The sequence below is a fragment of the Nycticebus coucang genome, chromosome 9 (assembly GCF_027406575.1).
Source record: "Nycticebus coucang isolate mNycCou1 chromosome 9, mNycCou1.pri, whole genome shotgun sequence".
Lineage (NCBI taxonomy): Eukaryota > Metazoa > Chordata > Mammalia > Primates > Lorisidae > Nycticebus > Nycticebus coucang.
Window position 1 is genome coordinate 135,736,251 of NC_069788.1, and position 144,179 is coordinate 135,880,429.

At 39.9% G+C, this 144,179-nt stretch overlaps 2 long non-coding RNA genes and 1 pseudogene across 3 annotated transcripts; 1 reads left to right on the plus strand and 2 right to left on the minus strand.

Annotated features, from left to right (window-relative positions):
- Positions 1-12,509: 12,509 nt before the first annotated feature.
- LOC128594493 (uncharacterized) lies at positions 12,510-13,730 on the minus strand. The gene is made up of 3 exons (XR_008382577.1): positions 13,677-13,730; positions 13,453-13,595; positions 12,510-12,777 (listed from the first exon to the last, which is right to left on the minus strand). It is a non-coding gene; the product is annotated as an uncharacterized LOC128594493 (long non-coding RNA).
- Positions 13,731-31,451: 17,721 nt separating this feature from the next.
- Positions 31,452-69,724, minus strand: LOC128594492 (uncharacterized). Of its 2 annotated transcripts, XR_008382576.1 has the most exons (4): positions 69,664-69,724; positions 33,631-33,827; positions 32,603-32,699; positions 31,452-31,867 (listed from the first exon to the last, which is right to left on the minus strand). It is a non-coding gene; the product is annotated as an uncharacterized LOC128594492 (long non-coding RNA). The 2 variants fall into 2 exon arrangements; XR_008382575.1 differs by lacking the exon at positions 69,664-69,724 and having other exon boundaries at positions 33,631-33,980.
- Positions 69,725-83,286: 13,562 nt separating this feature from the next.
- Positions 83,287-107,988, plus strand: LOC128594821 (neurotrophin receptor-interacting factor homolog; annotated as a pseudogene).
- Positions 107,989-144,179: the final 36,191 nt, after the last annotated feature.

Sequence of the window (144,179 nt, forward strand, 5' to 3'; positions counted from 1 at the left end):
GTGGGTGTGGATGTGTCCCAATAAAACTTTATTTACAAAACAGGGTTGCCCTGGAGGCCATCTTTGACTTTTAACTTAGGCTATGACTTGGTAATATCAATGACAAATAACTTTGTCATGTCTTTCATGTTGAGGTATAATTTACATAGGATAAAAGGAACACATCCTGAATATACAACTTGATGAATTTTTATGTATACCTACACCCACATATCCACCACCCAGATCAAGATATAGTATATTTTCATCATCCTGGAACATCCCCTCATGTCCCTCTCCAGTCACCATCTGCCTTCTCCCTTCGAAAGTAACATTTTTCCCTCTTCTATCACCATTGCTTAATTTTGCCTTTCCTGGAACTTCATTGAAATGAGATTAGGGAGCAGTGTGGTGTGTGTGTTTGTGTGTGTGTGTGTGTGTGTGTGTGTGTGTATGGTTATTTGTCTGTATTCTTTCTTTTTTTTTTTTTTTAACTCAACAGTGTTTTGGAGATTCTTCTGTGATCTGTGTTTTTGAACAGACACAGATTTCTAATACAGACTTCCTGGCTCACTTATTGTTGTTTCTTAAGACCGTACATACTTAAATAAATTTGTTTTTGTTTTTGTATTTTTTTTGAGACAGAGTCTCAAGCTGTCTCCCTGGGTAGAGTGCCATAGTGTAACAGCTCACAGCAACATCAAACTCTTGGGCTTAAGCGATTCTCTTGCCTCAGCCTCCCAAGTAGCTAGGACTACAGATGCTGTCATTGTTGTTTTAGCTGGCCCAGGCTGGGTTCGAATCTGCCAGCCTCGGTGTATGTGGCTGGGACCCTACCCACTGAGCTACAGGTACCGCCCTGAGTTCTAGTGTTTGTAGTGCTAGACTGGGGACCATATGAAGATATCAGGAGCCTGGGTGCAGTGGCTCATGCCTGTAATCCTAGCACTCTGGGAGTCTGTGGCAGGTGGATTGCTTGAGTTTAGGAGTTCAAGACCAGCCTGAACCAAGAGTGAGTCTCTGTTTCTAAAAATGGCAGGCATTGTGGTTGGTGCCTATAGTTCCAGCTACTTGGGAGTCTGAGGCAAAAGGATCACTTGAGACTAAGAGTTTGAGGTTGCTGTGAGCTATGATGCAATGGCACTGTACTGAGGGTGGGTGAAAAAGTGAGACTATCTCAAAAAAAAAAAAAAGATTCAGGAATATTTATATTTCCATCCTTCCACCACTTAAGAGTTAAACTACAAACATGTAAATTGCATGTCAAGAACCCTTAGCTACAGATAATATCAACAAATTGAAACAAACTCTGAGTACTCTTTCTCAGTGGAGAATTTAAAGGTTTAATTATAGTCTTATGTAAGAGTTAAACTACAAACATGTAAATTGCATATTTAAACTATAAACATGTAAATTGCATGTCAAGAACCCTTAGCTACAGATAATATCAATAAATTGAAACAAACTCTGAGTACTCTTTCTTAGTGGAGAATTTAAAGGTTTAATTATATTCTTAATAAGTAAAATTTGCTTTTGCACTACCACTGGCCCATAGAATTGTGGAGGGGAGTTCCTAATGACAGATCCACTTGAGATGGAATGGCTGGATATATACGATGGAAAACATATGAATGATAGTTTGTGCTTTTGGAAAAGAGTGGGATCCAAAGAGTAGTATTTGGCTTTTGAAAAGAAGACAGATGTTCGACCAATGTAATAGGAGTAGAGAAAATTGAAAAAATGTGTGGAAGGGTGTGGTGGTGGATGTTGAGGGCTTCAACATTTTTCATGAAGTAGGAGGTAATGCCATTGGCTATGAGGAAAGGGATGTTGGTGCTATTAGGATCTTTCTAGAGAAGAATGACATACATTAGGTAGTATAATATGTTGACCAGATAAATGTAGCAGGCTGCTGATCATTTGTTTAAAATCTAAGTACATTGTGTAATTTAATCCAGCACAAAGTCAGAGGATAGATAGTGTTTATGTTGATTGTGATTATGCCAAATATGTGACAGGTCTTTGGAGTGCTGCCCAGATTGTCACTAAAATGGTGGATCATGGAATTTAAGAAAGAAAATGAAAGTGAAGAAATGAGAAGGATGATGGTAGGAATGATAGTAAAGAAGACAGTTATTTAGAGGCCCTATTGAGCTGGAAAAATGGTCACTATGGGTATAGTTTAATAAAATACCTATAAATAAAATAAAATAATAAAATAATAAACAGGAAGGGAAGGAAGTCAGGATCTAAATGAAAGATGTCCCAGTGAATAATTTCAGGCTATGAAAGTCCAAAGCCATGCTTGTGGGGTAGGTGGCAAAGGAGAAGTTTGCAAGTGATGAGGAGGTCAGGAATCCAAGTGAAGCTGTCAGGTGGGTCCTCCACCTAACTACTTAAGTGACTCAGCTATTGGCAGGACTTAGGGTGAGGAGGAAGACTGTCATCATGTGCAAAAGCCTCCTGTGAGTGGTGGTGACAAGGGAAGCTGATGAGTCACTGGCAAGGTGGTAAATGGCAGTTAGGAGGAAGGGGAGAGGCTGACAGGCGTGACATAGGGGGAGATGATTATTGTTGGCAGGTGATGGGGGGAAGCACAGAAGCCAAAAAACTCCCATGTGCTGATTTTGAGCTACCTTGACAGTGAGAAAAGGAACAGGGAACTGTCTCCACTTGCGAGAGATGTGGGAAAGTATTTGCATTGGGGTCTCTCTTAAATAAGGTGGAGGGATTAAGCAAGAAATAGATAAGTTCATAGAAAGCAGTATATGAAACAGTATTTCCAGAGAGCTCATATCAAGGGTTTTGATGTTGGGAGAAGGATATGCTGGGTCCTGGGCCCAGAAGTAGCAATCAGGAAGGATGAGGGAGAAGGAGAGGATGGATGGCCAGAGACTTATATTGGGGTGTTCCTGATGAACACGCATGGAAGTTTGCAGTTAACCTCTTTGAAGAGGGTGGGCACAGGGCCCTGTGTTCAGGGGACTTCTCTAGACTTAGATGATCTTGGTCCCAACATTTAGTTTTCACAGCCACTTGGCTTTGGGTGGTATTGTAGGTGGCAGTCCTGCAGCCAAGGCATGGGAGACGGTAAAAACCTTTATTGTTGTTGAGTCTTATAACCAAAATTTCTGGTTATGTTTATTTTAAGCTTAAGTCTTCTGGGATTTATGATAATGCAATCACACATTCCATAATGTTTACAGGCTTTAGAAGAGTTTACAATGTACTTTTACGCATATGATCCCATATCATACTATACATTTTTCTTTTATAAACACAAAGCTTTTGTCTTATGGTTTATTTTCATTTCTGGGGAAATTCTGGCTAAGAAAAGAGTATTTTGGATTAATCATTTCTGTTAGTTTAATTGGTTTGTTAAGTGGAAACAAAAGGTACACTGAGGGAAATTTAGATTTGACTAATAAATTTGGGCAGTCAGAGGCAAGGTATATTCTCTGTCAATTCTTAATGATCTGATGCAGGGACAGTGACTCACACCTCTAATCCTAACACACTGGGAGGCCAAGGTGGGTGGATTGAGCTCAGAGGTTTGAGACCAGCCTGAGCAAGAGCAAGACCCCCATCTCTGTTAAAAACAGAAAAATTAGCTGGGCGTTGTGGTGCATGCCTGTAGTCCCAGCTACTCGAGAGGCTGAGGCAGGAGGATCGCTTGTGCCCAGGAGTCTGAGGTTGCTGTGAGTGTTGACACCATGGCATTCTACCCAGGGCAAATGAGTGAGACTTTATCTCAAAAAAAAAGAAAAAAAAAAACTGAATTAAAAAAAAAATTCCTGATGACCAAAATGGGCGAAGTTGAAACAACCTTAGCAGGTGGGTCTTCATGCTGTTCTTCAGCCTTCATGGTGGTTGCTCTCTAGTTGTTGATTTTTCACTTTTAACGTAGTGCTGCTCAGTATAGGATTCTAAACTATCTCACTTGACTTTGTTACTCTTTTTAAAGTAGCAGGGAGGCAACAGATATTCTAAACATTTGGCTGGTAATGTAAATTTCAGTAGTCTTCAGAGGTAACAAAAGGAAGAGGAAAGAGCACCAGTGTTGAAATTTTGTCTCTTACAGATGCTCAAGCTTGAGTAGGCTTTATAATAACAACTCCTGAACCCCATTTCCTTCCCTGTTACCAATGAAAATGAACAATACTTATTTACCTTGAACAATATAGATACTCAATAAATGTGCAGCTTTTATTTTTTCTTCTTGGCTGAACTATTTGCTTATTCTTGGTACCAAAGTGAAGTTTCAAAGTGTAGAAAGGATGCAATGAGGTCTTTTGTTTAAGACAAACTCATCTTGGTTTTGGTATGTGTTTAATAATGTGCCCTGTTATATTTTACACTTTGGGGATATCCTTATATTAGTTTGAGCAGTTTAATGTTTTTAGACTGACATTTTAATTTCATTGTAGGCCACATTAAAATACATAAAGTTAAATGAGGGGCTTGAAAATTGATGTTGAAAGTCTACTATTTTTTATTTTAGATTAATATGAGGGTACAAATATTAGGTTACATTGTTTGCATTTGTTAGGTAAAGTCCAAGCCCTTCACTCGGGAGTGTGGTGTATACCCTTACCTTGTGTCCATAGTGAGAGCTTACCAATCTCTCTTCCTCCTTCCTTTTCCCTTCTATATCCTTCCCTCTTCCCCCAACTTGAATTTATTTGTGTTTTTCTCTCATGTGGGAATATAGTTGTTTATTAATTGGTTTCATATTAGTATTGCATACATTGGATACTTGCTTTTCCATTCTTATGATACTTTACTAAGAAGAATGTTTTTCAACTCCAGCTAGGTAAATACAAAAGATGTGGTCTCCATCTTTTCTTATGGCTGAATAATATTCCATGGTATACATATACCACAGTTTATTAATCCATTCATGTATTGATGGGCAGTTGGGTTGATTCCATATCTTGGCAATTGTGAATTGAACTGTGATGAACATTCTAGTGCAAATGTCCTTATGGTAAAATGATTTTTTTTCCTTCTGAGTAGAAGCAAGTAATGGTATTGTGGGGTCAAATGGAAGGTCCACTTTAGCTCTTTGAGGATTCTCCTACTTCTTTCCAAGTATAGCTACGCATTAAAAAGATTTTACATGATGATCGGGCGGGCCTTATTCCAGGGATGCATGGTTGGTTCAATATATATAAATCCATAAATGTAATCTACCACAAATTCAATCATTTGGGAAATTAAAAATGGTTTGGTTAGATAAAGCAAAAAATTTTGGGATTTGTCACTGGTATTTTCTTATGGGAAGAGAAAGAAAAAAATGAAATAACTATTTATAGTTTGAATGAATTGATATCATCAAGTGTATTTGTGTGGTATCACACAAATAGCAGACATGTTGCTTATCAACTGTTCTGTGGTTGCATGCAGCAGTTTGAATAAAGGCTCTCTTATATTGATCCATATCTTTTTATTTCATGGACCAACTCAAAGTTTCTTGCCATATCTTTCCTTTTCTTTACAGACACTATGAAAAGATGACTTTTAGATAAACTCTTCTTTTTAAATTTTCTCTGTTGATTGGCTTATAGTTAATGATTCATGGATCTTTTTTCTTTAAGGATTCTTATTTCTTCAAACAAGAAAAATGAATTTGGAAAAAAGAGTTTTCTCAAGCAAAAAGTTGTTAATTTTATGCAAATTTAAGGAAATGCTTGTATAAAGCCAATAGCTAGCACATGCCTAAAGAAAAATCCATTGATTTCAGAATTAATATATATTCCTTTCTCTTCTCCCTGTAAGTCTTAGACCAAGATTCTGAGCACTGTGTTTGAAGGTCTCTTTCATCAGCGTGCCATAGATAGAAATGTCATCTTGACCTTGTTTCTGAGAGATGTTTTAACCTCACTAATTAAGTAACTGCCACTGTTATTCAGTGAAACCCTCTTGAGAGAGAAGGGCCTTTGATTGGGGAAATTTCCTAATTGGATAGGACTTCTCATCATAAATTTTCTAATTGGATAGGACTTCTCACCAGAAAATAGTCATACCATGTTGATTACAGTTTTACCATTAGGAATTCCATTTTTTTTTTATTAAATCATAACTGTATACATTGATATGATCATGGGGCATCATACACTTGCTTCATAGACCATTTGACACATTTTTGAATTTGATTAATCTAAGTAAGTATTAGCCTGGAGATATTTGGAACCAGTGAAAAGATCAAATCACCCTAGGAACTCATGAGTCTAAGAAAGAGGATGGGCTATTCAATCATGTTCATAAAAATAAATATTGTAAAACAGAATAACCATACAGTGTGTATTTTTATATAACAGCAATTCTCTAGTGATTGCTAGTATCTAATGATTTCTTCTGTTTTTCAGCCTTCATTTTAAAATTTGTATTATTCAAATACTCATGAATATACACAAGGAGAATTGTATAATGAATTCCCTGTACCCATCAGCCAGCTTTAGTAATTATCAATATTATTTATTGTTGTATCATCAATCCCCTTGACTTTTTTGTTTGTTTTCTTCACTCATTTAAAAAGAATCCTGGATATATTATTTCACCAATACTTCAGTATTCACCTTTGTTGATCTATTTTTTATTCTGCTAAAATATCCATAGATACTAACATATACCTCTTTGTAGCCTTAAAACACATTTTTTTTTTAGGTTATCACAAAAAATTGGTATATATTATCATCACTATTGATCAGGTTAGGGGAAAAAAACCTGAGATTCCAACTGGTTAAATGACATTCTCAGCGACTACTGAATAGTGACAACAGGTTTCAAACTGGGGCCTCCCACAAAGGTATATGACCCTGTCAAGTAAAATCCTGCTGCCTTGGGTATGTGACTTTGACTGCTCTTAGCATAGGCTCCCTTTTTTTGATTTTGTGATACTTTGGGACCAACTACAGGCAGTTGAGGGTAGCCTGAGGGAAGTGGCCAGTGGAGATGTATATTAAGCATGTCTTTTTATTCTGATGTTTTGATGTCTGAGGTCTTGCTAACTTCTGATTTCTTCACAGCCATCTCATGAGCTTGCAACTTATGCCAAAAAGACAACATATTACTTAACTATCTTCACTGAGGCCTTACTATGACCTGAAATTTTCTAGGAGGAAGTACCCAAAACACATATTTAAGTAGTAACTTGAGTCAGATAAATAATGTTTGAAAAATACACCAATACTCCTAGTGGAAGATCACCAATCACTGGAGAGACTGTCCCTCCCAGTGCTAGCCAGGGCTTGGGAGATTGCAACTGTGCTTTTCATGTGCAAACCAATCAGTCCAGAGCCTCTGCCCCCACACCTCCCTTATCTACCAGACTCACAGTTCCCGGCCCCTATCCATCTGTCCTATCCATAGAAAACTGGGGAGAGTCTATGTGCCCTAGAGCCTGCTGAAATTACTCTTAACTCTTCAATCCTATACCTGCTTACCTTGCCTTACTTGCTTCTTCTTCCTGGAAGAAGAAAATATTTTCTTTCACTCCCTCTGACTGACCAGTGCTTCCCTTATGGCCCTGTATACTATAGCAAGCCCCCTCCTATGGGAGCTATGAGGATAAGAAATCATCTTTTCAGTGACTGCCATATCTTTATCTGTTGACTTTACCATACCATCTCATATTTACCATACCTGGATAATAATAAAACCTCTATTCTAATACAAGGTGGGAGAATGAGTAAAACCTTTGGAACCTAATATTCTAGGGCACACTGTTGTGCTATGAGAAAACTCTTAGGTGCGCTATAAAATATTATTTTATTATTATTATTATTGTTATTATTATTATTATTATTTGCAGTTTTTGGCTAGGGCTGAGTTTGAACCCGCCACCTCTGGCACATGGGGCTGGCGTCCTACTCCTTTGAGCCACAGGCGTTGACCCGCTATGAACATTTTTAAAGATCATTAATTAACTTATTTTTGAAAGAAGTTCAAAGCATAGTAAGTATATTCTTTTTTTTTTTAACTCTTTTTTGTTTTGATCAACATAATTGAAGTGTGCCATGTAAGTTAAACTCTATTTCAAGTGTGCCGTGAGATAAAAAAGGTTGACAAGCTCTGAGCTAGAGCTTGCTGCTGCAAGATCTAGCAAGCTTAGTTGGAAACAAGTGAGGATTCAAGGTTAATTAGTCAGGTTGGAGACTAAACACTGTGAAAAGACAGCAATGAGGGACAGACAGGGAGGTCAACAGCACGTGGAAGACATCTTCATTGGCAGGGGCAGACTTAGTGAGTGGATGGTGATCATTCACTTATCTTGATGGCCTCCTGAATTCTGGAGGGAGTTGTGTTTCTTAGTTATGAACGTAACCCTAACATTTGCACTGCCCTAGGACTGTAGGAAGGCAACATCTCTTTCACTGTGACATCGATACCTCCCCATATTTCTTCTCTCAGGCCACCATCCCTTCTGGGCCTGCACCCAGTCTTGCAATAGTCAGCAGAAAAGGGCCATCCATATCTGAGGCTTTCAGTACTTGATTTTACCTTAAGTATTTCCTCAAGTTCTCAAGCTATCTCTTGCATTTCCAGCCCAGAGAAAATATTAGATCTCTTAGAGCCTTCAGAGCTCTTTAAATCCAATATTCTGTTACCAATGAGGAAACTGAACTTCAGAAAGAGAAAGGAGCTGTTCTGAATGAAGAACAGACTTCAGAAAGGCAAATGACTGTAACACAGGCCTCTTGACACTAATGTGCACATATCTGTTGCTGATCATTTTCACTGAAATCTGATTTCTATTCAGTGTACATCATATCTCCTGATAACAAGTTCTAGGGGACTATAGGTGTTAACTTGGCAATAAGCATTTATTACATTAATTTTGCTATTTAAATAACTGAGAAATTAATTATTTCCTGATAAAAAAGTTCTCACAACGGAGTGTTTCTATTTTGCCAATGGACATTATGTCATATTTCATTATAATTCTGATACACTGTAGTAGGTAGAGTTTTCTTTCTAACTTCAAATGCAAACAACCCACGAGATAAACACACCCCACACCTGAATCCTCATTGTCAGTATCCACCTGTCTTTTTTTTTTTTTGGTAGAGACAGAGTCTCACTGTACCACCCTCGGGTAGAGTGCCGTGGTGTCACACGGCTCACAGCAACCTCTAACTCTTGGGCTTACGCGATTCTCTTGCCTCAGCCTCCCGAGCAGCTGGGACTACAGGTGCCCGCCACAATGCCCAGCTATTTTTTTGTTGCAGTTTGGCCAGGGCTGGGTTTGAACCCACCACCCTCGGCATATGGGGCTGGCGCCCTACTCACTGAGCCACAGGCACCGCCCTCCACCTGTCTTTTTAAAAAAACTTTAAACTTGGATTAATCTATCTAGTTGGATGGGACAATAAATTAAAAGGTCATGTGTTAAAACACTTCACAATAACTCATGGATTCTAATATGAATTGACTTTGAGATAATATCCTAAAGTATACTGTGAGTTTTAATGAGATATTTTGTCATTTGTACTAGTTCTGGGAAATACACAATTAAAGTTCCAATCTTCAGAATCAAACATATTCATCCAAAATGTAGTCATGGACTCAAGCCCATGTGCCTTTGCTAACCACTAAAGTGACCAAGACACCATTAAGGAAGATGCTTTACGTCAGTGGTTCTCAAACTTGAGAGGCATGGGAATAACCAAGAGAGCTTGTGGAAACACAGACTGCTGAGTCCCCACATTCAGAGCTTCTGATACAGTAGGCTGGGGTGGGCCCCAAACATTTACATAATATTTCTAGCAAATTGTTGCTGATTTAGGAGCCAAATTTGGAGAGCTGCTGCTATAGGTATTCATTTTTTGGAAAGTTACACAAAAAGAGGATGGTGGAAGTTTCCTGATTTCTTCATAGCCAACTATGAAGTTGATGTACTTGCATCTTTAATACCTATAATATCTTCCTGCATCCCGAGGAGCCCGCTGAGTCCCACACTTTCCCCCTCCCCAAAGGCCCCTACCGATCCCCCCTCTCTGGGCCACCCAGGGGTCCCTGGCCCATCTGTGCTGCACACTCCAGGTGAACCGACACCTGGCAAGGCCGTGATGTGCAGGGCTCAGCCTGGGCCTCAGCGGAGCTGCAGCTGACACAGGGTTGGGAAGCTTGAATTAGACACACGGCCCCTGGCCAGGGACCAGCCCACCACTTGTCCTCCCCAAGTCAGCTAATGCTGCTCCAGCTATTTTGTCTGTGAATTGTATGTATTTAGAATCATTTTTAGAGAAACTCTGCATTTAATCCTGAACTTTGTCCCCTCAAATGATATCTATTCCAGTAGTCCTTAAAAATATTTTTTTGAAATATAAAGTAAAATGCATTTGCAGAACAGCACAAAAACATCTTAATAAGTTATGATGAGATAATCACTCTAGTGACCATCCCCCGGGTCACACCCTCTCATATTTCCCTCATTTAGTCTTAGTTGTACAAGTGACTACAAATTTAGGACCCATGATATGTCATACATCATTGTCTTTCTAGGTACCTTCTTATCTGAAGTTTATTTCTCTGCAAGAGATTCACACCTCTCCCATGTCCAAAATCTTGGAAATAGGAATAAAACCCTAACTTGATTCCATTTAAGAGCTCCACGTCCAGATGCACCTGGTCACCCTCTAAGGCCAACAGGAACTCCGAGGCTGTGTGTGAAGGGCTGCTGGGCGGGCTGCTGGGCTTGCTGCCCTCATTGGCTCTCACAGTCCCACTGGCCTCATTGCCTGGAATCAACCAGACCCCAGGAATGTTCCCTTGGGCAACAGCAACAGATGACCCGGCTCCTTTCAGAGGCACTGCTCCAGCCAGACAGTGCTGCCCTGCTCCCCCACCCTCTAGTCAGGCCCCAGCCTCTTCCCTGTGCTCAGGCCTCCCAGGCCCCCTGCCTTCCCAACCCTTTGCAGTCCTCTACGGCTCCAGGCAAACTTTGGAAGGTCCCTTTATGTGTGTGCCCCAAATCCACCTGCTGTGGAATCCCCGTTGCCTCACTTGCAGTGAATTTGGACAAGTTGCTTTACCTCTCCTTTTATATCCATCCTCTCTAAGAGGCTAGAAAAATTAATGGGGTTGTTGTGAGGATTAAATATTTCCCGAGTCCCTAAGAACATCCCAGGCACATGACAGTAACTGGACACGTGGATTTGGCTGTCTTTCTCTTCTACAGAACTCAACACAACCCCAGCACCATGCAGGGTGCTTGCCTGTTTGCATGGAGTAGATAATTCATCCATGGACTGATTGGACAGGGTGGCCTTATATCCAGAGTCATTTTTCCAATATCCCCGTGTTGGAGAACAGTAGCATTGGTGACTGACAAGGAGAAAGGAAATGAATAGGAACTAGGAGACAGAAATGAGAAGTCAATAGTGAGAGGAGAAGAAAAGATGGGGCATCCATGTCTTGCACAGGGAGACGAGGGGACGGTGGCTGCCTCTAGGAGGAACAAGACAAGGCAGCCACTCCTGCCTCATCTCAGTTGCAGCATTTGAGAGTGGGAAGGGGCCCGTGCAGATCCCAGATCCATCTGCTCATTGCAGAGGGGAGGCTTTGGAGGCCCTGGGAGAGAAGTGTGCAGATGAGGGCAGAATGGGGCCCAAGGCGAGGTGTTCTCCTGCCAGAAAATGGGGCCCCAAGTTCTCACCCCATCCCTCCATCTCTCCCTTCTCCTTTCCCAAGGCCACCCTGTCACACCATTGCAATTGTACATGCAGAAGGTTACTTTGCAGATTCTGAGGACACTGACAGAGAAACAGCATTCTGCCTGTAACTTATCACCTCTTTTGTGTCTTTTCCTACTTCCTGATTCTTAATCATAAGCCCCTCTGTGTAGGCTCTCCCCAGTCTCTCTTTCCCTCCTTTCGTGATGGGCATCCTGAAGGTCAGGTCTTATCCAGGCAGTGGATCCTTGGGCCTTCACTCTCTCTAAGTCTCTCTCCAGGCTCCTCCCCTCTTTCTTGGCATCACCCTGGTTTCTACTCCGCAGGCTGCAGCTGTGACCCTTGGCCAGCAGCCCTGGATGTTCCAGGCAGGGAGCTGGGCTGGGGAGGGGATCTGGGCCCTCCCTGCTGGAGGGGCCTCTGGCAAGTCTGTGTCTGCTCTGGGCCCTCCCCTGACAGGGCTGTCCCCGCACGGGGGCCCTCTGGGCAGGTGCAATTATTCCTTTTCCTCCAGATGCCAAGATATTCTTTAGTCCTATATCCAGGAGGAGAAATGGAGGACAGAAAATGGAGCAGAAGAGAGCGAGAAACCTGAGTGTGGAGCAGGCACCAGGAGGAGGGGAAGGAAGACAAGTGCACATGTCAGCAATGAGTCTGATTCTGTTGTTGGCCCAGCAGGAAAACCAGCATGTCTGAGGATAGCACCGGAGGGGCTGGTCTGGTGTGACTTTGCATATCTATGAAAGGGAGCTAAGACCCAGGCAGGCAAATGAAGGCTACCCTGAGGACATCCTACAAGAGAATGGACACTCACAGCTTAGAAGTCCCTAAGTCTGCTTGGCTAAGCCCCCAGCAGGCTGCTTTAATCAAGGGAGTGGCATATATATTAAGGGTTTAAGTTTCTTACCAGCTGGCTGGAATTGACAATAGATTGTATACATTTTTTGTGTGTGAAAAATAAGTATCTTACAAGCAATGCTGAGATGCCAACATTAGAAAATACAGTTTGCAGGCGGCCTTAGGTAGGCTGGATCACTCTTCGTCCTCCCCCTCTGGCACTGTCTCATTTTCCTCACCACCTTCAGCAGCCGAATCCACAGGTGTTGCTGTTGATATGGGCTCGCTGGAATAGGAAGACAATGGCAAGGCTTTTACTCTTAAAAGGAGCAATTAACTGGGTTATAGCTTTCATGTCAAAGGGGACAGGGAGGGGAGGGAGGTGGGAGGGCGGAGGAAGGAGGGGGATTAATGGGATTATGTCTGCGGTGCATCTTACAAGGGTATATGTGAATCCTAGTAAATGTGGAATGTAAAGGTCTTAGCAAAATAACTAAGAAAATGCTACAAAAGCTATGTTAACTAATGTGATGAAAATGTGTCAAACGATCTATGAACCAAGTGTATGGAGCCCAGGATCATACTAATGTACACAGCTATGGTTTAATAAAAATAAATAAAAAAAAAGGAGCAATTAAACTTCTCATTATCCCCTCATTTTAGATAAGATATTTTGTTGAGATGGAGTCTGGCCTGGCTAGATGTTGTGAGCAGCTCATAGTAACCTCAAACTATGGGGTCCAAATGATTCTTCTGCCTCAGCCTCCCAAGTAGCTTGGACTACAGGCATCTGCCACAACACTCGGTTAATTTTTCTATTTTTAGTAGAGCTCAGGATGGCTTTGAACTCTGAGCTCAAGCAATCGTCCTGCCTCAACTTCCAAGAGGGCTAGGATTACAGGCGTGAGCCACCGTGCCTGGCCACTGTAGATGAGATTTTAAATTGTTCCCAGTCATTTACCCTGCATCCTTCTTGTAAATCTCTTCCTCATCAGAAGACTCCTTGTCGTGAAGCTTCTGGGCCATGTTTTTCTTGCGTGTGGCATTGAGAGGTCTGTACATATCCCTCAGCCAAAGTGGACGCCTTAACCAGAAAAAGCCCTCCTAGAAAAGAGAAAGGTAGGTATTAATTCTGCATTTCTCCTGTTTTCTCTGGCCACAGCACTGAATCTTCCTCAAATTTACCTGGCTTTCACTCTGCGATGAGCATCTTCTATGCAGAAATTCAAAAAAGCCCCTTGGGAAAAAACACACACACAAGACAATTAATGATACCTGCCATTTCCCAGGTCTCCCACGATGTACACCTCTCATTTTATTGGGACTAAATCTGTGGTTCGGCACATAATCACAGTGGGCAACATCATTATGGACCTGGAATCCTGAAAATCATTTCATGGAGAGACTTCCAGAAGCTCTCCACGTCTGTTTAAGAGGGCCCCGTAATGTCACTGGGGGGACCTTTGCGCATGGCTTGGTGGGAGGTACAGGGAGGATTTTCAGCCCCACTTACCCCATTGGCCAAGTTCCCTTGTACATTGAACAAACTGTACAAACACACAGGCCAGAAGTACTTCACTCTCCAGAAGCATTTGACATCAGTCCCTTTCAAACCTAGTACCACAGATAGCGTTTGCTGGTGGGTGAAGGATAAAGTGCTTCTATTCTCCTAGAAGCTTTATCCTATCAGGCGAGTCCCGTCAAGCAAATGCCTGGGTCCAGCTACAAAACTTATTTTCATACTGCAGGCTGTCACTGACTAGTTGTAAAATCAGTTTAAAGGACAAAATATCCTTTTAGAATATGAGCAGAATAGAAAAAAAATCAGAGTGCACTGTTTCCACATCTACTCATGTCTACACAGCATGTGCGTATTGAATTGTGATATAAAATGTGACTCACAGCCCAAGTAGAGAATAATCAATGGAGAAGTCCCCAGCTGGAAAGGGACCACCCTCTTTCTGACACTAGCACTGGGACCATGGAGCAACGTAATTTCCTTTTCTCTGTCTCCTTTTTCTTATTATAAAAGGAAGAGGCAAAGTATTATTTAAGGTCTCTTCTAGTTAAAATTCTCTGACATTTGGATAAATAGAGAATGGAGACCCCAAAGCAAGTAGAATGAGAAGGTAGGTTTTCCTGCCACTCTGGAGGAAGGAGTCATATATTCTTGAAGGAGCCTTGAAGGAGACTAGCTCCCTTGCCCCTTCCCCAGAGCCTCCAAAAAGGCCTCTGCCTGGCCTGATGCCCACCACCGGAAGGAACAGGCACAACTCCAACCCCCGCCCCTGCCTTCCCTTGAAGGACTGGTGGCAGCAGATTCGTCCTTGCCACTCCTGTCCAACTCAGCTTTGTCTGGGGAGCTAATTTTGCTGGATCCAGGCAAAGCACTAAGGCAGGTAAGTATTCTTCCTGCCTCTGGCAGTTTCATCAGTATAAAATGAAAGGATTATCTCCTAAAGCAAAAAAACTTTCAACCCAGGATCTTGTATCCAGCTAAACTGAGTTTCATCTATGATGGAGAAATTAAATACTTCAATGACATTCATATGTTGAAAAAATTTGCCATAAGTAAACCAGCTCTTCAGGATGTTCTCAGACCTATCCTCCACAATGACCAACCCAATCCTATACCACAAAAGTAAACTCACGCAGAAACTTCGGATCAAACTCCAACTTCCACACTGGCGAAAGGATTAAAAATGTCCACTGGACCTTTGAAAAACTCGATACCCAAAATTCCACCAGACTTATCAATACTCTCCATCAATGTGAATGGCTTAAACTGTCCTCTAAAGAGGCATAGGTTAGCTGACTGGATACAAAAACTCAAGCCAGATATTTGTTGCATACAAGAGTCACATCTCAACTTAAAAGACAAATACAGACTCAGGGTGAAAGGATGGTCATCCATATTTCAGGCAAATGGTAATCAGAAAAAAGCAGGTGTTGCAATTTTATTTGCAGATACAGTAGGCTTTAAACCATCAAAAGTAAGGAAGGACAAGAATGGTCACTTCATATTTGTTAAGGGTAATACTCAATATGACGAGATCTCAATTATTAATATCTATGCACCCAACCAGAATGCACCTCAATTTATAAGAGAAACTCTAACAGACATGAGTAACTTGATTTCCTCCAGCTTCATAATCGTTGGAGATTTCAACACTCCCTTGGCAGTGTTGGATCGATCCTCCAGAAAGAAGCTGAGCAAAGAAATCTTAGATTTAAACCTAACCATCCAATATTTAGATTTAGCAGACATCTACAGAACATTTCATCCCAACAAAACTGAATACACATATTTCTCATCAGCCCACGGAACTTACTCCAAAATTGATCACATTTTAGGTCACAAGTCTAACCTCAGTAAATTTAAAGGAATAGAAATTATTCCATGCATCTTCTCGGACCATCATGGAATAAAACTTGAATTGAGTAACAACAGGAATCTGCATACCCATACAAAAACATGGAAGTTAAATAACCTTATGCTGAATGATAGCTGGGTCAGAGATGAGATTAAGAAAGAAATCACCAATTTTTTGGAACAAAATGACAATGAAGATACAAACTATCAGAACCTCTGGGACACCGCAAAGGCAGTTCTAAGAGGGAAATTTATAGCACTGCAAGCCTTCCTCAAGAGAACGGAAAGAGAGGAAGTTAACAACTTAATGGGACATCTCACGCAACTGGAAAAGGAAGAACATTCCAACCCCAAACCCAGTAGAAGAAAAGAAATAACCAAAATTAGAGCAGAATTAAATGAAATTGAAAACAAAAGAATAATACAACAGATCAATAAATCAAAAAGCTGGTTTTTTGAAAAGGTCAATAAAATAGATAAACCTCTGGCCAACCTAATCAGGAAAAAAAGAGTAAAATCTCTAATATCATCAATCAGAAACAACAAAGACGAAATAACCACAGACTCATCAGAAATCCAAAAAATCCTTAATGAATATTACAAGAAACTTTATTCTCAGAAATATGAAACCCTGAAGGAAATAGACCGATACTTGGAAGAACGCCACCTTCCAAGACTTAACCAGAATCAAGTGGAAATGTTGAACAGACCCATATCAAGTTCAGAAATAGCATCAACTATACAAAACCTCCCTAAAAAGAAAAGCCCGGGACCAGATGGTTTCACGCCAGAATTCTACCAAACCTTTAAAGAGGAATTAGTACCTATACTACTCAACCTGTTCCAAAATGTAGAAAAAGAAGGAAGACTACCCAACACGTTCTATGAAGCAAATATCACCCTGATCCCCAAACCAGGAAAAGACCCAACAAGAAAAGAAAATTATAGACCAATATCACTAATGAATATAGATGCAAAAATATTCAACAAGATCCTAACAAACAGAATCCAGCAACACATCAAACAAATTATACATCATGACCAAGTTGGTTTTATCCCAGGCTCTCAAGGCTGGTTCAATATACGTAAATCTATACATGTAATTCAGCACATAAACAAATTAAAAAACAAAGACCATATGATTCTCTCAATTGATGCAGAAAAAGCTTTTGATAATATCCAGCATCCCTTCATGATCAGAACACTCAAGAAAATTATTCTAGAAGGGACTTTTCTTAAACTGATAGAGGCTATCTACAGCAAACCCACAGCCAATATCATATTGAATGGAGTTAAATTGGAATCATTTCCACTCAGATCAGGAACCAGACAAGGCTGACCACTGTCTCCATTGCTTTTCAACATTGTAATGGAAGTTTTAGCCACCGCAATTAGGGAAGAAAAGGCGATCAAGGGTATCCATATAGGGTCAGAAGAGATCAAACTCTCGCTCTTCGCAGATGATATGATTGTGTATCTGGAAAACACTAGGGACTCTACTACAAAACTCCTAGAAGTGATCAAGGAATACAGCAGCGTCTCAGGTTACAAAATCAACATTCATAAATCGGTAGCCTTTATATACACCAACAACAGTCAAATTGAAAAAGCAGTTAAGGACTCTATCCCATTCACAGTAGTGCCAAAGAAGATGAAATATTTGGGAATTTACCTAACAAAAGACGTGAAAGATCTCTATAAAGAGAACTATGAAACTCTAAGAAAAGAAATAGCTGAAAATGTTAACAAATGGAAAAACATACCATGCTCATGGCTAGGAAGAATCAACATTATCAAAATGTCCATACTACCCAAAGCAATATATACTTTCAACGCACTCCCTATTAAAGCTCCACTGTCATATTTTAAAGATCTTGAAAAAACATTACTTCGCTTTATATGGAATCAGAAAAAACCTCGAATAGCCAAGACATTACTCAGAAATAAAAACAAAACAGGAGGAATCACACTACCAGACCTCAGACTTTACTACAAATCGATAGTGATCAAAACAGCATGGTATTGGCACAAAAACAGAGAAGTAGATATCTGGAATAGAATAGAGAACCAAGAGATGAATCCAGCTACTTACCGCTATTTGATTTTTGACAAGCCAATTAAAAACATTCAGTGGGGAAAAGATTCCCTATTTAACAAATGGTGCTGGGTGAACTGGCTGGCAACCTGCAGAAGACTGAAATTGGACCCACACCTTTCACCATTAACTAAGATAGACTCTCACTGGATTAAAGATTTAAACTTAAGACATGAAACTATAAAAATACTAGAGGAGAATGCAGGGAAAACCCTTGAAGAAATTGGTCTGGGTGAGTATTTCATGAGGAGAACACCCCGGGCAATTGAAGCAGCTTCAAAAATACACTACTGGGACTTGATCAAACTAAAAAGCTTCTGCACAGTTAAGAACACAGTAAGCAGAGCAAGCAGACAGCCCTCAGAATGGGAGAAGATATTTGCAGGGTATAACTCTGACAAAGGTTTAATAACCAGAATCCACAGAGAACTCAAACGCATCAGCAAGAAAAAAACAAGGGATCCCATCGCAGGCTGGGCAAGGGATTTGACGAGAAACTTCTCTGAAGAAGACAGGCGCACGGCCTTCAGACATATCAAAAAATGCTCATCATCTTTAATCATCAGAGAAATGCAAATCAAAACTACTTTGAGATATCATCTAACTCCAATGAGACCAGCCTATATCACAAAATCTCAAGACCAGAGATGTTGGCGTGGATGCGTAGAAAAGGGAACACTTCTGCACTGCTGGTGGGAATGCAAATTAATACATTCCTTTTTGGAAAGATATATGGAGAACACTCAGAGATCTAAAAATAGATCTGCCATTCAATCCTGTAATTCCTCTGCTGGGCATATACCCAGAAGACCAAAAATCACAACATAACAAAGATATTTGTACCAGAATGTTTATTGCAGCCCAATTCATAATTGCTAAGTCATGGAAAAAGCCCAAGTGCCCATCGATCCACGAATGGATTAATAAACTGTGGTATATGTATACCATGGAATACTATGCAGCCTTAAAGAAAGATGGAGACTTTACCTCTTTCATGTTTACATGGATGGAGCTGGAACATATCCTTCTTAGTAAAGTATCCCAAGAATGGAAGAAAAAATACCCAATGTACACAGCCCTACTATGAAACTAATTTGGGACTCTCACATGAAAGCTATAACCCAGCTACAACTTAACAATAGGGGGAAGTGGGAAAGGGGGGGGTGGGTAGAGGGAGGGGAATCGGTGGGATCACACCTGTGGTGCATCTTACAGGGGTATTTGCGAAACTTGGTAAATGTAGAATGTAAATGTTTTGGCACAGTAACTGAGATAACGCCGGAAAGGTTATGTTAACCACTGTGATAAAAATGTGTCAAATGGTTTATGAAGTGAGTGTATGATGCCCCATAATCATATCATTGTATACAGTTATGATTTAATAAAAAATAAAAATAAAAAAAAATAAAATGAAAGGATTGAAATAGATGAGTTCTAAGTTCTCTAGTTCTAAAATTCTAATTTAAATCGCCAGACCAGTATTTACCTCCTTGGGACTGAACCTGATTCTACATCTGTCCTTCCTGCTCGTCTATGAGAATAAATCTGTTTTGGAAGAAAACAATCATGATTATCCATCATAATGACCAGTATCTCCAAATCTTTATTCATTCCTTTTAAGTCTTACCTACCCAGTGAGATAACTTTTATTTATCTATCTTTTCTTTTCTTTTTTGAGACAAAACAAAAGGTGTCACCCTGGGTAGAGTACTGTGGCATCACAGCTCACAGCATCCTCAAACTCTTTGGCTTAAGTTTTGTTGCAACCTCAAACTCTTGCCTCAGCCTCCCAAGTAGCTGGGACTACAGGTGCCCACCACAATGCCTGGCTATCTTTTGGTTATAGTTGTCATTGTTGCTTGGCGAGCCTGGGCTGGATTCGAACCCCCTCCCACCCACCCCCACCCCCCAGCTCTCCTGTATGTGGCTGGTGTCCTAGCCGCTTGAGCTACAGGTGCTGAGCCAGGTATCTATAATTTTTTATTAGAGATAGGGTTTCAATCTGTCACCTGGGGTAGAGTATAGCGGTATGATCATAGCTCACTGTAGCCTCAAATTCTTGGGCTCAAGTAAGCCTCCTGCCTCAGCATCTTTAGTAGCTGGAACTACAGGTATGCACCACCATGTCTGGCTAAAAGATATATTTTCTGAAGACATAAATTATTTTTCTGAGACAGTCTCACTCCGTTGCCCTGGATAGAGTACAGTGGCATTACTATAGCTCACTGCAACATCAAATTCCTGGGCTCAGCTGATCCTCTTGTCTTAGCCTCTAGAGCAGTGTTTTTCAACCTTTTCACAGCACACAGCACACAGCACCCAGCCCGGCCAAACTTCAACAACAAAAAAATAGCCAGGCATTGTGGCGGGCATCTGTAGTCCCAGCTACTCGGGAGGCTGAGGCAAGGGAATCGCCTAAGCCCAGTAGTTGGAGGTTGCTGTGAGCTGTGTGACGCCATGGCACTCTACCGTGGGTGATAAAAGTGAAACTGTCTCTACAAAAAAACAAACAAACAAGAATATTTGTGTCATCAATGTAAATCCATGTTCAAATGATAAAAAATATTTTACCAATTAAAATCATTTTTGTTTTAGACAGAGTCTTACTTTATTGCCCCCAATAGAGTGCTGTGGTGTCATAGCTCACAGCAACCTCAGACTCTTGGGCTCAAGTGATTCTCTTGCCTCAGCTTCCTGAGTAGCTGAGACTATAGGTGCCCTCCACAACACCCGGCTACTTTTAGAGATGGGGTCTCACTCTAATTCAGGCCAGTCTTGAACTCTTAAGCTCAGGTGATCCACCTGCCTCAGCCTCGCAGAATGCTAGGAGTACAGGCACGAGCCATGGTGCCCAGCCCTTAATTAAAATCATTTTAATTTGGTTCTTTCTACTTTATTTATTATGGCAACTAGAAAATGTGTAATTATATAGGTGGGTCACATTATATTTCTACAGGACATGACTGATCTAGGCTCAGGGCTTCTTCAGCTCCACCGCTGGTCCAACCTGGCTGGAGGCACAAACCTACAGCAGCAGCTGCCAGGTTGAATGAAGTCATCGGGGAAAATTCAATTCATCATAGCCTACAGTAGCCCAAGCTGTGAATTGATTGAGAAAAGAAAGAACATGTCACATCTCTAGCCTGGGTTGGGGAATCTACCCTGCCTGTAGGTCCTGGAGCAGAGGACCCAGTGGCCCTAAGTGCACCTGCTGTGCTTGGCACTGAGTTGGCCTCAGACGGCTCCTGCTGCATTAATAATGTATTCACTTCCTGAGACCTTGCCCTCCTACATTGAATTTTTGTAAAAATATAAGAAGTAAAAACAAAATAAGATTGGACTCACCTCCCAAAGGTGGCTCAATTCTAAAGTGAGATTGATCTACATGGGGTTTTTATGTAGAAGGAGTCTTTGCCCACCCTGTTCACACCTGGCTTCATCTCTTTAATCTGGTTATAGTTTGGTTAAATTTCTGCAGAAACAAGATTCTTACTAATGATACAGAGGTTACTATAAACCTTGAGTCAAATGTTTTAACTCAACATTGAACCAAACTTTCAAAATGAATTGCGTTTTCAGAAATTTCTGGTTGCATACCCTTGAAATACTGTGAGTTTGAGTGGCAGGGTCCATGATGTGTAGGTTTTTCTCCCCTCTGCTACCTATGAGACAGCAAGACCAAGCCCTCCTATTCCTCCTCCTCAGCCTACTCAACTTAAAGAGGATAAAGATAAGGACTTTGTATGATGATCCACTTCCACTTAAGAAATAGTAAATATATTTTCTCTCTCAACAACAGGAATAATGGCCTGAAAATGGGTAAAAATGTTTTGTCTCTCTAAAACCTCCCCCACTGTTTTTGGGAATTAAAAGCTGCATCCCTACATCAGACAAGTGGTCAGGAGGGTCAGGAGAGTGTCCTTGTTCTTGTAATCTCAGAGATGGCTCAGGGGAGGTTATGAGATTATCTTAGCTGACAAAGGAATTAATCAAACCATTCCCTGTCAAACCTCCTGTTTCTGCCCAGCAGCGAGACATTGGTATTTTGAAGTCAGGAGTCTGACAATTTCCTCATTTGCCAGCAAATTAATAAACTTCTCTTTTCTCCTCAAACTATGCTCTTTCTTCTGATGTGGTCTTAGGGACAAGGGCCAGACTTTCTGTAACATTCCTTTTGATTTTTAAATATCATCTTTCTTCTCCAGATTACTTTATTGTAAGAATACTGTATATAATGCATATAACATACAAAACATGTGTTAATGGACTGATCATATCATCACTCAGGCTTGACCACACATGGGGTAGGTGCTCCTATTCCCACATTATTCAAGGATCAGCTATATTTATAAATCTCGTGAACATTGCTTCTGGTCAATATTTATAAATTTTCTCTTGGCTTTTAGAACAAATCCATTGTGTATATTTAACTTCATTAGTATTACTCTCTCTATATAAGTATATATAAATTAAATATCTAAGCCGACTGCTGTAAAATTTTATGTAGAATAAATTATTTTCTTTATTGGAAGGGGAGAAAAAAATGAGCTAACAATTTAACTCTAAGATATTGCCAATATTAACCACAAGGACATGGGTCACTACAAAAGTTTTGAGACAGACATGTTATGGTCCATTATTTCACTGCCAAGAAACACAGTCAACAGTGTCTTTTCTGATTCACCCGGGCAAGTTTCAATTTTCTGGGCTTATTGGTATCACTGGGAGGGCTTCATTTGTTTCAGTCTGAGCAGATTACATGTTTCTTCATTTTTGTGTGTCTCAAAACTTCTGTAATGCCACATATACCAGGTCATTTTATTCAGTATTCCTTAAAATATCATTTAAGAAAATCCTCTTAAAATGAGACCCTCTCCTATAGGTGTCCATAAAGTTCATGTGCAATTCAAAATAGACAACAATTTTAAACTATTTTTCCGTGAGTGTAAAGCGTCCTAGCCCTTTCCATGTGGCAGAGTAAGTCTCCATCCTCCCCTCTCCCATCAGACAACAATTCCACATGAACTTTATGGACACCCTGTATTTAAATTTAATTTTATCTATTTCACCTAATAATATGCATTCTACTTGAGAAATTTTCATCTCAGATACAATTTACACTGCATTGCAACTATTACAGAATTCCTAAAATTGTCAAGAGGATATTCCAGAGAACATAATTTAACAACTGACTTCAGCAGACATGTCAGGATAAAGACCTCCAAAAAAAAAATCTCTCTTCCAATAGAGCAGGTGAAGCTTCAAGAAAATGGCATCTGCTTTATAAGTACTACTTACTAATTGTTCAATTTATAGATGAATAAGCTAGACACAGCAGTGGTGAACTCCAGAGGTGGGACATGGAAAGTGACAGGACGGGGGAGCATGAAGACTTACTTTGCCACATGGACAGGCTAGGACACTTTACAGCTCATGGAAAAGAATCCAGCTTGTATGATGTAGGGTGAGCAGAATAAGGGCTGTGACTTCCATTTTATGGTTCAGAGCACTGAAATTTACAAGAGACTGACTGTCCCAGAGTCACAACACTGATAATAGGTCTGAGACAGAGGATATGCTTGGTACCCTGGAGATCCCTGAACACCTGAGACCACTAGGACACTCCCTGGACACAAAACCTAGGACTCTGCTCACTCCCTTCCCCAAATCCTCCTCCCCCCAAGGATGATGCTGGGAAATAGGTGATGCTCTGCAGAAGGTGGCTGGCCCCAGAGAGTGGCCCAAATACTGACTCAACTCCTGGATTGACATTGCAATCCCTGACCCCAAATGCAGTGTCTTTACCTCAACTGCAGCCCTGCCGAAGGACCAGGACCAATTTTGCACCCATCTCCCCAACACTTGACTCTGTCAACTGCCTTGTGGTGAGATTTCCCTGTGGTCAGGTGACCTCCTCAACTCCTTGACTCCCAACTGACTCAGAACCCAGGACATTCCAAACCAACTGCCCACATGACAGTTGCACAGAACCTAAGCAGTATGTTCAACTGACCAAACTGGGAAGATAAGCAGTTAAGATTACTTTGGCCCATTGGGCCAGTGCTTAAGTCATTCAATGCACAAAGGCTCTGAGCTCCCAGAGTCTGTCTCTCTTACTTAAGTTCTACCAACTGTCTGAGCAGCCTGGACTCAGGCCTCAGTGAGAGGGGCAGTGGCTACACCAGCTCTGAGAGTCACCTTCCTGTTCACATCCTCAGTGCCTGCTATATAAACTATAATCCTGACTCTGGAATCTATTGAAGGGTTTCATTTCCACAGCACCTTTCAGGGACCAGTTGGCAGGGGATGATGTTTGTGATTTTACCCTGTTGTGTGGCCAGATGGGGATTTCAATGCTGCTGATCCACTTCTGGGAAAGGACAGTGGATTCCCTTGAATACAAACACTTTTCTGTATTCAAATCCTTCGTGATTTTTTTTTTAATCATAACTTTGAGGCAAGATCCTGCCCAATACATTCAAAATAGAGATGCCTGTTGACATCTTGTTGGCAGAAGACCATGGGAAGGTGTTAATAATCTTTCCCCAGGTCACTCTTCTGTTCATCACTTGCCACAGGAGTCGAAAGAGGAACCCTGCGGCATGGTGTGCACTTTAATGTATTTAAGGGACTGATTGTGTGGGGAAATTACTCTCAAGAGGACATAATACAGAAAGACACAGAGCACAGTGGCCGAGAGCAAGGGCCGGGTGCCTTCTGGACTGGGCTCAGGTCCTGTCACTAAACTAGCTCCTGCCGGGGGAAGGCAGCAGACTCCTTTCTGATTTAATCTTCCCCAAATTTGTGACTCTGGGTCCCCACAGGGCCAGGATGGGATGTATATGTCGTCACCTTCCCGTGTCCCGTTGTGGGAATGTACAACACAGACACAGGCACAGGGATCACTGGGGAGGCAGAGAGGGAGGAGAAGCTCCTTGGGGTGGGTGGGTGTGCAGGATGAAGAGGTGATAGGGAGTCTAGTCCATGGGGTACTGAGGTCTGTTTTCTGCTCTCTGATGAGGGTGCTGTGTGTCGACAGAGTGTCTATAAACATCCTATTGGAGAAAATTAGCCCAGGCAGTGACTTGGGAAGCCTTCAGGTGACAGGTCCTCTGGATGGTGAAACAGATGCAAAGGAAAGGGGAGCTCTGTAGGATCCCAGGATGAAAAGGCAGAGTCCCCTCCACCTGGCCCTGTGAGGAGCAGGAGGTCTGATGACACAGCGGTGCAAGAGTACATCCAGACCCTCAACACGATTCAGCCTGCACAATTAGGAGACTTGCAGGGGAAATAAGAACTGCTTCCCGGAGCTCTTTGCTTCTGTTGCTAATTATCGTTATTCCCTCTAACGCCACTGCCACACCTCCCCTATGTCTTTCAATTAAAAGAATGCTAATAAAAAGTAAATTTTATGGGAAGGACACAGAAAACATTGCTATTTTAAAGCAATTACCTTTATTGATAAATTTGAGTTCTAAAACAAACACAAGTAACGTGAAATTCTATCAACTTAACATATCTCAAGAAAGCATTGATGAAATCATTTTGTGTGTGTGTATGTGTATATTTTCTTTGATTTTTATGTATATGTGAAAAATATATAGAAGCTCATCTTGAAACATGGTGCTCCACAGAGGCTGGGGACCCCCTAAGGGCTTGGGCATATCCCAGATGGTCTTGGACACTGGGGTGTCCCCCACTTGGTGCCAGAACCTCCACAGGCAGGCACAGTTGGGCTGCGTGGGCTGCTTGCTTATATGACAAGGGCCCTGGGTGCCTCAAAACAGGGGGAAGTCAGGATCAGCCCCAATGTCTCCTCACAATTAACGGGGGGTGGGGGTTTCTAATGCCTTTAGAGTGTTGGGAAGGCAGGGCTGGATCCTGCAGAGGCAGACGTTGATGAACTCCAGTGGTTCTGTCCACAGGAAGGCGATGAGACCCCCCCCCAGGAAGTCTTAGACAAGGTGTCCCTACCGGCACCCATAGCCACTCCCTTGATTAAAGCAGCCTGCTGGGGTCTTAGCCAAGCAGACTTAGGGACTTCTAAGCTGTGAGTGTCCATTCTCTTGTAGGATGTCCTCAGGGTAGCCTTCATTTGCCTGCCTGGGTCTTAGCTCCCTTTCATAGATATGCAAAGTCACACCAGACCAGCCCCTCCGGTGCTATCCTCAGACATGCTGGTTTTCCTGCTGGGCCAACAACAGAATCAGACTCATTGCTGACATGTGCACTTGTCTTCCTTCCCCTCCTCCTGGTGCCTGCTCCACACTCAGGTTTCTCGCTCTCTTCTGCTCCATTTTCTGTCCTCCATTTCTCCTCCTGGATATAGGACTAAAGAATATCTTGGCATCTGGAGGAAAAGGAATAATTGCACCTGCCCAGAGGGCCCCCGTGCGGGGACAGCCCTGTCAGGGGAGGGCCCAGAGCAGACACAGACTTGCCAGAGGCCCCTCCAGCAGGGAGGGCCCAGATCCCCTCCCCAGCCCAGCTCCCTGCCTGGAACATCCAGGGCTGCTGGCCAAGGGTCACAGCTGCAGCCTGCGGAGTAGAAACCAGGGTGATGCCAAGAAAGAGGGGAGGAGCCTGGAGAGAGACTTAGAGAGAGTGAAGGCCCAAGGATCCACTGCCTGGATAAGACCTGACCTTCAGGATGCCCATCACGAAAGGAGGGAAAGAGAGACTGGGGAGAGCCTACACAGAGGGGCTTATGATTAAGAATCAGGAAGTAGGAAAAGACACAAAAGAGGTGATAAGTTACAGGCAGAATGCTGTTTCTCTGTCAGTGTCCTCAGAATCTGCAAAGTAACCTTCTGCATGTACAATTGCAATGGTGTGACAGGGTGGCCTTGGGAAAGGAGAAGGGAGAGATGGAGGGATGGGGTGAGAACTTGGGGCCCCATTTTCTGGCAGGAGAACACCTCGCCTTGGGCCCCATTCTGCCCTCATCTGCACACTTCTCTCCCAGGGCCTCCAAAGCCTCCCCTCTGCAATGAGCAGATGGATCTGGGATCTGCACGGGCCCCTTCCCACTCTCAAATGCTGCAACTGAGATGAGGCAGGAGTGGCTGCCTTGTCTTGTTCCTCCTAGAGGCAGCCACCGTCCCCTCGTCTCCCTGTGCAAGACATGGATGCCCCATCTTTTCTTCTCCTCTCACTATTGACTTCTCATTTCTGTCTCCTAGTTCCTATTCATTTCCTTTCTCCTTGTCAGTCACCAATGCTACTGTTCTCCAACACGGGGATATTGGAAAAATGACTCTGGATATAAGGCCACCCTGTCCAATCAGTCCATGGATGAATTATCTACTCCATGCAAACAGGCAAGCACCCTGCATGGTGCTGGGGTTGTGTTGAGTTCTGTAGAAGAGAAAGACAGCCAAATCCACGTGTCCAGTTACTGTCATGTGCCTGGGATGTTCTTAGGGACTCGGGAAATATTTAATCCTCACAACAACCCCATTAATTTTTCTAGCCTCTTAGAGAGGATGGATATAAAAGGAGAGGTAAAGCAACTTGTCCAAATTCACTGCAAGTGAGGCAACGGGGATTCCACAGCAGGTGGATTTGGGGCACACACATAAAGGGACCTTCCAAAGTTTGCCTGGAGCCGTAGAGGACTGCAAAGGGTTGGGAAGGCAGGGGGCCTGGGAGGCCTGAGCACAGGGAAGAGGCTGGGGCCTGACTAGAGGGTGGGGGAGCAGGGCAGCACTGTCTGGCTGGAGCAGTGCCTCTGAAAGGAGCCGGGTCATCTGTTGCTGTTGCCCAAGGGAACATTCCTGGGGTCTGGTTGATTCCAGGCAATGAGGCCAGTGGGACTGTGAGAGCCAATGAGGGCAGCAAGCCCAGCAGCCCGCCCAGCAGCCCTTCACACACAGCCTCGGAGTTCCTGTTGGCCTTAGAGGGTGACCAGGTGCATCTGGACGTGGAGCTCTTAAATGGAATCAAGTTAGGGTTTTATTCCTATTTCCAAGATTTTGGACATGGGAGAGGTGTGAATCTCTTGCAGAGAAATAAACTTCAGATAAGAAGGTACCTAGAAAGACAATGATGTATGACATATCATGGGTCCTAAATTTGTAGTCACTTGTACAACTAAGACTAAATGAGGGAAATATGAGAGGGTGTGACCCGGGGGATGGTCACTAGAGTGATTATCTCATCATAACTTATTAAGATGTTTTTGTGCTGTTCTGCAAATGCATTTTACTTTATATTTCAAAAAAATATTTTTAAGGACTACTGGAATAGATATCATTTGAGGGGACAAAGTTCAGGATTAAATGCAGAGTTTCTCTAAAAATGATTCTAAATACATACAATTCACAGACAAAATAGCTGGAGCAGCATTAGCTGACTTGGGGAGGACAAGTGGTGGGCTGGTCCCTGGCCAGGGGCCGTGTGTCTAATTCAAGCTTCCCAACCCTGTGTCAGCTGCAGCTCCGCTGAGGCCCAGGCTGAGCCCTGCACATCACGGCCTTGCCAGGTGTCGGTTCACCTGGAGTGTGCAGCACAGATGGGCCAGGGACCCCTGGGTGGCCCAGAGAGGGGGGATCGGTAGGGGCCTTTGGGGAGGGGGAAAGTGTGGGACTCAGCGGGCTCCTCGGGATGCAGGAAGATATTATAGGTATTAAAGATGCAAGTACATCAACTGCCTGATGAGACCAGATCCTTTAGGATGAAGAGTCATGAAAAGAGGGAAAGAGGGAATGGCGAAGAGCCTCCAAGAGGAGTTGATGTATAGGAAATAGAATAGGAAGAGATGAAAATGGGAAACAAATTGTGTACCGATTGATGTCCTACTCCTCATGTAAAAAGCCTGCCTCCGCATGTACCAGAGCAGTGACGGTTACTAGGTGGCCTTGGGAAAAGAAAGTAAACTTGAGCCCTACTACTCCTGGCATCTTATACGCCAATGACACAACCCAAGTCTTCCTCATCTCTGTAGTTCTGTCTCAGAACCTCATTACTTCACCTCTGCAGTGAGTAATGGGTTGTGGATCTCCAGGGCCCCTTATCCAGCTTCATTCTTTAACTATAGCCAGGAAGGCACACTTGTGTCACCCTGGTCCTTCCAGAGGTAGCCACTGTCTTCATGGCCCCCTGTGCCTGGCATTGCCCGCCCTTTTCTATGTCTCTCCACCATTGTTTTTTCTGTAGGGTGGGAACATTGGCTGCAAGTGCCAGGATATACTGCCACTCACCCTAATCAATCAATTGATAAATTCACTTATCAGTCAAAACCCAGGGAGCACCTGTCATGGGCCCACATTTGTTTTGGGACCTACAACTTAAGGAGGTGCTATGTCAAGGAGGCTTTCCTGTCCTGAACTTTGGGGTGAGGCAGAGTGAGGAAATATTTGACCATCACAACAAACCCATAACTTCTCTAATAAATGAGGACGAACCCACTTTTACAAAAAGTGAGGTATCTAAATTCCCTTAGTTTGCAAGTAAGGTAAGCAGTTGTTGCCACACAAATAAAGGGAAGCTGTCAGTTTGCACTGAGTCAGAGGACTTGGAGGCCAGGGGACCTGGCAGGCCTGAGTACAGGGAACGGCCTAGGGCCTGCTCAGAGGGAGGGGACCAGAGCAGTGCTGGTCTGAGAATAGCAGTGACCTCTGTCCCTGCTGCTCAGGGGATCTATCCTGGGCCTGATTCATTTCAGGAGATGAGGCAAGTGGGACTGTGAGAGCCACTGTGAGCAGCTTTGCCAACAGCCCCTTCACACGTGTCCTCCGGGATTCCTGCTGGCCATGTAGGGTGAGGAGGAGCAGCCGGACAACAGGCTTCTCAAAAGGAATCACATTAGGATTTGGACATTTAAAAATCAAGCTTTCTCTGTTGGTGCTGTTTTGTGGGGAAAAGAAGATAGACATCCTCAGGGCAATCTAATCCTATAAAAATATAATGTATTTCTACAGAATGGACTCTCCAAAAAGAAACGCAAGCCATAATTTGGTTCATTGTATGTTCATAGTGACTAAAAGTTTTGACTTTTTTTTTTTTCTTTTTTGCAAAAACCTTCAAAAGCAAACCTGAACCTATTTCAATTGGTAGGTACAACAAGAACATTCTGGAGGTTGTCCTGCCCCACACTAAGTTCCCCTTTCCCCACCCTACAATGTACAGCCCACCCTTCACCCTCCTAGAGATACCATGACTAGACTAGGCTCCATGCTGGGAGACAAAAGCATGGTATTTCCTGTTTGGGGCCACATTAACTGAAGATAAATATCAGACCTCAGTGGAGAAAGTTGGGATGATTTTCCCGCTGCCAACTCTGCCTTAAGCGTCTCCTTTTCATTTTTCCTAAAAGAACTGGGAACAGCAAGAGGCTATACTGGGGTCTAAATGCAAAGAATAGAGCTGTCCCATTCTCCAGGCTGTAGATAGGATGTAGCAAACTAAGCCTGAAGCCTCTCCTAAAAAGGCTTATGAAAAAGGGAGGTGTCCAGAGTGACACACCATGGCTGCTCAAATAGCATGATCATGGAAATAGCAAGGTGTATAAAGAAGTGAGATTTATCTCTAAATGAAGCTGTGGCTGACACGTTCATTACCAAGGATTCTGAAACACAATCTGATGTTTTTAGGACCACAGGAACATTTTCCTAGGTGTAAATTAGGTTTTGTTTTCCCCACAGGTTAGTTGAGATACACGCAGGGTGCAGTGAAGCACAGACACGAAAAACTTCCAATTCTGTAAAACCTCCTATGATACTAGAGTGATGACTGGAATTTTAAACTGAGAATGTAGACACTGATAACTGGGGGAACATATGTCTAAGGAAACGCATAAACATACCAAAACACACACACACACACACACACAAGCACGCATGCTAAATCATGCCCCGTGGATTCACACACAGACATACTCCATCCACCCTATCCACACAACCCCACATCCCCTATAGAGAACACAGTTGACTCCAGGGACTACTGAATACAACTACAGTCCTTTATCTGCAAAGTCAGTTTCTATCATCCAACCCCCAATCCTCCTTCAGAGCAAGAAACTGTAATCCCCATTCCTTTCCACAGGAAAGCCATCAAGATAGCGCCAGCTTTCTTATCATCTAGATTATTCATCAGCAAGGGAGTGATTCCAGAATACATTCCATTTTCCCTGATTCATGAGACCACTCATAATTATAGAAAAAAAAATTACCATGGGCATTGGGCCATGCTCTGTTCTGCTTACACGAGGCTTTTTTTTTTTTTTTTTTTTTCACTTGGTGACATTAGAATATTGATGGGGAATAGGGAAATAGTGGGCAAGGGAAGGAAACCCAAAGCAAGAACAAAGCAAAGCTACTCAAGCCAAAAGGCCGCAGTTTCTCCCAGAGGCTGTACCTCTTGGGTCCCACTTTGGTTGGAAATGACAAAAACTTTTTTCTAAAACAGAAGAAAAAAAAATCTGCTGAGGGGAAAAAAACAAAACAAAACAAAACAAAACAAAAAAACCTGCAGCACTGTAACTGATGCTATTATTTTTCTTTTCAAATGATGTCTGGAATCAGGTCTCAGCTGGTAATATACTCTCAGTAGAAATTTCCCCCACCAAGGAAGATGTATAAGACAGCTGTAATATCCATGTTGAGATTTTTGCATTTAATTTCACTTGTGAAAATAAAGTCAAAACAGCAAAATTCCAGTTCCAACAGACAGGTGGTTTCACTTTGCTATGTGATGGCATGTCCCCTTCTGCTCTGGTATCAGCAAGCTTGCCTACGGGTCCCCAGTTGGAGCTAGGTGGCACAGAGTGACTGTCAGTACCTTGCAGGTGTTGGTCATGAGCTATTCGGAGGCATTGCTTGATGTAGACATGGGATAAGGGGAAAGGCACACGGGAGGAACAAGCAAGACATGAGAAACAGAGCCTTTGGCTGTCTAGCTGCAGACCACCTACCTGATGGGAAAACCACAAAGAAAGTAAACACTACCATGCATCCTGTGATTCAATGGCAGAGTCTCGGAACTCCTCCTGCCCACCAGGAGGCCAAAGTGAATTGCCACTACTTTACTGATACCTTCCAAGATCATTTCTTTCTCAGCTACAATATATTCACAGATCATCCTTTCTCAGAAGACTTTTTACTTTAACCGAGAAACATGTATTGGGAGACTGAATTCAATTCCAGGCAAAAAAAAAATTTTTTTTTTTAAACAACTAAATCATAGTTGTGCACATTAATGTAATCGTGGGGCACCATACACTGGTTTCATAGACCATTCGACACATTTTCATCACACTGGTTAACATAGCCTTCCAGGCACCCTCTCCGTTACTGTGCTAAGACATTTACATTCCACATCTACTAAGTTTCACATATGCCCTTGCAGGGTGCACCACAGGTGTAATCCCACCAATCCCCCTCCCTTTGCCCACCTACTCCCTCCCTCTCCTCCCTTTCCCCCTTCCCCCTATTCTTAGGTTGTAACTGGGTTATAGCTTTCATAGTAGGGCTGAGTACATTGGATACTTTTTCTTCCATTCTTGAGATACTTTACTAAGAAGAATATGTCCCAACTCCATCCATGTAAACAACCAGGCAAAATTTTTAATGATATTTACCTGGCAAACCTCTGTTGTAAAGATAATTAAACAAAAAAATATTTGAAAATGCTGACTTCTTCTACCTACCATTTGCAGATCAATATCACAGCGGTCCCGTGGTATTTCTCCTCCCAGTCTTCCCTTCCATGGATCAGCTTCCGCTCACACTCCCACAAGCCTCTGACAGAAGGACAGTGTGGTGTGGGGTTCAGCATGTGATGAGTGCTGACTCTCTCTAACCCAGCTCTCTGGGACATTTCCCTCTAGGGTGATATCAGGACTCCCCGCTAACAAGTGAGTTGGCCTTTGAGTTCTTATTTGGCACTGTCCCTTGTAGGCATGTGTACTAATGGACTGGTGCCCTCTAGGGCTTGTGGTTATCACACATACCTCCCTCCCCTTCTGTGCTTTAGGTCAAGTCTTGAGGAATTGACCTCAGCACTGACAGATGTTGACCTTCACCATCCTGTGTGGAGCCTCCCACCTCTCAGAATCTGTGAGCTGACTAGAATCCTGAGACCTTTCTATGTGTGTTTCACATTAACGACTGTGGTGAAGTTTGCTGTAAAATGTACCTGTAGCTATCCTGTGACTTCTGAGGCCACTTTATAATGATGGACGGTGTTTGGGATCTCTGTTGGCTGTAGTAATTCTAGGTGCGCACATGGAATTCCATGGCATGTGGACAGGGTACCCTGTGGATGATTGTGATGAATTCAGTCAGTGTCCCAGAGCATCAACATTGGAATCTAGGCCTGAATTTGCGTTTGTTTGCCACTTCTTAGGGTGACAGCTTGGGCCAGTCATCTCTACACCGTCTCTATCTCAAGAGTGCAGGTATTATTCAAACCTTCTCTTGTATCTGTGCTGGAGGACAGGGGAATGCGTGAAGTTGTTTTATGTAAAGCACACAGTGGTACTGGGATTTAGTTTTTAGAAAAGTGACACTTGGACTGTGCTGTGCAAATAAGTACAAATCTCCTGAGGAAATATATACACTCACAGATACACCCATAATCAGTACACATAGACTTACTCCTGGATAACTTCCAACCCTCATGCAAACAAACCCAGGCCATCCAAATGGCACAGTTGCTTCCAGAGACTTTACCTGACATTCAGTTATTCAGTAGACCATCTGTTTCTTGCACCACACCCCCAGTCCTTGTCTCCAGCAGGAAGCTGGAACCAGGGTGGCTGTCCAGACAGAAGCAACCAAGAGTGTCTCACTTTCTCCTCACTTAGATTTTTCCTCAGCGAGGGAGCAATCCCAGAAAACACATAGTTTTCCTTTGTTCTTGGGTCCACCTGAAATTAGAGAAAGAAGACTTAGGGGATCAGGGGTCTTTTTTCCCTCGGTGATGTTAGAAAATAGTGGCGGAGGCAATGGCCCCAAAATATAAAGCATAGAGGATGCTTATGTAAAGACAGGATATTTTCATGAAAGATTTCTGAAGTCTATTTTCATTGGCAAATACAAAATTCCTTTTTAAGAAGGACTACTTACAAAAAAAAAAAAAAAAAGACTACTTACTACTGGAAGAAAGAAGATATTACCTTCACAATAGATGGGACCTCCTCATCTGACCTGTGTGGTGACAGTTACTGACCGGCCAATAAAGGCTCCTCCACCAGGCCCTCAAGGGGCTTGCCCTGCTCTTCCATCCTCATACCACCTTTGTGGCAGCTGCTGTGGCTGGGTGGTGACACTCTGCCTTCATTTGGAAGGCGTTTCTGGGCCAGATAATCCTTGGATAATAGTGTCTACCCAAGGACTGGTTGTAAAGCAGCTTCTAGAAGCAGATAAATAATAGAAATTGGCCTCTTTTGTCCCAGCCCCTGGGACAACAGGCATCTGGGGAACTCACTTCATCTGGCCTGACCCTCAGTCCATCCATGCTGACCTATGTCTTTCCAGTTTGGGTCAGAGGACTGGAGCCTGACTCCTATTCTCTGCCTCTCAACACCTTCCACTACAGAAAGGGCCTGGTGTGTCATAGTAGATGGAGAAGATGACAAGACAAGAAAGAAGCCCCTGAGACATCTCAGAGATGTCCGTGAGGTGCTCATTCTGGCCATGGCAACTAATCATCCTCACTTGGAAGGAGCAAAAAACGCACAGGAGGGCTGGCCTGCGGCTGGACTCAGGTGATAAGGCCACACAGCTTCGCTTGAACTTACAACCCTGAAGTCGTCTTCCTCCCAAGTTCATGTCACCCTCACGTGGCCTGGGTGCTCCTGTGACTTCCTTCTGTCCATCTTTGTCTTTTCCTTTTAAGGTCCAGCTCATGGTCCTGAGCCTGCTTCCTCCCATGGAATCCACTAGGCGGTGTTTCTGGATTCCTAGAGCCCTTTGTCTTCATCTCACTAATTTTAATATTTAGTCACTGACATCTGGCTCCCCCTCAAGTACCACTGGGAAACTGCTGTCTAGTGATTAAGGACTTCTAGGACAGTCTATTGATGAGAAGCACGTTTATGGTGGTGAGAGACGGATGACACTTTTCAACAGAGCTGTCCTTTTTGTTTTGTTGAGGGAAAAAATTCACAACTCCAGGGTAATCAAATTCTATGGAAATACAAAGTATTTCACACAGCTATTCAAGGTTCAAAGGGGTCCTCAAGCCATAATTTTCCTCACTTTATATGTATGTTTTCTTGAACAAATACTTTAGTTTGCAAAGGTGTTCTGAGGAACCAAAAACCTACATTAACTGGCAGGTTCAACGGGGACTTGATTGGGGGCTTTTCTGTCACCCATGGGTGAATTTATCTTTACTTGCAGTACACAATGAACCATGCCCACCTTTTAGGAAGGGAGCCACGTGTTCACCCTGACACTCAGACCCAGAAGAAGCCCTCTCATTTCTTTGCAAAGTGATGGCCCCAGTACACAGCAACCAGAGTTGGTAAAGGCATGGGAGACATATTTTCCATGTGGAAATGTAATTTCCTATTTTCAGCAACACTGTCTGAAATGGAATATTGGGCATCAATTGGGACAGTTGGTCTGAAATTGCCCCAACTCTGCCAGGAGGTTCCTTCTTCCTTATCTACTGACTAGAACTGAGTGTGGCATATGGCTCCACTGGGGGCTCACTTCAGAAGGAAGGATCCCTGCCCAGCACTCCTTGCTTTTGAGATAGGTGAAGATTAAATCTGAGGTTTCATGTAATGAAAAAAGCTCTGGGTACATGTAATGAAAAGGGACACCAGATTCCTGCCAATGAGGAATCGATGAGGTTAATCTGTGGTGCCTGCTTCCCCACTCACTGGGTGTGCAACTCTGTGTAATTCATACACATTCTCAAGCCCTCTTTTTTCATAATTCAAATAAAGATTATCTGGATTCATTTAAGGATTAAGGATTCTTTTATTTGATCAATCGAAATTCTGAGACGGGAACATAAAAGCCCCTCATAATTGAGATTTATTATTAAATTATTTGACTCGTAAAAGGAATCCCAAGACACAATTTGTCCATTTAGAACCTCAGGACCATTTTTCTATATGGCAAAACTATTTCTTTCTTGTTTATAAAAAAAATTCTTGGCATACAACAAACTGCACATATTTAAAGTATACAATTTGATCTATTTTGATATACTTACTGTGGCATAAGTAAGGATATATTTGGTCTCTGTCTCCAGCTGTTATCATGGAGATTCAAAAATCCTTTAATTTCCTGTATAACAGCATTTCTTTTTATATTAACAAGGAAATTCAATGTGATCCCCTAGATACTTTCTGGGTGACAATAAAAGACCAACCACATGAACAGAGGATGGTAACTTTGGGCCACACTGACCTCCAAGAAGAGGGAGGGGCAAGAGACTGGCTTCAGTCATGTGGACAATGTTTGAATTAGTCATGCCTACATGATGAAACTCCAATAAAAACTCTGAACCCAAAGCTCAGTGGAACTCCCAGGTTTGTGAATAACTGATGGCTGTGAAGGAATTATCTATCCTATGACTCGACAAGGTTAGGGCATGAAAGCTCTGAGTTCAGGACCCTACCAGATCTCACCTATGTGTGAGATTGTGGTAAAATTGTAATTTTATGAATTATAATTTTCCTCGGTTCTATGAATTATATCTAGCAAACTACAGAAACTGAGGGGTATGGGAACCCCCAAATACAGGGTCACTCTTTTTGACATTTGGGCTGCCTAAGGGACCCCAAATTGCATCTGGTGTCTGATTTAAGATCAGTGTGGATAACATTGCCCTTATCTTGTGGTATCTAATGCTAACTCTGGGTGGCTGGTAGCAAAAATGTCATAATGTGCTGTAATAGCATCCAGCTGGGAGGGGGGATAAATGACTTCGTGTCACAGATGTGGGATTTTCTGGAACAACTTTGACTCATTGAAACACATGGTTTAGGAATAGAAAGGATGAAAGGCTGTGGAATGAGCATTCTTTGATTCCTGGGTGGCCACAAGGTCATGCATGGTATAGAACAGCAGCTATGTTGCAACCAATTCCAAAGCTAAAAGTTACCAGTTATCTAGTTACAATAAACTAACTGGTCTTTTACCAAGCAGACAACAGCATACGATGGGGGAAAGAAGGCCTATTCAATAAATGCTGCTAGGAAAACTGGATAGCCACATGCAAAAGAATGAAATAGGAAGCCCATCTCTCACTACTCACAAAAATTAATTCAGGATGGCTAAAAGATTCAGATCATTTAAGGAAAGAAACTGTAAGAATTCTAGAGGACAAGGTAGAGAAAACTCTTTTCAATATCAGCCTAGGCAAAGAATTTATGAAAAATATACCAATAGCAATCTTGGCAACAATTAAAATTAATAAATGGAATTTGATTAAACTAAAATGCTTCTGCACAGCTAAGGAAACAATCAACAGAGCAAATAGACAACCTACAGAATGGAAGAAGCTACATGAGCCAATAAAGTGTTCATAAACAAAAATTTACAAAGAACTCAAGCAAGTCAGCAAGAAAAAACAAACAACCCTATCAAAAAGAGGGCAAAGACATGAATAGAAGCTTCTCAAAAGAAGAAAGACAAATGGCAAAAAACAAAAAAGAAAAAAATGCTCAACATCACTAATCATCAAGGAAATGAAATTAGAATCACAATGAGATTTCAGCTTATCCTGATGAGAATGGCTTTTATTAAAAAGTCCAAAACCAGTAGATGCTGACGTGGATGCAGAGAGAAAGGAACACATACACATTGTAGGTGGGACTGCAAATTAGCACATCCTCTAATGGAAAACTGTATGGCGATTCCTCAAACAACTAGAAATAGACCTACCATTCAATCCAGCAATCATGCTATTGGGTATTTACTCAAAGGAAAAGAGGACTTTTCGCCAAAAGACATCTCACTCAAATGTTTATTGCAGCACAATTCACAATTGCAAAGATGTAGAATCAACTCAAGTGTCCATCAGTCTGAGTATATTAATAAAATGTGGTATATGTATACCATAGAATACTACTCAGCAATAAAAAATATTAATTCATACCTTTTACAATAATCTGAGTGCAACTGGAGACCATTCTCCAAGTGAAGCATCTCAAGAATGAAAAAAGAAATACCACATGTATTCACTATTAAATTGGAACTAACCAATGGGCACACACATAAAGGAGAGTAAAATTCAGTGGAAATCAACGAGGGAAGTGGGAAGGAGGGCAGGTCAAAAACCTGCCTAATGGGTATTATGAACCCTCTGAGTGATGGGCATACCTTTAACTGTGACTCAAATATTAAAAAAGGGATTTATGTAACCTAAAACATTTATACATCCTTAAAATGTTTTAATTTAAAAAAAAAAGTTACCAATGGAATTTAGAGATGATAGATTTAACTTCCAGAAAATTTGTTCACTAGATGCATAGGGAGATATAAAATAATACGTAAAAGTAAAACACAGAATCCTTCCATTACTGCTACCTGTAATAACTAAAATATAATTTTAAAAGAGAGTGTGAGGTCAGATCTTGATGGCCAGGCAAAGCTCATATTTTGGTCCACCTGAGCTATGGCCACTAGCTTCAAAGATGCTTCAATTTTTCCCAAAGGAAAAATTATGTTGGGACAATAGATAGTACCTCTAAGATCCTTGGTCACAAAGAAAGGAGTCTTTGTGGGGTTAGGGGGAGAAAAGCCAAGAGACTATTGAGGGAGTACAGGGCAAAATAATTGTCTCACGTTGTGAATCAGAATTGCCATCTTCCTAAAGAGTTCTTATGGAAACGGATGGTAAGATTAATTTAGGGCCAGTCGCTCTGGGCTTGAATGTCTTTTTTTTTTTTTATTGAATCATAGCTGTATACATTAATGCTATTATGGGGTACAACATGCTGGTTTTATATACTATTTGAAATATTTTCATCAAACTGATTAACATAGCCTTCACCACATTTTCTTACTTATTGTGTTAAGATATTTATACTCTACACTTAGTAAATTTAACATGTACCCTTGTGAAATGCACCGTAGTTGTGTTCCCACTGATTCCCCTCCCTCCACCCATCCTTCCCCCGCACAGTATCTCAAGAATGGAAGAAAAAGTATCCAATGTACACAGCCCTAATATGAAACCAATTTATAGCTTTCATATGAAAGCTATAATCCAACTATAGTCCAAGAAGAAGGGGAAAGAGGAGAGGGTAGGCTTGAATGTCTTAAAGTAGAAAAATGTTTGGTCTTATTCAAGACCCACATCTCACTGTGGAACAATCCCAGTGATAATGCAAATACAAAGCAGGCTATTCCCGGGGGGACAGAATGCCTGAGCCCACAAGATATAGAATAGAAGCTTGAATGCTGTTGGTATAAGCAAATTCTCTGCATTACAGCCCTACATGGAATGTAGCCTGGAACACAGGCACAGATCCTATGGGCCCCTTCCAGTGACAATTTCTGGGACCACGGAGTAGAAAATGTCCTTTGGAAGGGCAATTACTAACTTTCTATCGACATCAATTGAAACTGTCCGTATGACTAAAGGACATAATCTTGAAGCCTGAAGTAGGTTCCCATGACATCTTAGACAATGTCAGATAAACTCTTTAATATGGAGAGCAAGGCTCACAATTTTATTGAGTTTCACAATAAAATGAGAACAGGAACACACTAAAGGAGAAAAGAGTTTCTCAGCAAGTTCATAAGCAGCAAGATTCTTCTCCCTGGAGCTGACTGAACCCACCTTAGAAGCTGCTTGATTTTATTACCACTTGGACAGGGCCTTATAAACAAAAAAGAGCTGCTTGGCTTTTGCACATCAGTTCCAAGGTGAATGTGAAGTTTCCTGTTTGGAAGACTGCCACTCTCTGACCAAAGAAAGCAGAAGTAACCCATTCGGTGGGCTCAATTTCATGACGTTTGCCCCTATGGTTGAGTTTTTACTGAGTCATGAGTTGTGGCCAATGTTCCAGCTGTATGGTCAGGCAAAAGGGCACTGGAAATTTGGCTTATTAGCAGGTTGCCCAAGTAGGACATGGCCCTGGGGAATTCACTAATGTAAGGATTGCATTAAAGTGGGGGACGTGCCAATGGCCATTAGAAAGTTCATAAGGTGACTGGAATCAATGAGTGGCGATTCAGGCATGCTTGCTTGAGGTGGCCACCAGGGTCTGTGAAATGGACAGGCATTGGGGGACTTCAGTAAGGCAGAATTCAGCAAAGCTAAATCTGGACATACCCCTCTTGCACTCTCTGAGGTATAAAATGCCATTCATAATCACTGTGCATAGCAATGTGCCCCATTTCTTCCACCCCAATCCTAAGGCCTCCCTCAGAATTAGGCACACAGTAGGGGTAAAGATTGCTGAAAGAGCTGTCTCCCTTCCTGTGGCTGTCGGCCACAGGCCTGGAGAGCCAGCACAGGCTCCTGGAATGCCCTGCCCACGCAGACTGACTCCTCCCCTGTGCTTGTCCATCTCACCTGATGAGGTGCAGGCAGAGAAGCAACCCTTTCATGGCCTTCTGCACCGAGCTTGGTGGGGGCCAGCAGCAACTGTTCCTCCAGGGGAGCCCCCCATGGATGGTGGAAAGGCGGAGGAAGGCTGGGAGAATGGAAGCCCCTCCAAAGTTAGCCCAGTGCCACGAGGGAACCAAGCTGCTCAGACAGGACAGCCTTACAACACTGCTTTTAGCTGTGTGACTGTGGACATGGCTCCCCCTCTCTGAGCCTTACTCCCTATACGATGGGGCTGTTGATAACGCTGGTGGCCCCATGGGGTGGTTGGGAAGTAGGCAAAGCACAGAGCACACAGCAAGTGCTCCATAAATGTACTGGTCATTGCTGCCCCTTGGAGCTGTTGCAGAATGGCACCCGTCTTCCCCAGATGGAGAAACTGAGGCCCAGAAAGGGACAGTGACTTATCCAAGATAGCAGCGCTTGTATCTTGCTGGTTTTGGCTGTGGCCTTAGCCATTCTGTCGGCTAAGCCCCCGAACAGCTGGCCGGGCTGGGCTTCTGTGTAAACCAGGCAGGGGTCTCACCTGGGCTGACAGGGTGGGATGGGCAGAGTTAGATGCACTTTAAAAGAATACCCCCCATTGCTGAGGGCCTCCTGGGTGCTGAGCACTTGTTTTTTCAGTAAGTTCTGAAAACACTGTGGAAGTACCATTGTCACTTCCATTTTACACACCAGGAGACTGAAGCTCAGAGGGGTGAAGCCGCTTGCTCAGAGCATAACATGATGGGAGGGAGGGGCTCCACCCAGCCTCCGGTCTGTCTGCCAAATGAAGGAAAAGGCAGTGGGCTGTTCAGAGGGCTCAGTGGGTTCTCCTCATCACTTGGAGATCAAACAAATTCACATGGTCAGCTGGTGCCCTATTTGAGGAGTGGGTATGGGGTATCAACCTAGAAACGAAGAAGAAATGGTCTATTCTACTGACAGTGACAACTGTCCTGGCCACTCACAGTGAATCATCTCAGAAACGTGACACTGAAATTTCTGCCTCACAAATCCAACCTCTTGACCGAGCCATCATCAGAACATTTAAAATGCACTACTGAGCCCAGCTTCTGCAGTGGGTCATTACTAAAACAAAAACCTGTGGTCTGCCTGTGAAAGTAACTTCACTTTCTGCTATCAGTTAATGCTCTAAATGCTGTCCTTTGCTTGGAATAAAGTTCAGCCAGATATAATAGAGAAGTCTTTCAAGAAAGTTGGATTTGTCACAACCCAAGAGCGCCATGTTTTGGCCAAATGAGTGAGTCCATCTGCTCTGGCAGAGTCTAAAGGAGGAGGTTCTGAAGATTTTGCTGCAATGGATGAAAAGGTGGCAACCTGTAATGATCCTGACCCAGAAGCAATTTTCCAAGCAATACTGACAAAAGTACAGACCAGCATAAGAGCGTATGAAGCAGCTTTTGAAGTGGAAGAAGCAAGTGAGGATGACACAGAAATTGCAGAGACTCCAATGCAATTGAAGCCATTTGCGGTGGAAAAATGCCCAGGTATGCTGAGTGGGGATAGCCAGCACTGAGAGTGGTTTCTCCACTTATGTTTGTAATATGAAGAAGAAAAAGACTAAGACTGACTATTTTTTCAGAAGGAATGATTAAACCATAAGAAAACAGTAAATGCATTGATTTCACATGATACCATATTGATTATGTATCATTTCATATGATATTCTCTAATAAAAGGTGTATAAGAAAGTACAGTGTGTATGTATCAGTACAATAGGCCTAACTCCTTATGTTGACCACCTCTGTATGTTGAATAGCTTGTTACAGTCCCTTGGGTGGTCAACTTACAGAGGTTCTACAGGATTTATAATCCATGTAATCTAAAACCTTCGTACCCCTGTAATATACATATATAGTTTTTTGAGACAGAGTCTCACTCTGGTGCTCTAGCTAGAGTGCCATGACCTTAGCCTAGCTCACAGCAACCTCAAACTCCTGGGTTTAGGCCCTCCGCCTGCCTCAGATTCCAGAGAAGCTGTGACAACCACACACAGGTAACTTTTTTAATTTTAGTAGAGACAGGGTCTCACTTTTACTCAGGCTAGTCTCAAACTCCTGAGCTAAAGAATCCTCCTACATTGGCCTCCCAGAATGCTAGGATCATAGGTGTGAGCCACCATGCCTGCCCCCCTTAATATTTTAACGTAAAACGAAATATTTGCTGTATATGAGTCTGATGTCTCTGTTCTGTTCCACTGGTTGTTACGTGTATTTTTATGTCAGCACATACAAATTTTATTACTGTAGCTGTGTAATGTATTTTGAAATCAGGAAATGTGATGCCCACAGTATTGTTCTTTCTCAGAATTGTTTTGGTTATGTGAGTTCTTTTGTGGTTCTAGCACTGTTAAGGTTATTTTCTATAGTTTTTGTAAAAAAAAAAAGTTATTGAGCTAGCATGGAATTTATAGACTGCCTTGCATAGTATGTTTCCACAGTATTTTACAATATTACATCTTCCGACCCACAAACAAGTTTTTCCATCTATCTGTGTCTTCCTTAATTTCTTTTAGTAATATTTTAAACTTTTTGTACAGTCTTTGACTTCATTAGCTGAATTTCATCAGGACTCCTACTATTTAATCATTTTTATGTTATTGTAAATGAGATTTTTAAAATTTTTGTTTCACATAGTTCATTGTTAGTGTACAAAAAATGAAACTGATCTTTGCATGTTGATTTTGTATTCTGTAACTTCATTCAGTTTATCAGTTTTAATAGTTTTTCCCCGTCAAATCTCTAGAGTTGTCTATATATGCAAACAGAAGTTATATCCAGGACTTTGAGTACCATGTTGAATAGGAGAAAAGGAAGTGGGCATTTTTGTCTTGTTCCTTATCTTAGAGGAAAAATTTTCAGTTTTTTACCATGAAGTCTGATGTTAACTGAGGGCATGTTATATAAATCCTTTGTTGTTTTGAGATGCATACTTTTCTATATCTAGTCTGTTGAAAGTTTATATCATGAAAGTATGTTGAATTTTGTCAAATGATTTTTCTGCATTTACTAAGATGATTATATTAATTTGTCCTTCATTCTGTTAATGCGGTATATCAGAATTACCGATTTGCCTGTGTTGAACCATCCTTGCATCCCAGAGATAAATTCCATTTGATCATGGTGTATGATCCTTTGGATGTGCTATAAATACAGTTTGCTCACATTTTGTAGAGTATTTTTGCATCTATGATTCAGTGATGTTGGTCTGTAGTTTTCTTCTCTTATTGTACCTTTGGGGTTTGCAATCAAGGTCATGGCACCCCCATAAAATTCATTTGGACGTGTTCTCTCCTTCTTTCCTCTTTGATGTTCTTTTTTTTTGAAAGAGTCTGTGAAAAACTGGCATTAACTATTTTTTTTAATGTTAGGCTGAATTCACAAGTAAGGCCCTCTGGTCCCAGGCTTTTATCATTTGGTAGACTTTTATTAGTGATTACATCTTCTTATTCATACTGGTCTATTCAGGGTTTGTGTTTCTTCTTGATTCAATTGTAGTAACTTGTATGATCACAGGAATTTAGCCATGTTCTCTAGGTTATTGCTTTGGGAATAATGAAGAAAAAAATAGTTGATTGCTGCCTAGGCCTGGCCCGGGCTAATCAAGATAGATAAGAAGTCTCTTCCTGAAGCCCAGAATCTACACCAGCTTTGCAGCCAACTACTCAACCACCCCTTGATGCCCCATAGAAAGTAATTCCTTATAATTAGGACACTCCATCCCAGTGACCCTTAGATATGAGAAGTCATCTCCTGGATATGCATGGCTAGTTACTGCTGCTATATAAGATCTGGGACAGAGGACTGCTGCCTTTCCCTCTCTGGCTGCCCTGCCTAGCTTGGGATCCTGTAAGTAGTAAAAAGTCTCAGTTTCACATTATGGTTGTGTCACTGAAGCTGTGCCCACAATCTGATGGTGAGGCTGCCTTACAGGGACCCATGCAGGTAGGTCCCCTGCTGCTGCTGGTGACAGTAGCTACCACTTAATAAATAAATTAAAAGAGATTTGTCCAAAGTAATCAATGTAGTTGGCAGAATCATAGCCTCAGCTTGGACATGACTCCAATGTCTGCTCATGGGGGCTGGGGGGTGGGGGGTGGGGGCGACACACTTCCTGGCCTTTCTGTATCAGATGCCCCATGTGGTCTGGAAGGACTGCCTGCCAGCATTTGATAATACTGATTTGTGTCAGTGTGCACTGCTCTCGTTGGGTGTCGCCTTGGGAATGCTCCTGAAAATGTGGTGGCTATAGATAGTGAGTGCTCAAAGCCTTAGAAGTTCACTACAGCTGCAGGGAGCAGGTCCCAGTATAAGGAGGGGGTGATTCCCAGTACAACAGCAGATGCTTTTCCTGGAATTGGTCCTTAAGCAGCAGTCCACTACTTGAGGGTGTAATGCTCCTTGATCCAGGGGTACCGTTCTAGAGACATGTGGTCTCAGTAGTACACAGCCCTTCTCTTTCCCTTTGTTGGATATACATTGCAAAGTCCTCATGTCCAGCCAGTCAGCAGGGCAGGACGGTGGATCTCTACCTGCATTTTATCAGTGATAGAGACTCAGGCCAGCAGGCTCCACAAGAGCAGTGATTCCTCCCAGCAATACTCAAAGAAAGCAGTGTGACACTGGGCTCAGTAAGTAGAGCCAGGGTCAAATTGCCCACCCTAACCAAGGATATAGGTAACTTTACCTTATTACCAGCCACTGCTAACCTGAACATCCACTTCACAGAGCCTTGTTAGGGCTGCTGCTCAGGCCCTAACAAGGCTGGGTGAGTATATGTGCTGATATCTGGAGATTGTTTATTCACTTCCAAGGCCTACTGTCATAGATAAGTTGGGAAACTGGAATCCATGGTCCTGGTCAAGAACCCAGGGTACTCTGTGAACCCAGTGAAGTGTTGACTAACTATAAATTTAGAGTAAAAATGCTTTGAAGATCACTTTAAGATAAGAAGATATTGTGTTGCTTCGTAACCTATGAAGAGGAATCTGTTTAACTGATACTATAATGAGTAAGTAAACATTGCTGATGTTTACTTGCACTGAGAGAAAAAGTAACAAAGGGAAAGAGGAGGGCTGAATGGTTCTTTGAGGAAATATCCCTGCTGTTCTCCAGAATTGCTGGCTTTTCTGTAAATAAAAGTGAAACTGTTGATCTCCCATCTGCTTCTCCATGGATTGGCTTGAGTGATAGGCAGACAGACTCTTTGGTCAGGCAATAACCTGATCATGGTGCCTCACTAGAGTATCTCACAGGCAGATGCCTTCTCTGTTGACCCCTCCTTTGCTGCTGCTTTTCATCCCATGACCAGAGATACCAAGGGTCTCACCCATGGGGAAGGGTTGCAAAAAGACTGTTGAGAAAGTGTCATAATCCCAGCCATGTCATGCCAGTTCCATCCAAGTGTCCGGGGGTGGTGGGGGAGGTGGACATTTTTGGTGCTTGTAAGACACCTGGGCCCTCCCTCCTAAACACTGCGGCCTACCGGCACACCAAGGCTCTTATTTTGCAATCTCCCCCTGGTCTGAGCACCACCCCAAAGCACCTCCTTGCTTTGGTGGACACTGACCCGGACCTCTCAAAGGTTGTCTGGGACAGCCTCGAGCAGAGAGTGGTGACTTATGAGATGAGATAAGGTTCAGAGGCATCTTCCTTCTTCCCAATTATTCCAGTCAACACCAGACATGCCAAAATTTATCCAGCACAAATGTGAGATAGAGACACATAACTATACCAGGGCAGAAATGCAACATTTCCAGAAAACTTTGTGCAGAGAGAGGGAGAAAGGGGGGGGGCAGATTTGTTATTAAAGATTTTGATAAGGGATTCGAGCTGCCGTTCACAGCAACGACCAACTAAAAACCCTAAAATACATGATTTCCTAACAAACCCTAAGGTACTTAGGACAAGGTTTGTCCATGAACCACAGAAGAGCTCTCCCTGCTATACCTGAAGCCAGTGGAATAGAGAAACGCCTGCACACTGAGTCCAAATTAAGCAGGGGTCCTCTATTGGCCAGCGATTAAGAGTGAGCTCACCCTCAAAGTCTTTCAACCGCCAGAAGCAGGGGCACAAACGCTTTATCAGATGCTTACGGTAGGGGCGGGGGAGTCCTTAACGCAAGCCAAGTTTCATAAAAGCCAACACCTGCAAGGTTAGATCTATAGGGTAAGGGGAGTGCTTACAAGGGACAGCTGTGCTTTCATAGGATTTTGCAGTTTTTGCTAAACTCTGCAACTTTCAGCTGAGCTTAAAGGGGGGACTGTTAAAAGCCCTTACCAAAAGCAAAATGGAGTTAGGACATTACAGTCCCCACTGGTCTTATGTCCGAGTCAAACCCAGCATAAGGAGGATTAGAGAGCTGGCCAAACTAGTTATCAAAGTTGTTAGCCAGGGGTTCCAATCAAATAAACATGAGAAACTAAGAATGTCGAAGTATATGAAGGGAAAAGGAAAGAAGGGGGAAAACGATGTTTCACAATTATTATCCAGGCTAAGAGAAACAAAATTACTTGATCATAAATTCAAGATAATCTGGTTTTCTTTATGAGTTCCCATTTTATTAATGAAAGGAAGGTAACACCTTATTGTACCCGGGTGAATTAAAATGCCTATTTGAAGAAGCAATCCTCCATAGGGGTCTTTAATAGAATCTGTGAATGGCTCTAGAGCCAGATAATTTAGCTGTAAAAAGGCACTATTGATATTAACCTCTCCATGTGCACAGACCTACCTTGAGGGGCACAGGGACAGGAAAATGTTAACAGAATGAACCAGGCACGTCATTTCTTTTTTACAAAGTCTGCACTATTTCAGGGGCAAAAAATGAATAAACCTCTTTTACAAAATCGCTTGTTACCCTTTTATGCCTCTTGCTCCTAACAACACTGATCAGCAATTCAGCACTTTCGGGGCTGCTCATGTTATTCTCTAACTTCATATTCTGGAGATATGACTTGCAAGAAGTCTAATAACAAAGCATTTAATAGAAATAAACGGAATAAAAAATAAACTTCCAAATGCAGAACAGTCCCAAGAGGAGCCATGACAACACAGTTCCAAATTAGATGCAGGTGCTCAGTAGGGCCCCCAGAGAATATGACTTAATAAAGGGGGTGAAAAAAAAAAAGACAATTTTAGGGAAGAGGCGAATGTACTTTAATTGAACAACTGGTCAGTTGGTGGGAAACATAGATATAGATATAACAAATGGCTCTTCTCTTTGCTCCAGACTTGCAGTTTACTTTTTATAAAAATGTCAACACATTTCACTCTCTCCCTTTATAGCTCTCATCACCAATCCCATCTCTACCTCATCACCGTCTTCCGGATTACTGCAAACCTCCTCACTCCCTGCCTCCAAGCCCTTTCAATGCATCCTGTGGAGCCCAGCTGGATTTCTCTGCCTGTCATCCCACTTTATCTGTGTCACTCCCCTACTCCAACACCTGCACCTGCTCACCAGTACATCCTAAACTCCTACTTGGACTTCCTGTCAGCTGCCACATATGATCTTTCAAGATAAGGACTCAACCAGATGTCTAACCCATTAATCTCCCCACATGGATTCCTCTCATGTGTATGACTTGCTATTCCCCAAATGTCCCCATGCTGTTCCTACTCCACCAGTTACATTTTGTTAACCTCTAGATTATCTTCTTTATCCTTATCTCCATATATTAATATTAAAATTCTGTTAGTTCTTCAAACCCTAATTCGAATGCCACTGCTTCCATGATAGTCTCCCTCAATTATTCCACAAAAAAGTAGGCTCTCTAAACTCCTATAATTTTAATACTTACCAAATTTCACCTGTATTGTGTAGTATGACAATTATTTGTAAATGTACCTATCTCTCCCCTGGCCCTAGTAAGACCAATTCTTAAAAGAAGCAGGATAGCTTTGTAGGAAAAGCATAGGCTTTTCAGCTCAATAAAGAAAAGTGTGATACTGAGATGTTTTACCAAGTGACTATACAAACTTAAACAAGTAATCGGCTTTCATAAATTGTTTATGCAATTATAAAATGGATGACAATAATGCCTGCCTTAATTCAAGCTATAAGGATGAATAACACTATATATGAAGTCTTCACACCATGCCAGACACGTCCTGAGTACTCAATAAATGGTAACTAATATTACTATTCAAAGTAAATACTACTTATTATTAATCTTTGTGTCTGACAAAGAAAATAACTATTATCATGCTTTTTAGGTAGGTATTGAACAAATGTGTGCTAGATGAAAGAATGCACGGTATGTCAATGACCCAAAGATTATTTCTGATCCCACTGAACACTCTGAAGTGTTGGTAGATGGTTAGAAGCCTGACTAAAAGATAATACGTGGGCACCACAATCCTTTCATTTGAAAAAACACCATTAGCACTACCATTTTTAATTCTAGAGAACTAGAAGAGAAAAGAGAAACTAGAATATCCAGTCCAACAAAGTAACGCTGAGATCCAAGATAATCCAGAAGAACTCTCCGCAAACATGTAAGATTAAGTTTTCTAATGTAGCTTGGTATTTGTATTTTATTTGGGTATGATTTATGAGTTTAGAATTCACAGCCATCTAGTTAAGTCGTTACAGATGACTCCCTGTTCTCCAAGAGAAATATGCCTCCCTCATAAATAGAAGCAGGGCATCTACTTAATAGGAGGGTTTTTTGCTTTGGGCATTTACTTAGCCGTATATATTTTACAACTTCTCAATGTTCAGTGGCAGATAACTGTAGTAGGTTGCACTTTCCACAAATGATGACAGCCATATTTGAAATCCTACATGCCGCTTCAGAATCTTCTTACTACTGTTTCTCCTTCCCTTGAACTTGGTTAGGCTGATGATTGCTTAGGCCAATAAAGTGGGTAGAAGTGTGTTATGTGACTGCCAAGTCAAAAGGACATGACTTCTGCCCAGCTCTCTTTCCCCAGGTTATGAGGAAGCCCAGACCACAAGGAGAGGTCAGATGTTGTTTTGGTCAATAGTCCCGGGTAAGTCTCAGAATATAGTCAGTATCAGCTGCCAGGATGTAAGTGAGCAAACTTCAAATGACTCCAGTCTCCAGGTTTCTAGTCTTCCAGGAGAGGCCCCAGACACAGTGAGTCTGAGGTACGGTGTCCCACACCCTGCTGTGACTCATAGAATCAATGAGCTTAATACACAACCGTTTTCTGCCCATGAAGCTGGGGATGGTTTTTTAATGCAGCCATAGTAACTGGGACAGTAATAGGTCCCTTGTTTATGAGTTGGGGGAAATGAAAGGAAACAACAATGGAGTTGATAAGTTATTTTAAACCTTTGGTCCAATTGATAGTATATGTACATAAAAAATGTGGCAATTCCATCCTTGGATAGTCAAAACCTTAGCCGTAAAGACTGGAGAAATGAGTGAGGCTTACTGTACAAACTATTTAACAGAAAGCCATAAAGAGACGAATGAACAATAGTAACCCACTCAGTAAACTAGCAACATGCAGAATTGAGTTACTACTGATAGTAATTTAGCAAGTATCCAAAAAAGTCAATTTTGTGTCTTTCTGACAGTTTCAAACTTTTTTTTTCTAAAAACTGGAGCAACTATTAGGACTCTTCCCACTTTTTTCTTATTTCATTGCCTAACATGAAGCATCATTTTATTATACTTAGATAAAAATTTGAGAACATTAGTGCCGCACACCCAGGATGAAAACTGCACACAGCTGGAAAGAACATTTAAGGCTTTATCTTTTTCCAGTTCCTGTGGACTACTAGAAGGTCCGCACAATATCCTTCCCATTACACACAGGAGACAAGTGAAGATAGAGACATTCTTTATCGTACCAGGTCACACAGCTACTTGGAGCAGAGGACTAAAACCCAAAGACACCTTCTGCCTTTGCAAGTTCTTTCTGCAAGTGACACTACCCCTCGGTGGGAGACTGCGTGATAACTCTGTGCAAGCAAGAGTGTGAACTTTCTAATCTTTCTAATAAGAAATCAAATAAAATTGGTCAATGTGAACTTTTCCTCTCCTCCAGGTATATGGAATGTTGCTTCGCTTCCAAAAATTTGTAGCAGGAAGCCACTCCAGCTCTACAAAAAGGCTGGGAGAAGTCAACTCACCTGTCAGCTTCCAGCTCCTCCACAGCACCACTGGAGCAGGTGCCATCCCGAGATGGTTTGTGGAGCAGCATTAAAGTGAGTGGAGTATTTTTTTTTTAATATTCTTTTGTTGTATGTCATCTGTCTCAATCTTGCTTGTCTGCCTTGTTACTGTGATTAATTAAACCAGAATCTTCTATTTAGGCTCTGATACGTCCAAAATTTTATCTGGTTTCTTGCATTCAAAACAAGATGAAGAGAAGAGAGAAAGGAAAGGAATGAAGTCATTTGTGCTCTCTTGTTTTCCCAGGGCTTTATGAAAGTCATTAAGCCCTTACTGACATTTTCATTTACTTTTAGACAATATTTCTCCCTGCCTGGGAAGGGGAATACTTGCTGGCTTACTCCAGGTTGAATATATACACAAAAACCTGTAAATCACAAAAGATCTAAATACTTGCTAAGCTTTTCAATGCTCTAGATTTGAATAGAAAGAAAGCCTTAATGGAAAGAAGGAAAAGAAACCACCATTTCAAGTAAATTAAAATCAACCTCCAGGCGAAAGGACTATACCTGCAAAATAACTTTCCTTCTAGTATGAAATTTAGAATAGAGCAACAGAAGGAACCCATTTCTAAAAGCAGCAGTTTCCAATCCGTTCATTTACCACTCACTAAAATTCAAAAGTCAGTTCATTGTAGAATCTAGTCATTACGTGCATAATATCAGGCTTTAACAAATTGAGATTTCTTTTATGAATTTGTTCCTCTATGCTGGATAAAAATAGCACTGGGTGAAACTTAAGAGAAGACAGAATTGCCCAGAACAGAAGCTTAGATTCTGATGATGCCAATGTATTTCAGAAAACTTCATTTTCACACAAAACCTATTTAACAATTCCTTAATAATTGAGCAATCACTGCAGCCCCAATACTCTTTGGATGTGCACCAAGTGAGTGAAAGTTGATTAAGCTGAAATGTGTTGCAGATCTCCTGGTATGACGAGAGGAGGGCCTGATGCCCTTGTTAATTAGACAACCCACTGAGGAAAGGAAGAACTTAGTGCCAAAGACGTATGCTAAGTTCACGACTTTACTGTTAACCCCCTGCATACTCCATAGGCCCAAATAATACTCAGGGAGGCAGATCTAGTGCTGTCTGTCCCTGAATTCCCCTCACCTGCTTTCCAGCCTAAAGGACCATCCAAAACTTCTTTCGGGGCAGTGGATGAGACATTGGGTGGGGGAGGAGCTAAACAGGTACCAGACAGCTGTCATCTCTGCAGAGCTTGCCCTGGCAGCAGCCTTTTGTAGATTTTCATAGGAATGTTTTCAAAATTCCCCAATGCGTGCATCAAGTTGTAAACTGAAACAGCAGGAGACATTCTTCCAGCTTCTTTAGACAAGGTCAAAACAGCCTGAAAATACTCAGATGGTGGTTTGGAAAGTGGTGTGAAAACCTTTTCTTACCAGTCCGATAACCTGTCAGCCATAATAACAACACAGGCATTGTTTGCCAGCTGATTAAGTCACTTCCTGCAAGGCATTGGCCAGATTTTCTCTTCCCCTTAACCAAAGAAATGAGTTAAGTGGTTTTAATATATTTAGCTGGCAAATATATTTAATATTTTTTTGTTAAAAAATTCCATCCCCTAGATTTAGCCATTTGGGTTATATTCTCAGAGGAATGGCTTTAGGGGAGAAAGCAGCCTCCAAGGATGTATTTAAGAAAAAAAATGTTCTGAATGTATTTTCCCTGAAATCTTGGGCATCAAAGAATCTTCCTATGGGAGAAAGGGTCAGTGTGGAGGCACTCCCCTGCTCACAGGTTCTCGCCACGATGACAGGGAGGTGCCACAATCACAAAGCTCTCCAAGGACCTGTCTTACTGCCGAGTGGAGAGGGCAGCAGGCAGTGTGCAGCCTTCTGCTCCCCTCTGGATGAGAACACAGAGAAAACCTCTTTGGGGTGACAAGACAGTTTTATTATGAAAATATCCTTCTTCATAAAGCTATTGTAGTGAATTGGCATCAACAAACTCATTTAAAAATAACATAGAAAGTACTCAACACTGCTTGCCCTCGTGATGAGAGCAGTATTATCACTCTCAGGATAGAGATGAGGAACCAAGGCAGTACAAGGTCCTTACTGGGTAAGAGACACACAATTAAGCCGCTGGTATAGAAACCTATTATCCCTTGACTCCATCCTCTTTGATAAATAATTTGTGATATTTTCTATTTCCCGACTTGTCTCTTTCTTTATTTTTAATGACACCTCCAGCAATCAAAAAAATGGTCCATTGTCATGTTAGCAGGTCATCATCAGTTGGTAGGAAAAAGGGCTAAAGTACAGAGGAAGGCAGCGGCTAGTGGGCTCTGTCTGAATTTATCCGTGTCCTTGATTGGCACTTACAATAGGGAATTGTATAAGGCTACTCACACCAGTTCTTCATTGATTTAATTTGACTAACAAAGGTTGGGGGTCCCAAGGGCCTTACAGACCAATAAAACAAGAAAATATCATCTTCTATATCCTTTTCCAGCTATTATTCATAAGCAATTCAGGTATTAGAAAATAAAAGCAGTAACCCCTCTCCTGAAAAATACAAATGAACATTTGCATGTGAAAACCGAGAGAAATACAAAAACAAAAAACCACGAAGATTTCTTCCCTGTTTTGAGCACGCTCCCTAAACACCACAAGCACCAGTAAACATCTGTGGTCCACGTAGGTGACAAAAGTCAAGTCGTTCAGCTTCTGCTCTATGTTCATCATCACCTAATAAGGGCTGCAATTCACAGGGCCCTTGTCAAATACTATCTTCTCCTTGGACTTATTCCTGACAATTCTGGTTAGAATATCTTTCCCTTGTGAGTAGGTATGGCCAATACCACATACATGACACTCACTTCACTGCATCTTATATGGTATTTATATAGGTACATGCATCTGTTTTAATCACCTAATGTGACCTAGGGTAAAAACAAAAACAAACATGGCTCTTGGAAAAAAAGCACTCCAAACCTTAGGGATGGTCTGCCTGTGCATGTCTTTAAGTAAGCTGCCTAGCCTCTCCATGTTGTGACTTCCCCACTTGAATTATGAGGGTATTTCTAATCTCTTCTAGTGTGTGCGAAGATTCAACAAGGTATAAATATATCGTGTGCTGAGCAGGGACACTGACACATAGAAGACTGTCAGGGAGTGTTGGTTTCTCTCCGTTTCATAACAAGATTATAAACTCCCAGACTGGGATCACATCTTACATGCCAGCACAGTCTTGAAAGAGGCATTCACTTCAAATATTTGTGGGATTCGTATTTTGAATAATAATAAGAGAAGGATAAAAAGGTAGTAGGCCAAAATAACAAGTGCAATGCAAACTAATATTTGGATATATGATAGTCTTGTCTATTTCGAAAACTATGGGTCAAGGATTCCTGGCAGCTGCTGGAGAAGAGAGAAGTGAGGGTTCCACACTGGGTGGTGTCTTAGTTCACTGAGTGTTGCCATAAAGGAATACCTGAGGCTGGATAATTTATAAAGAAAAGAGACTTCTTTGGCTCAACATTCTTTAGGTTACAAGAAGCATGCTCCCAACATTTGCTTCTGGTGAGATTATCATGGTGAATAGCAAAGAGGAGCCAGCATGTGCAGAGATCACAAAGCCAGAGAAGAAGCAAGAGAGAGAACGGGGGTGGTGCCAGGCTCTCTTAATCAATCAGCTCTCTCAGGATCTGACAGAGCAAGGACTCACTCCTTACCACAACCATGGCATCAAACCCTTCATGAGGGATTAACTCTATGATCTAAACACCTCCCACTAAGACCCACCTCCAACATTGGGGATCAAATTCCACGGAGAAGTTTGGAGAAGTCAAAGCAACCAAGCTACAGCAGATGGAGATTACAGTGCAAACATTTGAAAATGAGGCAGATTGGAGTACAAGGTTGAGCGAGGGAAATGGTGGAAGAACCATGCTTGGAGAAAGAATGAGTGAGGTAGCAAGGAAAGCTAGTGCCTGAATGTGACAAAAAGTTAAAATACCCCATCTCTAGTGTGATTATTTCACAGAAGAGACTTGAATTTGTTATGAAAAATTTAAAATAGTAAGAAGTGTCTAAAAATCTGTGGAAAAAATTTAGTAACTTATCACTTTCCTGACCAAACAATATCCTATAAACTAAAAACGTAAAGAGCTTCATACAACCCCAAAATTTGGCCAGGGGAGGTTTCAAGTCACTGAAAACTAAAATATATTAATCATACTACATTTTCCCCAGCAGATTAATGGTACTGGATTAAGAATTGTTTCCAGCTTAATGCACAAACAAATATAAAACTTGAAAGACACACCCTTTTATAATCCCTTTAAAATTTTGAAAAGGGAATAAGAACTGAAGAGCTTGGAAAGATGTAAGTCATAAAATATGTCACAAACCAAATGAAGATTATTACCTCAAATCTGGACCCCATATGAGTAATGCACTTTTGAAACATTTCAGTGTGTTACTGGACTCTTTACCCTCTTTACATCATATTTTGTCCCCACCACCTCCCTTTAAAAAAAAAAAAATTACACTGATAAACACCCATTCAACTCACTCCTAAACATCCCACATGTTAATTTCCCAACAACACAAATTTAATTCATCTCAACATTATTCTCCTGTGGTGTACCCCTCCATATAAACAAGATGGGGATCCATTGCCATGGCAACAGAGTGTGACTTTGATCAGCTCCAATGATCATTGGCAGTCATATGCCTTTGATAGATACCAAATTGTGAGTAAGGTTTGATTATCCTGATTCTACAAGAGGTACTCCTATTTACCAGATAGGGTTGAGGGGAAATAAAAGAAACAAAACAAAACAATAAAATCCCCTGTAACATAGATGCACATTTTGAGACAACAAAGTAATGTGCGTGATGAATGGGAAACCTTGAAGATGACTTCTGTCCACCTTCCGTATCATTCGCTGCCTGTGCCCTTCCCAGCCACCAGGAAGGAGAGGCTCTTTCCTTTTTCCTTTCACGGAAGATGTAGGTGATATTTAAGGTTGTGTGTGCAGGTGTTTTGGGGGTTGATTTGTGTGGGAAGAGAGGTGGTAGCCTGTCCCTTGACAGAAGAAGAGAAAAAAAAAATTCTGAACAATGTGTTGAAAAAGACTACAGTCTGAGCCGCACAGGACCAGCTATTTTTGCTAATTAGAATAACAAAAATAGCACATGCTAAAATGTTTTTTTTTTTTTTCTCAAAAGCAGTGAATGCTCTAGGAACTATAAGGAATGAGCTTTAAAATCCATTTAAATGGAGGAACATTTTAAGAACCATATGGGGAAGGGATTGAAAGGGAGAAGGAGAGTAGGGAAATAACATTTGATTTTCAGCGGATTTTTTTTTTTTTTAAGGATGATAAATTGGAGCTATTTTTCTTTTTTTCTTAACATTTAATAGGAAATGTTTTCATCATATCTAGATTTCACAATTGTACAGGGAAGCAGGATGTGAGTACCATGCCCACCCCAATCCCAGGCAGGGCCGGCTCTGAGGGGGCTACATATGTTCTATCATACATATTGCATGTCTCATCCCCTTTGTCACATTTTCTCTGAAGCAGGAAAGAGTAATTCAGAAACTTTGAATAGAGGAATAACATTTGTGACAATGACAACATTCTGGACATCTGTACTGTTAGAGTACTTATAATAAAGTCACATGGCCATGGGGAAATTTCACAGAATTACAATCACAGTAATTTGCCAAGGTGTATAACTAGTTGGCTTTCAGCTGTTCTTCTCATGAATAATTATCAATCAGGAATATCCTAAAGCTAGCACAAGCTGTCACTTAACCAAAATATTCAATATTTAACATCGGATTTAGAATTTCATAAATGAAAATAATTACAGTAAAAGCAAAATAATATACAGTGTGTATATTTGCATGCCCAAATGCACACGGCTACATGTGAAAATTCAGATTCCAAAGCATCCTTATCAAAGGAAAGCATGTCTTGAAAGTTAAGGAGGAATAGAAGAGATCTAAGCACAAGTAAATCTCAGCCATTTTCAAGTGCAGCTTGGTCTTCAGTACTTTGAAGAACTGCCTCTCCATGCAAAGTGGAAAATGAAAACCAGCCTCTGCATATTGATTGTAGCTGATTACAATTGTGTTAGGATCTTTATTAAAGTTTGTTAAATGTTTGGAAACAAATAGTATATAATGGTTACCCAGTTATATTTTTAAATTAATACAAGTACATCGCTAAACATTTTAGCATTCATTTTTGAAGTGAATAGCTCAGTTCACTCTTAAGTATTTTCTAAAAAAATCTCTACTGCTGGTACTGAGAATTGCTAGGAAAATCTGTATGGCTAAAGAATGTCATCTCTTATAATGCACACCACCAAGCTATTAAGCCTGGGGTGGTGGTGGTGGTGGTGCAGTGTGTGTGTGTGTGTGTGTGTGTATGTTTAAATTTCCAGTACCTCTCCAAAAATTATTTGACTAGAGCAAATAATTTTTCCCCCAGTTTTAAAAACCTTTGAATTTGTCTTGAATTTATAAGATGTGTACTTTAAGTTTTTGTAGTAATTCTAGTGTGTATTAGATTTTTGTTTGTTTGTTTTACCGGCGCCTGTGGTTCAGTTGGTGGGGCGCCGGCCCCATATACCGAGGGTGGCGGGTTCAAACCCGGCCCCGGCTGAACTGCAACCAAAAAAAAAAATAGCTGGGCGTTGTGGCGGGCGCCTGTAGTCCCAGCTACTTGGGAGGCTGAGGCAAGAGAATCGCTTAAGCCCAGGAGTTGGAGGTTGCTGTGAGCTGTGTGATGCCATGGCACTCTACCAAGGGCCATAAAGTGAGACTCTGTCTCTACAAAAAAAAAAAACAAACTCAATAATACAGCTTAAGAATATATTTTTTCAGTTGAATAAAAGATAAATGATTTTGGAGAAGAAACTCAAACATGAGAAGCAAATCTAACTGAATTGTAGGTAATAAGTAGAATTTCCTTTGGGGGATAAATAATACTTATACTTGGATAACACCATTTGGTTGTCTGAATAGAATATTACTTTCCCCAAAACTTTAGGGAAATACTTCTTCTTTGTTTCTCCTATGATTTATTTTAATCACATCTATATGAAATATATAAAAGAAAGAATATTATTTGGAGCTAAGAATTACTACCAAGGTAAGAAAGGTAAAACATAGTTTCCATTTTAACTTGTAAATGATCACACATTTTCATACAGATAGATAACTTCTCTTGAGCAAGAAAGTAGATAATTCTAGTGGAAAGAGTGCTTCACTGTGAATGGAAAGGTGGGGTCGTCATCCAACTAGGTCTACCAACGATTCCTCAAGATTTATGCTAAATCCATTTATGCTTCAGTTTTCCTATCCCTAGAAATGAGACTATTTGGCATGATAGAGAGATACTAGTACCACTGCAAATAGAGTGTGGTACCAAGACGTGAATGTAACCAAATACAAGCAGAAGCGTAACTGTAGATGCTGAAAAGATAAATGGTTTATTTTTAAATATCAATTACTTTGTCCACTGTACTGCACAGATAACTGAACATGACTGGCAGATCAGAAGAACAAAGCGGTCTTCCAACTACGCGTTTATTCTCCCTCATCCTTCAGAGTTATAAACCCCTGCTGCTGCTGTTTTACTTCATTCTCCCATCTTCTCCTACCTAGATGACTTTAACTGTTTTAGTATCTAATCTTTCTTCCATCCATCTTTCCCCCGTCCATTCACCATGCATGCAAATGGGGGCCTCAGAAACCTCTTCAGCTGAATTGCCTACTCCCTCCACCACTTCCTGATCTCATGTTATACTCTCTTACATCACTATGCTTTTCCTTCTGCCAAAGATACCTCCACCTCTCAACCCAGCCACGGAACGCCTATTCATACCCCAAGATTCACTGAAGTTTCTTATGTTCTGTATACCCTTCCTAATTTCCCAATTAGAAAAGCAGTCAACTCCAAGTACCACAGACCTTTCAACCTAACTCTGCCATAGTCCTAATTATAATACTCAGGAGCCAAATCCATTTGTTATTCTAAGAAGTATTGGGAATATTTTTTAAAAGTCTCTGGAACATAGTAGGGGTTGTATTTAATTGATCCCTAGGAAAACTGATCTTCGAGTTTGTTGGAAAGAGTAAGTGGAAGTATTCCCGACAAATGCATTCATTATTTATAACCATCAAATGTACATAACGGAAGACTTCTGATATAAAATGGCATCTGGCCACCATCCCCTGGCACCGCCTCTCCCAGTTGCCAATAACATACATATGAAAATGGAAAACTTTAATACAGAAAAGTAAAAGTGACAGGAAGCCCAGAGCCAGAAATCTGAGAAATATTTAGGCTGATTAAAAGGCTGATGAGTCAAGAGTGAGAAAACATCCAGTAGCCTATCCAAGCATCACCTCATAAAGCACGAAAGTCCACCTCCTTGAAAAAGCAGTGGGTATTTTTTTTCCTTTTTATTTATTTATTTATTTATTTTATTGTTGGGGATTCATTGAGGGTACAATAAGCCAGGTTACACTGATTGCAATTGTTATGTAAAGTCCCTCTTACAATCATGTCTTGCCCCCCAAAAGTGTGACACACACCAAGGCCCCACCCCCCTAAAGCAGTGGGTATTTTTTCTTCTCCTATTAACTGCTGCACAGATCAGAGATTCGAAGGCTCTAGTAAATAAGAAACTGAGCAGATTTTCTGTTCAAAGTGGGTGCTGATTTTCAGACAGAATATTATATTCCCTTTCCAATCCACTAATATTTCTATGCTATTCAGACAAAAAAATAATAATTGAGGAAAAGAACAGTGGGAGAATAATTATAGCACATATCATCCTGGGAGATGCTGTACCCACAAATGCAGTGTGGAAGAAAAAAACTGGACGAGTTTCGCTCTCAAGGCATTTGGATGGCTGTAGTTTCAACCAGTCCCATCCTTTCTGGTGGATAGTGGAAGTGACAGAAGACTTCACCTCAGTAGAGCAAGATGATACGACATGAACGTCCCCTGGTGACTGGAAATTAGGACGGAAAATGAACACATCAACCTCCCAGAGGGTACATGGAGGAGGGTGCAAAGAGGAAAAGTGGGAAACAATGAATCTGGAAAAAGTTCTCCTTGGAGAAAATGTAAATAAAAGATCTGTGGTTAAATATTGTAAAACAAGCAAAGGGAATATCACTTAGAGGTTTATATATTTCTTGTTCTCATAGAAACGAGTAAATCTTTTATAAAACTGTTTGGCATCCTCAATATGTTATAAAGAAAGAACAATCTGAGGTGTAAGGAAAATGGGTTGGGATGAAAAGACTACTAAAACTCGAATAAAAAGAAAAACATCACAAATGGGAAAATTAAAATATAAAACCTAGTGATGAGCCCTGAACTAATTAAATGGAAGCAGCAGAATTAAATAGCAATTGTAAATATATTTTAAAATCTAAATGCAAGTGTTAAAAATAATTTTTATAAAAGATTCATCTGAAGCAACAATAATTTATGAAATATCAATCTGAGTCTGAGTCGAGTACCTCTTTCAACATGAGTCAGTGAGGTTGGGAGGGTTGGGAGGAGGAAATGCGAACACATTCCTTGCGGATAACTAAAAGTTACTGTTTCCTTCTTGACCGTAATAGCAGAAAAAATAGAAGTTGGATATTTTGGAAAGTGAGTAGAATAAATATCAAGATGTCTGCTTTTTTCTAATCACTAAAGATGAAAGCACAGTCCATGAAAACAACTACCACCAAAACAAAGATTAAAAGGAAAGAAATATAAAAATTAAAGGGAATGAAAGAAAACACTGCAAGGAAGATAACAGAGAGAGAGAAAGACCAACTTATTTGGTTTTTAATAATTCAAATAGCTGGCAGACCATCAGATTGAGTCAAAAGATGCATTCTAACTATGCGCTGCTACTGTGATATCTCTAATTTACAGGTGCAAGTAAATGTTAAAAATAAGAAAATGAATAGAGATTTCTCAAGCAAATACAAATTAGAGGTGGCAATGTTAACTTTGGACAATGTAGCTTTAAGAGAAAAAGCATACAATGGAATAAAAGAAAGTTGCTTGATATTGATACAAGTTATAAAGAAGACACAGCAGCCACGAACCTTTATGAATTAAAAAATGTAACATTCAAATATATTAAGCTCAAACTGGCAAGCAGATAAAAATGAAGAACGGATAGAAACAAAGTTGTCATAAGAGATTTTAATACAACTTTCTCAGCCTTAGATAGATTATGAAGAATTTGAGAATATGGAGAGTTGAGTTATTATAATTAAAATAACAGTAAAATGAGAATTTAACTAGTATAGTTAATAATATATATTAAGCTGTCTACTCTAAAAGCACATTTTCTTTGCATTTGAAGAATCATGTATGATATTTTTAAAAACTGGTAAGATATTAATCTACGAGAAGAAGCTCAATTTATGATAAGAAGCAGAAGTAATACAGATCAAATAATCTTACTATATACCCTGCAACTGCAAATATTTTAATCCAGGCTAAAAGATTACCCAATTACGTGAAAATGCGTGTGCATGTGTATGAGACTGTTTATATATACACACACTCACATAAACACAAATAAACACATACACACAAATACCTGCACACATACATCCTAAACACTTTTTGGAATAATGAGATACTCAAAATTTAAAATGTTCTTAAATATTGCTATATTTCATAAGGCCTAGGATTTACATTAAAGTACCACAGAAAAATGGAGTAGGGGTGCCGCACAGGGAAAATCAGGATTGATAAATGTTGAAGGTTGATGATAAGTACCTAGGGGTAATTAAACTATTCTCTTTCTATGCATACGTGCCAAATTCTGAATATATAAAACAGAAATATTTCTTAAAGTGCGCCATATTATAACCCATGTGTTACTTAAAAAGCTGTAACCTGAAGGCAGCTTCATAATCCTAAATGCTATTAGCAAAACAAACTTAGGAACATCAGAGAGAAGAAAATGTTAACAATGAAAGTAGAAATGAGTAAAAATGTTTAAAATATATATGTCCACTAAAATTAAAAAATAATTACAAGAGCTGATTTTTGCAGACATTATTAGGGTAAATATTCAAGAAACCCAATTAAGAAAGAAGATGCAAATAGCCAAAATTTAAACAAGCAACACGATAATGGAAAAAAACATTTAACATTGAAAAGAAACGAAATTATAAAAGCATTATTAATTAATTAATAAAGACAAAGAAACCATAATAATCTAGAGGGAAATCTATCTGAACATTTAACTTATTTCACGGCAGATTAGTACTGCTTAAGCATTAAAGCAATTGGAGGAAATTAAAAAATAAAAAGCTTGATGGATATGTTTAATGATAAAATTTATAACAATACATGGAAATGATCAAAACAAAATTAATATTCAGATGACAAACATGAGGGCTTGAATCAGAACAATGATAATAAAGATGGAGAAAAAAGCAGATTCAAGAAACACTTTAAAAGACATGAAAATAGGAAAAACAGTTTATCGTAATTTGAATGAGGGAGGATAATGGTGCCACAACGAAGGGTGATCACTGTCATAGGAAGGTGTTTGGTAAAGTGACTACTACCCACATCCATGTTATTGAGCTTAACTATAAACTTCCCAAACTTCATTTCATCCCTGAATTTTAGCTTTTAGAATTTTTTCATGTGTTGTTTGTTTGTTTTTAGAATCTGTTGACATGCCTCTCCACCTCATGAAGAATGAAATTTGTAAGTCTGAATCTCAGGGAGGAGCATTGGAGTTAGTGAGGTAGGACAAGGAGTCATCAGCACAGGAGGAACTAGCTGTTAGCATGAAAGTCTGTAAAAGCATCCAAGAGGAGAGAACAGAACAAGAAGAGTAGAAGATGGAAGTTTTAAAACTGGATAAAATGATCTTTTAAAGTCAGAACTAAAGAAGTGAATCAAGAATGAGAATTGAAAGAGGAACGTTAAGAAAGAAGAAAATATTATTGGAGAAGCCAAGAGAGTTGAAGAACAAACAGAAGATCAGGAAGCCGCCTAGGAAGAGATTAACATCTGATGGTCCCAGGTATTGGGGCTTTGCTTAACCTCAGATTCCAATATATCCTGGAATTGGCTTTCCCGCATATAGTTTCTTCAGCCCTGGTCTGGAGCCGAAAATGAGTGACAGCCTTGTACCAGCCACTAGAATCAGAATCTTGGGGTAAACAGGAAGTCTGTCCTTTTTGATTACCAACAGTGTACTCTGGAGACCCAGTGGCTTCATACTGCTCTGAAAAAAACTTCTGATCTGGTTGAAGATTGGGCAGAGCTTGGGGCTCATCTGTAAGGCAATGATACAACGTGCTAAAAGCTGGGAAGTGTCCAATGAAATCAGAATGCCATCTAATGTCAGGGTAGAGGGATCATCACTTATACCAAGGGACTGTAGTCTGCGCAGTCGGATGCCGACTTTCCTAAATCCAAGTACCTTTCTCTGGGGTAGTCTACTCTTCTTCTTCTTGGATGCTTTTACAGACTTTCATGATAACAGCTAGTTATTCCTGTGCTGATGACTCCTTGACAAAAGACCAGTCAAAAAAGTAAGAGTTACAGAATATTATTTCATTATATTCTCTGGCAATGGGCAGGGGTTGATAGACTGAAATAGGCTATTCTCAGCATTTAGAAATAAGGACCATGCCAGCTAAGGGTATGAATTAATAAGTTTCAAGTTCACATTTAATGAGGTAGAGAAGCATTTCAACAAATTCCAAGAGCTAAAATTCAGGGATGAAATGAAGTTTGAGAAATGTATGCCTTCCTACGATAGTGACTACTCTTATGGTGCCATCTATGTGGTGTAATAATGACAATACAATTAATCATAATAATAAACAAGATGGATTGAGGATTTATTATGTCCCAGACATACTTTACTAGTCTAACCAGTAAGGTAAGGAATCAGAACTCAAACCTGGTAACCTGACTGCAGAGCCAACATACTTAATTGCAAGGCTCAGCCTACAGCCTTCCAACCATTCCTACAGTAAAGAGGATGAGACGGTCCTCAGATAAAATGACTGAAACATGATCTTTGTCACATGCAAACTGCAAAGCTCTGGGGAATTTTTACTGAAAGCCCTCAAATTGTTTATCATCTCCAAACTAGAAATAATACCAGAAATAATACTAGAAATAATACCTACCAGCATGGTCAAGAACTAATGAGATGACATGCAGCGCTCGCTTTGTACCTGATAGACAGTAAGCTCTCCACAAAGAGTAACCCCACAGTGAGGAAGAAGAGGAGGTGGGTCATCCTATTTCTCATCATTACGATTATTGGTTTGTTTTGGGGTCAGGGCTGCATTTGTTTTGTATTGCTGCTATGACAAATTACCACATTTGAAACTTAGTGGTTTCCAATAATTAAAAATGCATTATCTTACAATGCAGGTCTCACTGGGTTTAAGTCAAGGTTAAAATCTGAAGATTCTAGGAGAGAATCTGTGTCCTTGATTTTTTTCAGCTTCTTAAAGGCTGTCCACATTCCTTGTTTCATGCTCCCAAAACACAAAGCCAGCAATGGTGAGTTGTGTTCTCACATTTTTAAATTCCAACCTCCTCTTCTGCTTTTAAGGTCCCTTGTGATTACCTTGAACTCACCCAGATAATCCAGAGCTAACATGTTTAGCCCCAAGGCTCTACTATGCAGGCAGTCCCTGAGATACAAACATCTGACTTAGTACAACTTACACTTACAAACAGGGGTTATTATAGGTAATAGATGAATGTACTTTATCCAACTCACACACGAGTTCAATTTAACAACAAACCTACAGAGCCTCGCTCCTTCACAACCTGGGGTCTGCCTATAATCTCTCTGTTTTGAAGTCAGCTGATTCACAACCTTAATTTCATCTATAAACCTAATTCTACAGAGATTATTTGTTCGATGATGGGAAATCAGCACACATACATTTCATTTTATGTTATTTTCAAAAACAAAACATACTTTTCTGTACAACTTCAATTATAATTGCAGTTCATTCATATCACTTTCTTACTCAAAAGTCACTCATGGCATAGCATTATATATGCAAAAAAGCTAAACATTTTTAGTTCATCGTTCAACGTCCTCAATGATCTTATATGATGTAAGTCCTTGTATTTTGAAACAAATTTCTAATCACCACGTCTCAGAGAAAAATAGACTTGGGCCATACTTATTCTGCCTAGAATATCCTTCCCCCAGCACCATCTAATTATCTAAATTATTCTTATTTCTCAGAATATGATAGAATTAAATATAATTTTATCTGTGATATATTTCCACTCAGGATGTGCAAAAATTTCAATGACACAAATTGTCAGTACCTTCCTTTGTTATTTGTCATGAACAAATGTCTATGAACACTTTTTTTATTTCTTTGGTGCACACACATAGGCATGCTCTTTCAAAATCTTTGAAATGATTGGCTGTTTAAGTCATGTAAGTTTGTGTTTAGAATATCCCACAATATTATTTCTGCAAATTTCTAAGCTAATTCTGATATTGGAAGGTTTTCTCCGAACACATACTCTGAAAGTGTATTTCTAAAAAGTATTATGCAATTTCATAGACCCAAATGAACATTTAAAATGGGATAAATAATAAAATAGTGCACTACTTTCCTGCCAGCCACCAGATCCCAGAGATACTATTATACTAATAAATAAAAATGGATATGATAAACTGTTTTCAATTGTGTACTATTTGGAACTATATTAAGTATTCTAATAAGAGGAGAAAATAGCAATATAAAAATGCTTGTGGAGAAATGCAACAGAATAAACATTTAATGAAAGGTTCAGAGGAGAGAAATGTATTCTCGTCTATTCGTTTTCCGAATACAAGCTTCTAAATACAAGAGACCAATTCAAATACAATAAAGTAGAAGGAACACAGGATAACAAAAGTCCACTGCTGAGGAAGTGGGGTCTCTGGAAAAGTCATCTACACTATGCCTCACTTTACACACCTATAAAGCACAGAATATTAAATACTTGATTTCCAAGACTCATCCTCAGAAATTCCAGGATCATTTGACGTAAAGAGCCTACTCATCATCTGGGTAAATGACGTAGTTCATTATTCACTTCAAGTAATCTTTATCTTTTTAACAAAACATCATTTTAATACATATCAGTGCTATTTAGATAAAAGATTATCTTAAAATTAAGCTCATTAAAATTAAATTATAACATTTTACTCAATCATCATTCTTGCAAATGTACCATAATCTTATTAATATTTTCAAATATATGATTCAAGTTTATTATATTCTATTAAACATCATTGAAATGGTCCAGTTTAATATCTATGGCTATTGTGTAAGGCTAAATAGACCCCTGCTTTCATGAAACAACAACTGCCACAGAAGTTTCCCCATGTGATCTTTCCATTTGTGACATAGTTACTGAATTAAAACACTAGGCCATCAGCATGAGCATGTTAGTTGCTTTTTCTATTTACTATTTATTTCTAATATGGCAACCACATATTATTCAAAAGATTTGACAACCACATATTACACATATACTAAAGAATCTTTTTTTGGTACCACAAGGTGGCATCTTCTTATTTTGATATAAATATAAACCTCTGAATATTTACATAATTTGAATAATTCCATACACCTGAACTATTTTTTTTTTAATTTTAAGACAACCATTTAACAGCTGTGCAAATATATGGCAATTCTGTTGGCTAATACAAGTAATACTTGTGGATATTTAGGCTCCTGGTACATTCAGAATATTAAATCTTTAATAGAATGATGAGCTGTTAACACTAAAAACTCAATAAACACTGTCCTCTAAATGTTAAGCTCATAAAGATTAGTAATACAAAGTATACAGTGTAAAATAAATGTATTTAAATGGAAACTTCCTTTAACACAGCCACAGTGTGAAACAGACCGAGTCTCCATCATTTAATTAATTGTTCATCACAGCTAGACAAAATAACAAATGCACATTTATTCTATGGCTACCCTAGGCCAGAAAACTACGTGAGGCAATCTTACCTATATTTTCACAACATTTCCTAAGAAAATGTCTCTAAATATATCAACTCTAAAGCCAAATGCAGTGGTCTAGTTTTTCTGAAACATAGTAGCTATGTAAATCATCTGGGGAGCTTGATAAAATACAAAATTCCGATTGCCAGCCCTTAGAAATTGTAACCTCAAAACAACATATTACACATAAACATCAATAAATGTTAACAAGGAATTCTGACACATTAAAAATAAACTTTACAATAACCTTGCAAAAGTAATCTTAAAAAAAGAACTACTAATCTGAAATAAATTGGTGAATACATAAAACATACTGACAAATCACTAAGCCTGCTTACTTCTGGCAGTTATGAAAATTGTAACTCTTAATATGCCTTGCTTGAAATTTTTTGTCACCATTTCTTGCCCCACATCTTCTGGTGAAAAATCGATAATGAGTGTGATGAGAGCTTCCAAAAAAAAGAGGAAGAATAGATAGGGTAAGATTTCTCTCAGTTATTGCACTTTCCTGTGTACAGCTTAACCAACAACTTGCCATTTTGTAAAAAATAAATGGAAGACATATCCTATGGGGGTATAAAAAATACAATGACAATTACAACAGGGCCACAGACAGCTCTATGCTCAAAGTGGTGTCGCAACCTTTAGACTCTGATGACAAGATTTGGTCATCGGCAGAATATGTCGATGGACAAGAGGAAGTCACTTATCTCTGGACACATTCTGTCCTGTTACATAAACATATATCCCTGCAGTTAAAACACTGTAATCTAGTACTGTTTTATCTAGAACAATCACTGATTAAAGATGCAGGTATTTTTGATGAAGAAATATTCCCAAATTTTGAAAATATTGTAGCTAATAAGATCATAGATCCAGGTTGAAAATGGTTCCCAAAATTCTAACTGTCATTCTACAGTCATTCTCTCTTTCAAGCCTATGTACATACATACGCATTCATACATATGGAAGCATCAGGTGATTGTTGCTACATTTCATCCAACTTTTAGACAGAAAAATGATGCTATAGCACCACTGTGATCTTCATTGGGTCTATGAGATGTGAAGTTTCTCAGTTGCTCCTCTCTAGCCTTTTTAGTCTTTTGCATGTTATTTCCTTCAGATAGAAAAGATAGAAAAGTTGCATTTCAAACAATAGTGCAAATTAAAAGAAAAAAAATCCCTACCTCACACCACACATCAAATTAGTCCTGGAGTTTAAAAAAGGAAAATAAACTATAATGGCACTATAAGATGTTCAATTCTAGAATAGAAAAGGTCGGAATGCACAACCCCCAAGGCATAACATAACTATTAAAAAATGGATGGGTTTGGTAATAAAAAATAAAGATAAAAACTTTAGTATTTTTATCAATTCAATGAAAGGCAAATAATGAACTAGGGGAAATAGTTGCAAAATATAATATAAACAAAGTAATTTTGCACATATTTATGTATATTGCATACATTTTTGTAAGAAAATAGCAAGCAACTTAGAAATTGTGAAAGTTAGACAATTCTCAAAGAACTACTAATATAAACTTAAACTTATTCAATTTCATTAGAGAAATCAAAGAAGTTCAAATTAAAACAGTAATAAAAGGTTTTTTTAATCTCCAGGTTAGATTGGATTTTTTTTTTAACACCTAATATTAGAGGGAGGAAAGAAAATAGCAGTCTAGAATATTGCTATTGAGAATGTAAACTGGTATTTTCTGGAAAGCAAGTAAATAATTCATGTAAAAGTTTTAAAATGAATACATATATTTTTAAATAACAAATGCATGTGTAGTAATATATTTAAAAGATAAGCGTGAAAAGATATAATGTCCATATAAGATGAAAAGCATAAGAATACAATAATCCTTTGAATCTGCTACATTGCAGCTGTGAAATATGAGTTATAAAGGAATTAACTTTAATGAAGTGAGAAGTTGTGTATATTATGAAGATCTTTATTTTCATACATTTATTTTCAACATTGTAAAAAGAAAAACTATAAACATAAGAGGAATATTCCAGGAATATACATTGAAACATTAAAAGAGTTTATTTGAAGGGGCTTGATTACATGCGCTTTTTTAATATCCACTTTTAGTTTCCTTTTATTTCTAAAATTTCCATAATGAGTGTGATGGTTAATTTTATGTGACAATTTAGTATACTATAGCGCCCAGTTGTTTGGTCAGACCCTAGTGTGGCTGTTCCTGTGAAGGCATTGTTTAGATGTGATTACCATTTACAAACAGTAGACTTTAAGCAGGTTTCCCAGTGTGGGTGAGCCTCAGCCACCCAGCTGAAGGTCTAAGAGCAAAGTCAAGTTTCCCATAGAAGAAATTCTGTTTCAAGATTGCAACATACCAACCCTACCTGATTTTTCTGTCTGCCTGGCCTGCCCTGCAGATTTGAGGCTCAATACTACAACATCCACTCCTCCCTGAGGTTCTAAGCTGCCAACACATCCTAAATTTTCTGATTGCAAGCCCCCACAGTTCTGAGAACCAATTCCTTAAAATAAATCTTTCTCCTTCTCTCTCCACACACACATACACACACACACACACAGACTCACACAAACACACACACCACTGTTAGCTCTGTTTCTCTGGAGAATCCTGACTAACGCAATGACATCTACAAGTTTTGGCATAAGACACAATGAATAAAAAGATCTTTGAAAATTTAACAATAGGGAGGCAGAGCAAGATGGCAGCCGAGTAACAGCTTCCCTGCATCTGGGCACCGTGAGTCTGGGGAGATAGGACTCCAGGCATCTCTGGCTGGTGGGAACTGCCTATCATCACCCCTGAGAGGATACAGGGAGTCAGCGAGAGACTTCTGGACCCCAATAGGAGGACTAAAACAGTGGAAAACCGGCAAGTGTGTTCAATCCGTCTAAACCCGTGAGCAACTTCCACAGGCACGAGAACTTAAAGAGCAAGAGGAGGTGAAAGGAAAATTAGGGCAAGGAAACAGATAAAAGAAATCACTCATGAGGAAGAATCAGCAGAAACCTCCAGGCAACATGAAGAACCAGTCCAGAACAACCCCACCAAGGAACCATGAGGTAGCAACTGCAGAGGATTCCACCTATAAAGAAATGTTAGGAATGACAGAAAGGGAATTTAGAATACTCATGTTGAAAACAATGACTGGGAACTGCTAATAAAGTGGAAAATAACCAAAAGGAAATCCAAAAACAGAATCAAATAAGAGATGAACGATATGAAGAATATAAAAAGGATATAGCAGAGCTGAAGGAACTGAAACAGTCAATTAGGGAACTTAAAGATGCCATGGAAAGTATCAGCAACAGGTTAGACCATGCAGAAGAAAGAATTTCAGAGGTAGAAGACAAAGTTTTTGAGATAACTCAGATAGTAAAAGAGGCAGAAAAGAAGAGAGAGAAAGCAGAACGTTCACTGTCAGAATTATGGGACTTTATGAAGCGTTCCAACATACGAGTTATAGGAATTCCAGAAGGGGAAGAAGAATGCCCCAGAGGAATGGAAGCCATACTAGAGAATATTATAAAAAAATTTCCCAAATATCACCAAAGATTCTGACACACTGCTTTCAGAGGGCTATCGGACCCCAGGTCGCCTCAACTCTAACCGAGCTTCTCCAAGACACATTGTGATGAACCTGTCCAAAGTCAAGACAAAAGAAAAGATTCTGCAAGCTGCCAGGAGTAAGCGCCAATTGACCTACAGGGACAAATCCATCAGAGTGACCACAGACTTCTCTAATGAAACTTTCCAAGCAAGAAGACAATGGTCATCTACCTTTAATCTACTTAAACAGAACAATTTCCAGCCCAGAATTCTGTACCCTGCTAAGCTAAGCTTCAAAATTGACGGAGAAATCAAATCATTTATGGATATACAAACATTGAGGAAATTCACCACAACAAGACCAGCTCTACAGGAAATATTTCAACCTGTTCTGCACACTGACCACCACAATGGATCAGCAGCAAAATAAGAACTCAGAAATTAAAGGACAGACCCTAACCTCCACACTGATGCAAAAGATAAAACTAACCAATGGACTCTCACAAAATGAGAGGAATAGAATACTACCACACTTATCAATTATCTCAATAAATGTTAATGGCTTGAATTCCCCACTGAAGAGACATAGATTGGTTGACTGGATTAAAAAACACAAGCCATCCATTTGCTGTCTGCAAGACACACCTGGCTTCAAAAGACAAATTAAAGCTCCGACTCAAGGATTGGAAGACAATTTTTCAGGCAAATGGAATTCAGAAGAAAAGAGGAGTTGCAATCTTATTTTCAGATACACGTGGATTTAAAGCAACTAAAGTCAAAAAAGACAAAGATGGTCACTTTATATTGGTCAAGGGAAAAATACAACAAGAAGACATTTCAATTCTAAATATTTATACACCCAATTTAAATGCTCCCAGATTCTTGAAACAGACCTTACTCAGTCTGAGCAATATGATATCTGATAATAACATAATAACAGGGGACCTTAACACTCCTCTTACAGAGCTGGACAGATCCTCTAAACAGAAATTAAACAAGGATATAAGAGATTTAAATGAGACCCTAGAACAACTGTGCTTGATAGAAGCATATAGAACACTCCATCCCAAAGACAAAGAATATACATTCTTCTCATCACCCCATGGAACATTCTCCAAAATTGATCATATCCTGGGACACAAAACAAATATCAACAGAATCAAAAGAATTGAAATTTTACCTTGTATGTTCTCAGACCATAAGGCACTAAAGGTGGAACTCAAATCTAACAAAAATGCTCGACCCCACCCAAAGGCATGGAAATTAAACAATCTTCTGTTGAATAACAGATGGGTGCAGGAAGAAATAAAACAGTAAATCATTAACTTCCTTGAGCATAACAACAATGAAGACACAAGCTACCAAAACCTGTGGGATACTGCAAAAGCAGTTTTGAGAGGAAAATTCATCGCTTTAGATGCCTACATTCGAAAAACAGAAAGAGAGCACATCAACAATCTCAGAAGAGATCTTATGGAATTGGAAAAAGAAGAACAATCTAAGCCTAAACTCAGTAGAAGAAAAGAAATACCCAAAATCAAATCAGAGATCAATGAAATTGAAAACAAAAGAATCATTCAGAAAATTAATGAAACAAGGAGTTGTTTTTTTGAAAAAATAAATAAAATAGATAAACCATTGGTCAGACTAACGAGGAATAGAAAAGTAAAATCTCTAGTAACCTCAATCAGAAATGATAAAGGGGAAATAACAACTGATTCCACAGAGATACAAGAGATCATCTCTGAATACTACCAGAAACTCTATGCCCAGAAATTTGACAATGTGAAAGAAATGGATCAATATTTGGAATCACACCCTCTCCCTAGACTCAGCCAGGAAGAAATAGAGCTCCTGAACAGACCAATTGCAAGCACTGAAATCAAAGAAACAATAAAAAAGCTTCCAACCAAAAAATGCCCTGGTCCAGATGGCTTCACTCCAGAATTCTATCAAACCTTCAAGGAAGAGCTTATTCCTGTACTGCAGAAATTATTCCAAAAAACTGAGGAAGAAGGAATCTTCCCCAACACATTCTATGAAGCAAACATCACCCTGATACCAAAACCAGGAAAAGACCCAAACAAAAAGGAGAATTTCTACCTTTACCAAGTTTCGCAAATACCCCCGTAATATGCACCACAGGTAGAATGTAAATGTTTTGGCACAGTAACTGAGATAACGCCAGAAAGGCTATGTTAACCACTGTGTTAAAAATGTGTCAAATGGTTTATGAAGCGAGTGTATGATACCCCATGATCATATCAATGTATACAGTTATGATTTAATAAAAAAAAGGAGAATTTCAGACCAATCTCACTCATGAATATAGATGGAAAAATTCTCAACAAAATCCTAGCCAATAGATTACAGCTTATCATCAAAAAAGCCATTCATCATGATCAGGTAGGCTTCATCCCAGGGATGCAAGGCTGGTTTAACATACGCAAGTCCATAAACGTTATCCACCATATTAACAGAGGCAAAAATAAAGATCACATGATCCTCTCAATAGATGCAGAAAAAGCATTTGATAAAATCCAGCATCCTTTTCTAACTAGAACACTGAAGAGTATAGGCATAGGTGGCACATTTCTAAAACTGATTGAAGCTATCTATGACAAACCCACAGCCAATATTTTACTGAATGGAGTAAAACTCAAAGCTTTTCCTCTTAGAACTGGACCCAGGCAAGGTTGTCCTCTGTCACCTTTACTATTCAACGTAGTGCTGGAAGTTCTAGCCAATACAATTAGGCAAGACAAGGAAATAAAGGGAATCCAAATGGGAGCAGAGGAGGTCAAACTCTCCCTCTTTGCTGACGATATGATCTTATACTTAGAGAACCGCAAAGACTCAACCACAAGACTCCTAGAAGTCATCAAAAAATACAGTAATGTTTCAGGATATAAAATCAATGTCCACAAGTCAGTAGCCTTTGTATACACCAATAACAGTCAAGATGAGAAGCTAATTAAGGACACAACTCCCTTCACCATAGTCTCAAAGAAAATGAAATACCTAGGAATATATCTAACGAAGGAGGTGAAGGACCTCTATAAAGAAAACTATGAAATCCTCAGAAAGGAAATAGCAGACGATATTAACAAATGGAAGAACATACCAAGCTCATAGATGGGAAGAATCAACATTGTTAAAATGTCTATACTTCCCAAAGCAATCTACCTATTCAATGCCATTCCTATCAAAATACCAACATCGTACTTTCAAGATTTGGAAAAAATGATTCTGCGTTTTGTATGTAACCGGAAAAAACCCCATATAGCTAAGGCAGTTCTTTGTAACAAAAATAAAGCTGGGGGCATCAGCATACCAGATTTTAGTCTGTACTACAAAGCCATATTGCTCAAGACAGCATGGTACTGGCACAAAAACAGAGACACAGACTCTTGGAATGAAATTGAAAACCAAGAAATGAAACTAACATCTTACAACCACCTAATCTTTGATAAACCAAACAAGAACATACCTTGGGGGAAAGACTCCCTATTCAATAAATGGTGTTGGGAGAACTGGATGAAGACTGAAACTGGACCCACACCTTTCCCCACTCACAAAAATTGATTCAAGATGGATAAAGGACTTACATTTAAAGCATGAAACAATAAAAATCCTCAAAGAAAGCATAGGAAAAACACTGGAAGATATTGGCCTGGGGGAAGACTTCATGAAGAAGACTGCCATGGCAATTACAACAACAACAAAAATAAACAAATGGGACTTCATTAAACTGAAAAGCTTCTGTACAGCTAAGGAGACAATAACCGAAGAGACAACCTACACAATGGGAAAGGATATTTGCATATTTTCAATCAGACAAAAGCTTGATAACTAGGATCTATAGAGAACTCAAATTAATCCACATGAAAAAAGCCAACAATCCCATATATCTTTGGGCAAGAGACATGAAAAGAACTTTCTCTAAAGACGACAGACGAATGGCTAACAAGCACATGAAAAAATGTTCATCATCTCTATATATTAGAGAAATGTAAATCAAAACAACCCTGAGATATCATCTAACCCCAGTGAGAATGGCCCACATCACAAAATCTCAAAACTGCAGATGCTGGCGTGGATGTGGAGAGAAGGGAACACTTTTACACTGCTGGTGGGACTGCAAACTAGTACAACCTTTCTGGAAGGAAGTATGGAGAAACCTGAAAGCACTCAAGCTAGACCTCCCATTTGATCCTGCAATCCCATTACTGGGCATCTACCCAGAAGGAAAGAAATCCTTTTATCATAAGGACACTTGTACTAGACTGTTTATTACAGCTCAATTTACAATCGCCAAAATGTGGAAAGAGCCTAAATGCCCACCAACCCAGGAATGGATTAACAAGCTGTGGTATATGTACACCATGGAATACTATTCAGCCATTAAAAAAATGGAGACTTTACATCCTTTGTATTAACCTGGATGGAAGTGTAAGACATTATTCTTAGTAAAGCATCACAAGAATGGAGAAGGATGAATCCTATGTACTCAATTTTGATATGAGGACAATTAATGACAGTTAAGGTTATGGGGGGGGAAGCAGAAAGAGGGACGGAGGGAAGTGGGGGGGGGGCCTTGGTGTGTGTCACACTTTATGGGGGCAAGACATGATTGCAAGAGGGACTTTACCTAACAATTGCAATCAACGTAACCTGGCTTATTGTACCCTCAATGAATCCCCAACAATAAAAAAATAATAATAAAAAAAATAAAAATCTGTCATGTAAGAAAAAAAAATTAAACAATAAATTGGGAATAAGAAAAAAATATCAAATTCTCGTGGAGATAAAGCAACATGACTGAGAAAAATCATCCTGTTTCTCTACTTATTATTTAAAAGTCACTGGCAATCATGTACAAGATAGACATAATGTAAAAAAAAGTTATATCAGCTCTATGTAATCACATCTTTGCCATCTCTATTATGTGCGATGATGAAATTTGTCACTTGTCTGCTATTTACGGGTGAAATTTTAATAATTTATACCATGTAAGCATTTGCTGATAAGATAAACTGCAATCGTGAAGGTGTTTCATGTGAAAAATAAGAAACATTTTCTATTTTGTTGCCTTTTCGTATTAATATCTGCTAGTCTATCATGCTAATTAATAAACATAGCAGGCAGGGTAAGTCTCTGGGATTTTTTTCGTATTTTATTTAATTTATCAAATGGAAAATAATCCAGCAAAGAGTCATTAATTTAATTTCTTCTGAGAGGGAATCATTACTAGATATGTTAAATTTTCAACAATGCTGTTTCAAAACAGCTGTAGCCATGGAAAATTTTTATAGTTTTAATTGAACATCTGTGCATTTTAATTGAGAAGGGCTGATTCTGTACCAACAGAATCACAAATGTCCTTGTATAATGCAAGGTAGGAGTTAGGATCACAGAAAGCAACATGATGACATAATCAGATGTTGGAGTCCAAGAAAGATATGAACATAGTGCAGTGATGGGTTTAAATATCAGGATGGGGCCATAAGCCAAGAGAGATAGGTGGTTTCCAGAAACTGGAAAAAGCAAAGGCATGAATTGTTTCCTAGACTCCCAAGAATAAACGCAACCCTGCCTACACCTTGATGTTATCCCAGTAAGATACATTTTGGAATTCTGACCTCCAGAGTTGTGAGATAATAAATTGGAATCACTTCAAGCCATAAAGTTCTCATAATTTGTTACAGTGGCACTAGAAAACAATCACACTCCTTGATGTCACTTTATTCAGCCAAATGTTTTGTGGTTACATTCAACACTTGGATCTATGACAACCACTTGTGTCCACAAGGACGTGAGCCTTAGGAAAAATCAGGATAATATGCTGAGGAGGATGAGCTAAAGATATACAGTACCTAGCTACTAGCTATAGTTGAGCCCAGCAGTCAGCCCTAGAAGCCCTTGCCTCCATATTTAATGCAATTAAGTCAATGAATGGTGGCATATTCTGTGATTTGTGCCAAAAATACATCTTATGTGACAACCCTTTCCTGCTCCTCCCAGCTCTGCTCTCAAGTCTCTCGCTCAGTCATGATGAGTCACGATGTGAGGACTCCTAGAGGTAACCAGGCCCTGCAGGCTCCAGATGACCCCTGTGGAGCTGACTCAGAATCACTCCTTACGAGGGGGATGCCCCATGACGAGCAGGGACCCACTTACTGAGCAGGAAGGGCCACATAGTCTCAGCTGTAGTCTCAGAGGCATGGCCAAGGGGTTATAGGTACAGCAAGGGGACAACCCAGAGGTCCCAAGGTGTAATGTGTGAACGAGCTCCAGATGTGGTGGATTCAAGTTACATAGGCAGATGTGGATCCATCTCCCACTTATTCCATGACCTTCATTGTGGGCAGCATAAGAATCCCCTCTGGGTGAAAAAAGTTGCTCAGAACCACCCACATACCTCCTACCAAAATAAATCATGCCAACTTGCTGAATCACAGAATGACTCCTTCTGTCACCAACCCTTGGTGTCAAAGTTCTGTGATTACAACTGTATGCTACTGATGGCTTTTAAGACTAAATTTATTGGAAAGAGCATAGTTTTAGATTACAGGCAGTTTCAGGTTATAAACAAGATAGGTAGGCTCCGTAGGTTTGTCCTTAAGTTTAATTTGTATGTAAGTTGGAGTAGGTACATTCATCTATTACATGTAATAGCCTCCATTTGTAAGTGCAAGTCATACTTCAGATAGATGTTTGTAGCTCTGGGATTGCCTATAGTAATTTCTGCAGGAATTTCTCCTTCATGTGAGCTTAACCCAATTTATTTTCGTGAAAAATAGCTACCAGTTCTTTCCTTCATATTTGGATGAGGAGGGAAGTATACAGCAAAGTTCAAGGGCCAATGTGCCAAAAAGGCTCTGTTGTAATCGTATTTGTACTTTTATCATATCCAGTGATGAAATTGGCACTGGCATCCTGGAATACAGTAAGCATTTTCATTTATGTATAAGTTTACCTCTAATTCTTTCCAAAATGTATCTTAACATAAGACCTCTGCATTTCCTATTAGATTAATCTCAAATATTTTGTGTTTATAATTTCTACTTTGAAAGGAATTGCTTTTGCAATATGTGTTAAAGTGATAGAGATTTTGTGTGTTCACTTGGGTGCTTTGACCTGTACATTTTTAGTTCTTTTTCTGCCTGGCTTATATCACTGATTTTTAAAATATTTAGTTGACTTTTTTAAATATGTTAACATTATTTGTTAGTAAATTCATTTTTATGTCTTTTTCCCAATAATTATAGTATTTAATTGTTTCATCTTTTTTGCATTAACAAGAAGATCCAGAAATTCTAAAATTAATATTGCTGAGAATGGATTTCTTTCTTTGGTTTTGGAATGTATGTATATCTACCTGTCCATGGTTGTTGAAGAGAGAAGTAAATAAGAACAAGACCCAAGAAGAAAGATGGGAGTTAATTTTCATCAAGAGAAAAAAGGTCAACTTCCTAGGGCAGACAGAAATACTGAGATGAGTTGTGTTCAGGACCAGCAGGAAGTGGCTGGTTGGCTTCTTCCTTGTCCATACCCTAGTGGAGAAAGGACAAAACACCATCACACTGAGGATAGTGGGAGGAACAGTGGGAGTCCAGTCCTGGGTGACATCAGTGGGCAGTTAAACCAGCACCAGGAACCACCTCCTTGCAGATTTTCTATTCTTTAAGGAGACAATGTTGATTATTTGGGTTTTCATTTTATTTACAACCAAACACATCCAGTGGAAACAGGTTGCAAAGGTGTGGACTAGATTATTCCAAACATGCCTCACTGGTTTATCCTGCATTCTGATGACTTCCTGAATTCTTCTTTGAGGCAACCCATTTTCTAGAGGCTGTCTGTGGTCAGCCTCTGGTCAGAGCTCACACTCCACACATTTCTACATGCTATGTCCAGTGTGGGTTATCTTGCTGTTACCTTATCTTTGATTTTGGGTGAAACAAATGGAGAATAAATGAGTAGCAGTAATAAACAGAACAAAGAACTTCTTTTCTGGGAAAAAGAGCTATGATGCTAATAATTTACAGGTAAAAACACTGATTAATTTATCCATATTAATACTTCTCCAACCTGAAGTTCTCAAGCTCTGAGAAGTTCAGAGATGTGTGCTAGAACCTGACAATTCTGTGTGAACTATATGAGGAAAACTAAATGTTAAACTTTATAATTGAATTAAATAACTACTACCCTGTTTTCCCCAAAATAAGACATCCTCTGAAAATAAGACCTACTCACAGGAAAGATAAGATGTCCCCTAAAAATAAGACCTAGCACATCTTTGGGAGCACACGTTAATATAAGCCACTGTCTTATTTTTGAGGAAACGGGGTATTGCAAATTCAGCCATTTTCCTATATGATCCACAATGCCTTCATTGCAAGTTCAAATCCCAAAACATTTTCTAATGAAAATTTTTTCCCTGTTATGAATCTGCAAAATATGTATGAACTAATAATGTTATTTATACTTTGTCTTTCTTCAAACTAGTGTAAATCTTGTACTTTGCTGCGGATATACTCATGTGTTTGATGACCAGGCATTAATTCAGACATATTAGGGAGGTTATATACCTCGTGGTGGATACACCTTACTATCCTACTAAAATCCGAGTAATTGTGAATTCCAAAATACTTTTGGCCCTGAAGGCTTTGAAGAAGGGATCAGGGCACTGAATGTTGCTGAAAACAAACAACAAAAAAAAGCACAACCTTGGGCGGCTCCTGAGGCTCAGTGGGTAAGGCGCCGGCCCCATATACCGAGGGTGGCGGGTTCAAACCCAGCCCCGGCCAAACTGCAACCAAAAAATAGCCGGGCGTTGTGGCGGGTGCCTGTAGTCCCAGCTACTCGGGAGGCTGAGGCAAGAGAATCGCTTAAGCCCAGGAATTGGAGGTTGCTGTGAGCTGTGTGAGGCCACGGCACTCTACCGAGGGCCATAAAGTGAGACTCTGTCTCTACAAAAAAAAAAAAAAAAAAAAAAAAAAAAAAGCACAACCTTTCTGACATTTTACATGTCAATAGTTAACATCTGTTCAGAGATTATGTTTTTTTACAAATTACAGTAAACAGCATATTTAATTTGATAAATAGGAAAAAGTATGCAATTATTAAAAGTTGCATCAAAATAGATTTCATAATTCAATCTCTAATAATGCACTTATTTTAAAGCACCCACCTTTAACCATAAATAATGCTTTTACTCTATACCATATAAACAGAAAAAGATATTAAAATAATTTCCTAGGGGACTTGCTTCCTCAATATGTAAAAGACCTTCATCAAACATGAAGGTTAAAAACTAGAAACATCCCCGTTTACATCCAAAACAAAACAAGAATGATTGTTAGTAAACACGACTATTTAAAATGGCTCTGTCGCACTAGCTATGACTATACAACTTTAGTTTTATTTTAAATTGAAATATCAATGGATATGATATTTTATTTACAAAAGCCAAGAAAAATCCAAGGAAACATAAGAATAAAAGACATCTGCCTGGTCTCTGACTAAACAACTAATACACAAAACCCAACAGACTTACTAATTGCAACAAAGATTAAGACAATGTGTAGCCCGAAAGTGAACCACGCAGGCCCCCAAATTAACAATCCCTGTAACACGTTTGGTAAGCACACGACGGCTCAGACATGTAATCCTAGCAGTTGGGGAGGCTGAGGCAGGTGGATTGCTTGAGCTCAAGAACTCCTGGAGACCAGCCTCAGCCAAAGACTCCCCACAACCTCTAAAAACAGCTGGGTGCCTGTATTCCCAGCTAATCGGGAAGCTGAAGCAAGAGAATCACTTGAGCCCAAGAGTTTGAGATTGCTGTGAGCTACGACACTATGGCACTCCACAGAGGGTGACAACTTGAGATTCTGTATCCAAAAAAAAAAAAAAAATTAGCACGCAGTGTGCAGGACCACTAGAGGGAGGCACAAGGCTTTGAGAAACACCAAGAAACCTCAAGGAAGACAACAGAAAGAAATCCAGGATAGATTAGCAGACCCTGAGCCCCAGGAAGAGAACATCAGAGCCCCTAGGCTAGGGCCCCAAGGAACACAAGACCACAGATTGGGAAGGCAAAATACCACATGCCAGTCCCTGAAAAAGCCAATAGATCACAGACCACCCTGGACTTAAGGAAGACCAGCAAACTACACATCCAGCTCCCACCTCCAGCTTCCTCTTCCTGGATATGTGTACCTGGCACCCAGAAGCAAACTCGAACTCAGGAGCTGAGCAGAGGATCCCGGCCTGCCCACCCCTTCCACATACCATGGGTGCAGTCAGTCCTGATCTACTCCCTACAACTGTGTGGACATTCAGGCCCAGCCACACTGCCTGGGAGACAGTTAATCCCTTCTCTTTAAACCCCCCCACCCCTCACCCCCGGCAAGAACTAGGGTGAATGCTTCGCCTCTCTCCCTCCCCACTTCCGGTGGACAGAGACTGCTCACCCCACCCACCCACCCACACCCGGGGTAGGCCTGGCCCTCTGCTCCCAGGCCTGGGCAGATTTGAGTCCCAACACCCAGCTCCCCCTAGTCTAAAGCGGGCGGGCCTACAGCACCAATGAGCCCTCCCCCGCACAAGTTCATCCCCTTGGTACCACCTTCCTCCCCCCAAAATGTAGTGGGTTATTCGCTCTGCCCCGCCTCTCCCACTCAAGGGGGATGGTGGCCTCTAGGTCCAGCCCCTTAACTCCGGACCTGTCTGGCCTTCCTCCACCCCAGAGCAATGTCAAAATGAACCCCGCCCAAGCAGCCTCGCCCTCTGCATAACTTCTGGCCTGACTCCCCCTTCCCGCGCCTTCCCTTTCTCCTGCTTCCAATGGGCCCCAGGAGGGGTCGCCCACATGGTGGGGCACGACTTTCTCTCAAACTGGGTTGCCCTGCACGGGACTTGAGGCCTAGCTTCTCTCACCAGAGACCTCCCTCCCACGCCCCCCCCCCCCGCGCTCAGCTGCACCGCTGGTTGCCACTTACCGGAGCCTCTTTTCTCCCCCAACTCCCAGCTTCGCCTGCCTCACCTAGCGGGCTGAACAAGATGGCCGCCGGGGCGAGGCCGCGGGGAGAGCCGCGGGGGCTTCTGGGAGTTGTACTCCAGCCGGCGCGCTGACGCACTTCGCGGCGGGCCGACAGGCGCCATTGTGAGGCGTGCACCGGGTGAGTGGGGCTAGAAAGCCGTGTCCGGCGGGAGCTCCCTGGGCGGGTGTGGGGTCAGTATTTGGGAGCGGGCACAGCCTGGGGCCCTGCCCTGCCGCGCTTGGGAGCCCGGAGTCAGACCTGCCTGCCGTCCTGACGACGTGCTATGGGACATGGTGTGACCTGGAACCCCGAGGGGAGACGGCGGTCTCGGGACCTGAGGGCTGAGGGAGCCGACTGTGCTTGGGAGCGCGGGGCCCGGGAAGGCGGACACCCCCTGCGGGTACGTGGGAGCTGGGAACAGCGCGCTCCTGTTGGCCAGGGTCCTCTCCAATCGTGCTGCAGTGCGCTTTTGACACATTCTGGGCTCCTCCTGTGAGGGTGGACTTGCCATTTCCTGTGGATGAAGCCAGTTGCGAGCACACCCGGGGAGAGCTCCCTGGCGATTTCCCCTGAACCCCACTTTGGTTTTCTCAGGACTTCACCCATTCCCGAGACAGACAGACTGAGAGGGAGAAAAGTATGGCCTTCAGGCATCTGACGACCTGGTCCTGGGTGAGTAGAGGCTTCTTTTAGCTTTTGAGTCCACTCCTTTATGGGGGTGTGGTGGGGAGAGACCCCCTTCTGTGAGATTTCCTCGGGCCCCAGAGCACCTCAGGAAGCTGCAAGGGGTTGGTTGGGCGTGAGACAGTCGCAGGTTGCTTTGCTTTCTAAGGGGTGTGGTTAGATTAGTGGCCAGATTGGGGGTGATTCTGAAGGGCAGGCTGAGGTGATTCCAGTTTACTCTAATCCATACTGAGCTGAGTAACTGACAGGTATAAGTGAGGATTAGGCTTCTGTTGAGGTTTCAAACAAGACGTGACATGAGCTCAGTTTAGCAATAAAAGGAAAAGAGAATAGTGGATGGATCCCTGAAAATAAATGAGATAGAAACAGAAGGGGCTCCGCTCAGCTCGTCTCAGCTCATCTCCTGTAGCACAGCGGTTACGGCGCCGGCCACGTGCACCGAGGCTGGCCTGTTCGAACCCGGCACAGGCCTGCAGCACAACAATGACAACTGCAACAACAACAAGAAAAAAAACCGGGCTTGTGGCGGGCGCCTGTAGTCCCAGCTACTTGGGAGGCTGAGGCAAGAGTTTGAGGTTGCTGTGAGCTGTGAGGCCATAGCACTGTACCGTGGGCAACATAGTGAGACTGTCTTGAGGGAAAAAAAAAAAGAAAAGAAAAAAAAAGAAACACTAGGGGCTGAAGTCTATTTTTTTTTTGAGACATAGTCTCACTATGTTGCCTTAGGAAGAGAGCCGTGGCGTCGCAGCTCTTAGCAGCCTCAGTCTCTTGGGCTTTAGAGATTCTCTTGCCTCAGCCTCCCAAGTAGCTGGGAATACAGGCGCCCATCACAATGACTGGCTGTTTTTTGCTGCAGTTGTCGTTGTTTGGCCCGCCCCTGCCGAACCCGCCAGCTCCCGTGTACGTGGCTGGCACCCTAGCTGCTGAGCTACAAGCCTGGAGCCATGGGCTGAAGTCTTGCATGTGATGATTCAGCTCAGGGAATTCCTTAGGAATTCTTATACTCCAATCCTCAGATTAATAAGAAATGGGCAGGATTTCATATGCCAGCAAGGTCTGGTGACCTGAATAGGGTCAAGCTTAGTGTTTGCTCAGAGTTTCTGACTGGCACAGAATCTCAGGATGTGACTCCCAAGATGATCATCATCTTGTACACCATTCTGTGATTTCACGGGCTCTGTCATCCTCCTTTGTCTTTCTTTGCCATGGATGAGGACATGCCCTGACTGAAGAAAAATCTGGATTTTAGGAACCAGTGACTTTTGAAGATGTTACACTGGGTTTTACTGGGGAAGAGTAGGGACTGCTGGACCTGGAACAAAAATATCTGTACAGGGAAGTGATGCTAGAGAACTACAGCAACCTGGTGTCAGTGGGTAAGGCTGGCCTCCATGTCAATAAAGATCTGTGCTTTGTGTGAAATGTGTGTCTATTTGGGCTTAAACTGCAGGGATCACAGTAGAAGTGTTATGGCCCTGGAGCCTGAGGAAGCAAGTGTAATTTTTCACCTGTAGGATAAGGACTTACTACTGCCTAATCCATTGCTAAGAGCCCCCGAGTACTAGGCATGTGTCTGTTAAGGATGTTTGCAGCTGCAGTAGTGTATGATTCCTGTTTTTATAATAAGAATTACATAGGATGTGGTATAAAATGTTCTACCAGGTCAAGTGTATCGTCATCAAAGAACCTAATCTCTTGCATCTCTGGCTACTGTGAACCTTTCCATCTTCTGGTTAGTCATTGTATGCCTGTGGCTTCAAACAATTCTGCATTCAAGGCAGAAATAAGGGAAGGGGTAGCGCTGGCCTGCTCCTTTTCACAGCTTTGCATTTAACAAGAAAACAAGCTTTTCCCAAAAGTCTCAGCTAACCCATCTCCCTTTGTGTGAGTGACTGGAACTGGGCCAAGATAGGGGATGGATAGGATTGTGGTCATCAGAAGTTATGTCATGCCATCACAGGGAGGAAGGTGGAAACAGCTTGTACAGCAGCAGGGCAGCATTTTCTCCCAAACACAGACCACCCCTGCAAGCCCTGTCTCTTTTCCTTTAAGCAGAATATCAGCTTTCCAAGCCAGACGTGGTATCTCAGTTAGAGGAAGCAGAAGAATTCTGGCCGTTGGAGAGAGGAATTCCTCAAGATACCTTTCCAGGTGAGAACCAGGCACATGGGAAGACCTTACAGGGAATGGATCAATTGATTAGTCTGGGACCAATGTTTTAGAAAAGAGTTGGAGAAGGTTGGAGTGATATAGTAAGTAACCACAGACATGCAGAACCAAGCTTTTCTGTGGCTCCAAAGTTAGTGTCCTACTTGGTTGAAAGGGAACCTGTTACTAGGCAGGTGGTATATGTGTTGACAGTAGGGGCTCCCTCACACTGTTCCATTCATTGTCTGCATTCCTCCCCCTCATGTAATCATTTTTAAGTCTGGCGTGTCTCTAGCCAGACTTCTGTTTATGGGTTTAGTGCACGTGTATAAATTTATATAGATGTTTTGGGGGTGTATTATACTCAATACAGACAGGTCTGCTTCACTCTTTAACAGATTCATTGTAGTCCACATTTTATTTTTCTTCTCTCCCCTTGGGAGACATTCCAGTTGTTGGAAAAAACTTGCTTGTATACAGTTTTTTGCACATACAAGTTAGTTTTTCTGTAGGCTAGATTTTTTTCTTTTTTCTTTTTTTGGATACTGTAGCTTGATGTACTTGCCATAAATTTGGTTACATTCTCCCTGAACTGAATCCAAATAGGCAAACAGTCATGAAGATCTAGGGCACATGTCACAAGTAAGGCTGCTTTAGCAGGTGTGGTGGCAATCCTAGGCGCATCAGTTATCTGTGCAAGAAACATAGTTGATACCAGTTAACTGTAGGATTGACTAAAGTGTAAGCTAAAAATCTGGTAGCAATAAATAGCCACCTAAAATCCTGTAAAGTATGTATAGCTCAGGCACATGAGTGCTTTTTGCCCTCTCCATCACCAGGGGAATTTTTTTTTTCTTTGCCCTGAAACAGAGTTTCATTATGTCACCCTTGGTAGAGTGCCATTGGCGTCACAGCTCACAGCAACCTCAAACTCCTGAAATCAAGCGATTCTCTTGCCTCAGTCTCCCAAGTAGCTGGGATTACAGGCACCTGCCACAATGCCTGGCTATTTTTTGTTTAGTTGTCATTATTGTTTAGCTGGCCCATGCCTGGTTGGAACCCACCAGTCTTGGTGTATGTGGCTAGCACCATAACTGCTATGGGTGCCGAGCCTTAATTTTTTTTTAAGATTTGTGGGTTTGATGGGTAAAGAAAAAAATAGCATATTAGGTTTAGTTCACATTTTCCTCACAGCTGCCAGAGTTGCATGTTTTATAAATTTATATACTCTTGGCATTTTTTTCTTCTGTGAGTTTGTGTATTTTCCCTTTTTTGTCACCTTTTATATGTGGTAATTAATATTTTCTGGATGTTAAGATTGAAATACTATATTCCAGACCTTCTATCTTCATGTAGTCTCTCTACAGAAGTTCTATAATTTCAAGTATTTTTTTTTCAGGTCTGTTTTTATTACCGTTCTTGGTTTTGAATCATAAGTAGGCCAATAGTACGCATACTTTTGTGTTTTCTAGTATTTTCAAATTTATTTTTTGGTTAGTTCAGTTTATATGGAGTTTCCTCTGACACTTGGTGTGGGGTACAAGTTCTTTCAGCACTGTTTACTGACTATGTTCTTTGTTCATTGGATGTTAATTGTTTTTACTTTTTGGAAGAAGTTATGTAATTGCATTCACATGAACTTCCAAAGCATTGTGAAGCTGAGAGTGTGAAGAGTGGATGTCTGATTTCCAGATTTTGATGCGCATGACACTGGATTCTACTTCGATTCAAAAAGTTTTTATCTGGATGAAGAAATAGTCATCTAGTCTTTTCTAATGAATGAAAATCAGTAATATCCCCAGTTTCCCACCCAGAACCTACCACGGTGGTCATAGGGATATTTTTTTCCTTTAAGCAGTTAGCATGGGGACATAATAGACATAGAAGTACCCTTAGTGTAATGTGTAGCTGGAGTCTGTTGACTTTTTTTTTTTTTTCATGTCAATGCTGATAAATTACTTTAGGGAGGTGGGTTTTTCTTTGCTATCTTTTTTAGCTTTTCTATCATCAAGGTGTGCTGGCTAGAAAGCACACTGGATGCTTTGCCTTCTCTTTGTTCTCTGTGCTCTGATTTAAATACCACTGTAACTACCCACTTATGGTTACTATGTGAAATCTGTATTTGAAATCTGTATCTGGCCCCCATGTTTGATGATGGACTGTTCACCACAGAATAGTGGGGGTGTGGTCTCTCCTCTTCCTCTTTTTCTCAACTCTATTTCAGGTTTTTCCATGTTTTAGCTTGACATCTCGATTTTTTTTTTTTCTTTTCCACATTCAGAGGCCTTTCTGTTCTCTTCACTGAAAATGTTTCTACCCATTGGCACAGGTAACCAAACTATATGTCCTCTACAAGGTACCCTGCAGTGCAAGCACTTTGTGTCTGTCTGCCCATTGGTTTCAACCTTGATCATCTAGACTCCTAATGTCCCTTCTAGTCTTTATGGTTCCAGATTACTCTGGATGGGACGAGTTAGTGTCTCATCCTCCCTAGAGCTTAAGTCCCATATCCTGCATGGGAAACCTCCAGGTCATGTACTTCTGGATATAGTTCCCTAAATCTAGCTGCTCTGTGGGGGCACTGTGGGTGCCTATGGTTCTACACATAGGGGAAAGCTGGCTTCACAGGTGACAGATTGAGGGGTGGTGTCTCAGAGTTATAGGCTGTGTGAGGGAAGTTGTGTGAGGTTAGGGAGCTCTTGTATTTTGTGCCTGAGATGATGGGTGCCCAGTTAATCTCTGCTTTGTCACAGAGTTATTTGTTAGATGTTTTACTTCCTCTCCTTTCCTTCTTTCACCTCCCAAATATCTACAGACAGTCTCTTCTGTGCCATGCAGTATACTAAACACTTGTGTGAGAAACTGAAGCCTTAACTTAAACCCTGCCACCATACAGTTCATAATCAATTTGATGGCTGTTTGTAAGCAGATAGCACAGATAGAATAAGTTGTAGTAAGTACTGAAAAGTAAAAGAACTCAGTGGAAAGGGGAGAGCTATGAGAAATTAGGGAAGAAAGACTCTGCAGGGGTGAGATTTAAGCCAATAAGGGAAAATAAGTGTGCCAACATGCAAGAGTGTTGGTGAAAAGAGCTTCCAGACTTGGAGACGTCATTTGTAGTGACCATGAGATGGGAAAGAGCTTGGCTTTCTGAAGAAAAGTAAGTTGCCCCAGTGGGGCAGGAGTAGATAACAAGTATAAAGAGGAGCATGTAGTTTGGCATAATCAAAGTCTCATTGGCTGTGAGCGGACTGCTTTGCATTCTTGAGACCGGGTGAGACGTACCTTTTCACGGCTCCCTTTGGGTAGCTTGTGAAGAAAGAACTGAGGTACAGCACTGTAGTAGACCATATGCCTTTAAGGAAAGGAGAAGCAAGAGCTAAGCTTGGAAACACTCAGCAATTATAAGAAACACCTGTAACATCTTGGTACTATTAACACCTTGGTGATAAGGGCATGGGGCAGGGGGGCCACAGTAGCACCTAAGAGAGGTCCTAGTACCAGGCTTGAGAGTAAGAGCAGGTTTAGGGAGAAGCAAGTGTGGGTGATTCATGAGTGGACTCAGTGGGGATAGGTGAGTAATTGGTTGAGGATGGTGAAGGAAAAGCAGCCAAGAATTCTTCATAAGTGAAAGGAAGACTGAGTTCCTGTGATTATTTATAACATGTACTTACTACATACAGTGGTCCCCCAATATCGATGTGGGATTAGTTCCAGGACCAACCTTCACACAAGATACCAAAATCCACAGATGTTCAAGTCACTTATATGAAATGGTTTAGTATTGGCATATAACTTATGCATAGCCTCTCATATGGTTTAAATCAATCTCAAATCATCACTCATAATGCTTAATACAATGTAAATGGTAAGTAAAGTAGTTGTTAATACTGTGGTGTTTGGGCAATAATGACAAGGGGAAGATTCTGGAAATGTGCATTATGGACACAACCATCCATTGATTTCCCCCAATACATTCAGTCCACAGTTGGTTGAATCAACAAATACAGAACCCATGGATATAGAAAACCATCTGTACATTCTTTCTTATATGTCATTATCTTATTTTTAAAATGTGAAAAGGGAGAAAATTTACTTCTGAATTTTTGGCATGAACCAAGGACAGCTGGTAAATGCATGGACTTTTTCAAGGGGTAGAAGTACAGGGGTTTTTTTTTTCTTTGTTTTGTTTTGTTTTTTGTCTTTGGGGGTTTTGTTTGTTTATTTGTTTAGCAGGCCCTGGCCTGCCTGGTTCAAGCCTGCCACTCTTGCTGCGCAGGGCTGGCATTCTAACCATTGAGCTATAGGTGCCCAGTCTACTTTTTATGTTTAAATAATTTTAAACAAAATGTTTACACTAACACTACAAAGTCACAGCTTTTGCCTTGATTTTGAACTATCCCATGTCTTGACTGGTTCTGTTAATAAAGAGTTTGCGTGAGAAGAAAGTAAGAGACAGCTAAAGAGGTTTGCAGGGTGGCGCCTGTGGCTCAGTGAGTAGGGCACCAGCCCATATACCAAGGTTGGTGGGTTCAAACCAGTCCTGGTCAAACTGCAACAACAAAAAAATAGGTAGGTGTTGTAGTGGGTGCCTGTAGTCCCAGCTACTCCGGAGGATGAGGCAAGAGAATTGGCTAAGCCCAAGTGTTGAAGGTTGCTGTGAGCTGTGATGCCGTGGCACTCTACAGAGGGCAAGAAAGTGAAACTCCGTCTTATAGCTGGGCATTATGGCGGGTGCCTGTAGTCCCAGCTACTCAGGTGGCTGAGGCAAGAGAATCACCTAAGCTCAAGAGCAGGAGATTGCTGTGAGCTATGACGTGACAGTGCTCTACTGAGGGCGACACAGTGAGACTCTGTCTCTAAAAAATAAAAAATTAAAAGCTCTATACTTCTAAAAATAATAATAATAAAAAAGAGGTTTGCAAAGCCAGTTGAGTGCACCCATCTGACCTCAGAAGGAGAGCCAGTCAGCACATAAAAATGTTTTTGGAATGGCAGCCTTTACTGTTGGCTGAGACATTTATCCCTCATAGAGGTCTCTTTATCCCACCACTGGCATGGCTATCCCTCATTAATGGACAGAACTGGAAGTGAATTCAAAGCTGGGCCTTTTTGGCAACTCAACTTATGTACTTTTCCAGCTTTCTGTGTTCACAAGAATGACAGCCTAGGTCCTGGTTGTTGAAGTAGAAAGAAAATTCAATAAATGCCATATTCTCAAGAAAGCACTGAATGGGTAGTGATGCTGTGAAGGTAAAAAATGTGCTGAGGTAAATTTTATGGCAGTCACACTTCAGCTTTCAGTTAGTGTCCATCCCAAGAAGGCATTGCTCTGTGTGGCTATTGGGTAGAATACTTGAAATATAAACTAGATTTAGTCATTAGGGAAGCAAGGCAGGGAAGGGACTATTAATGAAGGTTATGCTCATAGGACATCCTACAAGAATTTAACACTTTTTACTTGTGAAGTCATTTAGTAGGAAATGAGCTCTAAAAATAAGAATATGGCATTCTTTTCAAATCTAAATTTTTGCAAAAAAATAATTTAAGGAAGGAAGTAGTTTAATTGGGAGAGAGAGATGCTTCTGTAGATTCCATCCTTCATGTAGCCCGACAGAATCACATAGACCATAGAGTTAATATATATATATATATATATGTATGTTATATATAGAGATAGATAGATAGATAGATAGATAGATAGATGTATATATAGATAGATAATGTAGGAAATGAGTGGAATACACTTGTTTGATAGAAAAGATAACTCATCTAAAAACAGAATGGAATAAAGCCCACTTTCAGCTCAGCTTGTCCTTTAAGGAAAGACTCACATGGGAGATTAACCTTCAAAGACTATGAATGAAGTTCTTTTCATGAGTTTTTTAGCATCTGAGAACTCACACAGGGAAAAAAAATCTCAGTAATATCACATCACGAAAGACTCTGGCATAACTCAGACTTGAGAGAATTCATACTGTAAAAGTTCTTAACAGGCAGTGATTCTGTCTGAGAATTCTGAAATGATGATAACATGTAATTGCTATGGGGAAGTTGTATGCATAGCTCTCCTACTCAGCATCATAGAAGTCATACCAAAATAGCCTAAGAATGTAATCAGTGTTGGGAATGCTTCAGGTGTTATAGAAGTCACTGGCAGGGTGCCCAGTGAATGACAAAGTGGGAACCCCTTCAGTAGGAGTCCTCATTGTTTTCAGCATAAGAGGACTCTTATGAGTGGAGATGTTCTGAATTTAATCTCTTCAGGTAAATTAACTGCCTTAGCCCTCACTTTATTTAACAGAACAAATAAATTTACCCTGGACAAGACAGGTGGATTGCTTGAGCTCAGGAGTTTGAGACCAGCCTGAGGAAAAGCAAGACCCTGGTCTCAATAAATAGCCAGGCCCTGTGCGCCTGGGAGGCTGAGGCAAGTGGACTGCTTGAGCCCAAGAGTTTGAGGTTGCTATAAGCTATGATGCTAGGGTGACTAAGTGAGACTGCCTCAAAAAAGAAAGAAACTTATGATAGAAAGAAACATATTGAATAATGTAAAGGTGCTGTTTTATCTTGTTTTTTTTTTTTTTCCGTTTTTTTTTTGTTGTTGTTGTTGAGACCAAGTCTCACTATGTCACCCTAGGTAGTGTGCTGTGGCATCACGGCTCACAGCAACCTCAAACTCTTGGGCTTAAGTGATTCTCTTGCCTCAGCCTCCTGAGTAGCTGGGACTTCAGGTGCCCACCATAATGCCCTGCTATTTTTTGGTTGCAGTTGTCATTGTTGTGTAGCAGGCCCAGGCTGGGCTCTAACCCAACAGCCTCAATGTATGTGGCCGGCACCCTACTCACGGAGTTACAGGAGCCGAACCTTATCCTTTTTTTATATCATACAGAACATAAGCCCTACCTAAAGGTTCGGTAACATAAGTATATAAATGTAGTAAAACAGATCTTTACTAGTTTGTTTTACTCTCACCTCCCATATTTGTCTTATAAGACCTGTATAAAATGTGAGCCTCTTGTCTAGGGAACAAACACTCTCTGACATCCAGTGTTGGCAGCCAGGGCTAAATGCAAGGGCTGAATTGTCTTTAACCTTTATCTGAATATGAAGGAAAACAGACTAAACTTTTGAGGCAGACATTTTATAGAAAAAAGAAGAACACTTCCTCACCTTGGCGCTTGTTGCTCAGTGTCTAGGGTGCCAGCCACATACAGTGGAGCTAGTGGGTTCAAATCCAGCCCAGGCCTGCCAAACAACAATGATGACAACTACAACAATAAGGAAAAAGAAAGTAGCCAAGCGTCATGGTGAGCACTTGTGATCCTAGCTACTTGGGAGGATAAGGCAAGAGAATCGCTTCAGCCCAAGAGTTGGAGGTTGCTATGAGCTGTGATGCCATAGCACTCTACCGAGGGCAACATAATGAGATTCTGCCTCAAAAAAAAAAAAGAAATTACTAAGGGTTTTAGTAATTAAAAAAAAAAATAAAGTGCTGTATAAAGAGGTAACTCACCAGAAGGTTTACTTTTTTGTTTGTTTTTTTTTGAGATAGTCTTACTATGTCACTCTTGGTAGAGTGCTGTGGTGTCACAGCTCACAGCAACCTTTAACTCTTGGGCTTAAACGCATCTCTTGCCTCAGCCTCTTAAGTTGCTGGGAGTACAGGTGGCCACCACAATGCCCGGCTATATTTTTGTGGCAGTTGTCATTGTTTTTTAGCTGTCCCAGGTCAGATTCGAACCCACCACCCTCGGTGCATGTGGCTGGTGCCATAACCACTTTGCTATGGGCACTCAGCCAAGGTTTACTGTTAAAATGTATAATTCAGGGATTTTAAAACTATTTTCACAGGGTTCTGGAACCATCACCACTATCTAACTGCAAAACATTTTAATCACCATGGCAGGGAACCCATGTCAGTTAGCAATCCCCTTTCTATTCCCTCAATTCTTCCATCTCCTGGCAATCACCAATCAAGTTTTTGTCTGTATGGATTTTGATATTTCATATAAATGTACTAATATGGCCTTTTATATATGATTTCTTTCACTTTAGCATGATGCTTTCAAAGTTCATCTGTGTTGTGGAATGTATCAGTTGATTTTTTTTTTTTTTTTGAGACAGAGTCTCAAGCAGTTGCCCTGGGTAGAGTGCTGTGGTGTCACAGCTCACAGCAACCTCCAACTCTTGCACTTAAGTGATTCTCTTGCGTCAGCCTCCCAAATAGCTGGAATTATAGGCACCTGCCTCAATGCCCGGCTATTTTTTGGTTGTAGTTGTCATTGTTTGGCGGGCCCAGGCTGGATTCAAACAGCTCTGGTGTATGTGGCTGCCATCTTAGCCGCTTCAGCTACAGGTGCTGAGCCTATCAGTTGATTTTTTCTTGTTGCCAGATACTTTGTTGTACAAGGGGATCACAATTTCTTTATACGGTCATCAGTTGACGGCCAAAAAGGGGAAATAACACAGATGTCCTGTTATGAGTAATACTGCATTCTGAGACAGGTTTTTGTAAGCATATGCTTTCAGTTCTATAAGAAATACTCAGTTCTTTTGGGAATATTTACTAGATGGAGAGTTGGGGAGTTATATGTAACTTTACATTTACGTTTTTGAGGTTTTACCAAAGTATTTTGCAAAGTGGTACAGCATTCTGTATTGCCACCAGGAGTTTGTAGGTCTAGCAGTTTTTCCATATTCTTACTTGTTACGGTCCATCTTTGATAAAAACCGTTATTGTAGGTATAAAGTATATTTTATGATGATTTTGATTTGCAGTCTTCTGATGGGTAATGATACTGAGCATCTTCCCATATGCTTTTTCACCATTTGTCTTGTTCTGTTCTTGACCTGCAGAATATCTTGGGCCTCAAATCAAAATTCAGCTGGGTCCTCTTCCTGGTGAGAATCCCCTGATGAACATTGAGGTTGTTGAGGTCCTCACACTGAACCAGGAGGTAGCTGGTGCCTGGAATGGCCAGATTTGCGCCGTCTATGCTGAAGATGGGATCCTGAGTCCTGACATTCTCAAGGAGCCAGTATAACTGCTGGGCGAGCATCCAGCTGATCCTGAGGCAGCTCGTCAGAAATTTCGGCAATTTCATTATGGGAATGTGGTAGGTCCCCGAGAAGCCCTCACCTACCTTCGTGAACTGTGTCACCAGTGGCTGGAGCCTGACGTTCACTCCAAGGAGCAGATGCTGGAGTGCTGGTGCTAGAGCAGTTCCTGGGTGCACTACCTGGGAAACTCCGGATGTGGGTGGAATCACAGCATCCAAAGGACTGCAAAGAGGTGGCAGCCTTGGTGGAGGATGCTACTTGGATATCTGAGGAGGAAGGTGAGTGCAGTGGAAGGGTAGGTAGGTGTGCTGCTCCATGTGGGTGTGTTAGAGGACTCTGCAGGAGAGAGAACTTCAGACTTCCTGGGAGAGTCAGGGGACGGGTAGTGCACACTGTATGCAGACCAAAGATATCTGTGTCCCCATGTCAGAGCTATTGAAATCTCTGGGGTAGGTTCCAGCACTACATTCTCCAAGGAGCCCTCCAGAGGCTCCAATGAAAGCTTCCAGATAAAGTACTTCTTTTTTTTTCCATTTGGGATCCCTGCTGTACTACGATTCCTTTATTACTTGGTGAGACAAACAAAAGTATTGAGCTCTCAGAGCCTACAGTCTAGCAGGAGAGATAGGGATTTAACAAATGAATGTGCATGTGATGATGGTGGGATCACGATGAGTTTGAGAGTCCTCTTGGAGCTCATGGAGGCTGAGTCAGTGGAGTTGACACCTGGCCATGTAAAGAAAAGGCAGGAAGAATGAGCATTGCTTATTAGGGCCTAAGAATAGATCACAGTATGTGCATGGATAATTTGGGTAGGTTGGTACAGAAAGGGAGCAGGGGACTGAGCTGGCACAGCCTGTGAGGGCCCTGTGGTGGTTTGCATGCTGTTCTAAAGATAAAGCAGTGGGAATTGATCCCTGAACTCTGAAGGTGGGGGCCACAGTGAGACTTGAGACAGGTACAGGTGTTCCTGCCTGTAATTCCAGTACTCTGGGGGGAGGATCTCTTAAGCTCAGGAGTTGCAGAACAGCCTAAGCAAGAGTGAGAGTACATTTCTATCAAAAAAATAGAGAAAATTATGTAGTCGATGTGGTAGGTGTCTGTAGTCTCAGTTACTTGGGAGGCCAAGGCAGAAGGATTGCTTGAGCCCAGGTTGCTGTAAGCTAGGCGGATGCTAGGGCACTCTAATCTGAGCAATAGAGTGAGACTGACTCTCTCTCTCTCTCAAAAAAAAAATTGCTTTGAAATATCAAGCAGGGACAAAAAAAGAAGAAGAAATGTATCATGCTGAGTATGGTGGGTGATGAACAGAGGACAGAAAGGAGAGTACAAGCATAGTGGCTACTTTGAGCTATTGCCCATCCTCCCAAGAGAGGTGGCTGGCTGGGGAGAGAGCACACATGTGAGTTTTACAGAGTATGGATGCTTCTGCATTGTGTACCTCCATGTTCCATGTTGATAGGTATCCATAAGATGTTTCTGAAGTGAATGAATGATTAACTGGTTGATGTTTATGATTAAGGGGAAAGGAGGAATCCTATAGAGGAGATGGTGGGATTCTAAGAACAGGTAATCCTGGAGAAGGTGTGGTGGGGGGGTGGTGGGGAAGGCAGATACAGAGTTTGGGGTGCTGTGGTCTTCAGAACAATTGTCGCAAAGGTGTCTGTGTCCTCATTGTAGATGCACCCTCTACATCTATTATCTTAACAGGGACAAAGGGATCTTGGAGATATGATTAGGTTAAGAGTCTTGAGATGTGAGAATAGGTTAGATTATATGGGTGGGTCTAATGTAGATGTGAGAATAGGTTAGATTATATGGGTGGGTCTAATGTCTTTGCAAGGTTCTTTTTTTTTTTTTTTTTAAGAGACACTTTATTGCCCTTGGGAGAATGCCATGGCATCACAGCTCACAGCAACTTCCAACTTCTGGGCTTAGGTGATTCTCTTGCCTCAGCCTCCTGGGTAGCTGGGACTATAGGCACCTGCCACAATGTCCAGCTATTTTTATTGTTGTTGTTGCAGTTTGGCTGGAGACCGGGTTTGACCCACCACCCTCGGTATATGGGGCCGGCGCCCTACTCACTGTGCCACAGGCGCCACCCCATTGCAGGGTTCTTAAGAGAGGGAGGCCACAGGATCAGAGTCAGAGAAATTTGATGACAGAAGAAGGAGTGATATGAGGAAGGGCCATGAAATACATATTTGGGATAGCCTCTAGAAACAGAAAAGGCCAGGAATGGGTTTTCCCCTAGAGCCTCAAAAGAAGCCCAGCCCTACTGACACATTGATATTAGCCCAGTGAGGTACATATCATACCAGACTTATGATCTCTAGAACTGTGAGCTAACAAATATGCTCATTTGAGCCACCTAGTTTGCAGCAATTTATTACACCAGCAATATGAAACTAAATATAGGTTCTGGCCGGGGCGCAGTGGCTCATGCCTATAATCCTAGCACTCTGGAAGGCCAAGGTGGGTGGATTGCCTGAGCTCATGAGTTCGAGACTAGCCTGAGCCAGAGCAAGACCCCATCTCTAAAAGTAGCTGGGTGTTGTGGCAGGTGCCTGCAGTCCCAGGTAAGTACTTGGGAGACTCAGAAAAGAGAATCACTCGTGCCCAAGAGTTTGAGGTTGCTGTGAACCATGATGCCATGGCACACTACCTAGGACGACATAGTGAGACTCGGTCACCAAAAAAAAAAAACAGGATAGAACATTACATTATTCAATGTATTTCTTTCTAGCATAAGTTTCTTTCTTTTTTGAGGCAGAGTCTCACTTAGTTGCCCTAGGTAGAGTGCCCTGGCATCATAGTTTACAGCAACGTCAAACTCTTGGGTTCAAGCAGTCCACTTGCCTCAGCCTACTAGGCCCATGGGGCCTGACTATTTTTAGAGATGGGGGTCTCACTTTTCCTCAGGCTGGTCTCAAACTCCTGAGTGCAAACAATCCACCTGTCTTGTCCAGATGAGACTCTGTATCAAAAAAAAAAAAAAAAGAGAGAGAGAGAGAGAAAGAAAGAAATACAGCTACCAAGGAGACAGCTGTGGAGTTCCTGATATCCAAGTCAGTGAGTTCATCCTGTGTTTAACCTCACAGATGGATGGAATCAATTAATATCACAGAAAACAGAAGTCTTCCAGGAAACCCTCAGAATCCCTCTCTTAGTGATGATCATATCACTTGGGACTCTTAGGTGTGACTGCCACAAAACACTTTCGTAGAATGGGTCAGGGAGGAGGAAAGTTTCTTGAAAAACTTCTTGGATGACGTAGCATCAGACACAGCTGAATCCAGGACCTCATAGTGTCCTCAGAACTCATCTTCTCTCCCATGTGTCAGTTTTTTTGCCCTTGGTTGGCTTCACCCACAGGCAGTCTATCTCTCTGCGGGTCCTCCCATTGTGGAATTTCTCTTTTCCAAACATTCCCAACATTCCCAAGCCTGTTGGCTCTGATTGTTTGGTTGTGGGCTGTGTTCATCCCAGATTCAATCACTGGCCAGGCTAGGTTACATCAGGTACCCCTTGATGTTGCAAGTGGAGCCAGTATGATACAAGCTTGCAAAATGTGTGGTGCCATGTAAAGAAGATCACAAGGAGGAGCCATGGTTGAGGGGTCATGGGGCCAGATGGGCCTGTTTTCTAAGGTGGAAGAAAGTTGATGAAGTTCGTGTCAAGATTGGTACATGTCCTGAACGCTGGGGAAGTCCATGAGGTGGCAGGAGTGATGGCAGAAAGGAGTGCCCACGTGGGCAGGGTGGAGGGCTTGGATGCTAGAAATGGGGGCTTAGCTTCACAGAAGGCATGAGGCAGCCATCTCATTGGGGCTGGGGCCCAAGATAGTCCCTAGAGAGGGAAAGAGTGGGACCAGGAGTCTCAGCAGTGGGAGCACTGCTCCCTGTGGCCTGTGCAGAGTAAAGCATCTTGTACCCATCCAGATGTGGGAAGACAAGTACCTTGAAAAGACTGGAGGGTCGAGAGTAGAGGGCTGAGTGTGGGAGAAGAGAAGGCAGGACCAGGGACATCACAGGGTGTAGCAGAATGCTGGTGTGCGGTAGCAGAGATAGGCTGCCCTTGCCCTTCTGGGGTATGACCACACCTACTGATGTCCTCCCAGCACCACCTGCCCAGCCTTCACAGGACCCCACCTGCTGTCTCAAAGTCCCTGCCCAGCAGGAAAAGAAGCAGCAGAAGGATACAGCCATCCAGCCAGAGATGGCCCTGCCTGAGGTGAGTGGGGAAAATCACTCTCTTCTGGTCCCAGCATCCCTTGTGAAGCAGGCCCACAATTGAGGCTTTCCACAGGTTGAGCCATTCCAAATCTCAGCTCTTAGGTCTGTGCTGGACTCTGAAGCAACCTGAATGTGAAGAGAATCCCTGCCCTCTAGCCACAGTGGCATCACTAGAGAGAGGGCACGGTGACCTGGGAGTTGAGGCATGAGACAAGGGAGGGGACTGACCAAATGTTTCCATAGACTTGAGAGATAGAACAACCTCAGGCCAGGGGTGTGTGGACATTTATATCCCAGTTTGTGTAAGAGCCCTCATCCTTCAGAAATGCATTTCTGGGATTTGCTTCTGAATAACCCAGAGCTAGGATCTGGGTAACACAGATAGGTCGTGTCTTGCTGACCATCAGGGTAAGGGTGTATCTGTGGCATTGGTCAGAATTATTTGCAAGTGACTGATACTGACTCAAGCATAGAAGTAAATTTATTGGCTTTCATGTATTCTGGATTAGGCTTAAGGCAAGGCTGCATCCAGGTACTTCCAGGTGATGGAAAGAATCTCTGACCATCTCCAGTCTCATGGCTCTGCTTTCTCTCATTCCTTCTCAGGAAGGTTGTGTCCCGTATGGGCAAGATGCCTCTCGTCCAAGCAAAGCAAAGTGGAGGTGATCTCATCTTCCCAGAAAGGACCAATCATAGCACAGCCAGAGTGACTGTCCTGCTCTAGCTCAAGTGGGGAGGTAGTATTCATACAAGGAGAAGGCTCTGCAGTGGGAAGTTGTCAACCCAGGGTAGGGTAGATACAGATGTGGGAAAAGGGAAATAGCTTGCATATACTTGGGGCTCTTTGTGAAGTAGGAGCTTTGGTTCCTGGAGAAAGGGACCCAGTAGACCTCTTTAGCCACAAGTGGGTATCTCTAAACAAATCCCCAAAGCAGGAGAGTCCCTATCACAGTGGGTTTTGTAGGAATACTCAGCCAGATTTTCTTCTGCCCCCATTAAGAACCCTCCTGAGCAGACAACACATGTGACTTCACAGGAACCAGTGACTTTCCAGGATGTTGCTGTGGACTTTACCCGGGAGGAGTGGAGGCTGCTGGGCCTAACACAAAAGGACTGAGTACCATTATGTGATGCTGGAGACATTCGGGCACCTGGTCTCTGTGGGTAAGGCCAAACCCTCCCTTTCCCTGTCCTAGGGCTGATCTGCCTTAGGGACTCCGAGTTGGGGTTTCCCCTTCTCTGGGCTGAGAACTAGGACTGGTTATTATTCCTTGGGGATCATTCCGGTCACTCAGCATCAGAGAGTTCATTCTGGAGAGAGACCATTTGAATGTCAGGAGTGTGGGAGACCTTCAGTGATCGCTCGGCCATCTCCCAGCACCTGAGAACTCACACTGGAGCTAAGCCCTACCCATGTCAGGACTTCCGCCAGAGCTCCCACCTCATTCGGCATCAGAGGACTCACACTGGGGAGCGTCCATATGTGTGCCACAAATGTGGAAAGGCATTCACCCAGAGCTCACACCTTATTGGGCACCAGAAAACCCACAATAGGACAAAGTGGAAGAAGAAACAGCCTACATCATAGCTCTCAAGCCAGTTGAAGAGACAGTGCCTTTTCAACTTGATTCTGCAGTGGAACATGCATTTGGATGGTTGGGAATTGGGACTGAATGTGAAAGAAGCAGAGGGAGGACATTCCCCAAACCAAAGAACCACTGGGGACACCACCATTCTTTTAATTAGAGTAAAGAAAATGAGGAGTTGTCAATGTTTGGGAAAAAGATTTAATTTTTCAATCAGTTGATGTGCTACTGTTTGCTCATTCATTTAGTCCTCAAAAATTATATTAGTGACAGTGCCCGTAGCTCCATGGGTGGCAAGCTGGCCACATACACTGAGGCAGGTGGGTTCGAACCCAGCCTGGGCCAGCTAGACAACAATGACAAGTGCAACCAAAAAAAAAGGTGGCGCCAGTGGCTAGAGCACCGGCCACAAGCACCCAAGCTGGAAGGTTCAAACCTGCCCAGCCAGGTAAACAATGACAACTGCAATAACAACAAAAAATAGCCAGGCATTGTGGCTGGTGCCTGTAGTCCCAGCTACTTGGGAGGCAAAAGAATCACTTAAGCCCAGGAGTTTGAGGTTGGTATGAGCTATAATACCACAGTACTCTACCAAGGGCAATGTGGTGAGACTCTGTCTCAAAAAATAATGATAAAAATAAAAGTTACATTAGTAAAATCTCAAAATGCTTGTAATTTTTTTTTTTTTTTTTTTTTTTTTGAGACAGAGTCTGTCACCCTTGGAATAGTGCCCTGCATTATAGCTCACAGCAACTTCAAACTCTTTGGCTCACGTGATCCTGTTGTGTCAGTTTTTCCTTTTTAGTAGAGACAAAGTCTCACTCTTGCTCAGGCTGGTCTCAAACTCGTGAGCTCAAGCAGTCCACCCACCTCAGCCTCCCAGAGTGCTAGGATTACAGAAATGAGCCACCCCACCCAGCCAAAAATGCTTATGAATTTAAAAAGACAGGTACTTAATAATCTGTGCACTGATTTTGTATCCACAGTAAAAATTTGAGTCTGTGGACAAGGACTTTAAAAAGAATGTGGTTAAACTATATATTTCTGTATAGAATCTCTTTACTTGGCCAGAATGGTGGCTCACTCCTGTAACCCGAGTGCTGTGGGAGGCTGAGGTGGGTGGATTACTTGAGCTCACAGGTTTGAGACTAGCCTGAGCAAAAAAGTGAGACCCTATATCTACTAAAAATAGAAAACCTGAGGCAAGAGGATCACTTGAACGTGAGTTGGAGGTTGCTGTGAACTATGACACCACGGCACTCTACCCAGGGTGACAGCTTCATACTCAAAAAAAAAAGGATTTCTTTCCTTCATCTACTTAAATATCCTTACAGTAATGTTTTCATATTTAAAATAACACTTCTGAAACACAAAGAATAAAATTATATAATTTTTTAAATTAAAACAACCAGCTCAGTGCCTGTAGCTCAGGGATAAGGGCACCGGACACATACACCAGGGCTGCTAAACAAGTATAACTACAACAAAAAATAGCTGGGTGTTGTGGGTGCCTGTAGTCACAGATACTTGGGAGGCTCAGGCAAGAGAATCGCTTAAGCTTAAGAGTTGAAGGTTGCTGTGAGCTGTGATGCCACAGACTCTATGAAGGGCAACATAGTGAGACTGTCTTAAAAAAAAAAAAAAAAAAAAGCAATATTAAAAGGAAGATTGCCAGATAGTTTTAGCAAATTCTGTGCAAGGCTGTACAGTACCTTGGGCCTAAAGTTCTACCTTTGTTGGGATGACCAGTTCATTCCACTCTTTAGGGTATTATGATACAGTTTGTATAGAGACGGGAATCCTTGAAGAACCCAGAGGACTAGAAAGTCCAGGCAAGTATGTGTTGCTTTCTGGGAGTATACATTTATTTTGTTTCCATTTTTCCTAAGACCCCTACCAAGGAGGTAATGGCTGTGTCCAGGTGCCAGCCAGGAAGTTAAACAACAGTACATTGGCAGCATTAAGGTAAGATACCCATATTAAATATTCTCCAAGTCATACAGCCTGTATAGCACATGCCCATTCAATCCCTCCACAGCTGCACATATATTGAGTTCTGCATGACACTCGAAAACACCCTCTTAAAGCTGGACAAAAAATACTTAAATTCAACAGATGTTGAGTGCTGCTCTGCATAGCTCCTTAAGAGTCCTTAGGGTCATGCCTTCTAAGCTGAAGGCATCTCCTTTCTCCACAATCTGAATCATGTCTGAACATGTGAACCCCATGGATGCTTCCTTGCTAAAGAGCATTCTTCTCTAGAGCTATGATTCGAAGCTACAAGGTATCAATAAAATTGTTGGAAGTGGGCACCATCTCCAAACTGGGTTGGATTTCCATTCTGGTGAGCTAAAGTGATCCCAGATTCTTTGGGAACTTTCCCCCTGAGAGGTGGGGTTCCATTGAGAAGATGGTATCCATGGCTGCTTCAACTAACAAAATGAGGTGGGAGTTAGTGCATCAGTCCCCAGGCCCAAGCTTTGGGCAGCTTTCATGTCTTTATCACTTAAAACAGTGGTCTGTTCCCAAACATTTTGGACCCGGCATTGTTTTATGGAAGACAATTTTTCCATGGACCAGGGCCTGGGGAGATGGTTTCAGGAAGATTCAGATATGTTACATTTATTGTGCACTTTATAATAATAAAGTAATAACAGGCACTGCCTGGGTTATGAATGAGACAGGCGCTGTAGGTTTGTTAAGTTGAATTTGTATGTAAGTCGAAACAGGAACAATAACCTATTACCTGTAATAGACTCCATTTGTAAGTGCAAGTTGTATGTAAGTTGGAGATTTGTAACTTGGGGACTTACTGTAGTAGCTGCTGTTCATAAGTGAAGTTGTAAGTAAGTCGGATGTTTGCCACTCTGGGTCTGCCTGTATTCCATTGTAATGTATAACAAAATAATTATACAACTCACCATAATGCCTTCTTCCGTCACCTCTACACACAGGTGAGAAGGTCTCACAAATTCTGAATCACAGAAGGGGAAGAAGTGAAGTCTGTGGAGGGACCACAGTATTTCTGAGCCATGGTTTGCTCCTGCCTTGCAAAGACTACAGGGAGCTGAAGGATTCTGGAGATTGGTGGACACATTTCCTGAGTTCCTCTGAGCTGCAATTTTTGACCCTCTCACTAATGTTAGTAATCACTGTATCATTGATAGAAGGTGATTTCTTCTATTTTAGAATCAATAGAGTTCATTGCAGTATGGATTTTAGACCCAAATGGGAGAATCAGTATGTTTATCATATTATTATTCCTCCCAGGAACTAGGAGCCAGGAAAAAAAGGACAGTCTCCAAAATACATCCTCTAAGTGTGCTATCGAGGACCGGTAAGTATCCCCAAGTGGCAGCATTTCCTATCAAAATGCGACAGAATTTCTTTTTTTAGAAAAGTGCCAAGTTAATTAGCACCTTATAGGCCCTTGTTACAGCTCAAAACGACTTTACATCTGCTGATAATTTAATCGTTATGAATGTGACACAGGAAATCGAACTTCACATTCTGTTACGTAATGTAAATTGACAGCCAACGCCACTCAGTAGCTTCATGTCATTAATAAGGTTGTTTCTTAAACTCATAACCGATATCAAGTTGTTTTTTCTCAGTAGGTTAAGACAATAGACCCAACACATGTGACAGTTTTGAGATGTGAAACTTCCTGGGGGCATCTGTGATGCTTCTGGAAGTCATGGGCTGATGATGGGGGACATCAAGTGGGCCCTGATCTCTGTTTGAGGTCAAGAAGGTTCTACAGGGACATCCTATGGGGCGGGGCAAAGGGCTCTCCAGCCACCACTGCCCCACGTTGTCTTTGGCGATTGATGGAGGTGAGGGAAGGATCCTCTTCTGCTCTAGAGGGCTTCAGGGAGGGGTGCAGATGCATCCGAGGTTGTGAGGAGCAGGTGTTTGTGAACAGAGCCACAGACCCATGCCCTCTTAGGCTTCCACAGCCTTTCATAATTGGCTTCTGGGATCCTTCTGGTCAGAACATTCTGAGAGACACTCTTGGCACAAGTGCACCGCCTGTCAGCACAGGGACAAGCCACACCACACAGGGACAGCATGACCCATGCGCCTGCTGAGCACCAGCTCAGGCCATGGGTGCAAACTCACATGAAGTCTGCATGGCTAGCTGGTGGCTTTCACTCTTGCATCTCACACAATGTTGCCTGAATCCTCAATATCTCCTGGAGTCTTGGCCTCTGTCCATCCATGACTTAATTATACTTTTCCTTTCAGACATTCTGAAAGATAGGAGGGAAGCTCCTTTCCACCTTTTTCAAGTGGAGTAGAATTGTGCTCAGGGTTGAAGATCAAAACCAGAATCAACAAACAAAAACAAGTCAACAGCAAAAACAAAGAGAAGGCAAGGGCTAGCAGGAAGGATGGAAAGAGCAAAAGATTTGGGTTGGATGGAACAGAAAGGTCGTGGGTTTCATAGGCTTCTCAGGGACTTAGGCTTGGAGACTGCAGGGTCCTTGAGGACTTGAGAACAAGGGTCTGACATTGGGAGGACTGGACGTGGGGAGGGGGTGTCTGAAGCCACACCGATCCACCTCTGGAGTTTAGAATTGGAGCACCCGCCCTGGTGAAGGGGGTTCCCGACTTAGGTGCCTGGGACAGAAAGCCTCAAGGACTGGGCAGGGAAACCCATGCGTGGGTCTGCAGGGGGTGGAGGGGACTTCGGCAGTGCAAGGCAGGGGATAGGAACCTGCAGGATTCTCACATCTGCAGCCTGAGGAGTCCTGGTCACTGCTCATGAGGGAATCACATGTGTCTACAGCTCGGTTTGTGAGCTGTGAAGGGTACGTCAATTGGAAGTAGTTAAGACCCATACCGGGTGTGGTGGCTGAGTGGTCTGTCTATGTAAAACCAACTCTAAATCCAGCCTGTTTTGTGTTCTTGAATAAGAAATTACGTAGCTTACAATGTGTGGGGTATGTTTTTCCTTCTTAGTAAAAATAAATACATGGTACTAGTAGGAAATCTATCAGGGTGTCCAACCTGCAGCCCGCAGGCCACACGCAGAGTTTTGAGGAATGTGGATCTTGAAAAGTATGTACAGGCTGGGTGGTGGTTCCCACCTGCGATCCCAGCACTCCAGGAGGCTGAGGCAGGAGGATTGCTTGAGCTTAGGAGTTTGAGACCAGCCTCAGCAAGAGCAAGATCCTGTCCCTACTAAAAGTAGAAAAATTAGCTGGGTGTGGTGGCGGGCACCTGTGGTCCCAGATACTTAGGAGGCTGAGACTAGAGGATCATTTGAGCCCAGGAGTTTGAGGTTGCTGTGAGCTGTGACACACAGCACTCTAGCCTGGGGCAACAGAATGAGACTGTGTCTCAAAAAGGAAAGAAAAAAAAAGAGAAGAAAAAAGAAAAGTATGCCTGGATCTTCTTTTTCTGCTAATCAGCTTTTGTTAGTATGTGTGGTGTTGTTATTATTATTATTATTATTATTATTATTATTATTATTATTATTATTATTTTATTGTTGGGGATTCATTGAAGGTACAAAGAACCAGGTTGCTTACATTGCATTTGTTAGGTAAAGTCCCTCCTTTCATTATGTCCAGTGTTTGTGTATTTAATATATGTCCCAAGATAACTCTTCTTCCAACATGTGGAAAAGGTTGAACGCCCTGGCCAGTAGGTACGAAAAATAAATAGATAAACAGAGCTCCTAAATATACTATTAGATAGAGATAAATCAGTACGATAAACTTGATATAGATTCTTCCTCTTCCTCCTCCTTTATTTCTTCCTTTTTCATCATCTCTCATTGTGTGTGTGAAATGGATACACAACATATTGCATTCTACTTTGTATCATGATTTTCCTCCTTAGTAGTGAAGACAACTTTTCGTGCATCTGAGACATTACTGTGATGGCTGAAGAGTGTTCCACTGTGTGGTTTATTCAATCTCATTGCCTGATGATTGACATGATTCTCCCTCTAGTATTTCCTTTTGTTTGGGGAAAGAGGACATTGGGGGATTATATTCCTTGAGCTGATAGTGAGCCCTGAGGTCTGCTGGGGAGGCAACAAGGAATGCTTTCAGAGACATAGACTCTCTCTCTTTTTATTTTTATTTTATTTTATTTTTTGAGACAGAGTCTCACTTTTTTGCCTTCAGTACAGTGCCATGGCATCACAGCTCACAGCAACCTCAAACTCTTGGGCTCAAGTGATCCTCTTGCCCCAGCCTTCCAAGTAGCTGGGACTACAGGTGTCTGCCACAATGCCCAGCTATTTTTAGAGACAGGGTCTCACTCTTGCTCAGGCTGGTCTCAAACCTGTGAGCTCAGGCAATCCACCCGCCTCAGCCTCCCAGAGTGCTGGGATTACAGGCATGAGCCACAGTGCCCAGCCAAGAGACATAGACTCTCAAGGTGGGTTACAGTTTGGGAAAATTTTGACCCAGTTTCATTCAGGGTCATTTATAAACCCCTTCCCCTTTGGGGTGGTTCAGTCTGGACTTGACAGTGACTGGGAATTTACTACATCAGAAAGCCACCAAAGAACTTTTAAAGTTTTTTTAATGCAATGATCCAGAATTTGCTTTAGAACCTAGGATCTAGAATCAGATAGGCTGAGACTGTAGGCCTGGCTCCTCCACTCACCAGCCTTGTGAACTAGGACAAAAGGCTTAACCTCTCTGGCCCTCGTTTTCCCCATCTGTAAAATAGGTACAATAAAAGAATATGCCTCAGTTGCAAGGAATAGTAAACAAGATAAGGGACGGGCAGTGCACAGAGAGAGCTCAACAAAGGTCACCTGTGGTCACAGTAATGTCCGTACATAGTCACAACACAAACTGTATTTGGTCCCTGCCATGTGACAGCAAGTTAAAGGCGTTGCCTGTTCTTGGAACCTATTTCCGTCTTGTTGTCTCTAAGTTTCTTTTCTTCAAAGGATAGTAGTCATGTACCTCATCCAGCTCCCTCTCTCCCGAATATGCTTCCATTTTTACCATTTTGAACTGCTTTGAGGCCATCTCTTTACTTGCTCCACCCCTTCTGCACTTTCCCAGACAAAAAGCTACCTTTGTGATTTGATCCCCACGGGGTGCCCTGTTTAGTGCACAGGGGTCTTCCCTCCCCAGGCCTCTGTTGCATCCCAGCCTCCCTGCACATGGGTGAGGACCTTCTCTGGGCAGATGGATTATATCTAAAAAGAAGCTGTTCTGATGTTCAATTTCATTTGCTTCCTGCTTCCCTCTTAAGGACAAATTTGGACGGACTTATCAGCATAAAAACGTCCCTAAAGTGGAAATGATACTGAATTTCTTGAGGGCAGACCTTTTCTGTTATCTTACCAAATGCTTTAAGTGCATTTTAAATGTTCCAACAACATGTTTATAAAGGAAGCTGTTCTACTAGTGTCACTTGAACAGTTGGGGAAAACCTGGAATTCAGAGACATGAAGCAAAATATTACAAAACACTGGGCTGTTAAGTTTGGGAATTTTAGCATGTCAATAAATAACTTTTTCCTGCTGTCACAAATTCAAAACGAATTGACAGACAGACCCAGGAGTCAAACAGCTTTAGTATTGCAAAGCTTATTGGAAAATGTGGTTATAGATTTATGGCCAATGGGGCTTGTTGACACCTTCTTTTCTGTTTCCTTCTCATGAGTTAAGATTTTGTAAGAGGCCAACCAAGGGACAAGGGAATGTTAGGGGTTGAAGAACAGTTTGCTGCTCCACGTCGATCAGTGGTGAGTGGACGGGGGAGAGAAAGAGAGGGGTAGAGAGAAAGAATATGAATTCCCAGAACTTGTTTATTTTTTTGAATTCAGATTAACATGAAGGTACAAATGATTAGGTTACATCATTGGTGTGTCTAAGGTAAAGTTCAAGTTGTAGTTGAGCCCTTCACCCAGGGGGTGTGCTGTGTACCCTCACAATGTGCCCACCAGGTAAGAGCTTGCCAATCCCTGTCCCTCCTCCCCCCAACTTGAATATACTTGTGTTTTTTCTCTCATATGGGCATGTAGTTGTTTTTCTGTTGGTTTCATATTGGTATTGAGTACATTGGATACTTGCATTGCCATTCTTGTGATACTTTACTAAGAAGAATGTGTTCCAACCCCATACAGGAAAATATACAAGATGCAAAGTCACTTACCATTTTTATGGTTGAATAGTATTCTATGATATACATATCCCACATTTTGTTAATCTATTCGTGGGTTGATGGGCATTTGGGTTGCTTTCACATCTTGACGATTATGAATTGAGCTGTAATAAATATTCTAGTGCAAATATCCTTGTGATGTAATAATTTATTTTCTTCCAGGTAGATACTGAATGATAGGGTTTGGGGATCAGATGGAAGGACAACTTTTAGTTCTTTGATTCTCCATACTTCTTTCCACAGAGGTTGTATTAGTTTGCAATCCCACCAACAGTGTAAAAGTGTTCCCTTCTCTCCGTGTCCTTGCCAACATTTGCAGCTTTGGGATTTTGTGATGTGGGCTATTCTCACTGGGGTTAGGTGATATCTCAGGGTGGTTTTGATTTGCATTTCTCTGATGATTAGAGATGATAAGCTTGTTTCCTTTAAATAGATCCAATTACCAAGAGGCTGGGAGCCTTCTCCACTGAAGATCCTTTGCCATAAACATGATTCCAGGGCAAAGGAGAGTCCTCTACCAATCTTCCATCAGATTTGAACCCAGACCTTTCTGGCTTCAGCGTGTTTGCATCTTTGAACAGGCTTCCCTGCCTCTCAGTGGTTTGTTTACTGAAGGACTTTGCTTCCCTCTTCAGAATACATTAGGAAGGAGGTTATGAAAAAATTTCCTCTTTGGAGATTTTTCTCATGCATCAGTATTTGAAAAAAAATTAAATACACAGTATCTTTGCTTGGCAGAATTCCCACTCCTTACACCATGCATAACTCTGCGTGTGGCAGCAACCCAAACTGTTTGGACGGTGCACGTGACTGGAGCTGTTTGCTAAAACCATTAAGTGACCAACAAGATTAACAGATTTTCCGGGTCTTCCCACTCTGACCAGCCATCTTGTCCAGCCCGATGTCTTTTCCTAATTAGAATAGATCAGAGAGAATGGTGTCTCGTCTCTAATTAAATTCTACTCGTTGCCCAACTGTTTCAAAGGGCAACTGTCTTAAACCTTTGAACTTTATTTGTAATACAAAACTTCAATTAGATAAAGGACAATAATTAGCAGATCTTTTATCTTTGGGTATAATTAAATCTTTAAGAAGGGATGTTTTAATCAATGAGATGTAGTGACAAGTTCATAAATTAATCCCACCAATACAGACTTGGCAGTAATCAATGGATCTTTAAAGAGGTCCAGGGTGAGGGGACATAGCTCCGTCTGGAATGCAGATACTCTGTTCAGTTTGGTGTAAAGATTCTCATTTATTAAGGATTAGGTGGCTCAAAAGATGATCTATTTATTTAAGGGAAAAAGCACTTAAAATATTAACTTTTAATGGGAGGAAAAACCTTCTTCTGGAAAGTTTTGCTTTTGGAACTTTCTTCTTAGATCTTTCAACTCAGGCCCCAGGTGTCAAGTTTTTCTATTAACTTTAAGGAAAAGCTATCCTAATATTGAAGACACAATATGTGAAACTTTTCACTTAACAGTTTGGGGGCAAATTATTTCTGAAAGCAAACATTTCTTGAGTCATAGTATATTGATATCAAATGTTGCTTTAAGTTGCCTACACTATATGCTAATTCTGTTTACTAATATTGTAGCCATAAAAGTCATTATTTTTGTTTATTCTTTTCTCTAATCACTAATATTATTTAATGCTCATTTTGTAAAAGAAAAGTTTTTCTTGGAAACACTTTTGTGTGAGTATATTTTGCATTTAACAATAGTCGTGTAAAAATTTTAGCCCAAGACTCGTTGTCATGTATTGAATTTTTATTTAATTCTTAGACTAACATAACGTGACCTTTTTTCTCTATTAGTTCCCATATCACTGCTTCTTTGAACCTTCAAATACTTAGCAAAAAGGCCAGCCATCAGATTTGCTACTTTAGAAATTCTTCGGATCTGAAACACAGCACTGGGAAAACAGCAAACCAGGTAATACTTTCAATTTTGCACCGAACAAATTACTTTTTAGAGGGGGACCAGATAGCTCCTGGGATAGGTAATTGGATGCAGCGCCTCTAACCTTCAGGTCAACCTTTGCACCTAGCCTGGGTTAGTGGTGACAGAAAGCCATTAGCCTCTGATTGCTGTTTGCTGACCTATGTGAAATGAGTTGATGGCTCCCATTCAGTTTTGAGTGGACAAGTGTATGGATCACATGTGGCATGTGATAGTTGGTAGTTCCAGAAAAATAGAGATGGATTGAGTAGGCTTTGAGGTTAAAGTGCCGACCTATCAGATTAGGATCGACTTTCTGTGGAGGGGAACTTTGCTCTTTCCTGGTCCTCACTTCATACTTACTTATTAAGTAGACAAATGAAGTGCTTAGCATGCTACTTTTATTATGCTTTATTTTCTTTAAGACTGTAAATTAAAAACTTGATCTCATTTCTAAGAACGGTTTTCTTCTTACTGGATGAATGTTTTGTAATCAGAATATAATTTTATAACTTATTTATTTATTATTAAATCATAGCTGTGTACATTAATGCAATCATGGGACACCATACACTGGTTTTATATACCATTTGACATATTTTCATCACACTGGTTAACATAGCCCTCCTGGCATTTTCTTAGTTATTAATTTCATACCTCTTAGTGAACTCAATAATCACCAGGTATGTAAGTAATGAAATGAGAAAAATGATAATTTTAAATATTGCTATTATTAAATTTACAATTAATTATTTAATTTGCAATTAAATTTACAATTTGCTATTATTAAATTTACAATTTCTCTAGCCACTATAATTTGAACTTTTTCCCTCTGAGAAAATATTTACATTCCAATTTTCTTACCTTGGTTTGAGTTTTAGCCTCACCTGGAATACTCCATTTGTGTTCCTAAGCTTCATACCTTTACATCAGTCCCTAAGTGAAGTCAAATGTTCATTATAAAACAACCCATAAAATTCTGATCCATCCATATTTAATTCCCCATTTACCTTCTGAATTGCACTGTTGAGTAATTCATCATAGCTTCTCTGATCTTATAATTTTATGCATTTTTTCTTACTATTCTTAACTGTCAATGTTTACCAGTTAATAACAATAATTAATAATATTAGTTAGGGACTTAAGTTTTATTTCTTCCACATTTCCTAGATTATCTAACTGAATAGAATTCATAGAATGGAGGTATTTGTTTTGCAGGATAAAATTGTATGCCATTTCTCTTAAGCATTTATTTTTTACACATTCACAGAAATCTCCGAGCACTAAAACTCATGGCTTCTTTCCTTTAGGTAGACATAGTCAAGTATTACTCTGAGGAATGCAAAAGGCCCTGGAGAGAAGGCCAAGTGTGAGTTCTTACCCCTGAGTGTTGGTTACACAGAAACTTAGCAAACTGAGGAAACGTCGTGATCTCTCTGGAGGCGTATTGCTTCATGTATAAAATGGAAATAAAAATAAGTACTACCTATCAAACCAAGTGGTTATGAGAAAAATAAATGAGACAATTGTGTGGGGGAAAATCTTGTGAATAGTTAAGCGTTATGTAAATTTAAATATTTTAGTAAGCAATGTTTCATTAAATATTCAATAAGTACTTATTGCTTTGATAATGCATTCATTACAAGTTGAATTGTGTTCCCCAACATACAAATTCAAATGTTAAAGTCTTAACACTAAGTGCCTCAGAATGATGCTTATTTAAATGAAGTTGCTGCAGATATAATTAGTTTATATGACATAATACTGGAGCAAGGTGGGCCCACCAATCAAATGTAACTAATATTTTATAAAAAGTCGAAATTTGGATAGAGATGCACATACTAGGAGAAGACCTTGTAAAGATGAGGGCAGAAATCTCAGTGATGCTTCTGCAGGCCAGCAATGCCAAATATTGCCATAAACCACCAGAAGCCAGGTGAGAAAGAAACTTGGAAAAGGTTCCTCCTCACAGTTCTCAAAAGAAACTAACCCTGCAAATATCTTGCTTTTGGAATTCTAGCATCCAGAATGTGAAACAGTAAATTTCTGTTGTTTAAGATTCCTAGTCTGTGACACTTTGTATGGCAGCCCTAGAAGCCTATTCAACATCCTATATTAAAAGTATTACTCATAAAGAGTAGAGAGGATAACCACTGCTTTGTAAAACTTTTTTGCTTTAGAGGACACTACCAAGAAAATGAAAATAGAAACCATAGAATGAAAGAATGTATTTTCAAGTCATATTTTTAATAAGAAATTTGTATCAAGAACTCTTTCAACTCAGAAAATAGAACACAAGCAACCCAAGTAAAAAATGGGCAATGAATCTGAATAGACATTTCTCCAAGGAAGACATGCAAATTTCCAATAAGTATGTTGAAAAGATGCTCAATGTCATTAACCACTAATAAAATGCAAATGAAAACCACAATGAGACACTACTTAACACCAGCTTGAATTACAACCAAATAAGGAGGAGATGTGAGGAATTTGGAACATTTATGCCCTCCTGGTTGAAATGCAAAATGGTGTAGCCAAACAGTCTAGTACTTCCTCAAATAATTAAACATAGAATCATCTAACCCCAGTGAGAATGGCCCACATCACAAAATCTCAAAACTGCAGATGCTGGCGTGGATGTGGAGAGAAGGGAACACTTTTACACTGCTGGTGGGACTGCAAACTAGTACAACCTTTCTGGAAGGAAGTATGGAGAAACCTCAAAGCACTCAAGCTAGACCTCCCATTTGATCCTGCAATCCCATTACTGGGCATCTACCCAGAAGGAAAAAAATCCTTTTATCATAAGGACACTTGTACTAGACTGTTTATTGCAGCTCAATTTACCATTGCCAAAATGTGGAAACAGCCTAAATGCCCACCAACCCAGGAATGGATTAACAAGCTGTGGTATATGTATACCATGGAATACTATTCAGCTATTAAAAAAAATGGAGACTTTACATCCTTCGTATTGACCTGGATGGAAGTGGAAGACATTATTCTTAGTAAAGCATCACAAAAATGGAGAAGCATGAATCCTATGTACTCAATCTTGATATGAGGACAATTAATGACAATTAAGTTTATGGGGGGGAGCAGAAAGAGGGATGGAGGGAGGAGGGTGGGGCCTTAGTGTGTGTCACACTTTATGGGGGCAAGACATGATTGCAAGAGGGACTTTACCTAACAATTGCAATCAGTGTAACTGGCTTATTGTACCCTCAATGAATCCCCAACAATAAAAAAAAAATAATAATAATTAAACATAGAATTATTTTATGGCCCAGTAATTCTACATGCCAGGATATTTCAAAGACAAATTAAAATCTATGCTCAAAAAAAACTTTTTTATGGGAGTATATCAATCAAATGGGTAAACAACCAAAATCTTCACCAACTGATGAGTGTATAAACAAGACGATATATATCCATGTAATGAAATACAGGAGAACCTCCATAGCTGTCTAGCTTCCCACATTGACCACCTCCCTCAGTTGGCCTATTTTTCATAGACTAGGCATGTACCATGTGTATGTAGGCCTCATTTCTTATTGTAACCACCTCTGTATGTCTACCTGTTTATTACAGTTTCATGGGTGATAAACAATTTACAGAGGTTCAAGAAATTAAATATTTATATAAACTATAACATGGATGTAACTTGAAAACATTATGTTAAGTGAAAGAAGCCAGTTACAAAAAAACCCCATAATTTACCACATTTTTAAGCAATGTCCTGAATAGACCAATACATAGAATAGAAAATAGATTATTAGTTGCTTAAGATTTGGTAAGTGGAGTATATGGGTGTGATAGCTAAAGATATATATGATGTTTCTCTTTCAGATGATATAAAATTGTCATGATGGTTAGCTCATGTGGAGAAAATACATAGAAAACACCAAGAAAAACTGACAAAACTTAAAAAAAAAAAGATCTAGGAATTGACTTACTCTGTATCAAACATTTTATAAAACTACAGAAATCAGAACTACATGGTTTTGGTGCAGAAATACAGAAGTAGATTAACAGAAAAAAAATAAAGAAGTCAGCAAGAAACCAATTTATGTTTGTCAATTTATATGAAGGAGATGGCATTTCAAACCACGCAAAAATGAATTCATAAAAATTATGTTGCTTCTTTCTCTAGTGTGAGGCTATAGCTGTTGATCTACTAGTTCAGCATAGGATTGAGCACGTGGGATGCTTGGTTTTCCACATATTAGGTTCAATGTAGGGGGATATGGCGCACTTCCTGAATAAAGGACTCAATTACAACTTGGACTTTGGATTTTACCTTACAAACACAAATGCTGCAATTTAATCGTATACTCTCAGATTAACCTTAAAAAAAATTATGTTGTGGAAATTAGAAAGATAAGCTACAACCAACAAAAAAAATTCTCTCTTAAAGTATTCATAAATTCAAAATTTGAATAGATTAAAGCATATGAGTGTAAAAGTCAATGCTGTAAAAGAATTAAAAGCAAAATGGGACAATTTTGTCTGGGCGCAATGGCTCACACACCCGTAATCTCAGCACTCGGAGGCCAAGGCAGGTGGATAGCCTGAGCTCAAGAGTTGGAGACCAGCCTGAGCTCGATAGAGCGAGACCCCATCTCTTAAAAAAAAAGAAAAATAGCTGGGCATTGTGGTGGGCGCCTGTAGTCCTACCTACTCGCTACTGGAGAGGCTGAGGAAAAAGAATCGCTTGAGCCCAAAACTCTGAGGTTACTATGGGCTATGATGCTATGGCACTCTACCATGGGTGACAACAAAACAAAAAACAAAAGATAAAACAAAAAGGGCAATATTTATTATTAACATGGCTTATAAAATAATATATTATTAGAATGCATAGATTTAAAACTGTATAAAAACAAATGCATAAGTAATTGACCAGGAGAAAATATTTACAATATGCTGGCAGACAGTATGACTTATTCATAATATATATATTTTTTTTTCTTTCTTTTTTTTTTTTTTTTGTGGTGTTTTATGACTATTGTCATGATGTTGGGCATGGTCATGTTACTTGCTCTGATTAGTAGTATTTGAAAAGATGCGATGCATTTCCTTTCCAAACAGTGACCTTAAATATATATATGCAGTCAGACTCATTCTCTTGTACATTTACCATTAGTGGGAAAAGACAAACAAACAAAAAACATGCCCACGTAGCTGATAGTTTCTAGCCTGAGATCTAAGAACGATTTCTATATTTGATTTACATGCATACTAGAGTCAAGCCCAGTTATACCAAGGCAAAATTTGCCAAAGCTCAGGCAATCTGCAGACCTCAGATCAAAAACAAAGTAAATAACCACTTTCGAAAGTAATAGAAATTCAGGGCTTATTTTATGTAAAGCATTATAACAGCAGAAACATGAATGTTAAAATATATGTATATGCAAAGTATTTATAGTCATATATACAAAAATAATTTCTAGTGGCCAAAAAGAAAAATTAGCTATATAGTAACCTCAGCAAATTATTGCAAAATAAAATTTTGCTAAATATTTGAATATTTAAATGTTGAAATGGAGCATGTTACTCCATTCGTATAACGCTTTAGAAAATTTTATAAGAACAATGTATGAAAATTGAGAGGAAAATGATACTTTCAAACAAAGTTGTAGAAATGTTAAATATATGAATTTTTGAGAATACAGTATAAAGGATGTTATTAAAGTATCAAATATGCATATTATTTGACTAAGAAATTTACTTCCAAGGATCTTATGATCAGAAATATATGCATTTGTGTCCAAACATATACTTAAAAGGATATCCTTTGCAATGCTGTTTTTACTAGGGAAAAAAGGGGAGGGGAAGAGAAGATTTATTTATACATAGAATGAGGTAAAAGGCAGACCGTTGAGAAATTGCATGGAAGATTTCTTAGATATATTATCATGTGAGGAACAAATCATATAACTATGTATCTACTATGACTTATCTACTGTAATTTATGTTAAGGAGTAACTATATGAATATAAAATGTTAGAGAAAAGTTGGAAAGATATATAACAAGATATTTAACAGTGTTTACTTCTGAATAGTAAAGGTAGGCAGAGGATTAGAAGATTGAAACAGGAGTCACAATTTCCACTCTATATTTTTGGGGTGACTTCCCCCCCACAAACATGAAGGAAATATTAAAAATGTAAAATATTAAAAATTTAAGTTACAATAAAAGTAAAAATAGGCAGGCATGAACTTCTTTTTTTCTTAATAGGAAGGTCATTACTTCCTGGAGTCATTAAAGTGATATTTAACATATTGATTTCATGACAGCATTAGAATAAAAATATTGAAACTTATTCAAAACTCTTAAATTCTAATTTATGTGGTATTTATTAGATATATTTAAAACTGAACAATTCCAAATATAGAAGTCATCAATCTCTGAATGGCAAGACTGTAGATTATTCATTTAAAGAAATGAGTCATGGTGTTACAAAGACCATCTAAGCAGCCTTCTTACTGTAAAAATTTCATTGCTGGGAGTTCTATGGGTAACTCTGGATACAGAATCATTATAAAAATTGGCTTTTTGGTAATCCTTACAGTTAAATTGACTGTAAAATTATTAACACAATGGTGGATATATTTCCTTAAATGCCATCTTATTATTTGGTTGGCAAGAATGAGGACAACAGATTGAAACCCAATAATATTTTCTAATTCATTTTATACAACATTAATATGAAATTTCTAAAGAATGTCTATGTTATATTAAAGTAATATAGATATTTTCTTCTTGAATAAGGTGTTAAAATGTACTGTGGGTTTTTTCATCTTTTAACTAAGAGATTATATTTTGACATTCTTTCTCATAAAGTACTTCTGATCATAAAATCTTGATGCCCCAATTACTGTCTCAATAAGTTGCTACATTGTGCCTCTACTTTAAGCTTTCTGGAATAAAATGTTCTCCATTATACCCATAGTAGTTATCGTATATTATTATACTGATTCTTGTGAACCATATTTTATATAATTAATAGTTTATAGTTCTTAGTCATTATTAAAATTAATATTTCATATTTATTTTTTCAAAGATATAAAATGTTTTGTATTCAAAATACAAGGATTTCTCTTGTGATGTGCTTTGTGCCTTGATTTTTAATTCATACATTTTGTGGCTTTATTTTCCCTGAGTATCTCTATAATAGCTTTGTACCTTTTTCCATGTACTTAAAGAAATACATATTTACAAAATTATATTTGGCAAATTTTTAAACATCCTTATTTATTCTGATGATGTATCTTTTCTGAAAATTCTTTGGATGATTCAAAATTGTTTTTGTATGTTGAGGGAAATATTTTAATGAGTGAATTTATAAAGTCTATCTTTTTCTTGTGATTTGTGATAGTTTGTGTTAATCTTTGAGCAAACAGAATTACTCAAGATCAACAGTGAACCCTTTTGAAACAGAAGCGCGGAACCATTTACCAATAAAATGTTAACAATTGTTCACCCCTCCTTATTCCATGGGCATTCTCCTAAAATAGAACATTTAACACCCTAATCATTGGAAAATGTTTCTTAGGAGATTATTTGTAAATTATTGATGTAATCCTTTTCAGAATATAATTAAATAATAATTATTTACTATTATTATTTTTTAAAAATATGACCTAAAATGTGCTTAAAATAGAATTCATATGGACATTTTTGAATTTTTTTTTTGGTGCCTGGTTTATATGAATGATGAGATTAATTTAAATGAATTTAGGTGATATTGCTCTCAAATCTATGATCTATAAAGTAAATTTTCCTGTCTGGACCATAATATTTTTATCTGTAAATGAGTAATCTGAGCAATGCTACATACACAGTTGGACAAGCTTTACTATTTCTTGAATAATAATAATGGCTGAAATATTTTGGTAGAATTTCATTTCTGCTTAAATAACAATATGGGTCAAATACTAAAATAGTTCCAGTTAGCAATTTTCAAAAGAATTATTATTTTTTGACATTTTATGGTATGTTAATTTCTATGTTCATTGTATAATGTAGTGTATTAAATGGGATCCTCTGATAAATAGAACCAGTAGGAGATTATATATTACATAATATTATAATATATAATACATTATATTATAATAATAATATTAATTAATAATTATATTATTATATATTATATTATATATTATAATATATTATGTATTATATATTATACAATGTATAATATTGTATTATAATAATACACTATTATATAATAGTGTATATTAATATTAATAGTATATTAATATTATTATATTAATAATATTATATTATATATAATACATACATATAATACATAATATATTATAATAGTATAATATATTATGTGTTATATATTATACAATGTACAATATTATGTAATATATAATCTCCTTTTAGTTATATGTATATAAAATAAAGAATTGGCTCATGCAATTTCAGATGGTGAAAGATCTCAAGATCTACAGTCAGCAAGGTGGAGACTCGGTATAGCTGACGGTGCAGTTCCAGCCCAAACTGCAGGGTCAACACACAGGATGGGCCAAAATTTTAGTTAGAATCTTAGAATCTGAGGGCAGAAAAAGACAGATGTCTCAGCTCATTCCATCAGGCAAAATAATTTCTCTCTTATTCAGCATTTTGGTTTGATTAAAGTTTATAATTGATCAGATAAACCCCATCCATTTTCTGGTGAACAACTACTTTACTCAGTCTACTGATGTAAATGTTAATCTCATCCAGAAACACCTCATGTACACATCCGGAATAATATTTGACCAAATACCTGGGCACTTTGGCCCAGTTGACAGATAAAAATAACCACCACCTGCAAAAAAATATATGTGAATACACTAAATAAATATTTCATACTTTTAGTTAAAATAATTTTAACTATAAAAGATACATTAGAGTGCAGTGCCTGTGGCCCAAAGAAGTAGGGTGCCGGCCCCATATGTCAGAGGTGGCGGGTTCAAAGCCAGTCCAGGCCAAAAAACTGCAAAAAAAAAAAAAAAATACATTTAGAATTTTTTATTTTAGAAAATTTAAAGAAAATTGTCTGACAAATACACCAAACATACAGTGAACAGTAGTGCTTGAAATGTCATTTTTAATTAGTGGCATTAATTTAATTTATAGCACAGTTTAAAGTGTAGTCTATCTACTGAATGTTCAAGTATATGTCTCCAGTTATAATTTCCACATGCCTATAATGGCGAAAAAATGCAAGTATCTGATTATCATTTGAAAACTACCAATTAAATATTCAAGTGTGACACTAACAGGTGACAGGAAGAATCTGAGTGTTGATTAGAAATGTAAGCATGTCTAGGGCAGCGCCTGTGGCTCAAGGAGTAGGGCATCAGTCCCACATGCCGGAGGTGGCAGGTTCAAACCTAGCCCCGGCCAAAAACCGAAAAAAAAAAAAAAAAAGAAATGTAAGCATGTCTAAGCATTTACTTAGCATATTAATTAAAAATTAAATGTATCTAAGATTTGAATAAAGGTAGAGATATAGAAAAAGTATGATGAGTGTAGAAGCATACTGAAGAAATTTTAGATGCAAACTTGAAAAGTTTACAGAGAAAAATGTAACTGATAACAGGCTCATGCATAAAAGAAAAAAATGATTAAAATGATAAAAAATTGTTGACAGTTAATCAAATTGAAATACCACATGAAAATAATCAGCAGCCTGTATTTGAAATGAAAGATATAACACAAAAATTTTAATTTTCAGTATGATGTCCCTTTACCTGAAGCACATGCAAAATATTTCATATTTTTCCACTTATAATAAGGCTTTTTCAATGTATTTAATCAGTTTTATAACCATTGCCATGTCAAGAAATACAGACAGTTATGAATTATTTTTATTGAATTTTCAGAAAATTATATTTAAATTATATTTATTGGGAACCAATATGTTGTTGCTTTCTTTTTTTTTTTTTGTAGAGACAGGGTCTCACTTTTATGGCCCTCGGTAGAGTGCCGTGGCCTCACACAGCTCACAGCAACCTCCAACTCCTGGGCTTAAGCGATTCTCTTGCCTCAGCCTCCCGAGTAGCTGGGACTACAGGCGCCCGCCACAATGTCCGGCTATTTTTTGGTTGCAGTTTGGCCGGGGCCGGGTTTGAACCCGTCACCCTCGGTACATGGGGCTAGCGCCTTACCGACTGAGCCACAGGCGCCGCCCTGTTGTTGCTTTCTTAATAATTATTAATTCTATTATTAAGAGATGCATCTCTCTCTGTAAATGATGACAAACTGGATTTACACATACCTACATGGTTATACACACATAAAATTTTTAAAAACTTATTGATGAATATTAAGTAAAAAACACTTAACACTATACAATCAGTACAATACTATACTTCAGGTAATGGAAAAGTTATCTTATGCATATCTGACAGAGAAACAGTAGAGGATAGAAAAAAAAATAAAGCATAAACCAAATGGTGTATTTTGTGGTTAGGTGATGATAGAAACAATACTGTCTAAGCTAACTCATATTACATTTAGTGAAAAATTGTTATAGACAAAGGAATCATATCTGTAAGAAAAAAGGAGTTTGGGCTCAGCACCTGTAGCTCAGCGGCTAGGGCTCCAGCCACATACCTGGGTTCGTGGGTTCGAACTCAGCCCTGGCCTGCTAAACAATGACAACTACAACCAAAACGTATCCAGGCATTGTGGTAGGCACCTGTAGTCACAGCTACTTGGGAGCCTTAGGCAAGAGAATCACTTAAGTCCAAGAGTTTAGGTTGTTGTGAGCTGTGAGCCAGAGTACTCTACTGAGGGTGACATAGTGAGACCCTGTCTCAAAAAAAGAAAAAGGAATATGGGATTAGAAGCATTTCTCAAGCACTCAAACATACCAAGTGCTTTACATACTTATTTTTAATCTTGAGTTTAACTCAAATGAGTGAAATTGTGCTTTTTAGAGTTAAGGAAAATGACTCAGTTTCATCAACTACACTTCTGAAGGTGAAGCGACTATTTGGAAGTTGCTGAGGGCAGTCAGTGAATGCAGACCTGTCTCTCTGACTGCACAAGTGATTTTGGTGTGTGTAGTTCTGCAGCTGGCATTGTATTTACCTAGCTTTCTGAAGAAATACTAGATAATCATTCAAAACTATGGGAAAAATAGCCTTTAAGTTAGAGGCTATGTGACAATTACTTAAAATTGAAAAAAAAAAATCGAATGAAGGAGCGTGTAAACATTAACTGCTTTTTCTCATAATCATATGTGATCTACTAACTAATTTGTAGTTTTGTTTCAATTATTGCTATACTTGACACCAACATGTTTGCAAATATTCTACTCCTCCTTCTGGACATAGGGATGGATTTCAGCATGTAGCATTATCAGACTGAAAACTAATAATAATTAGTTTTCTAAAACTAATAATAATTAGTGCTGGCATTTCCTTGTGCTCAGCACCTCTTTCTCCCACTAGGAAGCAGTCTGATGAGTACAGCTGTGTGCTGCAAGAAACATCAGGGGTCCTTTGGATACAGTAATCTTTCTCAGGCTACAGCCACTGGAGTCTCCAGGACATAAGAGTTTACTGGACAGTATATCCCAACAATGTGCCGTTGACCTCTGCAAGAACAAGTATCAGTAAACTAAAAGACTTCAGCTGGATCATATCCTATGGCAAACAGAAGAGAACACTTCTTATTGCTTCTAATTGAGACGATGGCCTCGTATTTTATAGAGTTATAAACAACAACAACAAAAAGTTCCATTTTCTAACACTCACACACCCAAGACCAGTAGCTTTTCTTCACTGTATTTAAACATGAATGAAATTGTGGCCAGTCTTGGAAATGACTAAGTATTTGTTATTGTCATTTCCTTCTTCACCTTAAATGTATTTTTTTGAATGAATCGTTTATATCTCCTTGCATATAAATTGTTTTTATTCCTGTCAAACCAGTTCAACAGACCTCAGCATGCAATTCTGAATCCCTATAATTAACATGGCCAGTATAGTTGTCAGGAGCTATCGCATTCTCCACGTAAATAAATTTCTGCTGTGTCTATTTCACCAGATATCTAGAAATTTACAGAAAAGTGAACACAGTCGCATTCAAACTAGAGTTACCACTGCATATATGTTTCTATTGCTACTGACACTGACTTTTTCCTCTGACTCCCATTATCTTCAGTGGATACTGTTTCACCACCCCATTATCTAGTCTTCCTGTCACACCCCTCTACTCTATTCTTTGCTATTTATTATCCCTAGGATAAAATTCAGCAATCACAATCTATTTTTAAATTATTTTTCAACCTCACTTCCCACTACACCCCCAAACCAATTATCTATTTCTTAAAAAACTGAAAGTCCTACTGTTGCCTTAAGCCATCCTGTCCCACCGTGCATGCGTGACAATTCTGTCTTCCATTTCCAGTGAGGATCTCAAGGTTCTATACGCTCTTCTCCTGCCTGCCCTTCAAACTCTACTTTAAAATAAACTTGCTCTCTAAGGATATCAGGCAGAATTAATCACTCGCTCTTTTGTGCTTCATTATATTTAAAATAAGCAACCGATTATTATTTTTTGAATGTCTGTGTCCACAAATAAAATCTGAGCTCCTTTGTTGACCTGAGCAATATGACCTCTTTATTATTGTAGCCCCTGATTTTATTGAAAGAGCTTCCTAAGTAAATATGATATTTCTGTTTATTGAAGGTGGAGGGTTAACTAATAACTGCTGTAAATTATTTCACAGCTCTTCCTTGTCTCCAAGACCTGCTTTAAGCAAAAGGAACTAGTAATAAAAAAATTTTGGTCAGTGCCATGCCCTTTTTGGAACCAGAACTTTTCTTCAGGAATCTAGTTTCCTTTGGATGCCAAGCCCTTCCCCCATACACACTTATGGTTTTAATATACATCCTTCTTTTCTTTTTTCTTTTTTTTTCTTTTTTGTAGAGACAGAGTCTCACTTTATGGCCCTCGGTAGAGTGCCGTGGCCTCACACAGCTCACAGCAACCTCCAACTCCTGGGTTTAAGCGATTCTCTTGCCTCAGCCTCCCGAGTAGCTGGGACTACAGGCGCCCGCCACAACGCCCGGCTATTTTTTGGTTGCAGTTTGGCCGGGGCCGGGTTTGAACCCGCCACCCTCGGTATATGGGGCCGGCGCCTTACCGACTGAGCCACAGGCGCCGCCCCATCCTTCTTTTCTTAATACAGGTAATTGCTCTGCGGAAGACATGGGATAAACTTCCAGCGAAACTGGTAAAAGTAAATGATAAACTGCATTGTTTCTTTCTCCACTAATATTTGCTGCTGCTGCTTCTTCTTTTTTTTTTTTTTAAAGACAGAATCTCACTTAGTCACCCTTGGTAGAGTGATATGGCGTCTTAGCTCACAGCAACCTGAAACTCTCGGGTTCAATTGATCCTCTTGCCTCACCCTCTCAAACATCTGGGACTACAGGCACCTGTCACAAAGCCCAGCTATTTTTTTTTTTAAATAAAAATATTATTTTTCTGGCTCAGGCTGGTCTCTATGAATTCAGGCAATCCATCAGCCTTGGCCTCCCAAGTGTTGGAATTACAAGCATGATCTACTCTGCCCAGCCTAATATTTGCCTCTTGAATATTAAGTGGTCAGGTAATGAGAGAAAATTATGCTTATGGAATAGAGGATATGAATGAATTTATAGATTATTATTTAAGGAAAAGTGAGATTTTCTTGTAGTTCCTGAAATCACAACCTGTAAGGGAGTGTCTGCAACATTTTTTCATTGCCAATATTTAAACAACTTTTTTTTGTACATACTTTACTAATGGTTTGTTTTAAAGTTTCATTACTTCCTTAGATATCTTTCTGTGATCTTACTTCATGGAGTCAAAAATTACCTCAAAAGGAAAAAATAGGGGGAAGATTTCAAGAAAAAATATTATTTGTAGATAGTTCTTTTTTGGAATATCTCTGTGTATCTTCAGAAATATAGATAAGGCAGAGTTGACTGGATGACTAAATAGTCTGTTGGGTTGAGTTCAGTTACCTACAAAGGGGTCTAATACTTAAAACATATTTCATCTGAATAAATCCAGCAATGAAAAAGCAAGTACATTAGAGAATATATAGCATTAGAGACAAAGTCTGGTAAAGGGAGAGCAAATCACATTTTAATGAATTAGGGTTATAAATTTATCTTTTTGCTCAAGGACAATGTAGATGCCTGGTTTTTTTTTTGTTTGTTTTGTTTTGTTTTTCTCCTCCCCTTCAATATCTCTTCTGCAACTGTATTCGGCTGCCTTCCCAGCTGGGTTTCCTTGTCACGAGCAATGGAATGAAAGGCTTTTCAGAACGGCCTGTTAGTGCTCTCTATTGATGTTTTCAATTTTTCGGTTTATTTCAGGAAAAAAAGCCAGCATGATTTTTTTAAACCTTCTGAAAGAATTTCCTTCAGAGGAAAGTGGAAATCAAGTTTTCCTCTTTCCTGATGTACATTTCCATCCCTTCAGCAGTCAGGATGTGCTAGGGCATCTCACACGCCGCTTTCACATCAGCTCTCCTTTCTCTGACTATCGTTTTCTGTAGCTGGATGCACTTCATAAAAACAAAAAGAAACAGGAAGTTAAAAAATGCAAACTCGGGCGTTGTGGCGGGCGCCTGTAGTCCCAGCTACTCGGGAGGCTGAGGCAAGAGAATCGCTTAAGCCCAGCAGTTGGAGGTTGCTGTGAGCTGTGTGACGCCACGGCAATCTACGAGGGCAATAAAGTGAGACTCTGTCTCTACAAAAAAAAAAAAAAAAAAATGCAAACTCATTTTGAAATTTCATGGATTAGTGCACAAACAACAAATTGTTTAAACAAATAGCTCAGAAATTATAGTTATTATTTGCATCCTGGAGCACCCTCGAATGGTAACCAAATCTTTCATGGTGATACTTAATGATTATTTTAGAATATGTGGAAAAACAGTGAAGCATGTATGCTTTACTCCGATACCACATCTTAGGCTTTTGTTTTCTTCGGGATTGCACACTTTGAAAATTTGGGTCTGAAAATGTTCCCCTTAGAACACTGTTTCATTGACTATTTTAAATGGGTGTATCTTTAATAAAAATGACTATACAAAAATGTAAGTGAGTCAATTTTATAATAATAGACTTTGCAGATACGTGTGGCTCAATGTCTGTACAGTGAATTAATGTAGACTGCAGAAATATTTTATTTGTATTTTTCTCTCGCACTCCTAATATTATTTTTTTTCTGCTTTACCCTAATAGGAAGCTTTTTAATATTTTCATAGGTGTTTGGAAAGAATGTAGGTTAACCTTATTAAAGGCTTTGCCATTATCTGAGTGATAAACAATGTTGTTCATAATGCGATGAAGCAAATTGAGATGGGGAATAGTAATGAGCACAGAACAGATACGTTTCCCATGCTCACTCGTCAACTGTGCCTTTTGGACTTAGTGACTATTCAGAGCACTAGAAATATTCATTTTAAATATGCTAAAGCAAACAACATCTAGGAGCCAAATACAAATTAGATGAAGATTTTTATTTGCATTGCATTATGAGATTATGGGGCTAGGTCTCTGACCATATTTCCTGGAATAATCTAAAGTTTAGCCTTAGCTTTTCTTGATATTTCTACAGATGGCCATGAGTTTAGTCATTCATCAGGCCAAATTTTCTGTAAAATACTATCTATACTTTTGCCAGAGGTTCATTAATAAATTTTACTTTCTAATTAATTTTAAAACTCAGTCCTGGGTAATAATTTGTCTTCGAATTCTATGTACATATTCCTAAGTATGTTTTTGTCAAAATGATTTTTTTCAGTATTCAAATTTAGTGTTTTATTTATAACATTTCTTATTTTTTTTTGTCTCTGAGAGAATGAAACTTGAGATAGGAAATGGAGCATAAATTGAGGGTATATACTTTTTCTTTTTTATTGCTCTTTATAGATTTTAAAAATTCTTTCCTTTAAATCATGTCAAAAATTCAATAGCATCTAGCATAGTTATTTCTAGACAAGAGAGATACAGTAAAATTTAAGTAAGGTTAGATACTGGGAATGGAAAACAAAATTTGTTTCCTTCAAGGATCTGGTGTATTTGTTTTCAGTGTAGTTTATAGGGGGGGAAAATGACATCTGAAACTTATTTGAATCTAACATGAAAATTTACTCAACCAGCACTATGAATTATTCTAACAACAATTCCAAATATATAAATCTATACAAGAGTACAAATACTTGGATTATTTGGATCATATTCAGTACAATTTTATTATTACAATTATTACTACAATGCTTATTATAGTCAATTCAAGAAAACTAGTACTACAGACCACACACACACACACACACACACACACACACACACACATCTTAATCTAATCCATTTAAGTCTTTTTAGCTTTAGTCTTTCACTTGCACAATGCTGAAGGATCAAAGGAAGATGCGAAAATTAGATGGAAGGTATATTTTTGTTGATTGCATTTCATATCATGTCACTCAACAATATCCTAAATTATAATTGTATAAATCAAAATATACTATGGGTATGGCAATAGATATACTGATCATATATATTCTTATTTATTAGGACCACTAATAGAGGTGAAATTTCAAATGAATCAGAAAAGAATAGTATATTTGCATAAAAAGCACAAAACAATTAAACCTGATATTCTGGATAAAGATAAAATTAGCTTCTGATTGTAATGAATAAGTCAAATGCATCCTAGAACATTTACACTTCATTATAATGAATGAAATTACTCAAATATTTAAAGATGATTATTTATAAAATACTGAAAGAGAATAGGCTTTTTAAAGCATGGTCCCTAATGTAAACACTGTTAAATTGACTTTATTTTCATAAACATGCAATACATGTATGTATCAGCACAGTAGGCCTAGTTCATTATGTCAACCACCTGTGTATGTTGACCAGTCTGTTAGGTGGCCAATTTATAATATATGCAGTTCTTTTAACAAGAAAATATGTTCTCTTTTGAATCACATATATTCTCTTTATATTTGGACAGAAATAACAAATTATTTACCAATTATTAAGTCCAATTTTGTAGTACATATAATTTTCTGGAAACTCACAGGGAAGTAAAATTATAATCAGATACAAAAAATAATAATTTCATTATAAAGCAAGATAGTATTACAAAATATTGATAAATACCATTTATGTGATCAAAAATCCTTTCAAAAATATTATCCCAGTTTTAATAACATTGAAGTGACTCTTACTTATTTTGAACTATAACTTTGAAAATTTGTTAAGTTATTCATTAAACAGCTACATTTTAAATGTATATTTAGCTATCCACCAAGCAAAAGCCTTAAATAGTATATAGCCTAATGAATGATAATAGGAAATGCATTACTTAATAAATATATTATAATAAATCACAAGAAACTCCATAATTTGAATAAGTGAAAGCATTTTGAAAGATAAGTTATTTTGGCTTGACATTAACACATGCAGAATTGGGCAGATGGAAATTAATGAAGAATTGTGGCAGATAGCCTTGAATAAGCAGAAGCAGTAAATTCAGAGGCAGTAGAGTAAAAACAAACACAGTGTTCACTACTTATAGAGCAAAGATAAAGGTTAAAATGGAAAATGATTGACAAGATGAATTAGGTTCTAATGGGGAAAAATTTTCAGTCCTCTAATGGGGAGTTTTGATTTTATTCCATTGTCCACAGAGGACAAAATAAAGTTGTTAGATAAGAAAGTTAGATTTTTCTTATGTAAAGTTGTTGTATGAGAAACAGATATGCTTCAAAAAACAGGTTTGCTAACATATTCTGGAGGCAGGAGAGGCTAAAGGAAAGCAAATACTTTTTTGAATATATCACAATAAACAGAATGAAAAACTACTGAATTTCTAAATTAAGATAGTGCTCCTCTGTAAACAGGTGTATGAAAATCTACCCCCTCCATGTCCAAGGGAACTGAGAGGCCAAAGAAAGATGCTGAAAAATCTAGTTTCTCAGAAAGAAATATTCAATAAGAGACTTAGGAAGAGAGGTGACGTCTCAGACATCTGCAGCGTGGTAGATCTCTGCACTCACTGTTCTAGTAAGAATCTTTCATATGGAAACTTTAGGGTAAGGCCATGTGCACTTGGTCATGTCTTAGACTTTTCTTGTCAAAACTTATGACCGCTGTGAAGGTTAAGTAAACATTTTAATGAAGGTTTACTTATGCTACAGATATTATGTATAGAATTTAGTGCAGAATACTTTGATATGCAGGAGTCATACATTCATCATAAAGCAGCTTTGTTTCAAGATGGTGTCCCTATTGCCATGTAATAGGCTGCCTACAAGCAGTAATCATAGGAAAGACAGATAGACACACTCAAGGTAACCAGATTTCAAGACTAATAACCGACAAAATAGAGCAATTGACAGACATTGATTTGGAGATGGGATGGATGTATATTTGTGGGGGTATGTGTGTAAGATATAGAGAGATGGTGATAGAGAAATAGTAAGCAAGGGAACTAGAACAACTTTTCAGTATATGTATAATGAATATTTCAATGACCAATGCAAAAGTAGCATTAAAAAAATAAAAGAAAGCTAAACATACGGTAATGAAAGTAGTTCACAGAAACAGGGGAGTTAAAGTCAGAGTATTAGTTTATATTTCCTGGGCATGAGAAGAGAACAAAATAAAATCCATTCTTTCAGAGTTCTCTTATTGGATAAGGGTAACAGTGGGGAAAAATGATGCAGAAAATGACTCTGAGAGAACAGCCAAAGACATAGAAGAAATTCTAAGTATTATAGTGTTGTATCAATCAAGATAGGAAAATTGGCGCCAGCTCAAAAACCCAAGGATGAAGAGCTTTAAGATGCAGCTGTGTGTGTATGTGTGTGTACACAGATATATGAGGTATTCCTCCCCTTCTGGTTGAGGGTTTCTGATAAAAATGTAATTAGGACATCCTAGGTTGTCCAGTCACCTTCTCAGTCGAGAAGGCTTTTCCTTGCTAATGAAGCTTACAATGATGACTGAAATTGGTGAAAGATATGGAATGGCAAGGGGTCCATGGAGAGTAAGACAGCACAGCACAATGGACGAGATACTATCCCTTTGTTATATATAGCTCAGCTGAGAGGAGATCGGAGTATGTGCCCACAGGCAAGTCATTTATCTTATCCCCGCTAACTTCCCCTCCTCTGTAAAAACATGATATTCAAATTTGTTCTCTAAGATTCAGCTCAGGACTTACAGTCATTTGACCTTAAGTAGGAGAGTTTACAAAGTAGAAAGAAAAGCCTTTAAACTCATAAAGCAGACATTAACCAAAGACACAACTAAAAAAACAAGTAGACCATCCACAGAATGAAAGAAAATATTCACCTGTTATATATCTGATAAAAGACTGATAAACAGAATCCACAAATAACTCAAACAAATCATCAGGAAGTAATCAAACAAACCTTTTGAAAAATGGCAAATACGTGAACAGAAACTTTTCAAATGAAGATATACTAATGGCCAATACTCACGAAAAAATGTTCAAAGTCTCTAATCATTAGAGAACTGCAAAGCAAAGCCACAAGGAAATATAATTTAACTCCAAGGAAAATGGCCAATATTAAAAAGCCCCAAAACAACAGACATTAGCTTGCATGTGGAGAGAAAGAAACTTACATACTGCTGGTGGGACTGCAAACTAGGGCAACCTCTGTGGAAAATTGTATGAAGATTCTACAAAGAACATAAAGCACACCTACCATTTGATCTAGCAATCACACTGCTAGGTATATAACTCAAGGACAAAAGGTCATTTTATAAAAAGAACACCTGCACTCAAGTGCTTATAGAAGCACAGTTCACAATCACACCACCCAAGCACCTACGATTAATAGGTAAATGAGTTAATAAAATGTGGTACATGTACACTATGGAGTACTACTCAGATATAAATAAAAATGGCAATCTAGTATCTTTTGTGACAATCTGGATGGAACTAGAGGCCATTCTGCTAAGTGAAACATCATGAAAATGGAGGAAAAAACACATGTACTCAACCACCAAATTGGAACTAATCCATCAGCACATAAGTGCACATATGGAAGTAAATGTCAATGAAAATACAGCTGGAGGGTGAGGAGAGGAGGGTAAATTCACTCACTGGGTACACTGCACACTATGTGAGTGTAGGGCACACTTATAACTTTGACTCAATCTCCACAAAAACACAGTATGTAAATAAAACATGTGTCACCCCCCCCATTATTCTGAAAGGAAAACGAAGTTAAGGAATTGCCTAAACTTATAACACTACCTCATGAATGAGGTGACATCTGTGCTAACTACCCTGATTTGATTTGATCATCATAAATGTACAACATTGTACTGAAGCTTCAAACTGTACCCCATAAATATGTACACTGCAATGTGTAAATTAAAATTTAAGAAATTACAAAGAAGAATTTTAGGAATAAAGACTTATTATTTAAAAAAAAGTACCTCAGGACAGGCAAAATAGGCTGTGTACTGTAGGTCACATCTGTAATCCCAGCACTCTTGGAGGTTAAAACCAGAGGATTGCTTGAGCTCAGGAGTTCCAGACCAGCCAGAGCAAGAGTGAGACTCTACCCAAACAAAAAAAATGTAGCTGGTCATTGTGGCAATATGTTCATCCTAAATCAGAGGATTCAGTCCTAGTGTAATCCTAAAACTCTTTTATTATCTCCTCACAGCATATATTGAGCCCCCTACTCTGCTAGGAACTGAACCACACTACTTTTTGTTTCTAGGGAAAAGATAGTTTAATTATTAAATCATATGCTTGTTTTTGTGAGGCTTAGAATTGTTAGAGGTGTTCTACCTAGGTCAACAATCCATGCATTAAATTATGCTGTTGGCATTATCCAGGATACAGGATAAAGACCATGTGGGGCATAGTCAGTGATCTGATTGGAAGGCAATACCTGTCAACTGGACAAAGTGAAAAGCTGTATAAACAAGACTGAAAGAACTGGGGTTAAATGAAGACTATACTAGTGGGGCCCAGAAACACTTCAGATTATAGCTTAGCTATAGTTTAAAACGTTGACTGATTTCAATCCAAGGGATCTTATACAAAGACCATGTTTTTATATAACAATGAGACCCACCATGTTGTAGTTGCCATTGGTTCAGAAAACCATCACTCCATTACCTGCTTTGTTCTCCTTAGGGAAAAAGGAGCGTCCCCTCCCCTGCTAGGAGCTTTGTCATGTTTCTTGCTTTGGCCAATCGAAAATAGGCAGAAAAGACAACAGATAAGTCATGAACCCAAGTGTTGATTAAAGAGAATTTGTGCTAACTACCCTGATTTGATCATCATAAATGTACAACTTTGTATTGAAGCTTCAAACTGTACCCTATAAATATGTACACTGCAATGTGTAAATTAAAATCACATACCCATTTGTTACTTCCAACTTCTGCTATGAGCCAGTACCCCAAGTAGTTTTTATCCCTTAAGTTTGGGCCCAAAAGAAGACAAATAGAGCAGACCCACGGCCTGAAACAAAGCCCAATCGAACCATAGCCTGTAACAGAGTTGCTTCAGCCAAACTGTGCAATTGTTAATGTCTATGCCACTGAGATTTTTATCTGTGTTTGTTGTTGTCACTGCATAGCAATCATTAACCAAGGCACCCAGATATGTTGAGCTTACTGCATTTTTCTCATGTTTCTCATGTAAGAAGATGATGTCATAATCCAAGAAATACCAAGTAAAAGTAGAACACCTTCTGTACTATCGACTGGTATTTTCTGGTCCAAGGTTCAGAACTTCTCACTTACTTGAGTTACACACTCTATTACTTATACCTCATTTTTTTTCCTGTTATTATTATGATTGTCATCAGATCTGGATATAAATTTAGAAAATTGTCATGAATTTTTCAAGAGCCTACTTGAATAGAAGAGATTCCAGAAAAGAGCTTGGCATTCTTTCTGAATGCAAATGGAACATTTTGACTGACAATTCTTTCACAGAGAGCCAGGGTTTCTTTACCAGCAAGAGTAGAAGAGGAAAAAAATAGTTATTTCTATGTAATAACCCAAGTTATCATTAACTCTGAGGCACCAATACGCCTGATACGGAAGCAAACACACACCAAAGGCACAGTCTTCACAAAGCCTGGGAAGGTCCATGTATGAGGATTTTAAGTCTTGATACTCACCTGATCAAACTCGAAGGGCTTCCGATTGCATTTAAAATACCAAAAAATGAGCCCCTTCCTTGGGTCTCAAAGCTCTACTACATCTGGCTTGTGCCAGCTCTTCCAACTTTATCACTAACCAACCATTTGTCCCATTTCTCATTATGATTCAACCTAATTTGCTTTGTTTCTATTCCTTAAGTATTACTAGGCTTAAGCACGTTCAGTGTATTAATGATCTAAGTAAGTAACAAACACTTAATAACTGGGAACAACAGACTTTTATTATAACATGGTTTCTGTAGGTCAGAAATCTCAGGGTAGGTTCTGTGGCTATGACTCTGAGTGTCTCATTGGCAGCCAACCTTTCACCCAGGGCCTTTGTGTTCTCAAAACTGCACTGAGGCTAAATGTTCTGCTTCTGAGGTTACTCACGTGGTCATTGTCAAACTTCAGGTTCTTGGGGACTGCTGGATCATGCACAGGGCCCTGTGTATAGGGCTACTCACAATCTGGCAGTTTGTTTCTCCAACTCCGAGGAATGAAACAGAAAGAGAGACAATGACAGAGAGACAGAGAGAGGTGTTCAGAAAGGAGAGAGGGGAGTTTAAAAGTCATTAAACTTGACTTTTTGTTTAATTACAGAGATTCAGATATAGCACAGGATAAATTATGGCTAAAACATATAGAGGGAAATTACAGTTGTGCTTGGTTGGAGAGAGAGGAGAGGGGAGGGGAGGGAAGGGGAAGGTGAGGGGAAGGGAGGAGAGAAAACGAGAAGAGAAGGGAGGAGAGGAAAAGAGAGGAGAGGAGCAGAGAGAAGAAAAAGGAGAGAAGAGATCATTTTGGTAACCTAGTTTCAGAACTGACTTCCATTACTTTTGCCAAAGCATAATAGCACTAGTATTAGGTCTGTTGAGCACTTGGGAGGATAGTCACAGAGCATCAGTACCAAGAGCCTGGGAATATGTTAAGATGCGGCCTTCCACAATCACAGTAACTATAAAGAGTATGCTAGAACTGGTTAGCAGTTTTACACTGGATTAATTCTAAATTTCTTAAAGTGCTAGTATGTTTCTATTAAATACACCACTGTAATACTTGGAACAACAAAGAAATTTGGTGATTATATGTGAGACCTTTTCAAAGGAAACATATGAATGCAGAAGACTCAAGAATTAAAATAACATAGTATGCCAGTTACATTCATTTATTCATTCATTAAGTTAAAATAAGACTTGACAAGTATCTACTATGCCAAGAACATATTAAATAAGGAGAACATATTGAGTAAAATGAAAGAAATAAGCTGCACTCATGGAACTTAACTATTGCGGAGAATAACCACATTAATTAAAAGTTTAATTGCATTCAGACTTTTCTGGATAAATGGATAAGTCCAATAGACTTTCTTTCTTTCTTTCTTCTTTTTTTGTTTTTTTGTACTTCCACAGATTCAGATATACCACAGGTTAGTCTGTATCTAAAACAAACTGGTAATACAGAGTGAAATCACACCTATGTTGGATTTAACTTAAAAGAAAATGTTTAAAGTGTTTCCTCAACATTATTTTATAAAGATGTTGCATCGTATCACCGTATGTACTTACTGCAATGGTAAACAGATAACCAGCTATGGCAGATAACATTTACTTCATATTGGTTTGTGACTGTGTTTTGATGGGCTAAGAATCTATGTTTATGGATTAAAAGCATGACATCAAATAGCTAGCTAGAGGCTTATGTACAGCATCATCGAAATTCATAGTAAACGCAGCAGGAGAGACTGCAGATTTGTTGAAATTCATTGTCAAGAAAGTATTGCCTTTTTGCCTGAAATTGATAAGGCCTGTCTAACCAGATCAAGGAAAAGTTCTTCTTGATCATCTTAGTATTTTTTTAAAGCTTACAATATAAAAAGAGTGAAAAAACCTTCAGACACATAGAATTATGAATCATGAGCAATTATTCAGCAGGCAGCATACATAGTTTGTTGGCATATAACATGTAACTTGGAAAAGTCAGAATATGTTTCTTCTTTTTTTTTTTTTCTTTTTTTTTTTTTTTTATTGTTGGGGATTCATTGAGGGTACAATAAGCCAGGTTACACTGATTGCAATTGTTAGGTAAAGTCCCTCTTGCAATCATGTCTTGCCCCCATAAAGTGTGACACACACCAAGGCCCGACCCACCTCCCTCCTTCCCTCTTTCTGTTTCCCCCCCCATAACCATAATTGTCATTAATTGTCCTCATATAAAAATTGAGTACATAGGATTCATGCTTCTCCATTCTTGTGATGCTTTACTAAGAATAATATCTTCCACGTCCATCCAGGTTAATACGAAGGATGTAAAGTCTCCATTTTTTTTAATGGCTGAATAGTATTCCATGGTATACATATACCACAGCTTGTTAATACATTCCTCGGTTGGTGGGCATTTAGGCTGTTTCCACATTTTGGAAATTGTAAATTGAGCTGCAATAAACAGTCTAGTACAAGTGTCCTTATGATAAAAGGATTTCTTTCCTTCTGGGTAAATGCCCAGTAATGGGATTGCAGGATCAAATGGGAGGTCTAGCTTGAGTGCTTTGAGGTTTCTCCATACTTCCTTCCAGAAAGGTTGTACTAGTTGGCAGTCCCACCAGCAGTGTAAAAGTGTTCCCTTCTCTCCACATCCACGCCAGCATCTGCAGTTTTGCGATTTTGTGATGTGTGCCATTCTCACTGGGGTTAGATGATATCTCAGGGTTGTTTTGATTTGCATTTCTCTAATATATAGAGATGATGAACATTTTTTCATGTGTTTGTTAGCCATTCGTCTGTCGTCTTTAGAGAAAGTTCTATTCATGTCTCTTGCCCATTGATATAAGGGATTGTTGGCTTTTTTCATGTGGATTAATTTGAGTTCTCTATAGATCCTAGTTATCAAGCTTTTGTCTGATTGAAAATATGCAAATATCCTTTCCCATTGTGTAGGTTGTCTCTTTGCTTTGGTTATTGTCTCCTTAGCTGTACAGAAGCTTTTTAGTTTAATGAAGTCCCATTTGTTTATTTTTGTTGTTGTTGCAATTGCCATGGCAGTCTTCTTCATGAAGTCTTTCCCCAGGCCAATATCTTCCAGTGTTTTTCCTATGCTTTCTTGGAGGGTTTTGATTGTTTCATGCCTTAAGTTTAAGTCCTTTATCCACCTTGAATCAATTTTTGTGAGTGGGGAAAGGTGTGGGTCCAGTTTCAGTCTTTTACATGTAGACATCCAGTTCTCCCAACACCATTTATTGAATAGGGAGTCTTTCCCCCAAGGTATGTTCTTGTTTGGTTTATCAAAGATTAGGTGGTTGTAAGATGTTAGTTTCATTTCTTGGTTTTCCATTTGATTCCAAGTGTCTATGTCTCTGTTTTTGTGCCAGTACCATGCTGTCTTGAGCACTATGGCTTTGTAGTACAGACTAAAATCTGGTATGCTGATGCCCCCAGCTTTATTTTTATTACAGAGAACTGCCTTAGCTATACGGGGTTTTTTCCAGTTCCATACAAAACGCAGAATCATTTTTTCCAAATCTTGAAAGTATGATGTTGGTATTTTGATAGGAATGGCATTGAATAGGTAGATTGCTTTGGGAAGTATGGACATTTTAACAATGTTGATTCTTCCCATCCATGAGCATGGTAAGTACTTCCATTTGTTAATATCCTCTGCTATTTCCTTTCTGAGAATTTCATAGTTTTCTTTATACAGGTCCTTCACCTCCTTCGTTAGGTATATTCCTAGGTATTTGATTTTCTTTGAGACTATGGTGAAGGGAGTTGTGTCCTTAATTAGCTTCTCATCTTGACTGTTATTGGTGTACACAAAGGCTACTGACTTGTGGACATTGATTTTATATCCTGAAACATTACTGTATTTTTTGATGACTTCTAGGAGTCTTGTGGTTGAGTCTTTGGGGTTCTCTAAGTATAAGATCATGTCGTCAGCAAAGAGGGAGAGTTTGACCTCCTCTGCTCCCATTTGGATTCCCTTGATTTCCTTGTCTTGCCTAATTGTATTGGCTAGAACTTCCAGCACTATGTTGAATAGTAAAGGTGACAGAGGACAACCTTGTCTGGTTCCAGTTCTAAGAGGAAAAGCTTTCAGTTTTACTCCATTCAGTAAAATATTGGCTGTGGGTTTGTCATAGATAGCTTCAATCAGTTTTAGAAATGTGCCACCTATGCCTATACTCTTCAGTGTTCTAATTAGAAAAGGATGCTGGATTTTATCAAATGCTTTTTCTGCATCTATTGAGAGGATCATGTGATCTTTATTTTTGCCTCTGTTAATATGGTGGATAACGTTTATAGACTTGCGTATGTTAAACCAGCCTTGCATCCCTGGGATGAAGCCTACTTGATCATGATGAATGACTTTTTTGATGATAAGCTGTAATCTATTGGCTAGGATTTTGTTGAGAATTTTTGCGTCTATGTTCATGAGTGAGATTGGTCTGAAATTCTCCTTTTTGTTTGGGTCTTTTCCTGGTTTTGGTATCAGGGTGATGTTTGCTTCATAGAATGTGTTGGGGAAGATTCCTTCTTCCTCAATTTTTTGGAATAATTTCTGCAGTACAGGAATAAGCTCTTCCTTGAAGGTTTGATAGAATTCTGGAGTGAAGCCATCTGGACCAGGGCATTTTTTGGTTGGAAGATTTTTTATTGTTTCTTTGATCTCAGTGCTTGCAATTGGTCTGTTCAGGAGCTCTATTTCTTCCTGGCTGAGTCTAGGGAGAGGGTGTGATTCCAAATATTGATCCATTTCTTTCACATTGTCAAATTTCTGGGCATAGAGTTTCTGGTAGTATTCAGAGATGATCTCTTGTATCTCTGTGGGATCAGTTGTTATTTCCCCTTTATCATTTCTGATTGAGGTTACTAGAGATTTTACTTTTCTATTCCTCGTTAGTCTGGCCAATGGTTTATCTATTTTATTTATTTTTTCAAAAAACCAACTCCTTGTTTCATTAATTTTCTGAATGATTCTTTTGTTTTCCATTTCATTGATCTCTGATTTGATTTTGGATATTTCTTTTCTTCTACTGAGTTTAGGCTTAGATTGTTCTTCTTTTTCCAATTCCATAAGATCTCTTGTGAGATTGTTGATGTGCTCTCTTTCAGTTTTTCGAATGTAGGCATCTAAAGTGATGAATTTTCCTCTCAAAACTGCTTTTGCAGTATCCCACAGGTTTTGGTAGCTTGTGTCTTCATTGTTGTTATGCTCAAGGAAGTTAATGATTTCCTGTTTTATTTCTTCCTTCACCCATCTGTTATTCAACAGAAGATTGTTTAGTTTCCATGCCTTTGTGTGGGGTCGAGCATTTTTGTTAGAGTTGAGTTCCACCTTTAGTGCCTTATGGTCTGAGAAGATACAAGGTAAAATTTCAATTCTTTTGATTCTGTTGATATTTGTTTTGTGTCCCAGGATATGATCAATTTTGGAGAATGTTCCGTGGGGTGATGAGAAGAATGTATATTCTTTATCTTTGGGGTGGAGTGTTCTATATGCGTCTATCAAGCACAGTTGTTCTAGAGTCTCATTTAAGTCTCTTATATCCTTGTTTAATTTCTGTTTAGAGGATCTGTCCAGCTCTGTAAGAGGAGTGTTAAAGTCCCCTGTTATGATGGTATTATCAGATATCATATTGCTCAGACTGAGTAAGGTCTGCTTCAAGAATCTGGGAGCATTTAAATTGGGTGCATAAATATTTAGAATTGAAATGTCTTCTTGTTGTATTTTTCCCTTGACCAATATAAAGTGACCATCTTTGTCTTTTTTGACTTTAGTTGCTTTAAATCCACATGTGTCTGAAAATAAGATTGCAACTCCTCTTTTCTTCTGAATTCCATTTGCCTGAAAAATTGTCTTCCAACCCTTGACTCGGAGCTTGAATTTGTCTTTTGAAGCCAGGTGTGTTTCTTGCAGACAGCAAATGGATGGCTTGTGTTTTTTAATCCAGTCAACCAATCTATGTCTCTTCAGTGGGGAATTCAAGCCATTAACATTTATTGAGATAATTGACAAGTGTGGTAGTATTCTATTCGTCTTATTTTGTGAGAGTCCATTGCTTAGTTTTATCTTTTGCATCAGTGTGGAGGTTAGGTTCTGTCCTTTAATTTCTGAGTTCTTACTTTGCTGCTGATCCATTGTGGTGGTCAGTGTGCAGAACAGGTTGAAGTATTTCCTGTAGAGCTGGTCTTGTTGTGGCGAATTTCCTCAATGTTTGTATATCCGTAAATGATTTGATTTCTCCGTCAATTTTGAAGCTTAGCTTAGCAGGGTACAGAATTCTGGGCTGAAAATTGTTCTGTTTAAGTAGATTAAAGGTAGATGACCATTGTCTTCTTGCTTGGAAAGTTTCATTAGAGAAGTCTGCGGTCAATCTGATGGATTTGCCCCTGTAAGTCAACTGGCGCTTACTCCTGGCAGCTTGCAGAATCTTTTCTTTGGTCTTGGCTTTGGAGAGGTTCATCACAATGTGTCTTGGAGAAGCTCGGTTAGAGTTGAGGCGACCTGGGGTCCGATATCCCTCTGAAAGCAGTGTGTCAATATCTTTGGTGATATTTGGGAAATTTTCTTTTATAATATTCTCTAGTATGGCTTCCATTCCTCTGGGGCATTCTTCTTCCCCTTCTGGAATTCCTATAACTCGTATGTTGGAACGCTTCATAAAGTCCCATAATTCTGACAGTGAACGTTCTGCTTTCTCTCTCTTCTTTTCTGCCTCTTTTACGATCTGAGTTATCTCAAAAACTTTGTCTTCTACCTCTGAAATTCTTTCTTCTGCATGGTCTAACCTGTTGCTGATACTTTCCATTGCATCTTTAAGTTCCCTGATTGACTGTTTCATTTCCTTCAGCTCTGCTATATCCTTTTTATATTCTTCATATCGTTCATCTCTTATTTGATTCTGTTTTTGAATTTCCTTTTGGTTATTTTCCACTTTATTAACAGTTTCCTTCATTGTTTCCATCATTTCCTTCATTGTTTTCAACATGTGTATTCTAAATTCCCTTTCTGTCATTCCTAACATTTCTGTATAGGTGGAATCCTCTGCAGTAGCTACCTCATGGTCCCTTGGCGGGGTAGTTCTGGACTGGTTCTTCATGTTGCCTGGAGTTTTCTGCTGATTCTTCCTCATGGGTGATTTCTTTTATCTGTTTACTTGCCCTAATTTTCCTTTCAATTCCTCTTGCTCTTTAAGTTCTTGTGCCTGTGGACTAAGGGTTACAGGACCAGAAGGGTGAGAAGGTTTAAGAGCAAAAATGCGATGAAAGAAATGAGGACTGAGTGATAAGAAAAAAAAAATGAAAAAAAAGAAAAATAGAGAAAGGAGAGTGGTTGGGTGAAAGGAATATTGACAAAATGAAGAGAGGCACAGAAAGAGGGAGACAGAGCAATATAGGTGTACAGTAGGGTACTTTGTTACAACCTTAAAAAAAAAAAAAACACCTTCTGGGGGTGCCAAGTGGGGTGGTTCCCTTGAGGTCAGCAGCTCTTTGCTAACCTGATCAGACGCAGTACCCCACCTCCACCAAGTAGAGAGGAAAGACAAAAATGCTATAAATCAAACCAAAACAAGCAAACAGAAAACTTTACGGGATAAAATTGGCTGGAAAAACCAAATAATAGTGGTAGAAACACTAACAAAAATGAGGTTCTGATTACTGAAATAGGCAGCAATGGGAAATTATAATTAAACTAGAAAAATTGAGAAAGAAAAAGGATCTGTATGGAAAAAGTTGAACTTAAAAAACAAAACAACAATCTAGAACGTCAAAATAAACAAAAAAAACAACCATACCAAAAAAAAAACCAAACAAACAAACAAAAAAAAACACACACGCAACCAAAAACAAAGCAGTATGTATATGGAGTTGAATATTGTCTGGGCAACACGTGGTCTTCTGGGGTATGAGATGTTAATCACAGTTCTGATACGACTGGAGGCTGCTAGTTTCTCGAACCCCAGCAGGTAGACACCCTAAATCTCTCTTCAGCCCACTTAAAAGGCACTTTGAACTTGTTCACTTACTGAGCAGAAGCTTTCTCAGGGAAGTGCTTGTTGCTGGAATCACTGCTGAAGTGGCTATCCACTTACCCTGTGTGTCAAAACTGGTCTCCCTCTGCCCCCGAGGGTTAGGGCTGCAAGGCGGCTCAGACCCCGCCCTTAGGCTACTTGGTCGCTGGGTTACCAGCTCCCACCCAATTCCAGCTCTGCGACCCTGAGGGCGGAGCTTGCCAGGGCAGATCGCTCACAATGTCTGCCTGTGACCCAGAGCCAAACTCTATTAGCTCCGTCTGGCTCAGCAGCTCAGACTGGGGCCCTAGACAAAGGCCAGAGTTCTCCACACTCCCGCTCAGGCTCTCCCCAAGGCAGTTCAGCTGAGTGCCAAGTCCAAAGACACCAAAACAGTTCACAGGTAAGGCCTTTCTGGTTTGCAGTCTCGCTGCTACTGAACTTACAGTTGCGGGCGGGTTTAGGCGGATTGAACACACGCGACCACTTGCCGGTTTTCCACTGTTTTAGTCCTCCTCTTGGGGTCCAGAAGTCTCTCGCTGACTCCCTGTATCCTCTCAGGGGTGATGATAGGCAGATCCCACCAGCCAGAGATGCCTGGAGTCCTATATCCCCAGACTCACGGTGCCCAGATGCAAGGAAGCTGTTACTCGGCTGCCATCTTGCTCCACCCTCAGAATATGTTTCTTCTTATCACCCTTGCCTGTGCTATCTTTTCTCTTGGCCAATTTTCCAGGAGTCTTCCCAGGGGAACAGAACGAAACTAGCCTGCTTGAACATTTTCTGCTATGTGTTTGACAGAAGCAACTTTTCTCTTTCAAAGGGAAAGTAAACAATTGTTGGGGGATTTAACTTATTTTCAGCCTAATTACTAGGCATATTATGGACTGAAAGAAATGACCTAGTAGGACTTTCAGATGCTTGTATTTTTAATACAAGGTGCCTTCATGTTTTAAAAAGTTTAATGATTTGGGATTTCACTTACACCAAATAATGAGAGCCGGTGCAAGACTGCAAATTGTGTCTTGGGTGTTGCCATGCACTGCTGCACTTGATAGATAATTTATTCAAAGTCCTGGAAGGGAGCCTTTTAAAAATAACTGTCATTGAGGAAGCCAATAAACATTAGTAAGTGAAACACTCTACCGGGCCAGCAGCTTCAAGCTGGTTTGAGGAGGGATGTATTTTAGTCAAAGTCATAAATGAATTCATGAATTTGCCCTAATTACAGTTCTCTATTTCAGTTCTATCTTTTTAAATTTTCATTTATTCATGTCTTATATTGGTTTAGGTTAGTGGATATAGCATTTGAAAAGGCAGACTGATCTATATTTTCATTTTTCTTCCTAACTCATTAAAACTGTGAGATATTTTCATATTTTCTAAAAGGCAATTGCAATTATAATTCTGTTAGTGGAAGATTATTATTAAAAAAGTCGTCCTTCTAATTAGCTGGTAAGTGCAAAGATCAGTTGAGTTTTGCTTGGAACATTTTAATTTAAGGCTAGATTTTGTGAAACCGTGCTTATATAGTGGTTTTAGTCTGTGAAAGACATAGACACACATATTATTTCACTTCTGCATCCAGAAACAATGAAAAATAATTAACTTGTTGTATGTATTGTAAGGAGTAGAAACAGAACCTATGGGCACAGAATAAAATAAATCAAATGTTCGATAAGGGAGAATTTTCTAAAGATTTAGGTGACCAGAAGGAGAAAAAAAAATTTTTTTTCCACAGCCAGTAAGCTTCAGGTTCCTGAAATAAATATATGCTGGATAGCCACTTGGTAGCAACGTTGTACCGAAAATATAGGCTTCAAATAGCAAGGATACTCTGCCGGATGGTTTCAAAGGCACTTTTCAACCTTTTATTTTCTATCATTGTTTCCTCATAGAAAATTCCTCTAGGATAATTCTATCTTTATAATATGGGAAGAGGTGTTATGAAATATTACAGCAGAGAAAAATAGAAAATAGAGTTCCCTACACCGTCACTGGGAATATTTGTTTTCCTCTATTTATATTATAAAACAAAATCTTTGGGGAAAAATGCACTGGAGAAGCAGTTATAAATGTGGAACTTCTGCTTGATTTTACAGTAATGTACAGTAATCATTCATAGTTCTTTTTATTGTTATTTAAGGTGCTTTCTCTTCTTTCCATCTTTTTGCATTTCTTTTTTAAAGTGCCCAAATAAGCAAATAATAATTTTAAGATTCATGTTTGTGGAACCAAAATATGATTAGCTAAATGCAACCAATTTCACAGTTAATAGTACACTGATTAGAATAGCATTTTATTATGCTAAATACCCACTGACAATAATTCTTAGTAGCATGTTACATTTATCTGAATTTACTACTAAGTTGCAACATATGAAATTGCTAATATTTCACCAGTTTTGCATTAGAAATATGCAAACATATATTGTGATAATAAAAAATATATATATATCACTGGCTTAAGGCAAAAAAAATAAAAATTCTCACACAAAAAATGACAGAGAAAACTGGGGTTTCTCTTTCAGGCTCTTGCAATTTTGTATTCTTGGACCAGACCATTACAGATAGACACAACATCTATAGTAAAGGTATGGTGTCTGTGTCAAGATAGCCTTTTCATTACTCAGGTTAGAATTGGTACTTGCTATTTCTCCTCATAAGTAAGCCAAAAATGGTGTCATTGTCCTAACAAAACAGCAATTGATGTAAGGAAATTCAAGGAGCACCACAACGTTGTAGGTCTAATCTATAGAACGAATCCCTTGCTAGATAACACTGGCATTGGTCCGTTTTTCCCTCAGGAACTTGGACTGTCTGATAAACACACCAACAGAAAGGCACTACTATCGTTTTGCATGGCAGATGGAGACATTCAAGAAAGAGATGACAGAAGTCATGCATCTCATAAGTGAAGGATCCAGAACTCAAACTCAGGAAGTCTTGCAAAAGATAGTCTTTAATCAACATGTCTACTAAAAATAAGGTTAAGTTGTGGAGAGGGAAGTATAAGGGATTGCATATAAAAACAGTCTGGATTTAAGTCCTAGCTTTACCACTAATTAGTGACCATCAAACTGATTTAATTATTCTTTCATATGGATAAGAATTGGATAAGAATTACAAGATACTCCAGTTTAGTGATATTTAATATTTTGTTCATTTTAAAATATTTATAAATTTAATTCTCTATCTTAGTACATTATTTTCTAAGTAATATTCTTCCCTGCACAGTAATATCCAAGGATAATTGATATCCAGAACGTCTCTGGTATATAGGCTCTGAAGACACAGTCTCTTCAATTGAATCCAGGTTCTACTACGTGCTTGTGGTAGGCAAAATAATGACCTCGCACAGAGGTCCACTTCTTAATTCCTGGAACCTGTGAATGTGTTACATGGCAAAATGACTTCGCATATGTGATTAAGTTAAGGATCTTGAGATGGAAAGATTATCTTGGCTTATCCAGTTGAGCCCAGGGTAGTCACAAGGGACCTCATAAGTAAAAGAAACAGTAGCATAAGAGTCAGAAGACAAGTTGCAAGGACATCACCAAAGGTTGGAATGACAAATAGTCAAGAACTAAGGGGTATGGGCAGACTTTGGAAGTTGAAAAAATGCAGGGAAATGGAGTCTCTCTTACAGCCTCCTAAAGCCCCACTGATGTACTTTGGATTTGTAACTTCCAAAATTATAAGCTAATACACTTGTATTGTTTTGTTTAAGCCAGTAAGTTTGTGTTTTATAGTTTCAAACTAGAAAGAATGCAATGCCTGACATTGTACTCCCTGATGACTCATTTAAGCATCCATCTTCTTCCCTTTTCTGTCTGCACACTCTCCCTTAGTGATTGGTTTAATTATCACAATGATCAATGCCATTTATATGAAGTGACTTTTTTGACAACTCAGACTTTTACTGAGTTTAAACTAATATATCCAACTGTCTAGTTATACCTCATCTTTGATGCCTAATACCCAGCTTAAATTGTTGTCCTCCCCCAGGCCTCCCTGTCTCAGAAAATGAAACAATTATCTTCTGTGTTGTGAAAGCTTCATATTTAAGAGTTGTCCAGGATTCTATTCTTCACAGCCACCCTAATATCTAAATAAATTAGCAAGTTCCATAGTATTATCTCCAAAATATGCCTCTCTTTTTCAATATCTAAGCACTAATTTAAGACTTAATTATTTTTCATCTGAACTTCTATAGCAGATTCCTCACTTGTCTCCCTAACTCTACCCTTTCCCCACTCTGAGCATTCTCCATGCAGTATCTTCCTATTTTTTTCATATTACACTAGATTATGTCGTAATTATAATTAAAATCGTTCAATGGATTCCCAAAATGCTAAAATAAATCCCCAGCTCTTTACTCTAGTATCTGGACATGATCTAAGCCTCTATCCTCTTCTAATATCATTTTGCTCTTAAGTACCACTCTGTAGGTTCCTGGTCTTCATGCTCCCAGAACTCTGTGAATGTATCGCCACTTAGGGTCTTTGTACTGCCTTTTCTCTACTGAACTGTCTTTTCTCCTTTTCTGAAAATGTGGATTGTTTGCTTCATAGAATGTGTTGGGGAAGATTCCTTCTTCCTCAATTTTTTGGAATAATTTCTGCAGTACAGGAATAAGCCCTTCCTTGAAGGTTTGATAGAATTCTAGTGTGAAGCCATCTGGACCAGGGCATTTTTTGCTTGGAAGATTTTTTATTGTTTCTTTGATCTCAGTGCTTGAAATTGGTCTGTTCAGGAGCTCTATTTCTTCTTGGCTGAGTCTAGGGAGAGGATGTGATTCCAAATATTTATCCATTTCCTTCACATTGTCAAATTTCTGGGCATGGAGTTACTGGTAGTATTCAGAGATG